The following is a 144179-nucleotide window of genomic DNA, read 5'->3' on the forward strand; positions in this document are numbered from 1 at the left end:
GGACATTCAAATAAACATCAAATAAACAGAAACAACAATACAAATCATATATAACAGCCACCATAAATACTACCCTACTCCAGGCAGCCATTTAAAGTGTATAACAATAACCATATACCTGAAAATACAGCCGACAGTAAACCATTGAAAGACACAGAAACCACAATGATCAAGCAGCCATTGTTAATATCATCAGTGTCCAGGCAGACGTTTAAAGTGCACATCAATAACTGTACACCAAGGATTATAATCAGAATAAATAGTGGGTAATATACTGCACATGCCAATGTATCCATGTATTCACATCCGATAGTCCATTGTATTTCTCATCCCCTGCTCCAAGCATTGCCTCTCACTCGTCATGGCCACCACATCTTCTGTAATTGAGTTATTGCCATGGGAATAAGTGAGTTTAGCTTGTTCTCCTATCAGGGTATATCTGCCTCTGACGGGAAGGGACTGACTGGAGCTCTGCTGGAAGTGGATGGGAAGTATCTAAGTGAACCTCGTCTGTCCTCTCAGTCAGACTGGTCAGGTACAGGAGGTACTAGTCAGCCTGCCGCTCCCATGGTTGACCCACAGGTCTGAAGCTTTTTCTCCAATTTTTTTTGTGTTGAGTAATTTTGGAATGTTGACACCAGCGTTCAATAAAAGCTTAAACATAATAACAGATTAATTTTATTAAATACAATTTTTTTCACATTTGCTTTCCTAAGAGAAGGGATGTTAGTCAAGTTCAGAGCTAACTTTTGATTCCCAGAGTTTTCATCTTTCACCATCATTAGCTCAATGCACCACTCTGCCTAAGTGCAGTCTTAGCCTTTGAGCCTTCACCATGGTTGTTGGCTCTTGTCTGTTTCTCAAATCGAATCATAGAGTCAGTGAACTTACATGTATTAAACAGTATGCTCACTGGTGTAGTGTGTGAAGTTTGTCAAGATAGTGTTGTCAAACACAGCCAATGTGCACTCACTGGAATTAATGATGTTGCAACAAGTGACCTCGATCGTCGGCTGCCAAACTATCCACCGACTTCTTTAGGCCAGGAAAATATAGAAAGAGCAGTGACTATATGCAACCAATCCCCCCCGCCCCAACAGCCCTCTCGTCAAAGCTCCCCCCAAAATACATGGATGCGCAATGAAACCGATGTTTCCATGATTACCTGACTAAATTCAAACTATTGTCGATGCTTCAGCCAACACAGCAACCATTTGGAGAATCCAATGCTTTTTATTCAGTTTCTTTCATCCTCCAGGTACTTATAGTGCGCTGCACGTTGCCATGCCTGTGGATCCCCATATGCAGCAAGTGTGAAAATTTAAATCAGGAGACCACCAAAGTCACTACAGTTCATTCAAATTCCTTGACAATCCGTTTAACAATACTGGACAGTTCAGTCAAGACCGTGTTGTCGAAGTAGGGGAGGAAATAAGAGATCAACAAAGTCAGTGGCATTCATCAAGGGACCATGAATGTTTTTACACCATTTCTTGGAAATGCGGAGGAGGCCCCAACCAATTAACTGACGATGCAACCAAATCTCATTATAGAAATATAATATAAATATATGTTATTGGTATTTATATACTGACATTAACTTTTGGACCAGTGTGCATGTAGACTGTGTCATTTTTTAACTGTATAAAAATGAAAGATTTACCTATGAAACACTGTTAAGTGGGTAACCAACCATCTATACAACTAAAAGTCAATTAAGACATTTCCCCCTTAAGATTTATGTCAGACTGTAAAGTGGGTAATGACAGTGCTTATGTATTCTGCACATAAATAGGCAGAAAATCTGATTTGACATGAGTTTACTCAATACTCCTCCCCTGTGCATGCCTGTTTCCAGGCAGAAAACATGCAGGAGGAAAACCTGGATGGATGAGACTTGATATAATCATCGCTCTCAGCAGCAGGTTCAGTTGTCTTTTTCCATATGAGAAACCCAGCAAGGCCTCTGTCATTGTCACCTGGCCCATAGATACTGTTATCCAAAAGCACTGCAGGTGTTTATCACGTTCAGCGTGATGCATATAAGCATGTCACATTGTTACACTTCTCTCAGGATAATCTGTGAATCTTTCATTTACATCAATATCATTACATAACACGCTCCATCTGTTGCTTCTTGTTCGCACAGGGGAAGGCAAACATGCATATCTTTACACAGACAAGAATCAAATTATTCAATTAGGGAGCATATTGAATGAGTTACTGATTCACCACAGTTTACGTAATGACAACGCTGATTATTACAGCCTCTGTAATGCAATTCAGGACGAGCGTGGAGGGCTCATCACTCATGGGAACGTACACTTTTTGCCTTCATTACCCTGCAGTAATGTGAAAGTGGTATCATTCATATAAATGACTGCAATATGAGGGGCTTTAATGTAGATTGCCAGGCTCATATTGATGAAATCAAGGATTCATATCATTTTTGTTCACTCGCCCATTATCCAACATATCCTTTCTGACATAAATCTCTCTCCTGCTTCTTAATGGAATTCATTATGGTCTTTATGTTCTAATGTAAGAAAAAGCTTGTTGTATAAGTAAATGAGTGCTTGGTTTAAAAAAAAAAGGTGGTGGTTGTGTGTGGGGGGGGGGGGGTGTATGGGAGACTTAAACAAAGCCTGCCGAGCTCTAGAGGTTAAGTCCCCCCCCCCCCCCCCCCCCCCCATAAACACCATGCCCACAGGAATGCGTGTGTGTGAGAGAGTCTTGGAGGCTGTATTGTTGTCTGTGGTGCATCCTGCTCTGCAAACACTGCAGAGCTGCTCTACTTCAAGACTGCGAGGCTTGGACTTGGGAAGGAGCCTGTGATGTGGGAGGTCTGAATACCAAACAGTCAAACAAGGCATCATGTGATATATTTTCTCTGGATTTTTTCTGTGAAAGCAACAACAACAAAAAATCATCTGTGCTGAAGTTGTGTGGTCACAGATGAACTTTTTCACTCTCAGGAAAAACTGGCTTGATGCTGTTTAACCAGTGTGAACACGGCAAACCCTCCAGAACAAATAGAAGCTAAAGGGCAAGGCCGTGGAAATCACTGTTGTCTAGTTAATCTCTTCCCCATATCTTTAGGTTATCCCACATCGCACCTTTATTGGTTCCACTTTCTTTTTAATCAAGTACAGTATTTTGAATGTATGTGCACTCAATGCTTTCTACTCCACTGTCAGAACTTGTCTGGTTCGTTGGTGTTCTTTTTTGCATTTAGTCAGTATATTCAGGTTAAATTGAACGTTTAGAAGACACGTACAGTTATAACAAATTATATATGAATTCGCTGTAATGAGTATGTCAGTGTCAATCTTTATGCAGATGATACAATTGTATTTCTTCCTGGCTGTCACTAAGACATCAGTGTAACTCTAATGATTCCCATTTATCCCTATTGATTATTGATTTGTTTCAGTGACAGATAAGACCACCATTATATTCTCTGAATCTACCCGGGTCACTTACGAGTCTGCCATAACAGATTTAAATTGTAACCATCTAACTTTTTCCGAGCGTTACAAACACATTGGAATTTGACCACAGACTGTCATTCTAAATAGATTTGGTCCTCAACTAAAAAACTAAAGGTGTTTTGTGTGTAGAGTTAAAGGAAAAAGAACATTTTGGCAAAAATATCTGATATCTTTCTCATATCTGTACAGTCAATAAATAGTTTAGCATTACGAATGGAAACTGCTATCCTGGCTCAGTTTGCTGACCAAAATAGTTTAGCACGAAATCTCCAGTAAAATTGTGAATAATGTGCTTTAAACTTGGGCTTTTTTGCGTGGACGGAACATAGACAGTGTAACATATTAGTAGCGAACTGCATAAACTGGGATAAACTGCAAATGCTACTAAACTTGACCGTTTGAACGTTTCACTGTTTGATGTTAGTTTGTTTGTATGCTGATTGCATGCTTGTCCGACCATGAAAGTTTTCTGTTCTCAGGTCCCTCTTGAGTCGTGATTTCGATAAACCCACCAGATTAAATGGCTCCCTTATGACTCCTCCCTTTAAGAGTAAGAGAATTAGGAAAAAGATGTGTCAGGGGTTTTCTTGCTTCAGCAGCATTTATTACCGTGACTTTTTCCTCCTCTGCTGCTCTTAATAGAGTTTAAGTCACAGCCATTTGTGCATGTTAATGGCCTTGTCAGAGGTCCTTGCTTGAAGTGTACATACACTTACAGCGACTGCCAACCACAGCAGGACAATTGATTTGTCAAACAGAGTTGTTCAACTACTGCTAATGCCGGGCGTACAAGTGTACTCTGTGGCACTCGCCAGTTCAAGTCAAAGAGATGATGTTTTCTGAGAGGTTTCAGACAGCAGGAGAATGAGAGGTGTCTGGTCTGACTTTCAGCTCAGCGCCCACAAGCTGCACTTCACCTTCCAGCTGCTCTCCGTCCCTTTGGATTTAAGGGAGGGGAGCGAGCAGGGGCCACAGGGAGGGAGGAGGCAATTGAGTGGTGGTGGTGGGGGGGGTTACTGGACGGGTGGGGGCATGCTCTTGGGCGCACAGGACCCTGGAAATTTCCGTTTGTGTGTTTCAGCTTTTTAGGCTGGGAGGGGTTTGGGATGGGATGGTGGTGGTGGTGGTAGTGGGGGGGTTAGGGTTTGGGGACTTGGCTATGAGCCAGACACAGCAGGAAGCCTGCTAGTTTCACACGGTCAAAAAAGCAGCCTTGGACAGTGGCTGGCTATCTGAGCACAGCACTCCAGCCATCACCCGAAAAAGAAAAATAACAGGAACTCAGCAAAATGGTGTGCAGGGTGGTGGCACAGATTGACTGCAGCTTACTCACAGCTGCACTTAATATTCAAATCTATGCATTTTATCAAGGCAAAGTTAAAGACAGCCAGGGAGGATGAAGCTCCTTTTTTTGGGCTTCCAGCCCAGTCACTTCCAAACCTGCTTATGATAATGTCCGATTCTTCAAGTCTCATCAATTCACCGTATATTCACCTGACGTTTCCACTGCTCTACCAGCCAAGGTTTCACTTTGGGTGTCAATTAAATTAGTCATGTGTCCAGTGACCATGTTTACTTGGAAAATAAATGTCCCCTCAGCTGGACTCAATATATAAACATCCTCATTTACTGAAACTAAACAGACAATCAATCAGGTCCTATTTTAAGTCCATTTCACAATAGGGGACGTGACATCTAACCACAGGAGGGTTTAGAATAAAAAGAATCCTTTTTACAGACTGGAGAAATTGTCACAATTAAAACCTGGTAACAAAAAAAAAAACATCTACACAACAAGCATGGTAATTAAGCGTGAAATGTTCTTTTCTAAGACTGAAAGAGATGCCCTAAGTTTATTTGCCTTGGCAAAGTTCCAGCTTTTAAAACGGAGGCAAGAAAAAAGTGAAGGCGAGGGGAAGCCAGCAGAAAGGCCTGGAGAGCAAGAGGTGCCGCTGTGCATCAGGTGGACAGGATGTGTGTGTTCATGTGTGTCAGAGAAGGGAGGGGGTGAGGCAGGGGGGGCAGGTGGACACTGGTGCAGCTTGCTGGGGGCTCGGGGCCCCTAGCAGGTGGATGCACAGAGAATGGAAATCCCCCAAAAAACGGAGGGATTAAGGGGATGAAAGGAAGCTAAGGATTACTAGTCTCCTTTTCTCCACTGAAGACAGAATACAAACCAGGGGTCTCATACCAAAACATCCATTTGTGGCTGGGGGTATAACATAAGGCTAACGTTTAGTTTTTTAATAACATTAACAACCAGAAACTCCTATTTGGAAAACCACTAAAATTAGAATTGATGTTATAAGATTGCTACATATAGCATTTTTACACAAACGTTAGCGTTTATAGAAGCAAACATGTCATTTTTCTTCATCAATCAATCCATCATATATTTCTTTGATGAGTCGAAAAGTTGTTTGGTCTGTTAAAAAGCAGTTTAAATATCTGCCACAGCTTTTTAGGGTCCAAGGTGACTTTTTTTTTACCTAAAGTCTTAAAAGTTTGCATTGAAGAAAAGGAAAATTCTTCCACTTTCACCTGAAGAATTGTTGACGTTTTTACTTCGTAAATTGATTTATTTAGTTTGACGTTTTGATAAATGCTCATATTCACTTTCTGTCAAAGAATTAGATGAAAAGCTTGATAGCATTCACAAAGTCCACTTACCAGCCCAACTCAAAAAACAACTCAAAACTCTTCAGAACTGCTTATAATGTTTGATTATGACATGTTGTTAAACGCATTATAAATTGTAGATAGCTGAATACTTCTTGCATAGGGGTGGACTTCAACTTACTGGTTACCTGGCAACCTTATGATGGCCACCACGTCTCAGGGAGTCACTTCTCCTGCCTCTATTAAACAAACAAGATATAACATTTTAATTTGTGAGGATTTAGCCATGCTAAGAGGCTTCTGCCAATTTTAGTGTTTTCAGTAAGATACACAGGTATTGGCTGTAGCTCCATATCAAACAGACAGACATGAGAGTTGTATTAATATTCTCATATACCATTTAAAGAGAAAGCAAATAAGTGTCTTTCTCAATATCTTGAACTACACATACAAACAATGAATCCGTTTTCAGAAGTGTTTCCCGTTTCCTGTCAATCAATTTGTCATTTATTCCCTAGAGGTTTATGTTCTAGTAAGTTGATATAACTTGAGTGTATTTACATGACTTTTATAGTTTACATGATTGTGTATTCTGTATCTGTTAGCCCATATTCATTTTTAATTCACCTTAATATTGTACAAATCAAAGATTTGTGTAAATTGGTATTTAAATTGATATGATGAATATCAATATGATCTTACCAAAATAACTGTAAAATTACTCTAGACACCTCCACCCCATCCATGTTTTAGTTTATTTCTGTTGTGTATTGGCGAAAATGGTCTCTGTCGTGGATCATGCTACACGACATTATTTATTCATAGCCGGGAACAGTAGATGTTGTGCAATCTTCCCCTGAGTATTGTCCATCTGTTGGCTGGACTACTGTACACACTAATGTGATACGTGAGTCCTCAGGAGGCGCCCTAATGGCCGTTCATGTGTTAACACTTCACACTATTTATCTGTGTAATAACACCATCATTAATTGAAATTAGTGCCTTGTCGTTGGAATGTGATTTATCTGTCCCAGAAGAAGGACAAGATAAACAGCAACTACAGTGTGACCTTACTGGTTTTATTTGATCACCAGCGCACTGACAGCGACTCCACCTCTCACAAGACACCTCTAACATGGGAAAACCTCAGGTCTAATTGCTTCCTATAAGACACTCCATAATCTGTCTCTGAGGACTGCTGTACACAACATTTTACACAAAGCAGCAGATAATTTAATTTCCACCCTGGGAGCTTTCAACATTAGGCTGTAATAGAAAAGGAAGATTGCTGCCAGATTTCCAACCCAAGTGCCTCTGTATCACTATGATCATAAAACTGAAGCAGCGAAATCAGTTTCCCTTTATAGATTGTTTTTCTTATGAATAATAAGAAGACTGTACTTAAGCTGTTCAAAGTTCTCAAATAAAGATTCATAAGTTACGCCGCAATATGTTATACTCGACCCCTCCCAAATAGCAAAATAGTTTGGGCCCAGATCTGGCTCACACTGCCACGTTGTCATTCAGCCCACATACAACGTGGAATGATGGCAGTTGGGTGCTCTGCTCCTCTTTGCCAGATCGGGGCCACAAGTAAACAAATGGTAATACCACATGTCAACCAAGGGTGGGCCGAGTTGTTTTGTGCTATTTTGGCCATATTAACCATTTACCGCGTTGGCCACTTTCTGTTGTGTCAGGGTCACAAGATGGCCAGAGGTGCCACATCTGGGCTGTGTGTTCTGAGCTATGATTAATAGTCTCTCTTTTTTTTAAGCTGTAGTCTTAATTCTCTACAACACATTAGGACTAAACGTATCAACTACTTGTGCGTACTCTGGAGCCAATCACATTTAAATGGAGCATGCTGCAGTTTCACATGCACACAGCGAGTGACACCTTTACATTATGTTGCCTCCATCTGTCACCAGATGCTGTAATTTATGTTGCTTAGAAAAATCCCTGCTTTCGGGCAGTAAATTATGAAGAGAAGGTGTTCGACTCAACTGTCATGTAATGAAATGTAACAAAGTGGATCAGCTGCAGACAGTTTACATAATCACTTTCTTTGGTGGGAGAGGATAATGCTCTGTTTCACAGTCTGGAGAGCAATGCATCAGCACACTATTCTGCATAGGCACATACTAACACGCTTTATCATGTGGTGTAATAGCTCCACACCAGCGTCTGATCACCAGCACTGGATCTGTGTGGCAACTTCAGCAGCTACCATAGACTGCAGTAAGGATGCATGTCTGCTTTGATCTTTAAATACCCTCTAACGTTAAGGCATGCTCATTGGCTTCGGTGTTTTTTTTATTATTATTAACAACTGTTTGGCAAAATGCAGACGCTCCCTTGCATCTCCCTCATGTGGCTGTAGCACAGCAGAGACAGTGAGAACACCTCTGCTCCCTCTCTCTCTCCCTCCATCACCATCTGTCCTTTTATTCCATCTCATGTCCTCAAGCAGTATCCACACCCCTCTCATAGCAACAGCACGCCGCCGCCCCCCGCGCCTTGCAGTGAATCTCCCCCTTCCCCTGGCTCTTCGCCCCGCACCATGCAGACGCTCCCTTGGCCCAGCCTGACGGTTCGGTGTTCCCCCCTCCCCCACCAGCCGTGCTCCTGTTTCACTCAAAGATGGCGTCGGCTCTAGAGCCCCTGGTCTCTGGCTGCATTTTTAGGCTTGTTGTTGTCTCCGTTTCGCACGGTTTTGGCACCTTCTCCTCGGCGGCTCGTCACGATATCCCGGTGAGTAGAAGCGGAAGCCGGACGGAGAGGGAGTGAGGGCTTTTTATTTCTCACACGGCCCGCTTTTTGCCGAGGTTCCCTCGGCAAACCAGAACCGGACCAGCTCGGGCTTTCTGATGGGGAACCGCGAGAGGTGGAGGAAGAGAGGGGTACGGAGAGGAGGATGATAGCCGAGGTGGGTGGGGGGCTCTGAGAGGGGGGAAGCCGAGGCCTAGCTACTTCGTTCCAGCGGCCTTGTCTTAAGCGCATCGCGGGCTGTAGCGTTACGTGGGAGGGCGGTTGGCGGAGGGAGGAAGTCGGCGTGGTGGTGTCCGCTTGCAGGGACGCCTCTGAGCGGACACGGGCTGCTCACCCGCACCGGGGGCTGTGGAGGGCGCCGCAGAGCGCGTAATGCTGCGGAACTCGCCGCTACCTCCGCTTCGGTCTCGCACTTGCCCGCTAGCAGAGATGGCCGTCTGCAAGTTGCATTGTGCCTTTTTTTTCAAGGCCGCGAATTCAGGTTAATATCTGAATGTCATTCAAAATCATATTATTGGCCCTGTTCGCTGAGCCGTGGTGCTCGGCATTGTCCCGTTTTTTGGGGGGGAAGGAGGGAATAGTGTGTTTTTCAGTGCAGAGGCGCCGTCTAACCTATAGTTTCATGATGTTTACATTTCGGGTTAGCAAGTAACGTAAGTAACATAATCGCAACGTTAGCTCGGTGGCTAGCATGTATCGTTAGCTTGCGAAACAACAGCAGTAAGCGGGAAGGCTTGTTGTCGGACACTTGGCGGCTTCATATCACATCAGTGACAGTAAACAGCAGCAGGAAACAGTCTGGGGATGTGACACTTACGTCTGCTTAATTTTTTAGCCAGCGTCGCTGCTAATGTTTGCTAACAGTCTGTGTTTTGACTGCATCATGTTTACGTTAGCAACCCAACTAGCCCCATAGTCAACCTGCTAGTGCAGTTTTGAGGAAGATGTTTTGTTTACTCTTTTGTTTCTCATCGTTTCCGTCATATTGTGGCATGTATATACAATTTCTAGTAGTAACCACAGCTTCTGGTCAAACTTGTTTGTTGACAGTATTATGCCATACTGGCTGTGGTTGTGATAGTACAGTTATATTACTGTAATAGGAAATTAAGCATGGTTACACACTAATCAGACAAGCCAGCTATTTAGTGGTAACATGTGTTGATAAGATTGTTTGCTCCTCTTCATTGTATTCATTTATGATAGTAGTGCATGCCGAAGCCTCAGGTTGCTTCGTAAGGCGGGCATAGCCTTTTTTGTGGATCTGTGTGAGGACACTGTAGCAGATTTCCTCAAAAGCATGCACCCTCTTAGGTTCTCTGACCTAAGCCTGAACTTTGTTGCTGTACTTCCACTTTTATCTGCAACTTTTCACCAACCTCTTTTCTTGTGTGTTTTCTGCAGGATTTGTCAGCTACCGTGGTGCAATAGGCATGAAGGTGATCAGCCCTGGCTGCTCCCTAGGGTGAGATATCTGTTCCATCCAAGAGCTGAGAAGTCCAGTGCTGCTGGTAAAGAAGCAAAGAACAAGTGGAAGAGGAGGGAACGTGAATCAACATCTCATGGATCGTCACTATTCGCAGGAAACATTTTTACTGTATCGCCCTCGCCATTATCATTGAAACACTAATTCCATGTCTCGGAGAAGATGAGCATCTTTCACTACACACTTTGAGAACTTGATAATTTAACAGCAGCCCAAAGCGGACTGAACAGGTGTTGACAACTTTTTATTTCTGAACACCCCTTTTAAAGATCTACTATACATTTCTCTGTGTACTGTTGGAGTTCAAGTTGCTAATAGACCTTTTACTTCCTCCACGCCCCCTGCCTCTCGCCAAGGACCGTCGCCTTGTTGGGAGTGGGTGGAGGGTGAACGTGACTTTACCGGGTGGAAGCGTGGTTCAGTGGGGTTTGTGCTATGGTTAGCTGCTCCCATCCGGGCTGCTCATACTCAGCTTCTGAGGGACTTTCTGTTCGACCCCAGGATAAGGGATAGTAAGCAGGCAGAGGGCAAAGAGGAGGAGGCGGCGCTACGGCGCAGGCCAGGTATTTCCTCGCCTTACGTCCCTATTGTCTGTCAGCGGCCATTGCAGTAAGGCCACTAGGCCTCTGCACCTACCCAGGCTGCAGCCATGGTGAAACTGGCAAACCCGATGTACACCCAATGGATCCTAGAGGCCATCAAGAAGGTAAAGAAGCAGAAGCAGCGACCGTCAGAGGAGCGCATTTGCAATGCTGTCTCCATGGTCCATGGTCTTGACCGCAAAACGATTCTAGAGCAGTTAGAGCTCAGTGTCAAGGATGGAACAATCCTAAAGGTCACGAACAAAGGTCTAAACTCCTACAAGGACCCTGATAACCCTGGACGCTTGGCTCTGCCAAAGTCTAAAGGTGGGGGCAGCTCTGAAAGAGGTGGGGGAGGTGGCAGCAGTAGTGGCTGTGGTAGCTCTCACTCCCACTCGGGGAAGAAACCGGGACTCGACTGGAACAAGCTGATCAAGCGGGCGCTGGAGGGTCTCCATGAGCCTGGTGGCTCCAGCTTAAAGAACATTGAGCGCTTTCTTAAGTGCCAGGCTGATGTGGCGGCCTACTTGTCGGGCAGCGGCTCCATGGGGCCTGGCCTCTTCCACCAGCACCTGAGGGTGGCCTTGAAAAGGGCAGTGGCCCATGGACGTGTGGTTAAGCAGGGTCCAATGTTCCAGCTCGTCAGCCGCAGCAGCTCCCAGGATGATGGGACAGGAAAAGTGTCACTGGGATCACTACCACCTGTACGGTTGATGCCTCATGAGAAAGACAAGGTAATGTCTTTGCACACAAACATTAAATTGAGCCCATTTGATCAACTTTTTAATGATCTTTGTTGAAAACAAAAGTTTGCATATATATATAATAAACATGTAAAAAAGTAATCAGGTGTCAAACTCTTTGGTCATGCAGTGTCAGACATGTCCGATGAGATCACTGATTTCCCGCTGAACCAACAACTGTAGCTGCCTTGTTATTGTGCCAAAAAGCTGGCATTCCCTCCAGTCCAAAAAGTTTGGAGCGATGGAGAGATATTGAATGGATGTGTGATAAATATAGAAAACAATGCTTCCTGGCTCCTTTCGCAGAAAACACCACATACATTCAACTTGCGTAATAAGTGCTGCATGTCTAATTGGCCCTACAAGGCCATAATTTCCTATAGAACATTAAGGTCTTAATATACGTGGCTGTCAGTTGGACGTTTTCATCTGGCATATGGTGTTGTGGTTTACAGTGGGCATATTACTACTTTTAGAAGTAGCTGAGAAGAGCTGGGCAGCAGCTGTAAGATCAGGCACATACCAGTGTGAGCATCTCTCCACAAATTGCAGTGTGTTTATTATGCTATCAATGTGTGTTTTTGGAAGACAGGCCAGGATGCAGGTTAGACATCATTGAAGCTGGTTTACATCGCATGTGTGAGTGCTATGGTCCAGCTAAGCAATGCCAGAGTGATGCTGGGTGGGAGGCTGGTGGACCAGTTTTTAGCAGTGGATGAGGAGTAGGTCAGGGGAGAGAGTCACATGGCTTCTAGCCTCCTGCAGGGAGTCTGTACCAGCTGCTGGGCTGCTCCCTGTCAGTAGCTGTCAAGAGATGGGCGAAAGTAAGAAAGATATAAAGAAAGACAGAAACAATGACAGATATAAAGAGAGGGAAAGGGAGGAGCACAGACAAGCGAGTGAGAGGTGGCGTGTAGGGCTGCCAGAGGAAGAGGCCTGGATGACGCAAGCTTCAGACCTCTGTTTCCAGAAAGTGAGAGAGCAGCAGAGACCTAGAGGGAGAAGAGAGTGAGAGACAGCATGAGTTAGAGAGAGAAAGAGGGAGAGGCAGACATGCAGGCGACAGAAGAGAGCAGGAACACACCCACTTTTGTAACTTGATCACAGAGCGCAGCCGCCTGCTAACCTCTGGTTGTAAGGGCCAGGGACATGTTCATTCACAGACACACGCACGCACACACACACACACGCACACACACACACACGCACAACTTATTGCTGCACACAAAGAAGGAAGCACAGTCCTAACCACAAACTACACATATCCTGACTTGAGACCACACACACACACACACACACCTACAATAATGTATTTCTACAAGCCTGTTAGAACTATGCATCTAATATATCTGCCAACCGTTTGGTCCATCTTCAGGTCATATGTCACCCAGGTTATCAGACAGTCAGTAGGACAGGAGACTCGTCCTAAACACTGTTTTGACTGGCTACTGGCTTATCTGGCCCCTGTGTGGTCATGTCTTTTTAGCCGCAGAGCTATCTGTTAAAGACACACACACACATACACAGTAGGGTAGGATTAGCCTAGAGAGCAGGCTGAAGTCACATGGGGTCTGCCTAACACAGTGACCTGCTTGGCTGCAGATGGTCCACCTATTAAGACAAACAGAGATCAGCCACTTCCTCCTCTAGTTGCTCAGCTAATGACTGGCTGGCTTCTCCATATTAGTTAAATAAAAACTTCAACAAAATAATTGACGACTTGTTGTCAAGCTTGCTATGCTTTTAAAAAGGTGAGCATGAAAGCTCTCATCAAATCCCAAAATTCAAAGCAAATGGGCAGAAAGCTAATTTTTGTGATTCTCCTGTAAATTCCTCCATATTGCCCTAATCTAAGATTATGAATGCATGTATGAGGTAAAAAAGTGTTTGTTTTTGAGGCTCCTCACAGACCATAGAAAATCTGCTGCAGCAGTGAGGAAGTTGACATTTGTATCTGGCTTTCACACAAGCCATTTTCACTCTTCTCTGCTCCTTCTTGTGATGTCTCTCCAGAGGATTCAACCTTATTGCTGCTCACTCAGGTGTGTTTTACACTTTGGTGTGTTCTTGAAGCACATGCTATTCTGTGCCTGTGCAAGTGACACATGCATCAAAGAGATGGAGATTGTGCGCAAGGAAGACGGAGAAGGGTTTTGCCTGATCTCCCCCGTCTGTTCAGTTCACTTATCAATGGCGCATCATTGCCGTATTGCTCTGCATGATTGCTAACAGTTAAGATTTCCAGAGGAAAGGGGGAGATACAGTGTGTGAATGAAAACAAATGGATAAGCACGGGCTTTGACCCCATTGGCAGGGAGATTTGTGTTCTCAACACACTGATGTTTATGTCATTGCGCTCCATTCAAACGGGATCACAGAACCTATTTCTGTCTCTCCCCTCTCACCCTCATAGGGTACCATTGCCAGGTCATGAAGGGGGAGTTGAATGGGGGAGCGAAGTCAACCAGGGGTCATGGATATATAGATGGCAAACGTCATTGCCTCCCTAAGCACCCGTTAGCTGTATGAGGATACAGCCATTAGGTGGGATGGGCTTGATGCCGAGCCTTTGTGTGTATATCCGTATACGTATTTAGTCGTCTGCAAGTGTGTGCACGAGCGTGAATGCTGCTCCTTCTGTCATAATAGACATGAGCCATCTCCCTGCCCTGCAGTTGCCCTCTCCTCAGCAGCTGGAGTGGGGTGAACCAGAGTTCTCGATGTCGACGTACAGTGTCATGACAAGGATGCACGAAAAAACTGACTTCTTAATTACACAAACACGCACCATGTTGTGGTGATGTAAAACAAATGTCATGGTGATTTCCCTCCAAAACATCCCACTGACCCTCTAACAGGATTGGCTAATGACAGCATCATGCAGCTAATGGTCCGTCTGCTGGTAGTAGGTGTATAGCTGCTGCAGTACGTATTGCTTATTATGATCCGTAATGGAGATATTTATCCACTGTAATTCATTCCTTTTAGCCAGTATTAAATCGACTCCCACCTGTCTGGATAACATCACACACATCTGCCGCTCTGCTTGTGTTTGCTCAAGGTGAAGGCATCATGTATCATCACTTAGGGGATCGTGAATACAAAATGTCCCCAGACATCGATTATCTGCCTTGGGTCCAACCTGCTTCTTCATTTGTTTCTGTATCCTCTGCTCCTTGCTGCTCCATCATGTTATGTAGTCACAGGAGAGGATTTTGTGCCTTTGCTTGATGAAGGGAAACAATCCTAGGGTTATAGTACTACACCACAGGAATGCTGGGAGAATGACTCAAGTTTGAAACCATGAAATGGACTCCCTTGACTCTATTGTTAACTTTTCTTGAATTTGAGATTAGGGATTGATCCATTTTTTAAAGGAGGAGGGGAAACTTGTATAACTTGTCATTTCTGCCGCCCCATTTCCTTGACACTAGCATTCATTGTTTCCATTTTGTCAGAGCCCTGGCCTCAGTTGACCCATTATTAGTTCCTAAAGTCAAAAAAGCCGGGCTCCACTCTGATCACACCAGCTGTAACCTCAAACTGCGCTGCCACCACAAGCTCAGTTCTTACTTGCCATTTAGTGGTAAACTACACACCAGCAGAGAGATTGGAATACTGTTGAGCCTTTATTTAAAGGGTCAGTCCAAAATAATCCCAAAAGAACTGCAACAGTTGGGCTGAACATTTTAATGCCAAATATTCTTTTAATCACCATCATATTCAGTTAATCTGGTGGTTAAAGCACCAGAAAAACATTTAATACTTGCAGCCCTATATCTTAACAAATCTTCCCTTGATTTTTCTCAGTTTTCCATGTTTTTGTAAATAGCTATGCAGATACTTCTCACATTTTCGCCACCAGGCACTCAAATAAGTTTGCCGTTGCTCAGCTCATCTGTGGTGCCACCTCCTCTTTGGTGGAAAATTCAACAGGTGAGCCTGCAGATTTGGTGTTGTTGTAAAGTTAGATCTTTGTACAAATTCAACAAACTGTCTTACCTTTGTTTGTTACTTTACCGTATACGCTGTAAAGAAAAAACACTTCAACACAGCGCTTCTCGGATGCTTTGCTATGTTTGTTTGCTCAGGACAGGTTTGTTTGCCAGTATCTTCCATTTGTATAGCCAACCACTGTAACATTAATGGCTTACTTATCTGATGGGTCAAGGGGTCAAGATGATAGTGAGCACTTTCTGCTCTATTGTGATGTTCTGAAGCTGAACAGGTTATTACAGTTAGAATATTCCACATTCCACTTAAATTTTGAAGTTCAACTAAAAGTGACAGCCCCAGTATTACCATTTCCATTTTTTTTTATTAGATGTGTGTTTTGATTGCCGTGCTTAGAAAAACCCAAAGTAAATACTGTCTAACATCGACCACAGTTGGCAGCAGTCTTTCAGGCGCAGCATGCAACATTGTCTCATTTGGCATCAATGAAATCGAGGCAAAGGCATTGACAGCAATTTTTCAGTCTGCAGTGTGGTCATATTTTGGTTTTTATTAAAGAGCTGAGGGGAAACTTGATCGAAGATGGTCATCGTGTCTGCAGACCATGCAGAAATGAAATCACTGCAGAAAGGAGCAACTGTTGCTGAAATCAAGGCAACTTTCAGCTTTATTCATGGTGCAGAGACTTGAAAATATGGTTTCTCTGTTTAATTTGCTAATAGCCTGTTAGTGATGTAAAGTGAAGCTGTCAGTGCTGCCAGCTGTTGTCAAAACACATTGTTGGAGTGTTGCTTCTGTTTGTGCCATGTGTCTTCAGACTATCCTCCCACACATGTTCAAGTTACATAGCTCATTTCAAATCAACAGTCTTTGTACTGGTTCTTTAAGTGTTCAAGCACGAGAAACACTATAGACTCCTCTATTTATGTCTGTGTCTTTGCATTTGTGAAGAAGTTCAATAAGGCTGGGTATCACCACTGATTTCCCAAGTCGATCTGATTAGATTCAATATCGATTCAGTATGGCATATTCAGTCATAAAAAAAAATCATGGCCAATGATATATTATAGCATAATAAGTTATGCTTACAAAGAGCAATTAACTTCTCTTAATTCTTAAGAATAGTCTAACCTTTGAACAAACATAAATAAAATAAACCACATAACCAACACAATAAGTATAACTTACTCTTTAATACATATCAAGCTACCAGTTCAGTAAACAGGATGGGATGATTATGTTAGTATTCTAGTGTTTCCACTAGTAGTGAGTGTGTCTGCTCGTTGCTTTTCACATACAAACAGACACATCACATTTGTTTAGTTGTGTATCGATGGTGTTGAATCATTAAATCCAGATCGTAAGGGTCGCTTTAACCCTGATGCCCTGGCTGTGCGAGTGTGGAGGGAGGACACAGGAACTCCAGCACTATACAAACCAACCGCTGCTTCTGCCCTGATCACGAAGAATGGGCGCTGATCATTGTGCAGAGCGGGTCGTAGTGGAAACCCTGAATTTGTACCTTTTTTGCCACTGTTCTTCAGCAAATGGGACACATTCTCTTTGTTGTTATCCGACACTGCCCCTCATATATCTGCTTCACTGTCTGTGTCGCTCTGTGAGTGTGGGCGGGGCCTGTCTGTGTCTGAGTGTAAACTCCGTCTCGTCCGTCTCAAGACAAAGATATGAGATGAGAGAAGTAACTCGCTAGCTTGCTATCATTCCGCTGCTGTTATTTAAAATGGAGTCAATTATTAGAAAAGGAATATATTAAAATATCTATTCCTCCTTTATATGAATCAATATCGGATCATTAAGATCGATATTAATCCGAGAATCGTTCTTTTAACCCAGCTCTGTTGATTGGTAACTATAAGTTGTGCATTGAGACATTGCATACACTCAAATGCAACACATTCGATGGACTGTGAGACACTGCTTCACCTCTTAATAGAAACAACATTAGCAGTGGTGTCGGTGTCCAGGGCAAGCACCTACCAAGAGCCCACCAGTGGCTTTGATGTGAATGGCATTTGGCAGGGGAAGAGGAGCTGTGTGAGGCCTCGCGTATGGCCAACATCACCAGCCCACCAATGTGTTGAGCAGCTGTGGAAGTGACGGCTGGAGCGTGGCCAGCCCCTGCTCCGTTTGATACAGTGATTTAGCTTTGTGCTCCCTGGCTAACCTCAGCTTTAATGGAGGGTGATGCTTGGCTGAAGGTAGGGCATGCTGGCACAACAGAGAGTCCTCCTCTGGCTCTTGTAGATGTCACATTTACACAAGTTAATTCCAAGCGTTCGAGGGATCTAGCTGTTGTCAATTGGGCATTCATGCGTTTGTGTTTGTGTGCTCTTAAGTGAAAGTGAAAACATAGCGTGTCAAGGTGTGTCTCATGACTGCTATCCCTCAGTGCATGTAATGACTTTTGGAACAAGTGCGTGTGTGTTTGTGCGCTGTCTCTGCTTGCGCAGTGTGTCCTGTAACAGTGATCAATGAGTTTGTGTTCGAGTTGGGGGCCGCCATAAGGATCTGTAGTGGTGGTGGGGGTGTGTTGCTGAGATTGGGCTCCCATGTTAATGAGATCCTTGACTTGAGACGAGACAAGGACAACAGCAAAGCTTTCCCCTCTTTCTCTCGTTTCCTAATGCTTTTTATCCTTTCTTTCCTCCGTCTCTATTTCTGCGTCTCCTTTCGTCCTTCCTCTATTGTTCTCTTCTTCACGTCTCAGTCTTCTGTCTTCTGTCTTTGGATAACGTAAGTCAGTATATAAAGGGCGTCAGGCTACCTGTAGTGGTTTTCTGTAACCTATTACCTGCATTTAGAAGGTCTCAGAAAACATTGCCTCAATTTTTAGTTTCAACTTCTCAAAAATTAACTGAAGAATTAGGTAAACACTGGAGCACAGTGCTACATGATATGCAGTTGCTGTGCTCAAGTAACATAAACCAAAGGTGGGTGTGTCAGCTGGGTCGTACTATTGTACCTCCACCTGTTTGTGTCTAGGCGTGTATTTATAGAGGAACCTGTAACTTGTAATACATGTTATTATGGACTTAAGGTGGCATGTCAAGTCCATCCAGTAAAAGCAGCTAGTAGCCAACAGGTGCCACGAGGTGTGTCCTTGGCTCAGAACAACATTTTGTTCCTGAATCCTGCCTACGTTCGGGAAAAGAAGAAGAGCACATGCCAAAAGAGGAACATACAGGCTTAAAATAGACACTCACACATCTGCAGACATTTCTAGTGAAATGTCGGCCCTGTCGACGCTCAACTCAAACAGCCAGTAGATGTGAGAAATTTCTAGAGTGCTGTCATAGTGCAGGAGCAGACCTGGCAGCCAGCTGAGGAAGCTGGCGGAGGTAGAAAAGCCTGAAAGGGGGAGGAAAACCAGCTCTTAGGAGGAATTTGAGGATTGTGTTTCACTGTTCCAATTTCCCTGTCTTGGAGGGAGGATTAGCGTTTCATTTTTTAGTATCTGTTGTGGATTAATTTACAGTGGCAGCCAGTAACTGAAGCTTCACTGTAACACGCATCTCTATACAAGGTGTCTGATTGTGTTAAAGGCGACGCTCCCTCGCTCGCTCACTCTCAGCTCTAGTTTACTCGAGCGTTCTCATGGTGAGAGCAGTTTACCTCTTCTGGAGAGGAAGGGGTTAAGCGTCAGGAATGATTGAGGTGTTGGCCGCACGCAGGCTGCTTGGAGGACTGCTGCTGCAGATTTTCTCCCATTTCTTACCTTTCCCATTTCCTTAGCTCTTTTACACTCTGGATTCTTTTTTGTCCTCGCTTTGCCTTTTTTCATACTCTCCTCCTCCTCCTTCTCCTCCTCGTCTTTCTTTCTTTCTAGTTGCTGTCTTCCAGTTCTCTTCAGTGACTTTGTTGCTTTCTTTTGTTGGCCAATACAGCTATTTTCATCGTAAAATCTCGTAGCATTATCCAGTACACAATCACCGTTTCATATTATCCTCAACTGTGAAAAATGGTTTCAGAAAATGGAGAGAGCACTAGCAAGGCTCTATTTTCTTCTCACCTGCATGTCTCTCCTTATCTACCTCTCTCTTCACCACTGATTCTTTACAACCCTTTCTTTTTTTCCATTTACGTCTTTCTTATGCTTCCATTACTCCCTCACTTTATACCTTTTTGTTTCTCCCTTTCTGTCTCTGCTGTGTTTTGTGGGTGGGTAAGGTGTAGCAGGGGCTGCTGGAAGTAGCCTGAGTTAGAAGGAAATGAACCCAATAAATCAAGCTCTTGTCCCTGTCTCTTCCCTGCCAGGACCTGGTGCCTACCCAGCCCTCTGCAGCTACGTGCATTTACACTTACGCGGTCCAGCAGGAATCCTCCGAACACCAATTTCACTGAATGTCATGGTGTTGTTTCCTTCCCCCCATGTTAAATAAAGGATATGGTCCTTTGTGGGTTGGGAGAGATGTTATGACCTTGGCTGTTAGAAAGCCTTTTTTCACGGTTTTGCAGATTACATCACAATGTACAGATTAGTTTTTTTTTCGTCTGCAATTCATCGCAGTTACCACAGACGTGCTTGAGAATAAGCTGTTCCTCTTAAGAGGCCATTTCCTTTGTAATTGTTCTGTCTGTAAATTCATAGTATCTTGTGATAGGCGTTATGAAAGTAGGAGTGTATGTCAATGAAAAAATGTTATTGCAGTTTTTTACTGAAAATCATTTTTACATCGGTCGTATCTGCCTCCTTCAATATCACATATTATCACAGTCAGTCTAAATGTCCGTGCTCACTAGTGGTTAGCTTCTACACGCCACAGACTCAAATGATTTTGAGCATATGAATTGGGTCTGACCCGACTACTTGACGCTTAGACTGTTGCCATGGTAATAAATGTCCAAATAAGTTTTTAAATTCTGTTTAATTTTAAATTATGTGTATAATCACAAACATTTCCCAAAGCCCTCAAACAACCATGGCAACATGTTGAAAATGTCAAACATGTGAAGATAGCTGCTGAACAGTGGAGTCCCAGAGAAATTTGGCAAATCAAGAATCTGAGTTTGACCAATCACCTGAAAACTCTGAAGCTGCTTTCAGGCATGCATTGATCTCCGGCTAATCTCTTATCAGGAGGGGCTGTATAAGAGAACACAAATGTCTGGGTCTTCCCGGAGTTTGCCCCGTCAGCTCTCTTGTAAAATCTTGAGAATCTCAGAGTGAGCCCATCTGAGAATACAGCAGGATTATGTCTGGAGATTCACCGACAGGGAGTGGGTGCGTTCATGACATTTCTAACATGTAATGAATACAAAACTGAAAATAATGCAAATATCTCTATTTTTAAATACAAGCCAACAAATTTGTCAAGAACGAGATTCAAGGGCTTTTTTGTGGTTATGGACCAATGCCAGTGTCAACTTGTTGTTAATAAAAACACTTGCCACCTGCATTCTCTACCCAGCCACCACCACTTGCCTGTATGATCCAGATATTTTCTTGCAGTCTCCTCTTGTGTTCTTCATATGTGAAAGACAAATTAAGTTCATGTCTGAAAATGACCTAAGCAATAGCTTAGCTGTCTTGCATCTGTAAAATGCTGAATGTTAACGTAAGTATAATGTTGAAGTCTGATTTCTGGCCTTGTCTCTGCTTGACTGTGACTCATCAGCAGTTTTTATGTTCTGCCACAGGTTCTGATAGTTTGATGTCTGGATGCGAATTCCTCCCCTTCAGGACATTGTTGTTTTAATCTATTTGGCGTTTGTCGTTTCACATACAATCTCTTGCAGATTTTCCTGCAGTCATGTCACCCACTGTCTTCAGTGAAGTGCCACAATGAAGCATCTCTACACCATGATGCTACCATGATGCTTCCATGCATTAACGTAATTGTTGTTTATTCCTATATTTATTCATTAGTATTTGTTTTCATTCAGTTATGACTGTCAAACTAGATATTGTATATACATTTCCTGTATGTATTTGTTTTTCAATTGGTTTAAACTGAGCCAGGTCATACAACAATGATGGTAATCTTCACTTCCACACAGGGTCAGTACTGAAAAGCTGTTAAATTACAGTACATGAAGAAAAAAATTGAGAATGCACTTCTATCAGATCCTTACTCAATATCAGCCCATGTGCATAGTCGAGCTATCAGAATCTGTATTGGAAAGTGAAAAATAGTATCGGAACATATCTAGGTTTTTGTCTCCACGTCATTATTGTTGCTCATAAATTATATGCGATTGACATCGGTTGAACAAGATACGAGTGTATTTAAAGTTAAACTATTCTGGATCCACTTGATTACACACAGACGATTTTCATTCACCTCAGCATGTGGCTTCTAAAAACAATTTACGTACTTGTGTTAAAAAGCTAAGTAGTAAGTTACCTGAGATGTAATTATTTGGCACTTAAAAACTGTGCTTGCATCAATTTGTAGAGTTTTTTTTTACATCATTATAACTGTCATTAAACACAAATTACACAAATGGAAATTTGGGTATTGTTAAACAAACTGTTTTATAGGCATCGTAAATCAGTGTACAGTATTTTCTCCTTTTCAAGTTCTGACATTTAATGCTACTAAAATTAATTTGGGTTCACAACATCTATGTGAGCTCTAAAGTCACCAGCCAAAACTATAAAGATTTTTATGGTTAAAGAGAAAGCAATACAAATTCAACATACTTATATCTGTGCTCTGTAGTAAACAAAAATGTGCTTGCAGGAAATGACTTGTGGTATAGTGTGAGGTAGCACCACTTCCTCTCATAGCTTCCAGTCTCCAGAAACTTTTTAGAGTTGCCCTCAGGGGGCCCTCCTTGTGGGTTGGTGTCTGTGTGAAGTGCACCTGTGCTTCTTCAGGATGATGTGATTTTTTTTTTAAATTTTTTTTTTTTGCTTTAATATTCACACAAGTCTTATTTGATGTGTTATAAACACGTTAAGTGCTATTCAGCCTTTTGTTGCCTGGACACAAACCTGGCTAAGGGGTGCGCTTTTATACATTTCAGATTATGTTTGTTTTGCATTTATAGCACACACCTGCTGACACAGGGTGGGTTTTCAGGGACATGTTAAAAGATTTATGCAGCCCCGGAACTGGAGGACTCAAATTGGGACATGCTGCGACTCCTCAGTCTGTACAACCAGAAGCAGCGAGTTACAGCCTTTGATCAAACAGCTCAGGATCCGGCAAGAGGCACTGGCACATAATGGCAGACTCTAACAACACACTATCACATAAATTATACAAGCTCAGTCATCACCGTAACTCTTATACTCTTTATTATCCTAAACCCTCTGCTCACAGATCACAGGCTCCATGGTGTCATTGTCATTTTCAGTCTGCTGTTAGCTTGTTAATACACACAGCCGCAGCCATCCACTGTGGCAGGACACACAAGGCCACTTTGTTGCTCTCATTTGTACAATGAAGCTGTTAAATTGTCTGTTAGTCTAAACCTGTCCCCCCCTCTCTCTCTTCTGCTCTGTCCCTCACCAGCCTGTGGCAGAGCCCATCCCAATCTGCAGTTTCTGCTTGGGCACCAAGGAGCAGAACCGCGACAAGAAGCCGGAGGAGCTCATCTCCTGCGCCGACTGTGGCAACAGTGGTAAGTGGTCCTTTTTCACTGTCTTCATGGCTTACTCTGCAGCATACATTTCATTCAGTCAGCATTTACTCTCCTCATACACTTGAGCTTATTTCAGTGCTAACTCTTAAAGGAAGGAATGGTGAGTTGTTCCTGAAATATGATTTATCTTATCTGTTGAAGTCGTCTTCATGTCCCAACAGCCATCAATGAAGTGATCTGAAAAAGGAAAGAAGCTGGTGCTTGTAGAATTGTAATCAACATAACAAACCATTTCATTCAGACTGAATGAAATAGCCGTAATAGCCGGCTTCTAGCATCTTTTCTGGGGCGCTGGTTTTGAAGAGAGGGCTGATCGGGGCGGACATTTGTCTTTCATTTCACTGCTTAAACTGACACCTGACAAATACAAACAGTGATTGAATTCACACACATACTGGTATTAGTTAGTACATTTGAGATACAATGGATTCCCTTTAAACTCTTTTTTTCTCAGCCAGGAGTTGTAGTATTCATACAAAGGCCTGACATTGCCTGGTGAAAGCAGAGGACAGATTGTTCTTTCCACAGCGGGTTTCTTTCCCAGACAAGGCTGTCTTGTTTGCTCTTCCTCAAACAGAGCAAAAGCACAGCTCTGACAGATTGTCATTTATGTTTGAACAATCTCTTTGCAGCCAGGTTTGATTCAGTGAGGGCTTTAATTCCAAAAGGAGCCTCTTTTTTTATTCCTACGATGATGTAAGTGGGTCACAGCTGTCAGTCAGCAACGCCGGAAAGAAATTCTAAAGTTGATTCACTTGTTTTTCTTTTTTGTCTGCCTGTCTGTCTACCTGCAGGCCACCCGTCCTGTCTCAAGTTCTCCCCAGAGCTCACAACGCGTGTCAAGGCTCTGTGGTGGCAGTGCATCGAATGCAAGACTTGCAGCAGCTGTCAGGATCAAGGAAAGAATGCGGTGAGTGGATGAGCGAATATGGCGGCCTGGCAGCCAAACGGGGTCTGTGAACGCTCTCTTTTGCTTGAGTGCCAGATAGAGATGCTGTTAGACATCTCTGTGGTCCTGGGATTGAGCTATTTTAGTCAGGCTTGGTATGATTCCTCTTTTCCTCTTTCTTATCAAGTTGGAATTCATTGTTATTCAAATGTTTGCAGGGAGAGTTATCCATGAGACAAAATGCACAATATATCAAGAACCACAATATTAAAATTCATAAGGTAATTGGAGAAAAGAGTCAGTCAGGGTTGATTATATCCAAGTATTGTTAATTTGTAATCTTCTTATTTTTAATTCATAAAATTCCATCTTGGATGACTCTCAGTAGAGCACAAACCTCCGCCAAGGCTGAATAGCTCCCTTGAAAAAGCTGTACCAAAATGCACACACTCATAAGTTACATTCACTCATTCACTGAACTCTGCAGTGTCTCAGTATTTTTTCTGGAGGAGTTTCAAATGTCAAGAGTTTGCACTTCACAGCTTCTGCTGCCAGGAGAAGTCGATATGAGAACACAGCAGGGGATCCCACTCTGGATTGACCGCAAGCGCCTCTTACATGCGACGTGCAAAAATGAAATAAATAAAAAGAGATGTCTCCCGGTGAAAAAGTGGTATCACACACTGAGAAAAATGTTAAGAGAATTTGTGGTGATAAGAGCGCACAACGGTGCCTGTGTGTTGTAAACAAAATCATATGATCTCCGCAGTAGTGTTAATACGTCACTGCTCTCCGCTGCCCTCGGCCCGCGTCTATGCAGAGAACCTTTTGCTGGCCTGTGCATGTGTGAAGGACAAACTGTGGGTAAACTCCACCAAAGACTATGAGTTATTCCCTGGGAAATCTGTGAATACACACTTTATCTCACAATATTAAAGAAAGGGATACAAAAAATATCCAGAATCATACCCCTGATCCGGATCCACCTCCACATTTTAGGGATTTGTTCCTGGCTCACACCACATCATGACAAGTTTTGTGGCAATTTGTCCAATAGCTTTGTGTAATGCTGCAAACCAAGAAAAAACCAAGCTGACAAAAATTTGGAATAAGAATGAGTTTTGACAAGTGGTTTTATTATCAGTCAGTGTGATGACACATAGTAACATTTTAGTTCATTATTTTGTTCTAGCGTAAAAATCATCACCCCTGAATCAGGTCTATGAGACCCACCCTGTATAGAAACCTTTGATAATCATCAACACTTGTGTGTCTGTGCTGTACAGGACAACATGTTGTTCTGCGACTCCTGTGACAGGGGTTTCCACATGGAGTGCTGTGATCCTCCCCTCACGCGGATGCCAAAAGGTAAATAAACAGAACTGCTCTTGAAGTCCACCTGTATCTGTCCAACCTTTCATAAACATACATGATCGTGATAATCAATCTTAATTACATCTTGTGAGTTGTTGGTGCCTATGAACTCTAATGAAACATCCAATGCTTCGCCATGAAGCACCGATGTGTTAGATGCATCCCAGTGTTAGTATCTGCACTGAAGCCTATCGAGTCTAATTCATTTCAGTGTATGTAAACCTGTCTCTTTTTCTCTCTGTCTCTCAGGCATGTGGATTTGTCAAATCTGCCAACCCAGGAAAAAGGGAAAGACACTTTTACATGAAAAGGCAGCACAAATCAAACGGCGATACAGTGCACCACTGGGACGGCCCAAGAACAGGTAAAGAACTGCCTTTAGCTCATGGTTCGTTCTTCAGTGTCAGTACGATGGGGAGCTCAAGCAAGACATAATTTTTCTTACAGCTATGATGTTTATTCTCCAGACTGCGCTTACAGACGTATTTTCCTTTTATTGCCATTTCATTTCTCTGCCTGTTTGTATAATGTGTCTAAAAAAAACAATGTGCAGGGTCAATTTCTGATCTAGTATTTACAGCATTGTTTCACATTAATTACCTAGACATGCAGTTCTCAGCAGGCTGGCATAACACCTGCCACCTCTCCTCACTGTGAGGCTGTCACTCTGATGTGCATGAGAGCACATTGCATGTATGTTTGCTGTACAATTACAATAATCAACCTACACTGGCCTCAACCTTCCCATCCGGCAGCTACTGCCACAGACTGAGTCTAAGTGTGTGTTCACTTGCTCCCCAGAAGGTTTCATTCCCCAGGTTGAGAAGCTGTAGTTATGACTTCATTGTGTTCATTTGCCATGAAGGCAGGAGGTGGAAAAAGTAAACAAAGTTGGTTGCATTTGTGTTCAGAGCATTTCAACAACACCTTGATGCATTTGCCTAATATTTACATGGTGACAAAGAGCAAAGGAAAAAGGATAAAGTGTGACTGACATATTAATCATTTGAAACATTTGCACGTTAGTCATTCAAATATCTGAACAGACTAGAAAGGGTTGCTCTGTGCTTATGAGAGATGAATGTACAGTTGGCAAGAGACAAAAATTTAACATATTAGTTACTATTTAAAGCTGATTGTAAAATTGTACAAACTGGTTTATAAGTAATGTTAGAAATGTCATTGTTCTTCCTTGAGATGACATGCACATTAATTTGACCAGTCAGGAACTAATTTCCGATTGTTCTGACACCAAATGAACGGCTTAATTTAAGTGAGAAACATTGAACAGTACATATGTAGTTCCACAGGCTGGACTTACTCTGCTTAACCATACTACTTAACTCCTCTTCAGGCCAGGGCGGCCCCTGAAGAAACTTGGGCGTGGTCGGCGGAAGCGTTCGGTCTCGGCCAACTCGTCCTCCAGCTCCTCCTGCGAAGGTTACCCCGGTGACGATCGGCTGCTTTTTTCGATGCGGGACGACGACGACCTTTCTCAGAGCGGCCTGCGCTTCAATAACAAGACCAAGGGCCTCATCGACGCCCTCACAAAATTCTTCACACCGTCACCAGAGGGCCGCAAGGCACGACAGGAAGTGGTGGACTACTCTCAGCAGTGCCGCATCCGTAAGAAAGCCAATCGCAAGGGAGAAGGAGATGACAGGGGGGGTAAATATTAGTTTTGTTCATCTGCTTATCACAACGGGGCAAAAGATATAGAACACCTCAATTTTCCCTGTTGATACCTCGTCTTTCTACAATGGTAATGAAACGTTGTATGGAAAGTTCGTCTCAACACTGTTGGCTGGCTGTTTAAGTCTAGAGACTGAGCTGCTAGTTTGTAATTATCCTACTGTAGGATGAAAATTTGACATAGATATCATATATAACTTTGGCACGGCAACTAGGGGTATTTTGGTCGTCGGTGTTACCAGTGTTCAGACACATACTAAATATGTAGCTTGCTCACCGGTCACACCGGCTATTTCCTTTTTTTGTAGAAATAAAACTTGTTTGGTTCATTTTGGACTGCAGTTATGAGGTGGAAAGGAAATTGTCTCCTCCACACTGCAGTACGTCATAATCTTGTCAAATGACAAGAGGAGAGTTGAACAACAAGGAAGATGAGTATTTGGTGTTAAAAGACTAGAAAATCGTTAGAAGATCAGATGGGTCAACATGTTTGAGAGCGAGAGGGTTGCAGAGAGCTTCAAACTCTACAGTGAAATAACAGCAGAAATCAAAAGTCATTGATCTCACTAAGTCATAATCCAACCTGTTTACCCTGTATGTGTATAAAAACCCAGCTCAACTACATATATAACTGTATCTATAAAAACCATGTGCATTTATATACGGGTATGACTCTTGGTTTATAATTTGTATCTGTTTCTGATGTATTGACATGTGTATTCTGAAATTGACACATGACAAGAAAATACCTAGTAGATTATGCGTTTGCCCAAATAAAGTAATAATGATAACTTTATTTGTGTAGCACTAATCTAACATGGCTACGAAATGCTTCACCCAAAACTCCATAACTCGTTATAACTAATTATAACAGGTCAATTTTAAGAGCTAAATCATAACATAATAAGGTCAAGACCTTACATTTATGAATATACCTAACAGTTCCCACAAGTGCACGTTGAAGGCAAACTCCAAAATGCACTAGTAAAAGCAAGATTGAGTGTGTTGATCAAACATTTAAGGAAGGGTTTAGGGGCGGCAGTGGCTGATCCTCTCGGTAGAGCGAAGGTCGGTGGTTCGATGACAGTCTTCCCCGTCCGCATGCCGAAGTGTCCTTTGGCAAGAAGATACCCCGTATTGCCCCTTATAGAAAAAGAGCTGCCCATAGATGCACTGTATGGATGTGTCTGTGATTGGCAATAAACTGTACTGTAAAGCACTTTGAGTGGTCATCGAGACTAGAAAGGTGCTAGATAAATACTGACCACTTACCATTTAAGTGGCTTGCAAAGCAGTTATGTTATCGGACCCCCCCCCCCCCCCCCCCCCCCCCCCCCCCACCTACACACTAGTCTTTAACATCATCCCCTCTAGTGAAGCAGCAAACTCCCTCCAAATTAGGGAGAAAATATTGTTTATCAAGGTTTATTCTAAGAAAACCTTTAACCATGTACCAGTGTCTCATTGCCCTCTACCTGCACCATTGTAAAAAATGAATCTGCAGACTTGTCTGACACTCCTTTCTGTAGATTTGCATTAATGTCCACTGTGTTTCAATCCCCAGACAATCAGGAAGGCAGTGACTGGCGTGACGAAGATGAAAAACTACCGGGCCATGAGAACCTGACGGAAAAAGACATTGAACTGTTTCGACAAATCCAGGAGCTGGCACTGCAGGTAAGCACGCAGGGAAACAAACTGATAAATGTCTTTCAAATTTGGTGAATGAACTGAGATGGGTTAAAGGGACGAGAGAAGATGAGCCAGAATTTTAAAGTGAAGCACCATCAGCCGAGGAACCTGAGTGTTGGAGTCTAAGACTGCCAGGCTCCAGTCAGTGGACGTGATATTGTGTGCAGACAGGGAGCTGAATTTAATTTGTGAGGAAACTGTTGAGAAAGAGCAGAGTCACCAGCTGCCAGGTTGTAGAAAGATGGTCACCGGCTCAGGGTCTGTGGGATGCCGGTATGTTGGTGGGTGGAAAAGTCAATGAGCTGTGAGAAACCATTGTGTTACAGCACTGAAACAAATTAATTTGCCATGGAACAGCTGCCAGGTTTAGCTTGTATATTAAAATCATCCATTACCATTGATGCAGTACAAATGGAGCAGACAGTGTAGGATCCAGTGAGAATAAGAGGTTTGGTTTTAAATGACCAATTGATACATGGAACAAGGGCTGATTGAACAACAACAGCTTCACCACCAGGTAATTAAAGTTTAATGTAGAACTTGGAATTTTGCCCGAATTTCACATTATACTCATTATTGATGATAAAATCGACTTCCTGTTTGGAAGGGCAGGGCTGGTCAATGTAATATACCCACTAGTTTATGTGTCAGATTTGATAGCAGCCTCACAAGCTCTATAGTTAGTCTAAGTGTCAATTGTCTTATGTTTGAGGGTGTGAGCGTTGAGCAGGGCAGCACTAATGTCAGTGTCCTGCACTGACAGGTTAGCCAGGAGGTAAAGAGAGGATTCATAAATTAGCCTCATTAATGTCCTGTTTCACTGCATCACTGTAGCAGTAGATTGACCTGAAAGTGAGTGTTTGGCTGCTGTCGTAGAAGTCGTATTAGAACACCATCTCAGATCCCGACTGGAAAATCCACACCAGTGCTCGAGTGTTTGACGCAGGCAGAGTAGTAAGAATTAATGGTGTGTGAAAAGGGCTGATATGATGATTGAGGCTGAGAAGCAGTGGAAGAGAATACGTTATCATCGTAAAGCGGCCGGCAGGGATGTCCAAACCAGCAATGTGTTTTGAAAGCTTCCCTTATAATTCTTTAGTTATAGTCTTAACTGGATACTGATGTGTTGATGTATGTACTCCCAAGCTGCTTACAGGCATGCACTGAACTCCAGATAATCTCCAGACATTCTCAAATGGGGCTGTATTTGAGAATATACTGTATATATATTTTTTGTTGTTGTTGTTGTTGTTTCAAATATTCAAATAAGAGTTTTTCCAGCCAGTCCCCTAGTTTAAAAATTCAGAATAATTTATGAATGAGCACAAGTGAGAAACCAGCAGGAGATCCTTCGCAGGGTTCATGCGAGCTGTTGTGTTGATTTGTCACCAGTGTTAATAAGCTGTAAATGATAACATGTGAACTCTGCAGCCGATTTAAGTGTTACACCCAGCAGGAATCATGCTGCAACACCCCTGATCTGAATCCTCTTTAAGTCTGTTCTGTTGTGAACGCCTCTGAGCGGAGAATCTCCTGCTGCGCTGTTCATGTATGAAAAGCAACCGCCAGAGAAAGTCCAGACTCCCATTGTTTGGAACTTCTGAAAGCGGGTGGAGCAGATAAGTAATTCCTGAGCTGCCTGGTCAATATTGTAGCAAACCTTGAATTGACCTTCCAATGTCTCTCTCTCTCTCTCCCTTTCTTCCTCCATCTTTTTCGTTCACCCCAACAGAAAGTCGGGGTAACGGGTCCCCCGGATCCTCAGATGCGCTGTCCGTCAGTTATTGAATTTGGCAAGTTTGAAATCCAGACGTGGTATTCATCTCCCTACCCCCAGGAGTACAGCAGGTAAGCACCATAATGAAGCACAGCAGCAGTAATATGCTTAGCACACAGTCTGCTTGTAGGCGTATAGCTTGCCACCAGTAAGCTAAATTATAACGCTGTTTACACCCACTTCAGTTGGTACTCAGTCAGAGACAAGGAGCCAAGCAGATTCTGATTTGCTCAGGGTGCAGTATGTATTTTTATGTGACTGCTGGATAAACTCTGACACTTTCTTACCAAGTCTGGTGTCATAAGGTATTTGAAAATATATATGAGAATATTTGCATGGAAGAGACATTACAGACTCTTTCTGAGCAACACTATATATAGATATATATGAATCTTATGTCGAGTGTCATCATTCCATGTTCGTCAATTCATCGCTGAATTATTTATGCACTGCGAAAAGGGTTTCTAAAATGTGACTGCCAATTATTATCTTCAAATATCCAATCAATCGTTTGGTCAATAAAATGTCAGTGAAGTAAAAAAACTTCAGTCCTGTTGCCTTTTTTGCTGGGCGACAGCCCATAACTCTACATAATCACTTAAACTGTTAGAGCACTAAACTGCACTCCTTTATGTCTTTTACGATACCATGATACCCTTCCACATATCGATTCTGATACCTGGACCTAGCATATTGTCCTATTATTCCCATACATTGCAATAACAAATAATTAATTTAAAAGACATATTTTAGCTTCAGTTATGATTGCAATCATTGTCGAATGACCTGACGGTTAAACCCGTTGAAAAACAAATGAATGAATATCAGATCATCTTTTTATTATCTAGTTTGCAATCATTCCTGAAAAATAACACAAATAAATAAATATAGGAAAACACAGCGGTTACTTTAAATAGCTCAAAACTGAAGCTTTGCATACACATTACATGGTAAACTGCTGACATGTTAACTGGCTCTCACTAATGCTAGACAATCAGAAATCACTTCTTCTTCATCGCTGTTAAAGCGGTACTTGCCACTGGCAGTGCAGCCCAACTGCTGTTAGAACATCTGCAGCTGCAACCAGTGAAACTAGAATCAATGAGGAATTTTATTAATTGGTAAAATAGTTCCTGATACTTGTACACAACACTTAATTATTCAGCTGTTTATTTCAGTTCAAGCTGGGACTTTTTATGACTGCTCCTCACTCTTCCTTCATTCTTCTCCCCCTCTCCCTTCCCAGGCTACCCAAGCTCTACCTGTGTGAATTCTGCCTGCGCTACATGAAGAGTCGCAGCATACTCTACCAGCACATGAAGAAGTGCAACTGGTTCCACCCTCCTGCCAACGAGATCTACAGGAAGGATAACGTCTCTGTATTTGAGGTGAGACGGTTGCATGGTTTTGGTTGAACAGCAAACACAAGATATATTGTGAGTGAATGAAGATGGATGACACTGAAACTAACCAAACAACCGGTCTCTGTTGACGCTTCTGCACAAATTTTCTAAATTTGTTATGGTAGTCACCTCAGAGCAGGGAATTGTTCATCATATATGTACCAAGACCCACTAAATATTATCACAGCTTATTAGAGATCAGAGATAATGTAACACACCTGTTCTTTGCTACCTCCCAAATTAACTGACAGTTATGTTATTACTCCAGTATGTGATGTTATCTACCACAGTTAGAAGGATGATTGGAAGACTTCATAATTACCGATTTCCAGTTAAGCTCCTCTTCTGGGTCTTGTAGCACAGCAGCAGTTTCAGTGGATTGTTGCCTGCAGGCCATGGCCACTGCTGCTTCTGTTTCCTCACTCTGTGGTCTGTCCTGGCTCCAACCAGAGCATAGATAGCTGGCGAGCTGCCAAACTGAACCTCCCTCCATTTCCCTTTACAGCTCTTTGTTTTTCTCCGCGGCCCCATCTATCTGTCAGCCTCTAGAGACTCCGCTGAGATCATTGCTCGACACTTACTTCTGTTTCATTCACTTTCACCCCTGCTGCTCAGCTCTCAAACAGCACATTAAAGATGTACTTCTGGACTGTTCCTGAGATTCTTTCATTTAGGAAACTGTCTGTTGGTGTTGCACTCATGTGTTTCTTCACTGATCCCACAACAGGTTGATGGGAATGTGAGCACAATCTACTGTCAGAACCTGTGTCTGCTGGCCAAGCTGTTCCTGGACCACAAGACCCTCTACTATGACGTGGAGCCCTTCCTCTTCTACGTCCTAACACAGAACGACGGCAAAGGCTGCCACCTCGTCGGCTACTTCTCAAAGGTTTGTTTGCGATGCTTGCCATTAGGGCTGAGCAATTAATAGAAAATGTATCAAAGCCGCAATTTATAACCTCACTGACTTAATCGTGCTCATCTTGGTTAATTTGTTCAATACCTTCCCCGCTGCTCAAAAATCCTAGAGGAAACACTGCTTAGTATTATATTGTTAAATTCACATTACAATGTAACGAAATGCTACATTGAGTCATAATCAAATTATAAAAAAATATGCACTTCATTAGAAAAAAGATCCCAGCTTTAATACTTCCGCATATTTCACATACAGACCATAAAATGATCGTTCATTAATTTTAATTGAGGTAAAGGTTTGAAATAATGGTGATATTGATTTGAAGTCATATTGCCCTGCTGTTCTTGACATCATTCCTGTGCTGGATTGAACCTCCACAGCCTCTGAGCGATGTTACATTTCTTATGTATTTTGCATGCGTCTTATCCATATGGGTCTTATCCATATTCATTTTGATGGGATACATACAAACGCTCTGTATATTATAATCACCCAGCACAAACCTAAACCGCTTAATGAACCGACATGAAGAGGAAATGATTTCACATTAAGAGAAATTGAAATGCATTGGCATCACCCTACACTGACACATTTCAATAAACCTACAAATGCTCATGATGTGTCTCAGATAAACAGTGGGTTCTGTGAGCTCCCCTGCCCCTCTGTGGAGTTTGCAGTTGCAGGTGCTCTAATTAACATGCGACCACGCTGCCAAATATACAGCAGCGAGTGAGTGAGCGGATGCGGTAACATCTCTGCTCTACACCCACACAGCACTGTTTTTTGGAGCCTTGATTTTTTTATCTAATGGTTGTCTGTGTCTTTTTCTATTTTCCAGGAGAAACACTGTCAACAGAAATACAACGTATCATGCATCATGATTCTTCCACAGTACCAGCGCAGGGGCTATGGACGGTTTCTCATAGACTTCAGTAAGGCTTTCAGCTTTAAACATAACACAGAAAACACAGTGATAAGACTGATAACTGAGAAAATGTCTTGATTAATATATATATATATATATTTTTTAATAGTGTTGTTTAACATTTAATATGTGGTGTGTGTCCTTGATTTATTCGTCCCTCCCCACAGGTTACTTATTATCGAAGCGTGAGGGACAGCCTGGATCTCCAGAGAAGCCATTGTCGGACTTGGGTCGGCTGTCCTACATGGCCTACTGGCGCAGCGTGGTGCTAGAGTGTCTCCACGAGGTCCGTGACCGGCAGATCTCCATACGACAGCTCAGCAAACTGACGGGTATCTGCCCGCAGGACATCACCACCACCCTGCACAGCCTCACAATGCTGGAGCAGCGAGGAGAGAGGTCAGAGTCAGGACTCAGCAAACCCTGAGATTACAACTCAGTTCAAAGACACTCCAGTGACTGTGTTGTCACATGTATTACGAACTTCCTTTCAGATTGCGTGGCGTTTTAATTTTCTCAATGAACTGCACATGTTTTATTAATTCTCACCATCATTATTGACATTTCTCTAATAACACTGATGTGGAAAAAGAAATGTCAGTGGTAGCATCTGAATGGTTGCAACATGTCACTAAATGGTGACAGTATGAAGCTCTGACAAGACTTCTAATGTAGTTACTTGTAAACATACCAGTAGTCTTGTGATTGTGCATCAATGAAGTTACAGTTTAAAAAAAAATTATAAAAATACAAGTTGACATACCCAGGTTGCAATTACTAAAATAAAATAAGATAATCCTTTATTAGTCCCACAATGGAGAAATTTAGATTACAGCAGCAGAACTCAAAATAGGCATCAGTAAGTAATAAGTAACATGCAATACTGGTAAGGGCTAGGAATATAACAGACCTCTACCCTCTAAACATGCTCGTTGTGCAACAGTAATAGTCATTCCTGTGAAGCACAGTGGCCACTGAGCAATACGAGGGCCTGTATACACACATTCGCTGCAGTATATGGATTTAACAAGGCTTTCATGCAGAGAATTTGATTGGTTGATTATAAGTAATCAATTTACTTGAGGAATCGCTTCAGCCCCAGTGAACACCAAGTATCCAGACCGTGTGCAATGACTTTTGAAAAATGTCAAATACGGTTAGAAAAATCTGATAAGAAGTCTGGAATTTTTAAATGGAAATTGTACAGGAACCCTGTTACAGGTTCTGCTGGTAATGAATCACAGTCTGGTTGCACAACAAGCATCAACTGCCAAACAAAACTAAAGCAACTTCCGCTGAAATGCGGGCTTCTCTCCAAAAAAATGACGTGGCAATTTGAAAATATTCATTAAGGAAGTATTGCGTCTCCGTCAGTTTACCATAATTTATATTTTTCTGTGCCAACACCTCAAGGATACCTGAAATGCATTATAACAAGTAGCACCTCAGTTAAAGATGGTACTATTCTGTGATGCTAAGTTATGAGCAGAACTGTGTCTACATACACTATATAACAAGCTAACATTAACACACTGGTGTGGATGTACTCACACATACTGACATACATGGTCATTTATCTGGTTTACTGCACCCGTATGTAGAAAAACATGCACACTTAGTCCTAACGCTCTTGTCTCTTTGTTATTGCTTTTTTAGACTCGTCCTGGTGCGAAGGGACAAGCTGGTGACGAATCACATGAGTCGTCTAAAGGCTCGGCCGCGGCAGCTGGAGGTCGACCCCGAGTGTCTGCGCTGGACTCCCGTCATTGTTACCAACACCGTGGTCTCTGATGGTGACGGAGATGATGATGACGAGGAGGAGGACGAAGAACCCAGGAAAGACATCCACAAGGAGGTAAGTGCATTTCATTTCTATGTTTCAAAAGGAGATGATGGATTAATGCACCTGTTCGTATTGATATCTTATGTATTATTTTACTCTATCTATCAACAGATCAAACCAATTCACAAGGTCCCTCCAATGTCCTGGCACATGCGCCAACGGAAGAAAAGGGAGCAGGAAGAGGAGGAGGACGAGGACGACGAAGATGATGATGATGACGATGATGAAGAAGAGGAAAGGAAGGGCTTTTTGGGGTTTCCCCTTGGCCAAAGCTCTCCAACTTCCCCTCCCATCCGCTGTCCACCCCCTGTCCAAGAACCACCACGACCCCCTCCGCCAACAAACGGAGAACGCAGACCACGGGGACGCCCACCCAAAAACTGGCCTTGGGGCAAGGTGAAGGACAGCGCAAGGGTTGGAAGGCCACCTAAGATTCGCCCCGTGGAGGACGATGATGATGATGATGGGCGAACAGAGGGAGGAAAAGCCACTGGCTCTGCCATAGGACCCCCCTCCCTTTTCTCCCTCGACAGACAAGAGTCCACAGCCTTTCACTCACTAGACATGGCCCGGCACCCCTCCATAACCCCTGCACGAAGAGGGCGGCCTCCAGGGAAAAAGACAGGCCCGAAGCCCAGACTGAGTGAAGGGCCTGGTGAGGGGCTGGCACAGCTTCCTTTGGTTTCCAGGTTAAATGAGCCTCCGTCTGTCAGGAAGAGCTGCTTCAGTGAAAGCAGTGAAGAGGAGGACGATGACGACGATGATGAAGATGACGATGACAGGAGAGCTTGCTCCCCACCCATCCTCACTAAGCCTGCTATGGGGCTCAAATGCAAGGTAAGAGATGTTAACGTTATTGATACTGTAATAAAGTCTCAGAATTAAATCCTCAACTAAATCTCAGTTTCAGTTGGAGTAGGTCTGTAGCAACTATTGAAACGTAATTCAAAAGTACATCTTTCTTTCCACCCAGAAGCCCCTGAGGAAACGTCGCTTTCGCCAGCGCAGCCACCCTCACAGCAGCGTGGTGACTGAGACCATCTCTGAGACCACGGAGGTTCTGGACGAGCCCTTTGTAGACTCTGACTCAGAGAGGCCTATGCCCAGATTAGAGGAAGAGACGCCACTGGGCCACCCACTGCGCCGTTACCCCCCAGCTCGCTCTGCATTGAGGTTATCCGACCCCGGACCCAAAAGAGGCCGGCATTCCAACCTCTCAGATTCAGAGGAAGATGGTGAGTAGAGATGATTTAGTTGTCGGTCATTCCAGGCTAGACCCTCCCACTTCATGTCATAGATTGTTGTTAAAACTTGATTTAAGTTCAAGGAACCTTGTATTTGATTCACTTATAAAAGTGATTCACTACTAAAAGTGCGAAAAAATCAGCAATTTAAATAAATGTATTAACTGTTTTATAGACATACAATGAATAGTATCACTTCACCATAAAATATGATTATGGATATAAAAATAATCGGAATAATCCAAAATCGGTATAAAATAATGACCTGCTCAGGGAGAGATTTAGAATTTAGTTAATTGTATTCTCCCTCTCTGAACATGAACTAGTTAAACGTTGTACCTCTGGATGACATGACATGGAATGACTCCTACAAAGCAAAGATAATTGCACAGGTAGTGTTTTCTCTATCTTTATCTAACACTGGCTTATTTTTTTATCTCCTCTCAGAACTAACACCTGTGCTGAAGCCTGTGGCAGATCTGCCAGCAACTCCATCAAAGACCCTAGCAGCCAACTCTGACGTCCCAGTGAAGAAGAAGAAAGGCTGGCCCAAAGGAAAGAGCCGCAAACCACTGCACTGGAAGAAACGGGGACCTGGTAAACCACCTAGTGGCGGGCCCAGCCAGAGAGGGGCTGCAGATAGCCAGGCCTTAAGCGGGGATCCCCCACCCCCTAAAATCAAGATGAAGCCAGGCCGCAAGCCCCGCAGCTGGTACCTGCAGCGAGCCCAAGAAGAGGCCGAGAGGCAGGAGCAAGAAAGACAAAGGCTGTTGGAGCAGCAGCTTGACAAAGACCCTCAGATGCTCCAGAAAGACGATCGTAACAGCAAGCGAGTATGCTTAACCAGCACTGACAGAGACACCAAACAGAAAGACTCAGATGAAGAGGACGACTATCTCCCTAAGCCTGTTGAGCAGAAGGTGCCCAAGAGGCGAGGGAGACCGCCCAAGAACCGCAACCTCTGCCAGCCGCCACAGCCTGCCCCCAAACCCCCTCCTCCCTCTGAGCCAGAGGAGGAAGAGGAGGAGGACGAAGAAGAAGAGTCTGAAAGAGCCTGGGAAGAGGACAAGCCGAGCCGTCCACTGTCCCGTCCCCTGCTGTCCCCTTCTTCCTCCTCTTCCACATCAGGGCCCCAGGCCCCACAGTGCCGGCCCCAGGACACAGATATGGTCGACAGGGAAGAAGACGATGATGATGATGATGAGAGGGAGGAAGAGGAGTGTGGCAGTATGGGCAGTGGTGGCGGTAGCATCAACAGACGAACAGCCGTCACGCCAGGTTCAGGAAGCAGACGCAGTGAAGACCACGATGCAGACGATGAAGGCGACGGACACTTAGAGGAAAAGAGCAACAGCAGCAACAACAGCAGTAAGAAAAGAAAAAGTCAGGACTCCGAAGATGACGATGATGATGATGACGAGGAGGAGGAGGAGCCTGCCTCCCAGGCAAGCTCTCCACCGGTTAAAGAAGAACCCCAAGCCGGAGAGGCTTTTTTAGACATGGAGAACAGCGTGGCCCGGGACTATGTCAGCAAACAGGAGGAGGAAGAAGAGGAGGAGGAGGAGGAGGAGGCTGAAGAGGAGGTGCAGGACACCAAGTGTCGGCCCTCCTCGGCTGACCCGCAGCAGGAAGAGCGGCGGCGCAGAGAGCAGGAGGAGTCTGCTGCAGCTGCGGCAGCAGTGGAGACAGTCACAGCCATGTCTGTTCCCTCTGAGCCCATGGAGCTCCAGCCTCTGCACCCCGACGACAAGGACGTCACACTTTTAATGGAACCCCAGCACACACACACACACTCTCACCCTCACCAGCATTCTGAATTCAAAGAGGAGCTGGGCCACCATCACCCACACCACCCCCACCACCACTCTAACGAGCTAGACCTGGAGACTATGCAGGCCGTCCAGTCCCTGACACAGGGGGAAGCCCAGGACGAAGAGACTGAGCCCCAGCCACACCACGGGGCTTACCAGGACTGTGAGGAGACTTTAGCTGCCTGCCGGACCCTGCAGAGTTACAGCCACACGGGGGAGACGGAGGAGGAGGCCCTGGCCTTAGTAGAGGAGTGTGGGGCCTCCCAGCACAGCAGTCCCCTCCCCAATCCCCCTGTACCACCCCTACCCAGTCAGTCTGTGCGCTCGGTTAATAGTCCGGGGTTGCCCTCAGGTATCATGGACACAACTTCAGCGGGGCAGAGGGGAGGGACACCTATCCCCCCAGGAGCCGGGGGCAATGGTGGAGGTTCTGGAACGGGGTACACCCAAATCACACCAGAGCATCCCAGCTCTCTTTCTGCCCCATCCCAGCAGAACATGGAGACATCGCCGATGATGGACGTGCCATCTGTATCAGACCACTCGCAGCAGGTGGTTGACAGCGGCTTCAGCGACCTGGGCAGCATAGAGAGCACCACAGAGAACTATGACAACCCCAGCAGCTATGACTCCACCATGGGTGGAGGGGGCAACGGAGGAGGGAACGGGGGCAACGGAGGCGGGATGTCAGCTGCTGTTATTACAGGAGCTTCCACAGCTTCTTCCTCTTCAGCCTCCTCTTCTTCCAGCTCGGCCACACCATCCTCCTCCAACAGCTGCTCCTTTGTGCCAGCCCCAACCCTCACATCACCTACGGGTACCGGAGGATCCCAGCTAGCCATGGGCAGCTGTAGCCTCATTCAGCAAACAGGACCAGGGCCCAACAGTGGGCCAGTTGCGAGTAACGTAGGCAGTGGTGTGCCCCAGCCCCCACCACCCCCACCCCCATCCAACACACCCAACTGTGGCATTAAGTCTCCTCAAAGCTGTGGTGTGATTGAAAGGCCTCCCAGCGCCAACCAGCACCAGCAGCAGCAGCAGCAACAACAACAGCAGCAGCAGCAGCACCAGCAGCAGCAACAGCAGCAGCAGCAACAGCAGCAGCAACAGCAGCAGCAGTCCCAAAAAAAGGTTTCTCAGCAGCCTACGCAGCAGCAAGCCCCCAACCCTCAACCCTCAGCACCGCCACCACCACTGCAGCAACAGCAGCAGGCCTTGTCCCAGTGTAGCATGGGTAACGGGTTTGCCTCCACGCCCATGATCATGGAGATACCCGAGAGTGGAGGCGGAGGAGGTGGCCGCACCCTCTATGAGCGCATGGGTCAGGATTTTGGCACAGGGGGCTACCCACAACCCTCTGCAACATTCAGCCTGGCCAAACTCCAGCAGCTCACCAACACCATCATGGACCCCCATGCCATGCCCTACTCTCATTCAGCCTCAGTCACCTCCTACGCCACAAGTGTTTCTCTGTCCAACCCGGGGCTGGCCCCTTCACCCCACGCTCCCCTCCCTCAGGGCCAGCCCACTATGACGCCACCTCCCAACCTCAGCTCTGGCTCCATGAATCTAGGCTCCTTGCAGCTGCAGTGCAACATGCCTGGCACCAACATTGGCCTGGGACCCCCGCCGCACACTCAGAGGCTACAGGGCCAGATGGCTACAGTCAAAGGCCACATTTCCATACGGTCCAAAGCCACCCAGCAGCTGGCCCCAGCCCCACACCAGCAGCAGCTCTATGGTCGCAGCTCAGGGGCCGTGGCCATGCAGGGCACACCACGCACCTTGTCCGTGCAGCGTGGCATGATGCCAAACCTCATGCCCACACCGGCACAGTACAATTCCATGAACATGACACCCCTGAACGCCATGTCTGCCGGCTACCGAATGCCCCAACCCATGATGAACAGTGGTTATCACGGCAATCCCCCTTACATGAACCAGGCAGCTCAGTACCCCATGCAGATGCAAATGGGCATGATGGGAGGGCAGGGTTACCCACAGCAGCCTATGCAGCCCAATCACCACGGCAACATGATGTACACTGGCCCCTCCCATCACAGCTACGCTGGTGTCCCAAAGCAGTCGCCGTACATGAGTAGATGAGCAGCCAGGAACTGAAAAAGGAGGCACTAGGCCAGAGCTGATCTTGCTGTACTCTAAATGTCCAATGCTCCTGCTCACCCTCTCCGGTGCCTCAGCGGGTACCAGGGAGAGCGCCTGAAAGAAACAGAGAGGGTCTTTGGGGTTCCTGTTTTTCTATGTTGAGATTTCGTCCCCTTTTATTTGGGTTCGTCTCCCCTCCCCTCCCACCTGGCTGTGTATGGGAGCAAGGCTGAAGGGTTTCTGGCGCGGGGTGTGTACATGGACCACGACAGTGCCATGCTGCTTCGTGTCAGGCGCACACAGTCGGCAAACGTGGCTTCACACAGACGCAGGAGACTCCACCTCCTCGTCAAGTGCAGGAGGAGAGACGGGGAGTACAAGAACAACGAGGACAGACAAATCAGGAGTACCTTGCTTTGTCAGACTGCGAATGAAAGCTGAATATATTCAAACATGCACACAATCTTTTAATTAAAATAGGAAGCCTTACCTTGAAAAAAGAAAGACAATGAAACATAGTAGGCGGAGTCTTGTTTTGTTTTGTTTTGTTAAACATGATGTTAAATCTTATTTTTGTTGTCGATGTTTTTGTTGATTGTTTTTTTAAATACTTGTGTGCAGTCAGACCTCTTATATGCTTTGGTCTTTATATGTGCAGTGATACACTCGCGCTCTCTCAGAAATACCGAAACATCTCTGCAGGCCACCCGGTCACACAGCTTTTCACCCGGTTCCAGAAAAGCATAGGAGCGGGACCTCCGGTGTGCGAGCTGTTTTGTAGAGTCTTTGTCTTCCTGGAATGGACAGTGTTGCTGTACCAAAACACAGCAAAGACACAGAGGAGACGAGCGCGTTACTGTCCATTTTATGTCCATAAATAAAATAAGTAGCATTATTTTCCAGTTTACCGCCGCTCTGAAACGTTTAGATGTAAATATTCTGGTACTTCCCAATATCCAGCACACACAAACACACACAGGCTAGCTGTCGGCAACTGGTGGCTGGCTCAGGAAGCATTCAGCTGTTCCACACTCCACTGAAAGACGGTGTACAACGTCAGCCTTTTTTTTTTTTTGCAGTTTAGGAAATGCAGAACAAACAGTGGGATTCCCATTGAACTGCTTTAAAGGAAATTATAGCTGACCTCCCCTCCTTAAGTGTTAGTGACCCAAAGAGGTCGAGGAGTCTGCTTTTGAATGGTGTATTCTGTTGAAACTGTATTTTTTTGTTGTTCTTTTTGCAAAAATCTGCACTCCCATTGGCTAGAAACGTGGCAGTATGCCTTTTATAAAAGGTGTGCCTAATTGCCTGATCTAGTGCATGGACTGGCCCTCCTATAGAGAGGCACACTCTACACATGAAAGCAGGTTCAGAGGGGAGTTAGTGTTCCGAGGTCCTGTCGGCTATGGAGGTGAACGGTTGACCTTGTTGCTCCATGTACCAGTATTCAAAGACAAAAGAGGAGTTTTTCGGTTTCTTACAGACGTGACATTGCATACTTAAGTTGTGTGTATTGTTCTGTTCTGTACTTCCTTTTTGTTGTGTTTCTTTCTGAATTTTATCAGACTGGGCAGCTTTCTTTTATGACACGAGCTGACTCTTTTTGACTTTAGAAAACCTATTGTAGAGAAAATGTTTTTTCTATAATATAAAAGGAAATTCTGACATTGATATTGGTACTGTCATTTTTTCACTTATGTTTCAGGAAAAAAAACAATACATATTTTTTAGCTCGCCTCTTGGGTAATACTTACTAAGAAATTCAAAATTTAAAAAAATTACCACTTACTTTGAGTGACTTTAAGATGCCTTTAACCGCTCCATTCCATGTCATCTCTAGAGTTTTTCTATCTTTGTGTAGTATATTAATGCTATTTTAAACAAAAGGACTACAAATATCTAAAGGTCACTTGGCATTCTTTTTTTTTTACTACTTGTGTGTGTATAGGATGACTTCCTTACATTTAAGAGGCATGTAAAAATGAGCTCAGTATATTTCTGTCTGTTTATATCGCTTCCCTTTTTGTATCCTTTGTAATTGTACATGTTGCGTTGTATGCTAAGAGATGGCGCAAAATAAAGAGGCGTGACAGCTGGGCAAACAGTGAAGGTTGTTTTGCGCCCAGCAGCCTCAACTCTCGACTCTGTCCCTGTATGTATTTCCATTTATTTGTTTTTTTTTTGTTTTTTTTTTCTTAGCAAGTACTTTCAAAGAACTCTGTACATTTTAACATAAAATGAAAATAAATTATGTTGAGCCATCTTGCTTCCCTTGAGCCTTTTATATTTTTATCTCACTAAGTTCGGTTAATTATAAAATAAGGTGGCAGTTGTCACTCTAGAGACATGTTTCAAAATCGACTGCTTCACTATCTTCAGCACCCAGGTCATGTTCTAAATCAGTCGGCCCTCCTCTATAAGCCGAATATTTAGATTTTGGAATTGGATTTGAGTTAATTTTAGAGTACAAGAAAGGAGTTTTACCGTAAAATGGGTAAAAGTATTCAAATATATCCCATTTTAATTCTAATCCTAACATTTAGTTCAACAACATCCAATTGTCTAGTTTCTCTACCAGTGACACTTGAACCATTTTTTAACATAGAACTCACATTTTATTTATTTTTGATAAGTCGCTAATAGATCTGTGGGAGTTTATTTTATTTCCAGATATTAAGGTTTCACACATCATCAGGAAATTATCAGTGTACTGAAAATGAACCTCAGCCTTTACTGCAATTACCGATGAGATTTTTATGACTACTTTTGGCCACTAGATGTCCCTGCAGAACTAGAGCTTATGTCATAATGTAGCCTCAATGTGAGAATAACAGCATCTCCTCACCTTCGAGTCAATGTCTGAACAAGTCAATGATGTCAGCACAGTTAACAAACACCTTAACTAAACCAACATGTTGGTTTATGAAAGTACTCTTACATGTCATTTTTCAATTACTCCCCCCACACATACACACACAACCCCCACCCCAAAAGAGATGACACTTCCTCGATGCAGAAAGTACATTGCCATATAAATAACTCAAGGAGTTTAAGCAAAGTAACTTAACAAAGTACAGGATGGTATTTTTTACATAAAAAAAGGGGGAAATAATAAAAAATATATATATGTATGAAGGTAGTCAGGGAGGTCCTGAACACAGGCATATCAATCTCTCTCTGAACTTATTGAGCAAAGTGTTTTTACAGTACTCTGAAGTATCCTGAAATGATCTATTCCACAGTGAAAATGTTGGACTTTACTTTGAAAAATCTCAAAATACATTCAGAGAAATCGTTGATAGTCCCGTATGCAGGTAGTCAGGTAGGTCCTGAACACAGGCATATCAGTCTCTCTATGAAATTATGCAAGTGTTTTTACAGTACTTTGAAGTATCCTGAAATTCACCTGAAATGATCCATTCTACTTTGGAAAAATGTTAAACAGTGACAATTTGGGATTTTATTTTGAAAAGTCTCCAAATATATTCAGTAAAAAGTAGTCAGGGAGGTCCTGAACACAGGCATATTTCAAATATACTGTTTTATGGAATTGTGCAAGATTGTTCAATGTAGCTATTACTATAGGGTTAGGTTGACGATGCTTGATCCAGTATTTGTTTTCTGTATATTTGCTGGCCAGTAGTAATATATGAAATTAGGCAGAGAGTCCACCTTGATACCTTCATACAAGCACAATCTGAAAGCATAAAGGGCTTAACATAATAAAAACAATACATCCAAAAAATTAAATAAAAATGAAATGAGCTAACTACCATAAATGTCATTAATTTGCAAATACGCAAGATCGAACATTAAAAGTATGTGTGTTTGTGCGTGCGTGCCCGTGCGTGTGTGCGTGTGTGCGTGTGTGCGTCTGTATGTGTGTGTGTATGTGTGTGAAGTTTGAATGGAAAGAAACTCCACAAGATGAAATCTGATATAGAAACAAAATGTCAGACAAGCTCCATCTCACAGCCAATCAGCGGCCAGAGTTGCTGCTGTTTACCGAGGCTCTCCCTCCGCGGTCCAATCATAGCGCAGCCACCAGCCGAGCAGCTTCCGTATTGTTGACCTATGTCTCCATTGAGTAGGCGGGACTGTGTAGCCTCGGCCTCTGATTGGTTTGCTACGGTGCTCAGGGCTACTCTCTTCAGGATCTGCCTCAGCGAACCGGAAGCGGCGGCTCAGTGGCTCTTTGGGAAAAAACGGTGAAAGGCGAGAAGTGAACATAGAGCAACATTCCTCGGTGAGTGTGTGTAATGTCTGAAGGACGCTCGCAACTAATGTAAAAGGTTGCGTTGGTTTCCAGCTGATGATCTGTGTGTTGATGCCGGAGCGGGCGACGGGGCTGCTCCCCTGTCATGAGACTGGGGAGGAGGAGGGACTGCTGTAGCATCATATGTTGCGATGAAGGCCTCCAGCCTCCGACAGATACAGTTCTTCTGTTAAAACAATTCTAATAGTCCTGGTTTTATTCCAGTATATGTGTCCAGGTTCGTGTGGTTCCCACTCTGCTCTGAACTCGATATCTCTGCCGCATATTTAATGAATACTCCGGTGTCACATTTCCTCAGCCGCCGTAAGTTTGACTGAAGACGACAGAGCCATGTTGTATGAAGTCAAACACCGCTTGGTTAGTTCAGACGCAGCTTTGCTCCAAGCTCCTTTTACAAAGTTACACATTTTATGTCGACGTCTGCAAATCGATTCAGAAGGTTTAATGTGATCTGTCTGCGAGCCGTCCATTGACATGTGAGACACAAAGTTGGACAGATAAAGGATGTGACAATGTCAATTATACTTTCATTTGTTGGTTTCAATGGGTTTAACTGGTAGTGCTTTATTCAGATTCACCTTTGTGATATTTGCTTTAGACAAGGGTGTAGCACCATTCTGTTGACGTGATAAGCCAGCACACATCTACCACACAGACCTAACCCGTGCTGCTCAACAAAGCACTCCAGTGTTGTCTTTATATTCAGCTGCATTAGTTTTGATTTTCACTCAAACACTGGTAAAATGTTCACTCATTCATTCTGAGGCTCAGTGAAATGACCACTGACTAAATAGACGTGCAAAACAAATAAATAAGGTAAAGTAAATACATTTACTGTGAAATAACTGCATTATTACACAATACAGTTACAGCACAGCAGTTAATTCTCAGGTGTAAATTATATACTTGCCATGTAGCTGTTTCAGTTTTAGGATACTCCTAAATCTCTATTACCTTTCTATTTCATTATTAAGCATTCAATATTTTCTATTGTGGGGACCTAATATTAAACGCTGATTGAATTATTAGTTGGCCGACAAAAATCTGCCAATATGAGCCTCTCGCAGCCATCAGTATCTGCTTTTATGTTTGCCCGATATATACTTGTATTATACAGAATAAACAATGCAGAAAAGATGTGCATTTATGTTTACATTTTACATAACAAATGTGTTTTTTTACCTAAAATGTATATTCTATATATTTGTTCTAATTTATATTTTCATTTTATGTACAGATATTCATAATGGAGTTTTTGTTTAAAATGTAAAATATCAAGATCCAACAAAATTTCTTTGTCATATGGGTTTGAAAACCAAATCTTAGGAATCGTGGCAATATAAAATGGCTTCTATATCGTCTTTGCATCAGGCCCAAAATTCACATAATGTAAAGTATTGCATCACTTCTCTAAGATATAAAATGTGTATAATCCAGTGACCTCCACCTGAATTCTACATCTCTCACAGTTTATTCAAATGTTGCCCGAAATGCCTTGGTTTATATTATGTGCTGGTTTATGTTCATATCGTTTGCCTTCCAGCCTCCAGCCAAAATGATCCACAGCCTGTTCCTCATAAACGCCTCAGGGGACATTTTCCTGGAGAAGCACTGGAAGAGCGTGGTCAGCCGCTCAGTGTGCGACTACTTCTTTGAGGCACAGGAGCGCGCCACCGAGCCAGAGAACGTCCCCCCGGTGATCTCTACGCCGCACCACTACCTTATCAGTGTGCTCCGGCATCGTATCTACTTCGTGGCGGTCATCCAGAGCGAAGTGCCGCCGCTCTTCGTTATCGAGTTTCTGCACAGAGTTGTCGACACATTCCAGGTTCTTCCTTACTCTTTTTTTCGGTGCATTTTTTTTTCATTTCATTGACACAGATCTGACTTTAATTCTCCACATTCTGCCTGTTGTCTGTGATCTCAGGACTATTTTGGAGTGTGTACAGAGGCTGCCATTAAGGACAATGTGGTAGTGGTGTATGAACTGCTGGAAGAGATGCTGGATAATGGCTTCCCACTGGCCACAGAGTCGAACATCCTCAAAGAGCTCATTAAGCCCCCCACCATCCTCCGCACTATGGTCAACACCATCACGGGTACAGTCTACTTACATGATCAAATTTCATTAGAGGAGAACAAGGTGTTCTTAATATTTAAGGTAAAAATACAGTTGCGAGATACAGTCTGTCAGCATGTCTCAATGCAGGTTGTTTGTTTTAATAACGTCAGAGGATCCATTAACACAAAAATATATATTGTATCTGTTATTATTGAATTATGACGTTAAAATGCCGAGGTGTATATTAACACAGTCCAGAAATTAGGCCAATCCTTTATAGTCATGGCCTGAAACATAGCAACATGAGATCCCTGTATACTAGTGACTGTACGTATTGTTTCACATCAATGTGTGTTTTGCAGGCAGCACCAATGTGGGTGAACAGCTCCCTACAGGCCAGCTCTCCGTGGTGCCATGGCGACGCACTGGGGTCAAATACACAAACAACGAAGCTTATTTTGATGTGGTGGAGGAGATTGATGCAATCATCGATAAATCAGGCATGGCGCTGTACTTATTACAAAGACACACGTAGTTTAAACTGACATATATCTGCATGAAACATTTACTTCAAACATCACAATGTGGTACTCAGAATTATTTATTGTTTGTAAAGGAATGTATACTCATTGTATTCTCCTCAGGCTCCACAATAACAGCAGAAATCCAGGGAGTTATTGATGCCTGTGTAAAGCTGACGGGAATGCCTGACCTCACCCTGTCATTCATGGTGTGTTTACAAACCTTTTCTTTTCCTTTTGCAGATTTTCAACAAGTTATCTCTCAGGGCATCTACACTATCTGACTAATGTAGACCATTAGAAAGTGGTATATACATGGCTATGTTACCCACAGAGACAAAGTCACAGAGCCCAGCTCTCACTGTTGTGCTCTGCCTCAGCTTTGTCTTTGCATTTGTGAATTATTAGAGCAAGTGCTTCAGTTTTATGGGAATCAGACGTCTCAGTGCATTACAATATGTTTAAAATGATGTAAAAGGGCAAATGTAAAAATGTCTATCTATATAACATATACAGAATATTTAAGATTCTGCTCACATTAAACCAGTTGTTGTAGCTCTGTTTTTGCTTTAACCAAAATGCTTTAAAAAAAGTTTGAATGGGCTCAAAAAATGAAAATACAATAGTTTAAATTGCAGGAAATATGATAAAATGTATTCTGGTTTAACCACCACCCAACCGTTTGTGTTTCTTTCCCCCAGAATCCTCGGCTGCTGGATGATGTCAGCTTCCACCCGTGTGTTCGGTTCAAGCGGTGGGAGGCTGAGCGGATCCTCTCCTTCATCCCCCCAGATGGAAACTTCCGGTTGCTCTCATATCACGTCAGCTCGCAGAAGTCAGTGTTTTATTCAGTTTCTCAGTTATATCACATTATCTGCTATACCACGTTATGGAGAAAGACACATAAAACCCTTTATAATGAATTCAGTTTATAATTGATATGTGAATGATCTTTAAGCTGTGTACTTACATTAAAGTATTTGTTGTCTTCCTTCTTCCTCAGTCTGGTGGCAATCCCAGTCTACGTCAAGCACAACATCAGTTTCCGCGAAGGAAGCTCTCAGGGTCGTTTTGATTTGACCCTGGGCCCCAAACAGACCATGGGTAAGTCGGTGGAGTCGGTCCTGGTCAGCAGCCAGCTGCCCCGTGGAGTCCTCAACGCCAACCTCAACTCCTCCCAGGGAACACACACCTTCGACCCAGTCACAAAGGTACTTTCAAATGTGTCCAGGTGTGATCATACACCTAAAATAAGGAGTGAGTATATGAACATAGGAATCAAAATATTGCTTGAAGTCTGATTTATGACATTAAAGCTACAAGTGTCCACAAGTCATTGTATGCTTCCATTCTGCATTGTCATAGTGTAAAAGGGAATGACCTGTGTTATTAATCTCACACAAATCAAACCTTTTTGTTTCGTCCAGATGTTGACATGGGATGTTGGTAAGATCAACCCGCAGAAGCTTCCCAGTCTGAAGGGTACCATGAGTCTTCAGCCCGGAGCCTCCAAACCTGACGAGAACCCCACCATTAACATCCAGCTCAAGATCCAGCAGATGGCCATCTCAGGTACAAACACACAAACACTTTTAACAACTTCATCTCTTATAAGAGTCATTGTTGTGTCTTTATTGTGTAATTATTGTGTTTCTATGAAACCTCGTTTTATCTCAAACTGAGTCAATGTAGCATTGAAAGTAGTTCACCCTCAACCCCCACATTGAAGAGAGATATGTATATCCTGCTCAGCTGACAACCACCTGACTGTCTCAGCCTGTGAGCACAGTGACACAGTGACCACTAGATGGCGCCAACGGCAACAAATAAACAACCTCAATCTGTGTGAAGTTTTGTATAAACTGATTTTAAATATTCTCTGGTATAATTGTTTCTAAAATGCAGAAATTTGGATACGTGAATGAAAATTTTTCGTTTGTTGTTAACTAAATGTATCTACATGTACTGATCAGCCAAAATATTAAAACATTTAACTGGTTTTATTACTACATTAATTTATCTTTGGCCTTTGAGGTTATTTAATAACAGTTTATAAATCCTAAAAGACCCAATATCCATGGAACAGCGTTACATCTCTTCTTTGGAGAAGCTGTTGCTGAAACAAATCTCTCTGGATGTTTTATTAATTCATCAGCATCTCCACTTTGAGCAACACAATATTCACACATTTATGCCAAACACTTATGATGGCGTATTGGAGTATGGATGAATTCATGATAATTGTGTCGTTCAACAGGACTTAAGGTTAATCGACTGGACATGTACGGTGAGAAGTACAAACCTTTCAAAGGCATCAAGTACATGACGAAGGCTGGCAAGTTCCAGGTCCGGACATGAAGACTCCTGCTCAGTGAGGACTGGACCAAACCACAATAAGACAGAGGGGTTACGTGTTGGGGGAAGGGGAGATGGTACATACCCTGTGTAAATGCTTTTCAGGATTCACCGACACCAACTGAAGGGTCCTTGTAGCAGATGAAAATGGGCCATTTCACATAGAAACGTGAATTAAAAGCATCAAATGTCCAGAAAACAGGTTAAACAAATGTTTCTATTTGAACTGAACCCAGGTCAAACCCAGCTTATCCCAATGTGCTGTATATTAATCCTGAACAAGAATTTCCATTATAATTTCAACCCTGAGGTCAAATCAAACCCAAGCAGTTCCAAGTTTCATTTCAGGCGTAAGTTCAAACTACATTGGAAGCTTTCACTAACAATCTGCTGCTGTCCTGTTTCAGCCTCGGAAGCGATCCGTCCTCCACTTTGTCCAGTATTTCATTTCCGTAATGTATGTCTGGATTCGATGAGTGCAGGTGATTATTATTTGCACAGCAAACAAGAGATATCAGATATTGGACCAATAATAAATAAAAAAAATTCTGACAGCATGACTTGCATAGTATGATTAAAATAACAGTATTTCCCCATAGAGCCCTGCAAGATGAAACAATATCTTTGTCTTACAGTACAGTAATACACCAAACTAATTCAGGAAACTGTTGCTTGGAAGGATGTGCTCTAACTGACATCTTTGGTTCCAAATCAAATTAAAATGTCCATTTCTTTCTCCCACATTTCACAGAATAGAGCTACTGTGATCCTCTGTGTTTAAACCATTCCCATTGCAAACTGCTTGTGAAACTAACTAACATGTGTCTTACCTTCCTGTGTGATTACTTCCCCATGTTCCTCTGTTTTCTGTTTGCCCTGTTTCTGCGCTCTTTTCCGCGTTGCAATGATTTGATGATTTTATGTCTGTAGCACTGGAGCCAGCTCACTACTGTATGAGAATGTGACACTAGATGCATCCTTGATTATGCACTATCTGCTGGTACTAACATTTCATTTTAATGCAGGTGACAGGACAGTAGAGCGACTATAGCTGTTTATTAACATGACTGTTTCTGGGAGATTTCCAGGCCCTTGTTCACCTGTTTTATTCAAATAAAATTGTTATTTATTAAAGTAAACCAATGATTTGCTACATTAATATTATTGTGTTTACAGTGCTCCCATTCCCTGCAGTCCATCATCAGCTTTAACTCTATGGAAACTTGTTATTTCAAAATGTATTATGGCCAAACACCAGATTTAGTTTTCAACACATCCATCATAAGGACTCTTCACCCTCTCAGCTGGATGCTTTACACTGATTATCAAAAATGTTTTCCAGTGCATAAAAACAGTATAATGTGCATCATAATATCTATTTGTAAAGATTGTAAACACAAAATGATGAGGGTCACTATGGCAACTGGGATAAATCGCATTAACAGCTCCAAGAGTCAGGGTAATAAGTATGTGTGCTGCTGGGTCTCTGCTGAAATCAGCTCATATTCATCATATTCAAGCCTCGCAGGTCAAAGAGGTTGATGGTTGCAAATAGAATGTGATATGTGAGCAGCTTTACAACAACAGAAATATATGAAACTGGTATAGAACAATGACAGGAGATGTTGATGGTTTGTATTTTGTCTGTTTGCTTAACAGCCTCCAGGGGAGTGTTATTCTTCTGTAAAAATAAAGATTTGATGTGTTGTAACTGGTTGATAACTCTGATTCCAAATTGTTTTATTATACCGTGAAGTTGATCACAAGTCTACTTCTCTTCATTTCAGTTCTCAGTGGTTCATCAGACTGTGGAGCTACTCTTTTGATGAACATTCAGAGTGTTTTTGTTGTATTTCTAGGCACAAATTAATATTTTCCTGTTCATGTGAAAGAAGCACACATAGATCCACAGCCAGAATAACTGTGGACTAGACCCCTGTTAATTTAGATTGTATACATCACAAAACTGTAGTAGTAGTAATGAAATTACAATTCTGGGAACACTGAAACCACAGAGGATCTTTCTTTTTCAGTTCAACTTAATTTAAAGTGAAGTGCAGTTGGTGCAGTCTTCAATTGAGCCAGCATTACAGGTTATTGAGTAGCAGTCCTTGGGTTCACTGAACCTGATGAATGCCACCACAACGTCCAGAGCTGCTAAAATGCTGTCATTTGGAGTTATTACTGATGTCTGACTAAATACTTTTTGGCCAATGAAATCTAAATTGAATTATCACTGGTGGCTGAGGTTCCTGCACTCGGCAGCTGGGGCCGCTGCTCCTCCTCACAGAGCGAGGAGGAAGATGTTGGGGCTCCGGACCCCAGAGGTCCTGATCCTCATCCTGCCTCCTGATGTTACAACATGTGGTTTGAAACCCACGCGTGACGTCAGCCAATCAAAAACACTACTCTTTGACACCAGGGGCTCCAATTAAACTGTAGAAATCACAGATAAATCATTTCAGATCATCTCAGGACCTCACATGTAAGGACGTAAACTGATAACCAGTTTAACCACCACATCTTCTGGCTGTGTCACGTCAACCCCCCCTGTCCCGCCCTGGCTCCAGCTGGCAGGAGTCCACTCCATAATTTACTGATGACTTTAACCCTTTCACAAATTCTCTCTCTCTAGCTCGCGCTCTCTCTCTCTCTCTCTCTCTCTCTCTCCCTCTCTTTCTAGGACCAGACAGAGCAACTCCAAGTCTGACTTATGTCATCAGGCCAAAACTTTTTCCTCCCTCTCCTATTTTGTGCAGGAGTATTTTGGATGGAGATTGTTGTCATGACATATCTAACGCTCAAGTAAAAAGCCCTTGCATCATCATCAGATAGTGGAGGGACTTTTTTATAGAGGCATTCTTTTCTTTAATTTACAAACGCGTCTGAAGACTGAAGTGAGAACTTTTAAAGAGCCATGCGTCACGGCTGGTAAGTTGCTTATTCTCCTCCTACGGTGTATGCATGCGTTGTGCACGTGCATGATTCAATTCCCACTTGTATGTTTTGTCTGCAGGAATGTGTGAAGCCTAACTGTCCGTTCTGCATTATTTTCTCACATGCAAATGAATGACTAGGCCTTCGTCATAAATGCAAGTTAAGAACAACTACTGAGACTCTCTGATACCATTCGTGTGACTCTTCCTGGCGCGTGCATGTTAATCAGAATCACACCCAGTCAGTCGCAGTGTGGGTTTTGTCACCCACAGTCATTAGCGACCCGCGGCCCTGTAATGAGTTTGTGTAACACAATGTTGATAAGCAGCGTTTATCTCAGTGTGGATCTGAGGATGTGTGTTAGCTGCTAACTGATCTGATGGCTGTGGGCGGACCGGACGTCCCGCTGGGATGTTAGGAGCTCCCTGTCGTCGACCGCGTGGACGCAGAGTGGGCTAACTGGGACCGTTACCATAGTGACAACGATAGTTCTGAGCCTCACTTTAACTTTCCCGCGGCTGATGTCGCGCATTTCACATCTCGCAAACTCTTGCATTATTCCAGCACGTGCTTTATAGGGAGGTGTCAGGGCGCGTGCCACTGCTAACACCTGAGGAACACACATTTAAAAACAGAACATCTCAAACTATTCTACCCTAATACAGTTCTTATGTTCATCTGCGTTGTGGTGGAGCCTCAGAGTTTCTACCTCTAACTTTATCAGAAGTCTAAGCTACACGTCACAGAGCAGCTAGTTTCACAATTACAGCAATGCTTTAAACCCACTGAGCTCCATCCTGAACCTCCAAGTGGTAAGTTGACTTTTTCTTCTTGACCAAATAAAAAGCCTAAATGATACTTATACTTCATTATACATGAACTAGTGTTGAGGAAGCAGTGAAGTTTGGCTAATTCTAAATATGCGTTGGCCGGTTAGCACAGCTGCAAACTAGCTAAACGTTGAGATGTTTCACTTTATGCGTTAAATTCACTTCGTCCCTTCTTTCCTGCAGCAGCTAACAGCTTACAGGTACAAATAATGATTTGTAACTGTGACCTGTCAAAGATATTAATGCAACAAGTTTTTTTAAGTTAAGATCATTTGAGCAGAACTTGGTTTCACAACAGTGTGCATCTAACCATATGGGCAGAGGGTTTTGAGCTTTTATTGTATCGTCATGTTAGCATAAATCAATGGAAGTAAGTGCCACAAGACCTGGAACACACATCACAATGACTTGTTGTTGCTCAAACTGCTGCTCCCTCACTTAAAATTCAAAAATATTAATGAAACAAAGACAAGAAGTCAGTCTTTCATTTTTTATATTCACAAAGTTCTAAATTTACTGCAGCGGGCAATTTCACAGAGTGGTTTAAAACTACCTTATGTTTGTGTATAGTTCCCTCCAAAGCATGTGCAGCTAAGCCTCTGAAACCAGGCAGCAGCAAAGAAACAGTGGGATAGGGTTTATACAATACACGTCATTGACGGTTGACCGGAGCGTGTGACCACAACACAAAGAGGACTGTCCCTGCCATCAACTTATCACCCCCATCTTTCATTCAGGATGCACACACACACACGCACACGCACAAACACACACACGCACACACACACACACACACACACACACCACACACTCACGTGCGCACAGGCACACACCACTGCCAGGTCTGCCACAGTTTCTCAAACTGCTCACACCGCTCTGTGTGGCTGTGAGCCAAGTGGATACACAACTCTGGCAGCTGTGTTTGGAGAGCAGACAATATCAGACAGCAGTCACAGATCTCAGACTGAATATTAATGCAGGACAAATCGTCTAAAATAAATTATTGTTAGTTATACCAATGTAATAACAACATTTCTATAAAATTGGAGCAGTAACTGCCTTAAAAAGATAAGGTTTGGTCGAGTCTACAAACTAAACTTCTGCATGGTTTTTATAAGATCAACTAATTGTTAAGCTGTTTAAGTTGATAGCTATTGAACCATGGACTTGGTTCCAAATGAAATACACATGAAATGAAATGAATAAAGAAAGTTTTGTCTCATACTTTGCCTTTGCTCTCTCTGCATCCCTCCAGACTGTGTCGGGACTGGGCAGAAACTACTATGACTCCCCAGGCTCGAGCCACACTTCCCAACTTGTGGTGGACCACCATCCATCCATCAGGGTAGTCGGGAAACTGTTGTTATGACCAGACACACTTTCTTTTAAACTCCGCAAATCCTTTTAATTCAGAGGCATAATTCCCATAAGGCAGGACATCCACCATGCCTAAACCAAGAGTTGGGCCTGCTCCACCACCTGAGGACATTTTTGAATTCTCCATGGATTCAGAGGAGGCTCAGTCTCTTCACTTTTATAGGAACTCTTCAGAGAAGGTGTCTCCTCTAAGCAAATACATCGAGAGTGAACACCAGCAGGCTGGGCTCTTCTCTCTTTCTCCCTTCAATGGCTCCCTGGATGCCGCCAATGACCTGCAGAAGAAACGGAGGAAGAAATGTGGCACCTGCGTTTCCTGTCTCCGCAATGAGAACTGCGGTACCTGCGCAAACTGTTTGAACCGGAAGACGGGCAAGCAGATCTGCAAGCTGCGCAAATGTAATGAGTTGAAGAGGAGACGGAGCGAGTTGGAGGTGAGTGAGTTACTGATGACTTAAATGTTGAATAATAGTACTTCTATTTTCTGGGATATAGTATATTGACATTTAGAAATATCAAGATTCAAGGCTGTTGCATCAATCTCATCCATCACAACTTTTTCAATCCCTGCTTATTGCACTCTTATGGAAGAGGCTTACACCCTGGACAAGTTCTTGATCATGCATGTCGTAAGTTTTCAATGTTCGTTAGTAATCGTGTTGTTATGCACGACTGATTGGACGTGGCTAATCAATGCAAAGAAAACTCTTCCATACTATTGATTGCTGTTTACCAATGGTACTTACCTTCTCACAACCTCTTTGGAGTTGTTTCCCCAAAAGAAAGATATCATTTCAACCTTTCTTTACTAAGAAACGTTTTCTTCTACTTTTTGTCCAAAAAACCGTCACATTAGTATAGACTAAATTTTTCCTCAGTAGAAGCAGTCTGCGTCTTGGCAAGGTAAGTTGGGTTTAGGCATTGTAATGCCATGCTCATGGTAAAACACCTGAGTAGAAAAGACTAGGAAAGAGTCAGGAAACTATCCATCCACCCACCAATCCCACTTGCTGCAGTGCTTTTAATTATAAATCAATACAAACATCACACACACAATTTTATTGGTGTCCATTTAAACTGATAGCTTTAAGCGTTTCAGCTACTCGTGCAAAATTTGGCATTCCTTATCTGTTAAATTCTCCTCAGACTGGGTTTAGATAGCACCTACCCAAATAACAGACCATATGATAGATGTGGCACTTGTAATAGGAATTCAATTCCCAAACTCTAATTTATACATTTAGAGCTGCACTTTAATATTTGATTCTTCTCATGGTAACTAACCCTTCTCTCTGAGACACAAATTTAGTCTGTAATTACTGGAAGTCATTTTCCTGTTCAATTATATTCATATAGGACACCTCATACAATGCTGTAATACTGTGCACTTTACTCTTACCATTAAAACAAGTAGTGAATTAGAAAATCCACTTATAAAGCATGGTTGGAATTGCTCATTCCCAAATTCAAGCAGCCGATATAACACCCCACTGATGTTTGTATATGTGAAGATGTGAATCTTTAATTGTATGAAAAAGAGAAAGACACATTCACCTTAAATGTCTTTCATAAATGTGTGTATGACCGTGCATGTTTGATGAGGACATAGTCTGTTTTAACAGTGTGTTAACAGAGTGGACACTGTATGTGTGTGGGTGTTTGTGTTTGCATGGCTGTGAGACCAAGAGTGCTACCAAACAGCAGCAGTAGAGAATTCCTGCAGTTGCCTGTGCTTTGTCCTCTGACCTCTAAGGCTTCGAATGAGGGTGGGGGTTAACCTTAGGCCACTCTGTTTGTGTGTATGTGTGTAGGAGTGTGTGTGTGTGTGCGCGCGCGTGTGTGGGTGTGTGAAGAAAGCAAGAGAGTATGTGTGCACTTTTGTGTTAATGGAAGCATGCGTGTGTTTGTTTGTAGTTGAGTCAGGGTCTTAAACCGGGGGATGGTTTATAAAGTTAAGGAGGAGGATGGGAGGATGCAGTAAACGGTCAGCACCATTGGAGGAGGAGAAGCAGGAAAAAACAGAAAGGGCTTCTAAAGACCGACCGAGGACTGGACACTTGTTGCCTTTGTCAGGTCCTAATGTACAACAGAACAAGCGCATCATTTTTGTGTCAATCACTGACATTATCACACTGATGTCACACGTGCAATGATCAGATAGTGCCTTTTTTTGTAGTAAAGCAAAGACATAAATTGCAAAAGCAGCTACATTACCTTTATAGGCTTGTCATAGTATTCATTTCTTCAGGCAAGTTCTTAAAAGATACATTTATTTGTGGAATTAAGGTGACTATCCATATAACAATTTCCATAGCATAGCAATTCCATACTTAAACCCTCTCCCTCTTCTCATGGTTTTATAATAATGATAATCATAATAAGTTGGTATCTGTCAAGGGATTTTTAAAGCCTCAGAAAGAACATAGATCAACTCATGATACAAAGGCAAGAGTAGAATGTCACTCAGTAGAGCACATCCCTCCACTAAGGCCCAACAGTCCCTGTACAAAAGCTCATTTAAATCCGCTAGATTTTGATATTTTATTTAGATCTGCCCCAAATTGCACAGAATCACAAGTATCTGACCCATTCTTCATCCTCCCACCTATTTTTGTGTTAATCGTTCACAGGTTTTCTTATAATCATGCTAACTAACTAACAGACAGAGAAATGCGGATACAAGCGTAAGCTCCCTGACGAAGGTAACACAGCAGTGAAATATTAATTCAGATTACAGGTATCTTGTATCAATGTTGTTTTGATCCAGGAAAGAAATGGTTAGAATATATCACTAAAATGCATCTTGTCCATGACTGCTTTGAGGTCAGCTCCACCTGAGTTAATTCATTTTAGGCCTTTATCTGCCAATGTTTTCTTTGATTAGGTGAACTGAGATGTTTTTTTACTATTGTTTGATTCACACCCCTTTAAGATTCTGTTTGCATCTTTAAAGAAAATAGATCAAAGTCTCAGCCGGCTAGGACATGTTGAGTGTTGAGGAGCAGAAAGCTGAGGTCTAGAGGAAGATGCCAAGGATTTGTTTAGCCACAAACAGGAAATCAAGGTTTCCATCAGAACTCTGCAGGTCTATCCTGTCCTGTCCTGACAGAAAAGCACTCTGTAATAGTAAGAGTCATTAAGCATATTCATTAGCACATTTCTAACAATGGCCGACACAATTTCACATTTCAGGACCATGACTACGTCATGTGTGTTCAGCAGCTGAGAGGGAAACAGTTTTGTTTAAAGAAGGTTCTGTTGTCTTTTCCTTTTGTTGCTGAGGGGGGTAATAGAAGTTTATAGCCTCCATATTTTAAACTCCTGACCTCTGAGGGAACTCTTCTCCATTCAGCCAGTCCTCGTTCCCCTTTCCTCCTGGTTCTTTATCAGCATCTATCTCCACAGTCTGTTATGAAGGACCAGGCGTAAGAAAAACATCGAAAAGGGGAAGATTTTGTTTGTCACTTTTCGTTTCTAGAAAAGTCAAAATATCGAGATTAAACTGGAAATTTCAAATTTCAATATGTGTTAGGAACATATATCAATCTGCAAACATTATACACGTCTGCCTCTACTAAATAACGTGTGTAAATGAATTAGTGAAATCGTTTTCGGAGAATAAAATTCATTAACAAGTCTTTCTCATTCTGTCATAAACACAGTGTAGTGCGTAGACTCAGCGTCAGTTTACTAAATAAACTTTTCTTATACTCTTCTGCGTTATTGATCATAGAATAAAACAACCCATAACGCATGATTGCCAGGCTTACATTGAGCTGTTATTAAAAACAGGGGACATTACCTGAGTAACATTGTCTCACTATTATAATACAGGATATCACAGATCACAGACACCCCGTAGTGGCCTCACCCTGCCTTTGACAGGGCTATATTAAAATTCTAGTATTTAAATTAGCTGTTCAAAACAGAATAATTACTAAATACTTGATTCTAAAATAATCTTGTCGACCCTCACACCCTCAGTATCTCTGCAGAAATGTGTAAGTACAGTGAGATGGAGCTGTGGGAGATGTGTGTCTTTTCTCCACATGCCGCTCTTAACCAAGAATCCACCCGTCCATCAGTATTCCGCCCTCACAGTGCCTCCATCTGTGTCTTCTAACCTCTGTATGGATGCAGCAGCAGCAGCTCAGTCCTTTGTTTCGGCCTGTGATGATACTGGTAGCAGCTTTCTTTCTGAAACTGTGAAAGTGAACTGTAGTGATTGAGAGGCAGCAGGTAAAGATTGGCTGCTGGACTCCAAAGAACCCTGACGCTGCAAATCTGCTGCAGCACAAAAAGCTGTAAAGTTTAGTGACGCTTGACCTGATTCGCAAAAAAACACCAATGCAGAGAATCAATTGTCGTTGCCACTTTGGTGATGAACAACTTCATTGACGTTGATGAGTCCCAGCCACCGCTGCTGCAGAGGGCTGGTCACCTGGTTTGGTTTGAATGCATCAAGTCAATGTCCAAATTGTACAAAATTCGACAATGCCCTTAAAAGTACACATGCTAAATGTGAATCTAATAAGATCAATGGTTCTAGAGATATGCCTCTAGAATCATTCATCTAGACAGACAGACAGACCGAGACATCTTTTTTGAATAATCCACTACACCAATTATAATTGAAGGCAAACTTAACTCAGTGGGTTTGTGTGTGTGTGTGTGTGTGTGTGGTACACTGAAGCCACGCCACCGCTCTTGCAGTCCGGCCAAACACAAACACGCCCCTACTCACACATAAACACACATTCACACACATTCATACACACACGTGGCCCATCTGACGTCAGCAGAGGGGGTTTCCCATGCCACACGGGAGCGTCAGACCGACACCAGAAATGCTGTGTCACTGTTGGGCTGCCTCACCTCCACGCGCCACACTTCGGCTCGCTCTCCCTTTTCACTTCCCTCTCGGTCTCTGTGTGTCTGTCTGCCTCTCGCTGTCTGTCTTTTTCGCTTCGATCCGCCGCTTCTTCGCCAGGCTGCGTGAACTTACGCTGACACTGTCTTGTCTTTCGGTGGTTTCTTATTCTGCAGCCATTAGCAATCTGTTGCACGCTTTTGCTGATTTTCATATCTCGACGGAGTGCTCTGCTTCTCCATTTGTTTTTTTCGTTGAACTTCCCAATTTCAGAAGAGCTGACGAGTGACAGTTTTAGAAGAGGGCTTTTTCAAAAAGGAAAAAAAGGGAAATGCATCTTTGCAGCGGTACCCGGTTGCTGATCTGGACAAACCCGTGTATGCTAGGCTCTTGTGGTTATGATTAGCAGTCTGGTATGAACGTATGCTGATGGTCTGGTTTAAAAAGGTTGAAGGTGGAGATGACCTTTCACTCTCAGAATGTTAACATTTCGAACCCAGGCTTCGAAGATATGCTGTGCACGAAAAGAAAGAAAGAGAATGTAAACCTCAGCTTCTTTTTCATTTCAGTGAAAGGTAGAGGTAGTTCTTGCATGTGTGACACTATCACACTCAAAGCTGATGTTTATTTGATCTTGTGGCATCAACTTTGTAGCTTTAATGTGCAGCAGTGGCACTGTGCTCATTTTCTCTCCACTTGCTTTGAGTCAGCACATTGGGCTCTGCTGTGTAATTGTGCATTTCTCTTGTCAGAATGTGTGTGTGTGTGTGTGTGTGTGTGTGTGTGTGTGTGCGCACACTTTGCAGTCCAGTCCAGTTATTGCAGGCAGCCCTGACACAGATGGTGCTCAGTGATACCACATACCAGAGGCATTGTTTAGGGAAGGCGAGTTCGAGGAGATAATTGACAGGCATAGAGAGAACCCATCCCCCCCAATGCACACACACACAGTCACACACACATGCGCGTACACATCCACACACACCTTCTGTCCACCCTTACCCTGTCTCTTTTTGTCCGCTCCTTTTTCTTTTTTTTATGGATTTGCACACACACACAGATACACACATGAATACTATTTTCGTTCTTGTATTTTAGCCTCCCCATTTTAACCCTCTCTCTCTCTCTCTCTCTCTCTCTCTCTATCTCTCTCTCTCTCTCCCTCTGTCACCGCCCTCCCTGGCTCTCCTTCAATTTCACCCTAGCAGCAGAGCCAAGCCCGGTCCCTGATTGGTGGACAGCCTGGCTTTGTGTGCTATCTCTAGCGTGACGTCTCTTCGACGACCTCTGTGTTCGTGTGTTTTTTTTATGTGTGTGTGTGCGCAAATTTGTGTATATGTTTGAAGAGACAGCGAGGGGGGGAGGGGGTTGCTGAGGGGCATTTATATCATATATGCAGGAGAGGGGAGAAAAAAAACTGAACGCGTGGGAGGAAGGTGCGATAGTGATCAAAGGGAAAAAAAATCTCTCTGTTGTGTGTAAGTGTGTGTATGTGTTTAAGTTTGTGTTCGGTAGACCTATTGGCAAACTAGTAGGAGAGAGAGAGAGAGAAAAATAGAGAGAGAGAGAGGGGAGGGGGTAGAGCCAGGGAGAGAGAGAGAGAGAAGAGAGAGAGAACGTGCGTACGAGCGCTCATGTAAAACCAGATTAAAAACACAAGATGGCTTCCTGAATGGGCTGCAGGAACACAGACGAGAGAGAGAAAGAGACAGAGAAGAGTGGGGAGAGAGAGAGAAAGAGAGAGAGAAGAAAGGGATAGAGGGAAAGAGGTGAAGACGAGAGGGAGTCGGAGTCCTCTGATGGGGATTTGGCCAGCGGACGGAGGAGTACAAACCGAGGCAGCTCAGAGGCTTGGAGGGTAAATATTCATTACTCCAGACTATTTTAGGATTGATAAGTGGGTGGGTGTGAGGCTGACGGGTGGAGGGGGTGAGAGATGAGATTGGCGGGACTGGGGAGTGACTCAAGACAAAACACATCGTTTAACATTGAGACAGCCAGGGCCATGTAGACAAGGGGGACGTGCTGTGCCAAATAAGAGGATGCTTTTGTTGTCCAATTATCAGCTCTGCTTTGATGAACCCTCTCCACCTATTACATCTTACTCTCAGCTGAACTAACCGCTGACACTTGTGCACGTTTGGCCAAGTTGCCCTTTAAAAAAAGCGGGGCTCATCTGATGCATACATTTGGAGGCTGCAGGTTGGGATACAGACATTGCATAATTCTATAATTGAAATTGAATCCTGGCATTGCTGTCTCTCATTCTCTATCCCAGCAGCAGAGGGAAGTGCCGGCTCGCTGGCTGAGCACAAATCAAAGAAAGGAGATTTGTATGCAAGGCTGCTTTTTGACGTATACTGAGGATGACAGGAATGATAAAAAGAATGCATGTCGAGCCACATGCAGGTTGTAGCTGCTGGTCCAACTGTCTATAATGATGAGTCTTTTGAACAGGCCCTTGTCGCATTATTCTATTGATTGTTATTCTCTTCCCCTCCCATCTCTCTCTGACTGCCTCTCACTCCCCCCTCTCTTGCTCTGTTGGACGGCTGTAAAGGTGGAATATTTTGAAGACATCAGTCAAAGCAGTTTGGGAAACCTTAAGCTGGCAGCTGAGGTAAGAGAGGGCATTGGATTTGTGCGATGTTTTGTTTGTGTTTGTGTGTATCATCTCTGGAATATGTGTGTAATCTATGTCCATGTTGCTTTGATTCTCAGCTGTTGGTTCATCAGTGCAGTGAGGCTCTAAGGAGGTGTAAACATGGTTGTTAGTCAACACAGAGACAAGCGTTTTTTCAAATGTGCCCATTGTTTTTAGGTATGTATGTGTATGTATTTGTGAGAATGGGTTTCACCATTAACACCTGCTATACAGAAAATGTTGTGGTTGTCTGAGCCACTAAAGAAGTCGGACTATTCTCTACTCTCTCCAGCGAAGACACAAGCTCATTTTATTATCTTTGACATCCTCGCGGTTTGGCATAAAGGTGCAATAGTCCCTGTAAGTCATATATCTTCTGAATCCCAGTCACTCTGTTTGAGAACTGACTATACTAAATTAGCGACTTTGACTCTATCTCCAAGCCGCGGTGGTGAGCTGAGCGCCTTAGTGATGAAGTGGCGGCGTCCTCAGTTTAAAGTGTCCCACGCTGCCCACTGATTGGTGCCAGAGGCAGGCATGTGTAGATGCAAGAGACCAAGGAGAGGAAGAGGGAGGCGGAGGCGGAGGAGGAGGAACCCTACGCGCTACAAGGGGGCCGTCTTTCTTCTCTTAGGTTCTGGAGTCAAATGAGGTAAAGGGAGTAAAAGTTAGTGGGTCACGCATGCGTACGTGTTTGATTGCACAGCGTAGTAACCTGTGGCGCGTGGCCACTGAGAGCTGCTGTTCTTCAACTTGCCGAGTCGGGGCACGCTTGTCTGTTTATGTGGAAAGATAGTTTGTGCGGCGAGGTGTCATAGAAAGAGTTGTATTTGAATTATAATGTTAGAACACCGTCCCCTCGTAGAAGAAAGAAACCTTTCAGTGTTGCCACCATCAGACACAAGGAAGTGATAAGTTGTCCCTCAAAGGGCATTTAAACGTTATATGTTATACCATATACATTCACCTGGGTCACTGCAGTGATACAAAATATAGGTCAGTCACATAACTAATGCTTGAGTGAGTTTAGCTCAGTTGTTGTGACAAACTCCAGTTTAACACAGCCTGCACTAATCCCTACCCATGTGTAAACAGTCACTTTATCAACAAGGTAATGTCCATACGACCATCTGGATCACTGGGGAAGAAATAATTAATCCCCCCCGTTTTGCTGATGTGTTTAACAAGTTTGTGTTCTCAGTCTTTATGGTTTCCTGAGCTCCTGATACGTCGATGTTTCTGTGTGTGTCTTTATCTCATTGATATCTGTTTCCTGGACAATCATCAAGACAAACCTCGTTTTTGACTGTTTAAATGAGCAGTTATAGATCAATTATATATCATTAGGGTTTTTCCAGAAACATAAAAACATTGAGCGTGGTCCAGCAGCACATTGAATTATGCTGTCTGGCTGCTTTCTTTGCAGTTCAGGAAGCAGAATCGAGTCGTGAAGTTACCACAACACGTTACAAGACAGACAGACTGCGCCGATTTGTTTTTCCACGCCCTTATACAGGATTTCCTCTTTAAACACGAGATGAACTTCACTCAGCTCAGTCGTGGGAAAGAGTCAAAACTAGAGTAGAAATACTCAAACCACTGCGTGCGTGTATGACAGCAGATGGAATGTTGGCTAATCATATGTTTATACTTGCATGGAATCCCCACTCTCGCTCACAAAGGGTTAACACTGACCTAGTTTCCGTGGCAACACTGAATGTCTAGTGACATCATTGCTTTAATTTTAGCTCAAGTCCGGTATCCAAGGCTGGTCACATGACCATCTAGCCGGCACCACACGCACATGTGTATGTGTGTGTATAGTTGGGTAATGAGTGGTTTTGGTGTAGAGTAGAGACTCAGGAAGTGGAGAGTTTGACATCACCTTTTCCATTCAGTGTTGGCTCTCGATGTGTTTACTGCTCTGTTAGGTTTCCGCTCAGACTGTAAAGAACTGCAGCTCTGATTCACATGAGAGTCTGTAACATATAGTCAATGATCATGAGAACACTTGTTTTTGTTTCTCAGGATGAGACTCGCATCTGTTTATCCTTCAGGACTCATGTTGTCTCAGTCATCTTTGGTCTCTACTTCAACTCAAATGATGATGACACAGATCTCATTTTCCTGAGTTTTTCATTGATGTCTTTCACAGATCTGTGCAAAAATACACAATGAAACATCACTTATCCACCTATTTGTCAAATAAGTCAAATATTTAAACCAAGATTTATGAATGTCCTAATAAATCTTGAATGTCTGTCAGTGAAATGACTGTGGCTTTCTTTATAATTCATGCTGATAAAACTGTTAATATGAATCCAGTTTAAGATGAATCATTGTAAAAAGGTAACTTAACTACAATTTACCATTAACTGTCATCTAATATCTTGCATGCCAACCCAGATGAGTCACCTGCCTCCCAGCTCTGAACAACTGTTGCATCAGCAGTGACTGGTTTTAACTGCAAGTTAATTACACTCACTCTTCCTTCAATGGTTATACAAATATATTTTTAATCAAGGACACTGCAAGGATTTGAAAACAACATCCATAAATTCAGATTTTACATCATATTAGAATTTTGGTAGTCAGCAAGAGTTGCCTCACTTACAGCCAGTCATTCTGGACTTGGGAAGCTGTGATGTCATCTTACATTTCCAATAAATGACATTTATCAGACTCTGTAATGTTTTTGTTGCTCCACTGCGTATAGTTCTGCATGTACTACTGAGCGTGACTGTAGCCGATACTGATTCCTGGCGTGGATTGATAGCCTGCATGGCAATATGAGTAAAGGTTGGTGGTATGTGTGTGTCTTATGTCGGAGGGAGGTTTTCAACCGCCTGGTGCCGCAGTTAATAAAAAATGAATGGAACGAGAAGGGGGAGGAGCTCTTAGCTGTCGCTGGAGCTCTTTAACTCTCACCTCTCTGGCAGCTCCTCTGCTGCTCCCACTGGGCACGCGGTTTATTCAGCCCTGAATCCCTCTGCTGCCAGATGCTGCCAGGTTTTACGTAATACAGCGCCACAGCTGTTTGAGTTTTCATCACACGCTATTGGGACATGCACTTGGAAATATGGATTTCTAAAGTATATTTAAATTCACTGGTGGCTGATATCTGCTAAAAGGGTGGAGAATTGGACTTACGACAAGATAAGACATCCAACTAGTATAAATTCATTGCATGTAAAACATGTTCACTTCAGGACAAATTATCCTCTTCATTCTCTTCATCCTAGCAGTCTATTTTATTTGAATAATGAAATGATACTTTTTGACAGGTTGTAGATACAGGTAGTTTAGTTTATATTACGCACTAACATGGCTTCATAGGGAAGGTTCTTCTGTTTTGAGTGCTGTCCCTTTAAGCCCGGCTACGCCTGACTTGAACATATGGGAAGCTAATCTTAGCCCAAGTCCTGAGAGAGACAAGGCTGGCAACCAGCCACTGTGCAGGACTGAGAAAGGTTTTCTCGCTTTCTCCCTCTGAGCTAATTTATGATTGTACTCTCAGATAATTTTCCAAACAAATAGCCACATATTCTCTCAGGCTGAATATGATTCATCTATAACTGTTTATGATAACATCACTGAGCATCTAGATGTGACTGCTTAGCTCTTTTCCATGGCTTTACACACATTACCTGAGCAGATAGTACGCTGTGTTCTTTTTTTATGCTTTTAAATCTCATATTTCCATATCCATGTCCCTTCTATCTGTTGTCCACTCTCTTTGTTTCAAATCCAAAATTTCCAAAACATGTATATTGATTACATTTTTCTTTCTTTTCATCTCCCTATCCTCAAGCACAAAGAGCACCCTCTTAGAAACAGCGCCCCTTCCCCTCCTCTTCATTCTCCTTGTTTTTTTTTAGCGGCTCCACCCAGCCCAACAGCTCCCCCCGCCCATCACTGCCTTTCAATATTTTGTCAACCAAACCACTCCTCCCTTTCTCTTTGTGAGGAGTTTAGGGGGGGTAGCCCCCCCCCAGCTGGGTCTGTTCGTGCTGACTTGCACGTGCCAAATGTCAGGAGGTATGACTAAGACTGGATACACTACACTCGTTACTACGATCCACACCCAAACACACCCTGAACCTAACACCAACCTGCCTGGGAAGTCAGCAGACAGATGGAAGGAAGACATAATGTGGATTCTTGAATATGAACAACATGTTTACAGTTTGTTACTCCTACAGAGAAACAGATTGTCTCAGACACTTTGTGTTTTTTCTACTCTGTTAAATCCAATTCGCTCAGTGTATCCCTGCAGCCTTTTGTCCCGCCCACCAATAAACCCAGTGATCCTCAGTTAACAATCCAATACTGTATGAGCTCCAGTGTGTGTGTGTGTGAGGAAAAAAACCCATAGAAATGTGCCCCTGCATTTGCAGGACCCTTTGGTGTCTCCACCTCTGTGTGTGATGAGAAACAGGCGTGTGTGTGCAGTGAAAAAGAAAGAAAGTGAAAGGTAAAGAGATAAAGGAAAACAGAGAGGGAGAGGGGGAAGGAGAGAGAGTGACAGAGTGTTTCAAATCAGATGACCTTGATGCCATTAGACTCCAGGGCAAATGGGGGGTGGTATAGGAGCAGTGGTGGAGAGAGGTGGAGTCAGCTGACAGGAAGAGGAGGGAGGAGGGGAAAGGACCCTCATGTCATGACCATGATTCTCATGTGAGTCATTAAATGACTGCTAGAGAAAGTGTTTTTACCCTAAATGGCCCAGATCTTCTCACAGATTAAAGATGATGGATACGCAAAGAGAATGAAAACTCACATCAGTTCACAAATTTAGCCCTTGAAACCACACAATTTGCTCTTAGCACACACACATACCTCCTACTACCGATGGTGATGATAACATATTTTAAAAGCTAGTTTCAGTTTGTGAGGGTTGTATGTCAGGACTCTGTTGAGAAGAAAAGAGAAAGATGAGTCAGGCTTAGTCATATGCAAGTCAACCCAACACACATCGCTGAGGGTCGGACTTTTGTTGTCAGTCATCCCTCCTACAAGCAAAGATCTTTCCTCCACGCTGCTGAGAAACAGTGTGCAAGAGACAGAAGTGAGAGAGATGGAAAGAGAGGGAGAAATGGAGAGAGAAAGAGAGACGAGGGCGTGAAACAAGTCATTTGAATGATAAGTTGAAGACTTAGTGAGATGAAGTGATCAATGTGAGAACTGGAGTCTCTCTGTCGTCCAATCCTCTCTCGTTGTCTTTCTCACACACACTCAATGCCCGGCTACAGCAGGTTTACTGTAAGTATCATATTTCTTTTCTTTTCCTTTCACCCAAAGGTTTAGATATTTGGATTGTTCATGTTAATTATAAAGTCTTGCTCAGTGTCATGTGAGGATACAGTTCAAATACAAGGTAACTATGGCTACAGACCGTATGCTTCCTGGTTATATTGTAACCTGTCAAGTTTTGTTATCTAGTTGAGATGTAACCTATTGTGTTGAGGAGGTTCACTCTTTTGGTTAAACCTGCATGACAACATTGTGCTGATACTCCTGTGTAGTTTTAATCAAACAGTAAAAAACCTAATGTATGTCTCAGTCTTAATTCAGTAGTAAATTTATTTTTATTTAAAAGTACATAAGTTCAATCCGGAGTAGAGAAGTCTAACTGTAATTTACCTATAGTCAGTAAATTGTGTCATAGTTTGTTGTTTAGCATCTTCCTCGTGTGTGGGAAACAGCTGAATTTTCTACACACGAGGTTCCCTCTTCTATGGTAATGTTATGGTCTAATTGTCACCTCAGTGAGAGCTTGTGATTCAGGGGTTAAGTCGAGTCTTGAGCTAGAAATGCTGTGTCACTGTTCAGCCGGGGGACAGTGCGAGCACGAGTCAGCCGAGTGAGTGAAAGAGCATGTTTTGCGTCCGTTGGTCTGTGGTGTTGGTGATAGTAGTGACTGGGCATGTGTCAGATGATACATGCGCCCACCCCGTGGCAGAGGCAAGCATCGTGGTGGGAGACGCTGAGGATGGTGACGATGCAACTACGTCACCATCCACATGTGTTTCCTACCTCTCTTGCTCACTGCTCTCTCTCGCTCATTGGCAGTCCCCGGTCATGTGACCTAATGCTCTACTTCTTCTCTCCTTCCCTTAGACAGCTTAGGCTGCGCAGTGTTTCTTTTTGGGATTGACGCTTATCTGTGTGTGTACATACGAATATGTGTGGCAACAGAGAGACAGGCAGTGTACAATTTACGGGGCCAGTGATCGGGTGCGTCAGAGAGCATTGGAACAGTAATGCAATAAGCTATGCTAGAAGGAGAAAAGGCTCAGAGAGAGGGAGGCAAAGGCAGAAAGCTCCAAGAGAGACTAGGAGAAACGGGGGAAGCCCAGCTATGAGAAGCAGGGAAAGGTTACTGAAGTTATCGCAGTGTTGCTGGCTGAAGCTCAGTAACATAACAGAAAAATATTACGACGGAGCTGACGGCGATATGCATGGAAGCTACAGCCATGTTTTCCCCTCTCATCCTCCTGGCTAAATCTGCTCTGAAACTCCGAAGCAATGTTGGAGAGAAGAGAGGAGACACCGCAAGGCCTGTCAGCATGCAAGTAGGAGAGAGGAAACATCCAGTGATCATGACGTTGCTGCTGATGATAGTGGCTGTGACACGAAGACAGAACGATGGTGAGGAGAGAACATGAAGAGGACATGATCATAGGCTGGTGAAAAGGAGAGGACAGAAGTCTTGCGTCCCTCGTGAACTGTTGAGGGTTGATTACATGCGGTTGCTGTCTTCTTTTGGCTACAACTTGCCAGTTTTCTTTATGTTTGCATCCTCTTCCTTTTCTTCATCATCTCACCTTCCATTACAGATCAGTCTAATGAGTAACTGAATGACTCTGTCTTCCTTAGTGTCTTTTTCCACTCTCTTCATCCTGCTCTTCTGGCTGGGTGAAGTGTCATCCACTCTTGACTGTTGTAGTTTTCTCGCTCTTTTACTTATGTTGTAATCATACTTCCATCACTGTACCATTTCCATCTTTCTTTTCAAGTGAAGGGGTTGACGATATCGAGTCTGGATGAATGAATTTATATATCAAGTGACCCTTCGCTTCCCTCAGTCAAAAACGTTCCACCTTGTCTGTATCCTTTGAATCTTAGAGGAAGGACCAGCTAGAGCGCCAGCGAGCCAGCTCCCTCTCCATCTACGAAAAACCTTCCACTTTCTTGTGCATGCAGCCTTTCTGAAGGATGTATTATCAGCCCCAGGTGTAAGATAGAAGCTTCTCGTTTCACGCGATGAATGGGCCACCGACGTAAATGTGGATGAGGAAGAAAATGGACATTGTGGAACCAATATCGATGGCTTCTCCATTGGCCCAGGGCTCGACGCTCAAAGGTGGAAGAAAATCTCTGTAAGGAAAAGCAGATGTCGTTTGCAGAAGGAATGAATAAGAAACGTAGAGCTGCTTTTCTTTGCTCCTTTCTCTTTTTCCTGTTGATACCGTTGTGAGTTGAGATTGTCTATTCGTTGGCAGCCGCTGGTTCGCAGGGAAGCTCTGTCATAGTTGAAATTGCCAATACTTGGTTTTGTGAATCAACAGAACACTACACAGCCTTATATGTAACGCCATCTAATGTAGCAAAGCAAGCAGTGTTGAAAGGCGTGGATAGAGACAGGGAGAGGTTTTCTCATTGGTAAGAGCTTTGCTGCACCGTGCTGTTTCCTAGGCTGCCGCTACTAGCTACTATCCCTCATAGCGCTCTCTGTTTCTGCTCACTGCACACTCCTCCATTCCATCGTACGTGCCCGCTGTGGCTCAGATAATGGCCTCTCGCTCTGCACACACTGAAGAGAGAGAGCAGAGGAGATGGAGGGAGAGGCTGCGCGAGAGGGAGGGGAATGTAGGGAGGGAGGGAGAGAGAGAGAGGGGAAGGTGGGGGCTGCGAAGAGAAGCCGACTGCATGTGTAGCTGAGAGAAAGAAAGAGGATATTGAAAAAAGGAAGGGAGGAGCAGACAGAGATAATGAGAAAGGAAAAAGGAGAGAACAGAAAGCATTGGACATAAGAAGAGGCAGGAGAATGAGAAACGTGTGTGCTGTGTTGGGGGGAGGTGTGTTGTGTGTATGCAACCGACTGTGTGTGCGCGTGTGAATACATGCATGTGTTTTTTGGCACTAGCTCTGTCTGTGTGCTGCACGGACTGGAAGAAGTAAAAAGGAACAAGCCAACGAAGCCGTACAGCCTATAGGCTGCTGTGCCGGCAAGCAAGTCTTATGCTCCTCTCTGTGTCCTCTTCTGCTTTCTGCTCTATGACCGGCAACTCCGTCTGGACGTCAAGGACCACGTAAGTATGCGCCACTGGTCCTCAGGCTCTCAGCCGGCTTCATATTGTCAGAGCCTCTGCTTCATGTTACTGCTCAGCACGGCAGCGGAGGAAGGGGTGGGGGGAGAGGAGGAGGACAAGAGGGAGGAAGGGGGCTGTTGTGTATCTAGGATTTAGGTTCAGCTGTCTATTAACAAGCTGACTTTAGCCCCCTCACTACCACCAGTAGTATCTTTACCCACTTCACCTCCTCCCTCCAAACATTTTTGCTGTGTCAGTGTTGAACAGGATTCACTCTCACACAGAGCTGTAAAGGCGGCTCTTGTTTAAAGGGCTCCCAGACACTAGTGCCTGGTCGACCAGGTTTTGAGAGGTCTGATCCTGTTTGGTGTGTTGACAGTTTTAGACACAGTTATTGGTGTGTACCAAGCTTATTCAAATGTGTGTATGGGTGTGTGAGTCACACAGTTAAAGGGAAGACAAGGATAGAGTAAATATTTGTCGAAGCACGTGACCTGTACAGTCCTGGTCACCTGGTGAGGTTTACATCGCTGCAGGAGTGAATGGTAGGGTTTTTGCTTATTAACATCCTAGACTCAGAAAATGTCAATCAAGGTTGTTTGTGGTGAAGTACTTGTTATCTGCACTGGCACAGTTGAGAAAATGTAGTTGTTGTAAATGTTCAGCAGGAAGTGCTCTGAACCCATGGGACTCTAGCCTGTGGTAGTTGTTTTGTGTGTGTAACTCTGAGAAAAAGAGGAAAAGAGAGTGTCAGCGTGTGTGACTGACGGTGCGTGATTGTGGGATGTTAGGCTGTGCAGTGTTGCAGTCGCTCTGTTTCAACACTGCAGTTCTCATAACTGCCGTACAGCAACCCCCCACCCCCTTCCTCTTTCCCGTCTGATGCCACAGATAGTGTAGACATGGGGCCTCTCACGTATTGCATGCCGGCTGTCCCCCCCGCACACAACCTCTAACCACAACCACCGCCACCCCCAGGGACCCCCCCATCAGACAACCGGCGCAGAAGGTGGATTCAAAAGAGCTGAGCATAATGCCTGGCCAGTATTTAACCACTTCAAAAGCTAATTTCAATAATATTAAAATGACAGGGAAGCCTCACTTCTACTGTCATACACTGACAGAGCTACAATCAGAAGCCATCTTTTTTTTTTTTTTCTAGCTGGAGATGATATAACACTTTGTGGTTCACATCAATCTGGATCGGGAACTTGATCACATTAGGTTGGGCTGTGGGACATGAGCTGGCTGAGTTGTGTATTTGGTTAAAAAAATATTTATATCCCCTTCACATTATCATAGTGCAGTGTTTGTTATGTCTCCTGGCAGGGAAGGATTGTACTTACAACCAAATGTTTCCTTGTGAATCAGTAGCCGCTTGTTTAGGGTTAACTTTTGTGTTTATAGTAAACACATAAGGTGAATGGTTTGACATTATAAATGTTATTCATAGCACATCCGCTTCATTTAAACACAAAAATATGTTTTTATATTGAGTCCGCGATTGTTGTCATTTCACAAGAGCAATAAGACATAACATGAACTCTGTCAATGATTTCTCTGCCTGCCCTTGGATTATGTTGTTTATTGTTCTTATCTACATTCATTTAACTGTGATCTATGAAGAGCTCCCCTGGGCCAAATATTGTCAGCACGTAATATCTGAAAACGTGAACTGGAGAAACACAGTTGGCTTTAACATACCACTCAGATTACATATTATATATAATATATATATAATGATACATTATTATGCTAATACTCATTGTAATGGTGCCTCCAGCATAGCAGAATAATGTCTTTAAAAATGTAATGGTCATGTGATTGTGTGTTGCAACAGATGTGGGAACTGTGAATACATGACAGTACAGGATGAACAAGTAACTGTTATGTTCAGACACCAGGTCATCTTCAAACAAGATGTTCTGTCACTCGTTTGACAAAGGCAGTTCTCACTGATACATCTCATGACAACAAGCCCTGCTCTAGGCTGTTGTGTTAGATAAGGTGCTGTCTGTTGGGTTTCAGATTATTTAAGCATAACACACTGACCATTTGGGGGTTGCCATTTAAGTTTTTTTCGAGAAAGTTATCTTTTGGTTTTATACTCCAGTGAATGAGCAATGCACTGCAAGTTCTCAGACCCGTAGTTTAGCTGAAGTTTGCCGCCATAATAATTTTTAACACTCAACACAAAAATTCAACAAGCCCATTTTAAATTATTGGAAAACATATTCCAAAAGTAGTTATCTTTAATAATTAATACAGCGATAATTAAAAGAACAGGGCTTTCCGCAAAGACCACAACTTAATTAATATTTAGTTTTGGCAGATGAAAGTAATTTTGTATGAGCATAGGTATTGTAGTCCGATATAGTATATTTCTCTTTTTTAAAGAAGATCTTGAACATGTTTTAATGGTTTCTGACATAGTGCTTTTGTTAACCAGGAACTAATTATATATTTTTTGGTAGATTATGATAATCAAGAGTTATTTTTAATTGGTGTTACATTGCATTTTTATACTAAGAATCTAAATAACACAAAAAAATCCTCAATAACCCCCCTTATAAATCCATAAATTACTGTCTGTCCTTTAATTTAACATCTCCACTCATCTTGAAACTAGTGTATTTCTAGGGGATCTCAGGATATGCAGTTACAATTGTTTGTGTAATGTGTGCATTACTTCAAGATATGACAGCACAACAATGTATTTCAAGTAGTTTCTGCACTTATTTTTTCCTGTGATTCAACTTTGGCCTGTTTGTTTATTGCGTTCTGTTTCCCTCACCACTCCACCAACTGTTCCACACACAGTCTCTCAACACCATCTGTCTGCTTTGCATAGTCCAACTGATAGTTGTGTGTCTTCATATACAGCAGTGAAAATGTGTCACATGACCTGTAACAAGCAGTGACAAAACAAGTTTGTTGTGAAATCAATTCACTGAAACCATAGTTAATTCACATTTCCTGGGCCCTACTGACCTGACCCAGGAGCACTGTATGTTATGTATGTGTCAGAGGGGAGAGCTGTGAAAAGTGAAAATATACATTTACAGTTATTGTTATCTACACGTGGTGACAGTGGGTGATTATGTCTAATGTATGTTTTTTGCATATCAGTCCCGGATTTATTGGATTCTTATTACCTGACTAACTTTGTTTCATATCTGTCTTTCAGACTGTTCGGGAAGTCACTTCAGTGGATGGCCCCAGAAGTGGAGGCCAAATGGAAATTGGGTCACATGACCGCCTCCAGGAAGGCGCGCTGAACCTGGAACTGGCCAATGGAGTGAATCGCTACTGTACTGATGATGAAGATTCTATGGAAACGGAGCAGCAGAGGGCAGAAAGCATGCCTCCGAGAAAGTGCTGGGTGGCAGGCAAAGGCAAAGTTAGTGATACCCAACAAAAGCAGCCAGGTTGGAACAGCAGCAGTGGTTCAACCCCTGGTGAGCCTGTGCACCATGCAAACATGGAGGATGCCCACAATCTGGTGGCTTTTTCCGCTATTGCTGGCTCCTTGCCTCCCTCTTCTTCCTCATCCTGCCTTCTTGCGCAGCCCAACACAGCCCAGTTATATGAAAGGTTCACCCAGGAGATGGGTGCTGAGGGGGCTCATGCCAGAATCTCTGAAGGTGTTCCTGAGGGAAGGCGTCAAACTCCAGAAGACCTGAACACCCTACAGACAGCACTGAGCCAAGCCAAACACGGACACAAGCCCGCTAACTGCAACTGTGATGGGCCTGACTGTCCAGACTACCTTGAGTGGCTGGATAAGAAGATTAAGTTGGCAACCAGCGAGGACCAAGGTGCCCCCAAGACCACTGATGCTCCCCCACACTTAGACCCTCATCTACAACAACCCCGTTTGCAGCATCAACATCAGCCCTACACCCAGGTGAATGGTGGCCACCATCTTTCTACTTCATACTCTAAGCAGCTACAGGGATCTCAAGGCCCATACCCAGACCAAGTGCCCTGCTCCAAACCCCCTATTCCTTGCTCCCCCCAGGTGCTCTCCCTAGCCAAGGCAAAGAACATCAATCTTCAGACAGCTATTGCCATTGAAGCCCTGACCCAGTTATCTGGTACCAATCCACAAGCTGTTGGCATTCCTGGTCAAAGCCCTTACAACAGTAACCTTCATCACCACCAACATACCCAGAATCTCCCATCCCAGCCACCCAATGGTTCTAGCTTGATTCTGCACTCTCCTGGCACCCACTCATCATCCTCACGCTGCCAGTCCGTCCCCCCAGGAATACACACCAGCCAGCAGGCTCCAGTGTCCTTTGAGCACCACAGGCCCCAGTCACAGGGCCAGCCACCTCATGCTTCCCCTCTCCCCTCCTCTACCTCTCCCTTCCAAGGTCAGGGAAAACCTCCAGGCTTCAGCCACAGTCCCCAACAATGGCAGAAGGGCCAAGGTAGAGGCTCTGAACAGAGGAATTCATGGACGTGTATTAAGACTGAGCCCAAGTCTCACTTTGCTGCTGCACCTCACAGTAGCTCAGACCCTATGTCAGAGCTCAAACAGCTGCTTGGGGACACCAGTGGTACATTCAGCAATGCTCCTTTCAAGCTTCCAATCACTCAGCAGCTCAGCTTGAACCAGAATGGAGGTATCCCGGCCCAGGATAACCCAGCACTGTCCAGGTTAAAGCAAGAGCAAGACTCTGGTGAGCACTATCATCATGCTGCCTCCATGGGACATTATGGCATGGCTAATGGTCAGCAGCAGGGTCAGCACTACCCTGGCACTCACTTGTCACCGGGCCAAGCAGTCATCAGCCACTCCACTCAGGCAGCTTTACAACAGCACCTTCACTACAAGAGGAACCTCTTCTCTAACCACTCCCCTGGCTTTGGAGCACCAGGCCCATCTGCACCTTTGGCTTGCCAAAGCTTGAAAAAATGGTGGCCACAGATGGAGGCAGAAGGTTTGCCACATCTAGTCATCAAGCAGGAACCTAAAGAACCCAGGAAGAAAAAGAGTGTCCAGGGGTCTCCTGTATTAAAAGGTATAAGTGGGATGCCTGCAAGCTCTCCCTTGCCCAAACCCAAACAGATAATCATCAAGAAGACCAAGCAGAAAGCTTCCATGCCAACATTCCTGCCTCAGATTCAGATCAGTGTAAAAAAAACATCAGTCCTCATGATGGACAGAGCCCCGGCCCTGACCAGCCTGCAAGCAGGTTGTTTCCCTCCTCTGCACCTCCATAATAACTCCACTCAGGCTTCTGCTGCAGGCCCCCCTGCCCCAGCCCAATCTCAGGTATCCATGTCCAACTCCTCAATGACTCCCTCTTTCACCGTTTCTGCTTTGTCAGAAAACACTCCAGCCCATATGGGCCCTCTGCCCCCACCTATGGCTCCTGCAGCCCATGCTAAGTCAGAAGGAATAGGCACCCTGGCCCCCAGTAACACCAGCACCACCACACCTCTGACCTCCATGTCTCCATCCAGCACCTCACAATTACCAAGTCTGATCAACATAGACCCTAAGTACGAAGATCTGATTCGCCAGTTTGAGGCTGAATTTGGGGACGCCCCAGATGCTTCTGCTGGTCAGCCAATGGAGGAAATTGCTATAGCACCACAGCTGGGGAATCAGTCCCAGACCAGTCCTCGGGACCTCAGTACCACATCCTCATCCATGTCCCAGTCAGCTCCCTCAGTTCTCACCACTCAAGCTAGCTCTAAACCTCATCCAACTGATCAGGAGATGGATGCTCACAAGGATGAGTCAGGGACCCAAATTGAATCAGCCATGACCCAGGCTTCCACAGATACCCCTGTGAAGGAGAAGCATGAGGGCCCCCTCCATGTCTCCCTGCATCATGAGGCAATGTTGGACAAGCAGCAGCAACCCAGTGTGATAGAGGATAATTTCAGCATTCCTTGTTCCCCGCTGCCTAAACGCATGAAGATTGAAACCTCGGGTGATATAACAGTACTGTCCACCACATGCTATTCTGAAGAGGACACTCCGACAAAGGACAGTCTGCCTTCCTCTCCATCTCTCAGAGGCTTCCTCGAGTCTCCTCTGCGTTACCTGGAGAGCCCCACCAAGAGCTTGCTGGATACTCCCTCCAAGGATCTACAGTCAGAGTTTCCCACCTGTACCTGTGTGGGTAAGTCAGTGTGTTAGTGTCTGTCAGTGCTTGAGTGTGAGAATTAGGTTGCTATCAGTCAACAAAATGCATAAGCCCCTTTTTGAGATCCACATTCATTATTGTTCACACAAACATCACCCATTCATCTCTGAGTGGAGGGACGTTCAAGAATGTTGATCTGACCAGGGTCGGATAATAAAGGTTGCAAGTTTGCATGCAGGAATACATCTGTGGGAAAACATTCTAAACTTGCAAGTTGAATAATTTGCTATTGAGCGAAACATTAATAATACAATCACAGCCAATGCTTTACTACTTAATCCACACCGGTCAGCTATTAGTTTTTGTTAGTCACATCTCCCCCTCCAGCTTCTCTATAGAGGCTTGTTGAGTGTGTCTAAGAATGTGTGTGTTGGTGGGTTGTCCGGCTGCAACATACTGTGAGACAATAAAGGCAGCAGAAGAAAACAATAGCAGTCGTTCCAGACCTAAAGCACACAGAAGTGGATTTCAGCCCTGTAGTTTGGGCAGAAACCTGCTCAGGTTATTTATTTACAACAGTTAGGGTGTTCCCACATTACCATGTCTACTCATGGTAGCACAACACCACATTTGACTGCCTCCAACACACAAAGATACAATATACAACCACGATGTACACAAACCGACACAATATCCTGACAAAAATGTTGTATCACTCCTCCACTTCCTTCCCTGACCCACACCCTCACCTCAAGTTGTCTTTGAGACAGACATACACAACACATGTGTGTAATGTATGTCCATATTTCAGACAGTCGGCTGACAAGTGTTGTAAACATTTACATTTAGATGGTTTAAAACACAAAGCTGTTATGATAGAGATACTATAGGCAATGCAAAGTCCAATAAAGTCTAAAAGATTATCTCCTTAAAGTTAAGGTCACACAGTGCTGCTCTGTGTTACACACGCAGATTAGCACTAAAGTCACATGGCCTGGTTTCAAAAATACAGGCGTGTGTAGGACGGTGGTCAGACACACTTACACACTTACACACACACACAACACAAACACAAGAGCACACACAATGTGCACTCAGACACACCCTCAGTCCCATTAACACTCACATACACTGAGTCAGTCATGACTACCTCAAAATTCTTCTGCTTTGCAAAGTGTCTCCACTCATGCACCACACCCTGCAGTCACATCCCACTGTCTGTGCATGGGGGATGTTTCAATTAGTCAGATATTCTCACGCTTCTCAATGTTAAAAAAAATACACCTATCACATGAGATATATCTTAGCACAGACCCTTCACTTCTTGTCTGAGTTAGATAGGTTTACAGGTAAATGTTTGCAGCTTGAGCGAGACATGAATTAACCCCTAATTGTTGACATTTAGTTAATCAATGAAATGCAAAAAAATATCCACCACAGAAACGTTTTTTTGGTGTTGATGATAGTATTGACAAAATTATTTTTACCTAAGTATAGCACAATGTATTGAAAATAAGTGTATTTTCATTTAACCCTTTTAAAAAAAACTAAATAAAAGTTATATTTAGATAAACTCAAGTGTCTGTCAAAATATTTACGATATGTAATAAACAATTATTAGGAGAATGAGTAAACTGTCAATACCAGATCTAACGTCCTCACTGTGTGTTTTTCCAGAACAAATCCAGGAGAAAGATGAAGGACCCTACTACAATCACCTGGGATCTGGACCTACTGTTGCATCCATCCGAACTCTTATGGAGACCAGGTGACCTCTCCTCTCCTCTCCTCTCCTCTCCTCTCCTCTCCTCACCTCTCCTCTCCTCTCCTCTCCTCTCCTCTCCTCTCCTCTCCTCTCCTCTCCTCTCCTCTCCTCTCTTCTCCCTCCTACATGTTCTTGCTCTCCATGTCTCCTCCTCCTCTCCCTCGACCTTCCCTCCTCCTCACTTTTGGCCTCAGGGAATCTGTGACCCAGAATCCAGTAGGAGTAACACAATCATCAGCATATCAGATGGAGGAAGAAGGGTAGAGATCCAATCACAGAGAGAGAAACAGAGAAAGATGTTGGGAGAGGAAGTCAGAAGGAAGGGACAGAAGTGGAGAGAAAGTAAACTGTAGTAGAAAATATGATATGATATCATCATGATATTATTTATTGTGTTTTTATGAACTACGATTTTCCTCAGTTGTATTTTATAATATTGCTTTTCTATTAATTGAGGATAATACTTCTGATATATTGTTTTATGTATATAAATTATATTAATACAACTTCAAAGTAGGGCTGTGAAATGATTACAATTTTTAATCAAATTAATCACAGGTTTCTATGGTTTAATCATGATTAATCACATTACCGATTTTCTCGGTATATTTTTGTGAAAACAAAAATTGTATGACAAAAGACGGATATATTAACATGTTTTCTTTTAATATTCATAAATAAACAAAACAATGGTGCTGCAACTCAGCAGTTCTTTAGCAGTTGTCTTTGCTATTCCATATAGAACATTGATATAATCTTCATCCTAAACAGAATTCGGGCTTCTTAGCCATTGTATGGTTGAATTAAACTTTTTTCTTTTCTTTTTAAATCAAACAGAAATTATTTGAGCTTCTTAGCCATTCTTTTTATAGGATGGTTGACATTTTTTATATTTTTTGTCAAACAACCATTAACCACACCATGACACAACCTAATGCCTCTAAAGGTCCTCTTAGCTAGTCGTTCTGTAGCCAGTTGGTGAGGCAAACTAACTTGTTCACATTCTATGACAGTAAAGCTGACCGCTTCTTTTGCCCAATGTGTTCTGCGAGTGAGTCTGGTTTGGCGCATTCCAATTGAACGCCCCTCGCTGACCAACGCATGCTTCGCATTGCGGTGGTACTTTAGGCGGGTATTACTACTGTGAAACGATAACGTCTTCCCGCAGAGTGTACATATCACCTTGGTTTTATTGAATGTCCATCTTTGTTTTTTTGGAACACGATCTTCCCGTCCAGAAGGTTCTCAGGTTCATCAGAATTATCCATGTTGTTTGTTTGTTTGAATAGCAGCTGCCGTCTGACTGCATTAGAGCGGCGACTAGTGCAGAGTGGGCAGAATTGTGGGTATATTGGAAGGTCATTCTTTGCATGCGTTAAATGCGTTAAAAAAAAAAGTTCTGCGTCAAAGAGAACAATCTCAAATAAAATTGATGGTTACTATACAAGAAGCGATGACGTTCAGTATTAGTCAACAGGACATCTAATCCATGTCTCATACATAGTATTAACAAGACAGCCTCACCAAACTAATCCAATAATCCAATGCCTAAAGTGCATCAATCAGACATTGTTGTAAAAAAAACGGATTACTATTTATTCACTTTAGGGCGCAACAGCAGAAAGATCCCCTCCTGGTGCTTTTATTAACCAAAGTGCAGTTACAGCCTCTGGGATGAAATGCTGTCGGATTATTTCACAAAAACTGGTCCAACGTGATGACATTTTTTTAAGGTCTAGGATTAGTTAATACAATCTGATGATATTTTATGGTGTCTGTTATTTGCAACCGCATGATACTTAAACAATCAGAGTAGTAACCTTCTATCACCGGATGCCTCATTGAGTCATTCCTCCTATTTACTGAAACTGAACATTGTACGTTTCACTGAGGCACATGTTTGGTTGTTATTCACTGAATAAGACCAATGAGTCATTAGTCCCGGTAGAGAACAGGTTGAGTGGGGACGTCCGACCACTTTCTGTTTGAGAGATGATGTAAGATGTTAAGACCCTATAGTCCCCAGCTGACCTTTGACCCACCCCTGACCCTAGCAGGCCACCCCTGTGGTGCTAGAGCCTACTCCACCTCCCACTTTCTCACCCCCTTCAGAGTGATTCCTTTTCAGCACGAGCCTCTTGTGTTCACTGTCATGCCAAATCCGTTCAGGGCTGAGTTTTCACAATGGCAGGTATCAGGCAGTGAGGTGACCTGATATGGCATCTGACAGGTTCTGATGGTCCACCCCCACCCCCAACGCAACCTATGACCCCTCCCCTCTACTATACACCTCCACACTTTGACAATAGCTGGGGCGGAAAGGAGGTCGAGCTGTCCGGGCACTCCTAATGCCCATGCACACAAACACGCAGAGCGAATACACAACATGATGTGTGAATATTTGGACACAAACCCCAGCAGAGAAATCTGTCCAATAGGATCCCTGGGCTGGCATTGTGTAGAGGCTAGTGGGTTCTGGTTTACACTGACGCTCCTGTGTGAAACTCAGCAGTCTTATGAACACTCCTCTCCTGCCAGAACTGCTGAGCTTGGCCTGTCTTTATTAATCTTAATCTACGTTCACACTGCAAGTCTTAGTACTCAATTTGGATTTTTTTCGAGATCCAATGTTTTTAAGTGCTGAAATTGAAACAACTATAACTTTTGTCGTCTCCTGTGTAGGTATGGAGAGAAAGGGGAAGCTGTCCGGATTGAGAAGGTGGTGTACACAGGCAGAGAGGGAAAAAGTTCACGAGGATGTCCAATCGCAAAGTGGGTAAGTTGTATCTCATCACCACTGTCAGGTGCTGAAGTTTGAAAAAGCCTTCATTGAATGACAGATATGATGAAAGAATGGTGGACTGTGAGAAGAGAGAACAACGAAGACAGCCAATCAACAGCAGATTGATGTGGAGGGGGATGTATGTATAAACAGAAGTTTACTAACAGTGAGTAACTCAGTAGGAGGTCTCGCTCTGTAACAACTGCCTGCTCACCCTTTCTGTCACCCCTGACACTTCCTGCTAATGACTTTATGACTTTATCCCTACATACTGAGTGAGGCTGTGTATGTGTGTGTGTGTGTGTGTGTGTGTGTGTGTGTGTTTTTTTTTTGTATAGTTTTAGGACCATAACAGCGAGGACATTTTGGGTTCTTTAAGGGTTAAGATTTGTTTTTAGGGTTAGGGTAAGGTGCTAGGGAATTACTTTGTCAATAATGTGTGTCTTCACAACTATAGAGTGACAACTGTGTGTGTGTGTGTTTGAGACAGAGAGAGAGAGGGAATACTGTGAATTCACTTTGTAGCTAATTCAACCTACAGCATCATAAGTAGAATTGTTTCTTCTCTGTAAACTAATGCATATTTCTACACATGCATCATAAATACGAAATAACAGTGTAAGCATAAACTACATTGTATTAGGCACAGTATTTCCAAAGTGTGTATATGTGCATTACTTCTAAAGGTGCTTTAACTATCAATTCATTTTAGTTGTGAGAATGACAGTGTGCCTTCAAATGTGTTACACAATTGAGCATAAATTGTGCTGTTTCTGATGATTTAGGATGCTTATCTAACTCCCCTGTGTAAGTAGAAGCAAGAATAATGATAAGCTCTGTTTCCTGTCAGGTCATCCGCCGTGGCAGTGAGAAAGAGAAACTGCTTTGCCTGGTGCGTGAGCGTGCTGGCCACCACTGTGCCAACGCTGTCATCATCATCCTCATTATGGCCTGGGAAGGTGTCCCCAAGATGCTGGCTGACAAGCTGTACCGTGAGCTCAGCGACAGCCTCACCAAATATGGCAACCCCACCAGCCGACGCTGTGGCCTGAATGATGAGTGAGTATTGATCGGTACTCTTTGACACTGATTTTCTAAACGACATGTTTGTGAATGTTCAAACAAATGGCCTCTGCATGTCAGCATTATATTGTATTACTGTACTTTTGCTGCATGTATGCCTGGTATTTTGGTCATGGAGGAACTTAAAGTGAAGAGTTAACATTAACTATTTTATCTCAGGTAATTTTATCAGGAGTTAGAGGAAGACCCAAATCATTAAGTTTTCTATGTGGTCGGGTTTATGCACATTATCCTGTGAGATGTGTATAGATATTTGTGATATGGAAAAGTTAAAGTTCTATAGACATAAAGATAAAATCAACCGAAATCAAAACATAAAGTGCACACCTTAAATGCTATTAACCTATTGAATCGCTAATTAATGATCTTAAATGTGTTTATCATAAGTTCAAGTTAAAATGTATATTTATTCCATTGAACCTGCAGGAGACCACGTTGTGTAACATTAGTGATCCAATTAAATGTTACCCAAATTCTCTCATTGCCACTTTCATGTCTTATTCAGCTCAGTTGACATGTAGTGTACACACATGATGTACACGCATTCATTGGTTTCGCATCGTTTACACATTAAGCTGAGAGCATGCCCACTGTCTCCCCCTGCAGCCGTACCTGTGCATGTCAAGGCAAGGATTCCGAGAGTTGTGGCGCTTCCTTCTCATTTGGCTGCTCGTGGAGTATGTACTTTAATGGCTGCAAGTACGCTCGAAGCAAATTGCCGCGCAAGTTCAGGCTACAAGGAGAACGCCCTGAAGAGGTATTCATCAAAAACCACAACAATGAAGGAGTTCTTTATGTTAGAGTTTGGTCACCATTTTAATGTAGTTATGAGTTTTAAAGCTCTGTGGGTCTGCGATTTCTTCTGACCTGTGTTTCATGTTTTTTTTGCAGGAAGAGAAACTCAGGGATAACTTTCAGGATCTGGCAACGGAGGTGGCTCCTTTGTACGAACGGCTCGCCCCACAGGCTTACAGTAATCAGGTTTGTTGTACACAATCTTGACACAATAGAAACCTTATTTCACTACCCACTATACCTTAAAATTGTTTTACCTAAATGTTTTTCACATACAGTAAATGGTCCTGTTCATCAGGCTATCAAGACACTGGCTGTCACACTTAAACACTTCCTGCTTCTTAAAAAGTGTCTCTCTCGCTTAAACCAGTCTCTCTCTCTCTCTCTCTCTCTCTCTCTCTCTCTCTCTCTCTCTCTCTCTCTCTCTCTCAAGTGCTGCCTTTGAGAATGGATAAAAATACTTTAACATGTTGTTAACATGTTGTCTCATATTGTTGTCCTGTGTGTTAGTGTCAGACAGAGTCCAAAGCTCCAGAGTGCAGGCTGGGCTTAAAGGAAGGCCGACCGTTCTCTGGAGTCACTGCTTGCATGGACTTCTGCGCCCACGCTCATAAGGACCAGCACAATCTCCATAATGGTTGCACAGTGGTAAGACCACTCACCATAATCTTAAGTGTTTGTTTTGGTGCTAATTCACTGTGAATAAAGGCCATAATGTTATAAAGGGCTGCTCTGTTGCCAAGCACAGTTTACATTTCACCAAATCCCTCTCTGATAGGTGTGCACTTTAACTAAAGAGGACAACCGTTCGGTGACGGAGATCCCTGATGACGAGCAGCTTCATGTGTTGCCTCTCTACAAGATTTCCCGGACTGATGAGTTTGGCAGCGAGGAGGCCCAGAACCTCAAGATGAAAACAAAAGCCATCCATGTCCTGCAGGCTTTCCGCCGTGAAGTACGCAAATTGCCTGAACCTGCCAAGTCTTGCCGACAGCGCCGACTGGACGCCAAGAAGGCTGCGACCGAGAAGAAGAAAATGAAACTAATGCAGCAGGCAGGGGAGATGCAATTGAAAACAGTGGTGAAGACTGAGGTCTGCAATGCATCTCAACCCCAAGCCAATAAAGGTGGGTTATTGTTTTGTGTTTCTGTTTGTGTCACTTTAAGGAAAATTATAGCTGCTTTCAGATATGCATTGAACGCAGATCCTTTATAGTTTCGCCAGAGGAGGTGCATATGTAAATGGAGATGTAAGAGTGAGGCCCCAGATTATCTCCAGACTCTCTCCATCTGGCTCCTGGCTTATAAAATCTGTAGAAAGTCAGGAAAATCTGACTTGAGAACACAGCACCCCAAGGGGGGGTGGGGGGGTTCATCTCCCTTTTAACACACAACAGATGCAAAATGTTAAAAAATTAGGCAAAAAGACTAAACAAAGCCAAAAAAGGCAATGATACACACATAAAAGACACAAACATGTCAAGAGAGTTTTTGGTGATAAGAGCCGACACCGGTGTCTGAGTGTCGATAAGAAAATCACGTGATCTGAAAATGGCTTATGTTGTTTGACTTGAGGCCTTGTATGGCAGCCTGATATTAATTTACCTTAACCGGTAATCAGTGTGTCAAATGAATCAAAGAATAAATGTCCAATGCAGGAATAAAGAAAATAAAGGATAAAATGCCTTTAATAAGATGATAATAAGTTTAGAGTGTAATTTTCCTTTCATTTGTTTTGTTCATTCAGCAATTATAAAACAAGAGATGAATCCCAACATTAAGAAGGAGCCCTTCAACGGATCAATTGATGGATACCCTGTGCAGGCAGCAGACCCATTCAACAACATTTATCCACACCCTGCCTACTATGCAAGGGGAGGCCTCCCCCCAAATGGCCAGCCCTCTGCACCTGATCTAGTGAATGGTTACCATCCACCAACCAATCTGCCCGCAGTGCACTATGGCTACTACAACTACCCACCTAATGCACTTTTCCCCCCTAAGCTGAGAACCTACGAGGGTCGAAATGGCTCTTTGCCCAAAGCAGGCGGTAAGGCTGTCCAAGTAGACCAGAAACCTGATATTCAGAACCTTCAGGCCAAACTGGCCCAGTCCTACCCTGGCCACCTGGAGCAAACCAGCCAACCACACCATAGCGCTTATGGCCAGCCTGCAGATTACAACCAGTCCCGTCCTTCCTCTGTCTCCTCTGAGCACTCCAACAGGGGCACTCCAGTAATCAAACAGGAGCCTATGGATGTGCCAGTCTATGAAGGCACAGTGCCAAGCCAGGCTGGTGCTAACACACCAAGCAACATCATTCAGCATGCTGCTTGGCCAGGACACAAGCTTAATGGAAGTATCGCTCCATCAAACTGGGACAGCCATCTGAACCAGAAACAAAGCTCTGAAGCCTCATCACTGAACCAGGAAAAGCAGCAGTTTCACCAACACTCACAGCAGCGGCAGTCTTCTCCCTTCCCCCAGCAGTGGGCATCATACCCAGGCTCGCATGCCATGATGGCCTCCCCTGCCCCATCACCAACACACCAGGTACCTCTCTCTCCATCTCCATCCCCTTACCCTGGCACTCCGCTACAAGGCAACATATACCAAGGCTCTGCACGTCCTTCCACCCCACACTCAAGCACCCCTCACCCAGGTACACCACAGCCTGGCACCTCTCACTCACGCTCAGTTACAACACAGCCAGGTACCCCAGACCCTGGCAACCCCAGACACTGGCCCAGCTCTGCTGCATATAGCCCTGGTTTGAAGCACAGCAATCCTGCAGCATACCCTGACAAAATCTGGTCCAAGTCTGGGGAGAATCGATGTTCCACTCCCCTTGGGCTCCAGGAGAAGGCCTGGAAGTCTTGTGGAGGTTCAGTGGCAGGCAGTACTCCGTCCCCTGCCCCTGAGGGCCGTCTCTTCCCTGATGCCCTGCAGCAGTCAGATCAGGTCAACTGGGACTTCAGGCGAGCTGAGAGTGACATCGAGAGCATGAGGCGCCGGGAAGAGGACGAGGTGTACTCGGACAGCGAGCACAACTTCCTGGATCCCAATATTGGGGGTGTAGCTGTTGCACCAGCCCATGGCTCCATCTTGATTGAATGTGCCCGTCGGGAATTACATGCCACCACACCACTCAGAAGGCCTGATCGCTCCCACCCCACCCGTATCTCTCTGGTCTTCTACCAGCACAAGAACCTCAACCAGCCCATGCACGGCCTGGCTCTGTGGGAGGCCAAAATGAAGATACTGGCGGAGCGAGCACTGCAGAGGCAGCAGGAAGCGGCCCTCCTTGGCCTCTCCCAGGAAGACATCAAGGCCCTCGGTAAGAAACGCAAATGGGGGGCTACAGCAGCAGGTGCGAGTCCTGGCCCAGGACAATCTAAAGACAAGAGGGAAGGGCCAGTGACAAGGTTAGCCCCCACGTTCCACACCACCTCTATGGTTACTGTGTCTCCCTATGCCTTCACCCGCCTCACTGGGCCCTACAGCCACTTTGTCTGAGGTCAGACAGACACAAACTGACTACAGAGTGGTGCAGTGAAGGGCTGGAGACAGTAATGAGCAGGATGAATGTCTCTCCGCCCGTCTAACAGCCTGGCATCTCTGAATCCTGCCCCCTCTGCTGTCCGCTTGGAGGAGGGGACATTTTTATTGTTTTTTACCTCATGTCAGGCAGTGGTTTTGACTTCAGACACACTGCCTGTGGTGCTCTGTCTCTCTCTTCCCTGGAGAGGAACTCCATTGCTTTCTCTTGTTTGTAGAATTTTAATGGTTCTAATTATTGCTATTATCAATATTATTATGATTGCTATTGTTACTGTCAATGTTGTTATTACAGGTATTATTATAATGAAGACTTTTTTTTTATTATTGATGTTTTCATTAATGTTATTAATGATAGAATTTTTTGCTTATATATATTTTTCAAATCAATCAGTCTGAGTCAGTGGGACTCTAACATTTTTTTTTTTCATGTTTGGAAAACATGTCCCCTATTTTCTATTTGATTTTCTTTGTTCTTGTCAATATTCCAGCTGTGCTTAGAGGAGGAGCCATTATTCGGGGGCAATAAAGCAAATCAATATCACAGTAATCATACCACTCTTTATAGTAAAGCCTTCACAGCAGGCTTCCCGTAGATATATATCTCTATGATGGACAGATATGAAACCTTCATTTAATACAATTTAGTTCAGGCCACCATAAAAATATATTTAAATATTATCAATGTGGGTCTAAATATTCTAAATTTGGCTGTCCTGCTCAATGCTCCACATTTTCCACAGTAGATGGTTTCAGTGTGTATCTGAGAGCAGTGATCCCATGCTCTGAAGTCATAAATAATAATAAATCATAGATAATCCAATCTTTCTGATGCAAATAGGAGTAATTTAAAGCCCCATTTAAAAATGATAACCATTAGCCCTTAAACCCCAAATTACTGCTTACCTTGTACCTCGATGATGCGCTCCTCTTCCGCCTCTTCTACACCCTCCAGCTTTCAATTGGTGCTCAACTTTCAGCTCTGTTTGATTTTCATTCCACTACTCTTCATGAGACTTGATGCTGTTTTTGTTCTGGTGCTCAAGCTCAGATCTGGCTCAAATGGTATTTGCAAGTAAATATTTTTATTTGGACCTAGGTGGAGTATCAGAGTGATTGGGATTATTTTTATTGACAAGTGCAGGAAATTTACCATGCACAGAAAAGTATAATGACTAATGACATATTTTGTTTCCTATGTGGAAAACATCTGGTAATCCACAGAGGTTAAAATAAGTGGTACTATTTTCAAATGGGGTTTGAACCAGATCAGCAAATATCATATAGAGAGTTATAGGTGGCACTCTAGATCTTCCGATCACATTCAAGTGGGGTTGACCACTTTCCAGTGTAAACTCTAGAGGGCAGCAGTGGCTGCTGTTTCAAGGTGGCGTGTACAAACAAACCTTCAAGTACTTGAGATCCCTTCAGAAACCAGTAGTCTTGCATTGCTGCTTTTACCATCTATGGCCAGTAGAGGGGGATCTCACACCCTGTTTGCTGATCATGTATGAGCTTTGCCAAAGCAGCACCAGGTAACGCTGAACTTTGCCCCATTGTGGCACAAATGTGAATGAAGAACAGAGATGGCTTTGGGAGGCCCATCCTGGGTCAGAGCAGAAGGACACAGTGCTGGGATAGTGGTGCTTTTCGGTGCTCGTAGAAACACTCTGGTGCTCTCCTATTACACTTGATTTACTGTGAAGGGCCCACTCCATCCTCTGCATGGTGCTGTCATCTTGGAGCAGAGCGAGGCGTGTCCTTCTGCAGGAACCTTTTCGCCACAGAGCCAACCAATCAAAGCAGCGGCCTTGTGTTCGCAGCTCTGTCACTGGGCTTTAGAAAAGGTTCCTTCTGAGGGGATTGTTTTGCAGTTTATCATAGAAAAGAGGTTTGATCTCACACACAAGTACACTGTACAGAGCAGGGAAAGCAACATTTTTCGATGCGTTCTCAGTAACTCATTCACAGAAAAAATTACAGCACTGAGAGTCAAAGAGAGATTTTTCAAAAGTAGTGGCGCTTCTGGGATTTGGCATCAAATGCAACTGCATTGAGTCAATGAATCTCTCACTTTGTGTGTGCATGTGTGTGTGCGTGTGTGTTTGTGTGTGAAAGAGAAGAACCAAAGAGAGAGACTATTGATAACAGCCAGTATAGTCCCATGAATGCCTCATTTTTATAATCTCTCCATGAAGCAGGTATCATGGTTTGCTTTCAACATATGATGAAAGTTACAATGAACATGAGCGACTAATAGAACTTGACACAGACTAACTCCTGGATTCTGGGTGGTTGTTGGGGTCAAGGCCCATCTGTGAAAGACCCTGTCACCCCTCCATGGGGGTGAGTCTCCAGCTCTGTACCTCACACTGTAGAGACACTGGTCACAATCCCAACGTGCTAATGAGGGCAGAGAATCAAGCATATGTCCCTTTGTGTGCTCTAGACCTCCTCACTCGTTTAACCTCCTTTTTTTTTTTTTTTACTCTTTATTTATTATTACATGGTGATGATGATAATGATTGTCTTTGATGTTTTTTTCATCTTTTTTATATAGCTAATACAAATTGTACATACAGAAGAAAAGATTTATAAAAGCACTTTTAATCTTGATTTTAAAGACAAAAAGAAAGAGCCGAATATTCACAACTTGAAGCTTAGTTTTTTTGGGGGGGTTTCTCAAGAGAGACTTAAAAAATGTATATATTAAAATATTTAGGTAAGATTATTTAACTGGTGAGGATAGCAACTAAACAATGACATGAAAAGGGGGTATTTTGAAGTGTCTGACAGACCTTAACAACAGTAAACAACACTTGGATCCGATGTGTTGTGTGTAAATGTGTGCTTCGTAACACTGCTGTTTTGCTTACTTAAGTACTGTTCCCCATGTCAGCATGTAACCGACAAAGACCAGTCACTTTCTAGAAACTCATTAGCCCACTTATCGAATGGAACTGCACTTGACTTACTCACTTATGATCCCCCCATGTTGTCTGACCAAAACCTCTACTAATAACATCTGTAGAGAAAATCTCATTATAAAGTCATAGTAATGTCTGATTTTAATTTAAACCTGAAAAATATCACAACTCAACAACAATGGTCAGTAAGCTAAGGACAAATCTGAGTAGATAGCCACAAACCTGATCTGCACTGTCATTTGTTTAAAGGAGTAGTTCAACATTTTGGGAACAATGAGAATATCGAAGCCACTTCCACATCTGAATGATAAATGTCAATCTAGAGCCAGCAGCTGGTTAGCTTTACTTAGCATTATGTGTAGAAACTATGGGGAAAAAAACTCCTATTGTTTTCACACTTCGATTTTTGTATGGATCACATAGCGTGCTAGGCAACTGTTTTAGTATTTCATGCCAACACACGTGAAAGAGCTTCAGTGTTTCCAAGTCTCTCTGCGAGAAAGTAAATAAGTGTATTTAACCACAATGTTGAACTGTTCCTGTAATATCAGTAGACCTGCTCTTGTTTAACCAGTGGAGCCACATGTTACAAATGCTTAGGGTCACACTGGGGGCTGCAGATCAAGTCTAAAGTGAACCAGTGGGCAATGTTTTAGCGAGTAATTAAACAACCACAATCTTTGTCAGTTGTGTTAGACTATCAGGTATATCTGCCTCCCTGCTTGTTTAGATGTATCTGTCATAATAATCTAATCTAGTTCTCATAATAGTAAGTATGCACTTGACGTTCCTGTGGAGGACACAGTGTTTAGGTTGTGATGATAATTATAAAACACACACACACACACATTATGGTTAACAGTAGTGTGATTGGTGCAGGGGAAGAGACTGGACCCACTTTTCCTTTTTTAACCCTGATGCATGGCCCACATTATATACACATACACATTTAACCTAATCGAGGGTGCTGAGGATACGGTATACATCATACCTTAATAACTGTACATTTCTAAATGACTCACCAGTTTGGTGGGTGCTTCTTGCAAGGGTTGGTGCTATTCTGATGCTACACCTTAAATTCAGTGTGTGTTTTAAGAAATTTTAGGGATATAAATGATCACCACAAATATTTTTCTGAGCTCCTCGGATGTCCAGAGGATTATACTGGTTAAGGCAGTTTCACGGGATTGGAAGCTGCCCTGGTGCTGACTTTCTGAAAAGTCTTTTGTTACAACGCTACAAATGTACATCTCTTTTTTGAGGGCAGGGGGAGACTCAAACAGCTGATCCTACTCTGTATCAACATTCATTCCATGTTGTACTTGAAGTCATTTAAACTCGGACGAGATATAGAATCAGATTATATGAGGACTGTTATCTGGGGTTCATGTTTGGTACAGCGCAAGTACCAAAGGTTATTAAAATTATCTTTTGAGTATGTTGTATATGTTCATGTTAACTGAAGATATTTGGAAAATACAAGGCTAGCCATTGTGTAATGCCTCCCTCTTCTTCTCCCTAGTCATGCACTTCCTTTACTCCACCACTCTCTTTCTCTTAACACCTTGTATATTTTGTCTTTCACACACACACACACACACACACACACATAGACATACATATGCATCTCAATGTGTATGACCCTAATTTAAGGAACACTCCAAATTTGAGAAAGAGACTTTGACCATGGCCCATTAAAAAAACAAAAAAAAAGACAAAAAAAAAAAAGATAACGAACCAACACAACTGGCAGCTACATTCCTTTTTGAGTTTTGGGATTGTTCTTGGTTCTTTATTTTTCATGTCAAGGATGCAGTATGTAAAAAAAGTGTTTTTGTTCAGTCTCTCTCTCTTTGTAGCTGTATGGTGTGTTATGTGAATACATAGTGTATGTGGTAAAAAGCCCACAATATTGTTTTATGTTGCGCGATAAATAAAAACATTGAAGTGAAAACGTATTTTGACTCCATTCTTTATTACAGGCAGGCGTAGAGAGCTCCGTCTCCATTTTCCTCCTGTCACACATGGCTCACCTACCAGTCAGAATAGATCAAGAGTGAAGGAATTTCATGATTCAGATAATAAAAAACTGCAGCAGAACATCTCCTGGACATGATAATTACTGTGGTCTCCATTCATCATTTATACCATGTGAGCTTGAGCCCCTCCCAACTGACAGAGGGGGAGAGGTGGGGTGCACACAAGTCGACAGACCATCACAGGATTAACATGCAGAGACAAACAACCATTCACACCTACAGTCAATTTAGAGTCACCGCATAACCTGAGATCATTTTGCAAGCCGGAATACCCAGCGAAAACTAAGGCAAACACGGAGCACATTCGATCGCCTCAAAGAAAGACTTGGGATTCGGACGTGAACCCTCTGAGGCGATAGCGCCAACCACTACCCACACCGTGACACCCTACTGTGGTCTCTTGTTCCTGATCATTTGTTTCTCATAAGACAAAGACAACACAATTGTGAGCAGCACATTTCAGTCTGCCCTATCTGTGGTATGTACAGAACAAAGATATTGATCTGAAAAGGTCAGTGCTTGAAGCCCTTTTAATTTGTTTGGAGACATGCAGCTAACTCATGGTATTTAAAAGAGCAGCTAGCCATAGAACAGTGAAAGAGCATGTCATCACTATTGATTTCAGTCTTACAAGAGCAGGCGGACTATGCCCTCATTCAGCTGACAGCAGGATGATCACCCAAAGAGCAGAGTGCTGTGTCCTCATTAAGCAGCTTTCAATCAATTAACCAATGATTTGATTCGTATTGGCCATATTCACAAGTCACAGGTGCATCATCCACTGTTCTTAACCCCTAAAAGAGTAAAGAAAACTGGGCAACATAAAATAGACTTAACGAACAACACTGTTGATTTACTGCCTCTCTGATGCACCACCAAGAATCTAGTTTCTGCCTTAGTCCTCCTCACCATCGTAGAACATCATGTAATGCCGGGCAGTAGCCACGTTTCTCCCAAATGTTTAAATACGGTAAAATTGCCCCCCCCCCCCCCCCCCCATAAACTGAATTGCAAATTTATGAATAATCTTCTTCACCACCATCCGAAATAGTAATTTTGAAACTTTGAACAATTAAGGAATTACGGTGTAGTGCAGCTCATGTACTGTTTCTTCCAGGTCTACCTGCAGTTTGTCCAATATCCCTTTTTCACCAACTCGAACCAGGCTCCAGTTCCGGGCTGGTGCTAGTGCTGGTTCGCAGTTGCTTTTTCACAGGCCAGTGCCGTTCAAAAAGCCACATCCTGTCTGTATATGGTTACACTCTCCCAGCTAATGCTAGCACTACTTTTAAGCACAACAACAAAAACAGAGGCTTATACATTGTATTTTAATGAGTGCTGCTTGTGGCTTAGCTTTTCTGTTTTCGAGGATACACATCTAAACACAACTGCTCCAGCATATTTTTGCTGCCCGTCGCGATCACGTCGATCACCCTCAGAAATGTAGGCAGTCATTATTAGTTTCCAAGAATTCTATTCGCTAGTTGCATAAGACGCCGTTCTACTACTTTCGGTTTTTGGACGGTGTGCACAAACGTTCCAGGATGTGAGTCAGTGACAAGAACAAAACGACTTTCTTTAGGGGGTGTCTCCATGATCTACCAAAGATCAAAAACACTCATGATTGCGGGTATTGCAAATGTTATGCTACCGCTATAACAATCCAGGTCTTTTCCACCGGAAAGAGTTAAGCTCACCACGCATACGCAGAAGTTGAGAGACGCCATCTTGTGCACCGGGTCGTATTATCAGCCACTCATTCACCCATCGACCAACAGTCATGCGCATAAGTTAAAATATGAACGCTATTGCTTCTATCAAAGATTTAAGTGAGGGACATCATGTGGAAGAGAAAGGGAAGAGAAAGGGTGCCGGTATTATTCGTTCATTTTTTGGCCTCTAAAAACAAGAAAAGTGAGTTGACTAAGTGTCTTAATACTTGTATTACCTGTGTAAATACATTTATAACCTGTCTAAATACTATCATGACCTGAATTGTTTATGATCTGAACTTTTATGACCTGAAACCTTTATGAACTTTGTATCACTTATTTACTCTCCAAAGACCTGAATTTATGTCTTCTTTATCTCCAAAGGAAACATATGTAAATCCGTTTTCTGTGTTTTAATTCCTCTCTCAACCTGCTCCTACAGAACCAGTCTGAACTGGCTCAGTCAAACAGCCTTAGTTATCCTATAGAAGAACCTTGCATTTGACTGTCCTCCATCTTCACTCTTAGATCCCTGTGGCTCTATGTGTTGATCCTTTCTGCAGAAAGCCCCTATTAAAATACACAGAGACAAATTTGGTGTGCAAGCCTCTTGTAGATTTCAGATTTCCATCATCATTTATCGACCATGTAACTTTAATAATCATTGCTATTCACATCAGAAATTTTCAATGATTCATTCCTGAAAATAATGGCCAAAAACACCACCTCTTTACTCATAATATCTTTCATGTTCTCTGTGGTTCGTTCAGAGGAAACTGAGAGAGAGAGAGAGCGAGAGAGAGAGAGAGAGAGAGAGTGAGAGAGAGAGAGAGAGGGAGAGAGAGAGAGAGAGAGAGAGAGAGAGAGAGAGAGAGAGAGAGAGGCAGGGAGAGCAGGTGACATTCAGATGAGTTAGAAAGGTTCATGAGGATGATTGTTATAACCAGGTAAGGACATTCCCTTCAATTGAACTCTGAAAAAAACTGAAATTCTCATTATAGGCCCAGATCAATTACATTCCCAGATTCTCAGTCCTCTCTGCATCTGCTATCCACAATGTCAGGTCTGTCACCAAAACCGTGGGGTCATATTTGAGCCAGCCAACACTCTGAGAGCCATGTTAAGACTTGCTCAGACATGCTTTTACCATCTCAGAAATATATATCCAGGATCAGATTGATCTTGAGTTTTGAAGACACTAAAATCATCATACATGCTTTTATTTCTTCACGACTTGATTATTGTAATGTGTTTCACAAGTCTTAAGCAAAGGTAACACAATAGGCTCCAAATTGAAGATTGGAGAACAGAACGTATCACTCCGACTTTAGCGTCCCAACACTTAAAAGGCATTTTTATGAAAATGTCTTTCAATCATTTAAAAATTTGATATTGAATTTGATATTCTTGGTGTTTTAATTTCAATTCATTTTACATTTCATACATTTTGAATTTTTTGACAAGGGCTTTATTTATAAAGTTTATTGTTATTAGGGCCCGAGCACCGAACAGAGTGAGACAGGGTGAGGCCCTATTGAAATTGTAGGGATTACAATTTTTTCAGGCAAATGAATTGGCTTTTTGAGGGCTTTAACATTCTCAAATTCTTACAAAAATTTGCTGAAAAGTAGAAAGTGGTGAAAATGTACGTATTCTGGAGTAATTTCCAATGGGCATGGTAAAATGGCTCAGCGGTGCCCCCCGAGCCCCCTGGAATGTGTTCCAGGGCTTTCATCAGAACAACTTCAAATTGAGATGAGAGTCATCACAACAAGACGATAATACTCAAAGATCTACTTTTCGTCACACGGTTTGACCGTGGCGTGCGGTCAAGGTTTGTTTACACGCCATCAATACAGGATGTTCTATATCTTGGACATTCATGGACCATGAATCCTTTAATGCTGAGCCGTCAACAAACAACTCCACTCCTGCAGTGATAGTGTCAGTGGTCAAAGATCGAGGAATCTTTATGTCTTGCAAAGGTCTCTCTCTCTCCCTTTCTCTCTCTCTCTTTCTCTCAGATTTGTGACATTTCCTCAAACCGTGTAAACATTGAGATACGGCTAAGGTTCATCCTTAGCCGAAGGAGATGATGTTGTCATAACTCCACTGTGCATTGTCCTATTACCACCACACTTCCGTCTCATGATCAGAGTCCAAGCGTTGACCATAATGAGTAATTAGCAGGCAATCAACATCACGTGACGGACGCAGGAAGTGAAGCATTTATCCTTGCCACAGTGCGCAAAATGCATGCACGATTCAAAATGCATGTGCTCAGGCCCGTTCAGAGCTGCTGTCCTAGAAATTGTATTTTATTTTCATTTGTATTTGTACTTCTTATTGTTGTTGAAGGAAAAGTGAGCAATACTTATTTATTTATATAAATATTAATTACCTCTGACTTCCGACGAACAAAGAATCATATAACTGAAAGTACCATGAATCTTTACACCATAAAACTACATTTTAATATTATATTTAACAGAAATGTCTGTTTGGAATTGTAGGAATTGGAGTTTCTCAGCCGGATTTGATTTAGTTTAGATGTTATTTTTTAAATAATTTATTTAATTTTAATTTGTATAAAGGCGGGACCAATATAGATTGTATGGGCTGGTGTTGATACTGATATTTGGGAACAAATGTATTATTATTGAATTATTAAAATACTTGCTGGTACTGCTACTTTTAAAATTGATTAATCATTTAGGATTAAATGTCACTTTAGTATTTTTTCATACAAGTTCATGTTTACATCTCTGTGCTCATGCATGTGCTTCTTTCTGATATCAGCTTTTCTGATTGTATAATGAGCTTGTATTGTGTGTTCCATTTATGTGTATTGTGTGTTCCACTGATGGGGGGGGGGGGGGCCTATCTCCGTGGTGCAGGCTTTTACCTTTGGGCTGATTACATGCAGGCCTATAGTTGTTCATCAGACCACCCACTGTTTTCTTACGTGTGAGTGAGAGCACATATCTTGTTGTGCGTAAGCGGGAGCATGTGTACATGCCAGTTATTATCAGGGCCCGAGCACCGACGGTGGGAGGCCCTATTGATATTGTAATGATTGTTATTATTATAATTTTTTTCAGGCAAAAGAAGGGGCTTTTTGAGGGCTTCAACATGCTCGAAAATCTTCTAAAGTTTGCAGTAAATTGGTGAAATGTACGTAACCCATTTAGCTATCTGGTGATGTTGATAACTGTGAGGGAGGTCAGCAGCATCCAGATTTTTATACTCATGAAGTATTTCACAGCATTCAATATTCTCAAAGAAGCATTTTATTTTTAGTGTGAGCTCTGGAGGCTCAGTTAGCCTCTGAAGCTCCAGAGAGTCCGCTCCACCAGCCCGGCTCCGTCAGGCGCCGTTTCCCCCAGGGGAGAGGGTGGAGCCCGGCTCCATCGGCGCCGTTACCCCGGAGAGAGGGTGGAGCGCGTTAGCTCACGTTAGCTAATCATCGAGTAGAACATTATACCAAACTCTCCTCCAATTTACATTCTGTACTTTTTAAGAATTGTTGCTGGATTTTTTTGCCCATCTTTAAGACAAAGCCCTTGCTCTTATATCTTAAGCTACAGTCTACAGTCTGAACGCTGTTATTATTTCTGCAAGTGGGTGGCTATGATTGATTCCATGGAAAACCACATGTGCACATGGCATTGAGCAGCTGTAAATGAAAAAAGAAATTGGTGATCATATCTCAGGGCTTGATAGGATCATAGTCCATCCTTGTTGTAGATGTCGGAGAAGCTGTGAATCCTAAATTTATGCCACTGTGGAAAATGTATAGGTTTTCCACCTATTTATATGATATGGCTCTATCAATATACAAATTAAATCCTATTGAGCAAATTTTTCAAGTTATTACCACAATTAAATTGAATGGGTTACTATTGGTCTAAAGCAAGTGTTACAATACTTATGTGATAAACCTGATATAAACCTGTATAAGGGGAAATAATATCCTTTTCTTTTTCTTTTGTTTGCCTAGGCACCTGTTTTGACTGGATTTGACCCGGATTTGACCCGTTTAGCATTAAACACCTTAAAATACCATCTGTCTTTACTCCTGTGTTCACAGAGTCAAGGTGTTCATCATCATCATCATCATCATCATCATCATCATCATCATCATCATCATCATCATCATAATGTGGATAGATATTCATTTAAAGTTCTTGTCAACGTGCCTGAAAGACGTTTCACAGTAAGGCTGAGGTTTTTAATGGTGCAGCGATTTAAAAGGTGGAGGCCGTGCTAATTTCTCTCTACAAGTAAAAGTCCTGCATTCAAAACCTTGCTGAAGTAATAGTATGTGGAAATGGTCTTAAAAAATGAAAAATATAGGTAGTAATCTTGCAGCAAATTCTTCTACTACTCGATCTGATAAATATTGAATATCCGATAAATATTTGATATCAGATAAATATTTAATAGCAGTGATGTATTCATGTGTATGTTGGATTTCACTGATGTGGACGTTTCAGAATGATATCTTTTGAACCACTTTATATAGCCTACAGCTGTGAGAGAGACATATTTTTCTATATGCTTAACTTTTCAGGAGCCCAGAAAAGCCAGTTTTCTGCCTTGTAATGCAGCTAATCCTGAGGCTTTTTGAAGAGTAGATGCTACCTTGATTTTAAGTCCAATCAACGCTGGGTCTTAAGACTTTAGCTGTTCCTGATTGAGGCTCTAAACAAGAGGTGCTGTGGTCCTGTCTGCTCTGAATCCAATGATTTGATTTGTGAGGTAACTGAGGCAACTGTCTGTAAACAAAGATGAGAGTTGTAATGAAGCAACAATCTGAGTGGGTGTGCTCCAGTACACCATTCAAACAGTGCTTATTGAGAGACAATACTGTATGATGGAAGAAAGGGAAAATCTTAAAAAAAAACTATGAATATTAGCTGGTTTTACAATGGACACTTACAGGAATAAAAGATTTTGAAAATTTAGCAATGGCTTCTTCTCAGAGGCCATAAAAAAAACAAAAACAATGACTATTCAATTCTTGAATATTTAACATGAATGTTCTAATACTGATAACAATTGACAACGCTGGGTGAGCATGAAAGGAGACCAAAGAATAGATGGTCCACGTTGTATTGAGACGCTCTGGAGTAGTGTTCTGAAGCAGGTGAGTGAATTGCTTGTCGGATAAACTATAGGTGAATGAGAGACTAAAGAAGAAAGGGTATTTCTCTCAATTCAGGGGCCTTGTCCTTAAGAGGCTGCATTGAAAAGCCAATTGCATGACAGTGGCAAGATTAGACTATAGAAGGCTCCTGCAAACGCAGCAAACATGAACGCAATGTTCACTTTATAAATCACAGTCCACCAGGAAACGTTCGTATGTGGATCTGCCTCCAAGTCCATCCTCCACACGCCTACTTTCAACCATAAATGGTCAATACAAAACACCTCATGAATATTAATATTAAATCATGCTGCTGACCAATTGGTTTCCACAGAGTCACGGTATCAAGCAATGAGAAGAGGAAGCGATACTCTCTGAAACTGACATTGAGGTGTTTGTTAGTGAGGTGGAGGTGAAGGGAAAGCGATGTCACTAATAAAGAAAATACATGGAAACACGGCGGCTGCTGTTAAAATAGTGAGTGAGAGTGAGTACGGGAGAGCAGGGTAATGTGAGACATCGGGTAATGTGAGATACCCCCTGTATCTAGGCAACGGTACACATTTGTGGTCATGTGACCATTATGTTTTCAAGCCCCTCCCATTCCCCCCTTGCCATGAAGGAGAAGTAGGTGCTGGTGCTGTGGTAATTATGTTTTTTCACAAAAATGTGTTTTTTGCATGTAAAAGTAAATTTTCTTGCTTTGAAATTAATCAACTGTCAAAACATGACGCTTAAATCAGAGCTGGATGTCATAAGAAAATTGAACAGCAAAATGAGGGTCCAAAAGCATCGCTCGAAGTAAAAGTAAGGAATCTGCCCGTCAATCGACCATCAGACGAGCTAAGAAAAAGGTTGATACAAAAAAAAGTAATTCATTTTCTTACCAGAGATGAAAACAGTAGGCTCTTGGCAGGAAAAAAGGATACAGTAGGGTGCAAAAAAAATAAAATGCAACGGCGTGTTCTGACCAACACATTATTGGAGCTCCACACCAAATTCAGCCAGGAATGCACCTTGGCGCATCAGATGTCATACCGTCAGTTTGTGCGGTACAGGCCCAAGCACATCACAGAGGCCAGACCCACAGACAGGAATACTTGTGCGTGTTATCAGCATGAGAACATGCATCTTCTCATAGAGTGTTTGGTACGCAAAGCCATGATCACAACCAAGAGCCTTTCCAATCTTCTGTCTGAGATCACGTGCAATGCTGAAGATCAGCACTGTATGAAGAGGCAGTGCACAAACTGCTGTTTTGATGAGGTGCAGCTCAACACACATGACACCTCTGAATTGGCAAGGTGGGAGCAGTGGCAGCGAGAAGATGTGACTGTGGGGGACAAGGTGTATAAAAACTGGGTGAAGAAAGGGGTGACGGGAAATATTTCACAGAGATGTCAGTTGCTTCTGCAGCTATCCCAAAGTGTGTGACTGCTTCAACATTACACAAGTCACAATGACCACTGACAGTTAAAGAGGTGAGCCCAGTCCCTCCCTCCACAGATGAAGATGATGAAAGTGACCAAGACGTGTTGGAGGTGGGAAGGTTCATCATTGTCAAGTATGATGAGAAGCGATATGTGGGCCAAATCTCAGATATTCAGGGCGAGGACATACAGGTGAATTGTATGGTTCAGCATGGACAGAAGAATACGTTCCAGTGGCCTGACAAAGATGATAGCATCTATTACTCACGTACCAACATAGTTGGGAGGATTTCTGAGCCTGAGCCCTGTGGTAGAGTCGCAAAATTAACCAAACTGGATTGGATCATGTTCAACACATAGCTTTGTCAAACATGATTTTCTAACATGATTTCAATAACATTCTACTGAGAAGCAAGATTTGTTTTGTCTTCTTCTTTTTGACGACTGATGCAATTATATAAGTGATGCCTCTAATATGTTGATTATTCAGTATGTCTTGTTTACTTTTAGTTCAAATGCATGCTCTAAGAAACAATATTTTGCATTATTTTAAATTTGTTAAGTTGTAAAATGCAAATGTATTTGTTTGTTACAAAAGTTCTTAATACATTTTACCAATAAAGTTCATACAATGTCTCATCTTGTCCTGTGGTGTGACATAACTTCAAATACAATCGAATGACTTTTCCTAATGTTAACTAACTTTAATTATTATGTGTATATGAAAACATTACATTATTTAACAATCAAAAGGAAAGCAGACATTTTCATTAGGTTTCATTTTACAGAATATTTCCACTAGAGAAAGATGACACAAGTGAATAATCAAAAAAAAAAACTGCTGTAGAAAATAATCATATACAGAATTTTAATAAACATTCTGAAAGATAACTTCTTAAACTTAAAACATACCTGATTTGTACTTGAAATCAATAATAGTAAAATATTTTAATTTTGTCATATTTACATGTCACACCGCAGGACAAGTTATGTTGAAGCTATACGAAAAGCTTAAAAAATAATGAAATATACAAAAAATCCACGGAACAGAAGCAGTTTAAAAAAATTCAGCATTTAAACATTATAATTTTATACAACTGTATTCCTCATTAGAACTTTATTTAAAAAAATACTGTTTCACCCTTATTTGTCAACTACCAAGTTTTTTCACAAAAATGTGTTTTTTGCATGTTAAAGTTAATTTTCTTGCTTTGAACTTAATCAACTGTCAAAACAATTTGATCCAGGTAGAAAAACTTATATCATACATGTGGATGAACTTCCAATATATAAAACCATGTGATTGATGCTAGCTGAGATTAGCCTGAATTGCTGAGAGATGTTGTTTTTTCTAAAATGTAGGCTGTGGGGTAAAGTGAGACAAATGCTGTGGGGTAAAGTGAGACATGAAGCACAAGTTAAGTTTAGTCTTAAACATATTTTAGTGTAAGATTACATTACATATGTTTTATTTTGAATGTCATATTTAGAAAAGCCATCATGCCAAGAAACTAAATCAGGGAGCCAACCTGGGGCCAAACACTCCTCGCAGAGATGGAGAGTGCAGCCGCTGAGGTCATGCAAGGAAAGAAGTCCATAAGAAAAGCTGGAAGGGATAGAAATATTGATAAGACAACCCTCAAAAGATTCATAAAGAAAAAAGAGAAAGGGGAAGTAAAATCAGTAGCCTGGGGTGCAGTAGCTGAGGCAAAGAGAATATTCACAGATGAGATGGAGGAGGAGCTCGGCAAACACTTGAAACAACTAGCTGACCAGTTCCATGGCCTTGCTCCCGTTAAGTGCTGTGAACTGGGATTTGAATATGCAGAGAAAAACAATATCCCTGTCCTGCCAATTGGACAGAGAAACAATGTGCAGGTAAGCTAGGGTTTGCAAGAGATCACATGAATCGTAATAATCATAAATCTGCTTAATTGACAAATCCCCATGATTCTGTTACTAGTCCGATATTAGTTTTGGAATGTGTGGTTGTCAATCTAGCTGTCAGGATTTTAACTATTACAAAATGTGTTGTTATGGTTGTTCTAAAGGGGAAACAGTAAGTGGATCACTTTATGATTTATCTGGTCTGTCTCACTTTACCCCTTAGCTTGGGTAAAGTGAGACACAAGACCACTTTTTAAAAAACAATCATATTTTCACTTCCCTTTGTCTTGAAGAAATTCTGATCAATTCCATGTTAGGAAAAATCCTGAATTAATGGGAAATGTGTAGATTTGACTGATTAATCATTAAGCTCACCTAGAGGGGAGAAAATATAAAAATGTCTCACATTACCCCGCTCTCCGTACAGATCTATAGAATCTAGATCAGCTGATCAGACATCGCTGAAACCTTGTTTCCTCCTCATCCTTACATTTGCGTGCATCCATCACGCATAATCAGCCAGCAGTCGTGTCTCCGCAGTATTTATTTATTTAAAGCAATCAGACCAATTACCTCACATCAGTGGATCGTAACCTCCACTCTGGGATATGATTTGGAATGTGAATAGTTTTTCATAATTTCTTGTAGGTGATTTCCTGGCGCTATGTGCGCCTGATGGCACAGTCACGTTCACTGCAGCGATTTCATTGATACACGCACAGTGATCTGTGCGTTAAAATCTGTTAGCTACTCTGCTCCGTAACTCTGCTGTTTAATGGACTCTGAACATAATTAGCTGTAAATGGTTTTATATATTTTTAAATTTAAAGATTTGTGTTGAACAAAATGTTGCACAACTAAAGCTGTTGGTTTTAATGTTAATGATGGAGTGGATTAATAATCTGGCTTCAGTTAACAGCCCCACATATGCATTGCCACTTTCCCGTCTCCAAAATGTTCATAGACATGAGTCAGAGTTTGCGTGGAAATACACAAATTTCCCATCAAGTTAGTTTTTATAACTTGACGGTTATCAAGTTGTAAAAACTAATCATGATATATCTCAGTCTCCACAATCTTGTCTTACACACATCCTTTTGACAACATTTCCCATCACTCCCTTTGCTTGATCCCATCAATGCATCAGTGTACTTATTTACCAAAACCTATTTATATGCAATGGAGGAATGAGATTTCATATGTGATGCACAAAATATTGAGGTGAACCCCCGGGCATTTGAGCACGTCCTCACTCTGCACAATAGAGTGTTTATAAAAATCTCTGTACACAACGTACGGCACGCAAACAATAAAAAGTGAGAGTATATTGCACAAGAGTTTAAGGAGGACTTACTATTGACAAGGAATAATTCTGAACACAGGAAAACAGAACAACATATTTAAGACAAGCAGGTTAGTAAGGGCTCTTCACTAGTATTTCTTATTGATCATCTGTCCTCTCTGTCTGTCTATAGTTCATCGAGGCGAAAACCAAGAAATAGTACAAAACGCAGCAAAACATGGCTTTCAAAGCACTGCCATACAAGCCAGTAGCAGTAGTAGTATCATATTTACCCCTAGCCTTAGAGTATCCTTAGGTTCTGATGACGCCAAGGTACATTCAAAGACTATAATTGTTATTTTCACTATAACAACCATTAGATTACAATTCATTTAGCTGACGCTTTTTATTCTCTACCTAATTGTTCTCTACCATGAGGGTATAAACCCAGAACAACCAGAAGTCAAAGTGCTGCTCATTGTGGGAACTGTTGGGTCTCTCTATAAAGGTCAAGGTGTTGACCTTATTATGTTATGACTTGGCCCTTAAAATTTAACTGAAGTGAATGACTTTTATTATAATTCATTCTTCTTTATGCCATGGATTTTTTTTGTGAAGCACTTCATAACCTAGTTTGAATGGTAAATGGTAACTAGCGCTTTTCTAGTCTTGATGACCACTCAAAGCGCTTTACATTACCCGTTCACACACACCTTCATACAGTACATCTATTCGCAGCACTTTGTTATTCTATGGGGGGGCCATTCAGGGTTTAGCATCTTGCCCAAGGATACTTCGGCATAAAGATGGGTCAGACTGGGGATCGAACTGCCGACCTTCAAGTTGGAGGACGACCCCTCTACCCCTCAGCCACAGCCGCCCCAGAAAAATTGTAATTTCTCAACTGCTGAAATGTGAAGGGTATGAAGCAAGGAGCGGCTTCAGCCCATGATGAAAACAGACATCTCCCCTGTAAGTTCCCTGGAGGTCGAGCAGGAAAGGGTAACACTACGTTACCCTATGCATTAACAAGAAGATGATCCACTCCATTGCCAACTCACTCACCCACCGCCCACATACACACACAAGCAAAGACGGGGATTATAAGACAGAGGAGCACATCGTATTTTGGCATTGTACAAGTTATATTTAGTTTTTTTTTCCGTGCGTGTGAATGAAAAGGCTGCACAGGGAAATTCTTTCAAAACTCTTGACTTGCGTCCAATACACTGCACGACAGCAAGTTGAATGGTTATATATACTTAACATAACCTTCTCATATGAACAGTGACTGCCCCCCATCACAGACACTACATTTCACAGTCATGGTGGTTGCACAAGGGAACTTAAATAAACATGTTACCACCGAACAAACGCAAACACACAACCAAATATAAGTCAAAACGGCTAAACATTGCCAAACACATAACAGTCCCATGAACCATTGTAACATGCTGTCCGATTGGAGCGACCAGTTCATTGACCGCTACAATACCATGGTCTTGACCTCAGTGGTAGCTATGGGCATGCATACCTGTGATACCTGTGATACCTGTGATTAGATAATATTAATACACAAAACACCAGCAAATACAGAAACATGCTCCAGTTCACACTGACGACATTATGCATTACCAAGACAAACTCAACAGGGTCATGCTTTTTTTCAACTGACTTCATAAACATTATGTTAAAAGAAACTCTAACTCATCCACTGCCTGCCAGCCAAGCGCCACCAGCTCAAGCTTCTTTCAGCCAAGCGATATCTGTCTATGCGCACTCCAACCAACTGTCTTCAGCTCTGCGCTTATCAACCAAGCCCATTTAGCCTGCTCCCCCTGCTCCCCCTTCCCAACCTTATCAATTATATCAGTACCAGATAGCCTATATTCCACAAGCCCAACCAGCTCCAGCTTGGCAACAGCAGGCTGGAAACTAGGACCGACCAAGATATGCTCTACCAATTAAAGCATCCTCATTTCCAAACTTCATACTATATCCCCCATGAGTTTGCCATGTTAAAGATGGCTCTCAATAACCTTACCACAGGAAGAACCTGAAATGTACAAATCCTAAATTTTTTATAACACCTTCAACTGAGCTCAGATGAGTGGCTGAGCTCAGGTGAAGGCCCTGTCTTATGCTTATGACCCACAGCCCTTCACACATTATCTTCCACTGAGAGAAATGTAATCTATCCTGAACCTTCCAGGTAATGCAAATAGCTTCAACAAGTTTGCATTAACAGCAAGATCCATGCTGGGTATGTTACAGTCACTAGGTCTAGAAGGGGACTCAGAACTTGTCTAGGGGAGAGCGTGGCCTAGGGGATAGAGCGGGTGCTCTGCAACAAGAAGGTCGCCGGTTCGAATCCCATTCTATCCCATCTGCATGCCTAAGTGTCCTTGGCAAGATACTGAACCCCTAGATGGCCCCTCATAAAAAAAATGATGAGTGTTCTAAAAATGTAAGTCGCTTTGGATAAAAGCGTCAGCTAAATGACATGTAATGTAATGTAATGTCTGCGCATCACACAATTCACTTTTGATAAAATAAAATTACCTGCTGCATTTGTAGCCAACAATTCAAGATATGCACGTGCGGTTCACCGAAATACCCATTGTAATAAAGTAGATTTCTTGCTATGGTCCAACAAGAAGCAGATTGCCAGGCAGTGGCAGCTCAGGTCGTAAACTTCTGAATGGGCTTCGCTCAATTCCCCCAAAAGAGAATGCAGTAGTCAAGACAAAAAAATGGCCATTTCCTCCTCAGCTAGACTCCATGGTGGAAATTCCAAAGCAGCGCGAGGTACTTTTCCTCTAGGTCAAATCTTAATTCAAATTTTCATCTTTCTACTGTCAGTCTCCTGATCATTCTATGACCAATTGTGAAAAACTGAATGCTTAAAATTAAAGGACCCATCGTATGCCCATTTCACCACAGTTGATATGGCTCCTTGGGGTCTTAATGAAATGTCTGTAACATATTTTGGTCAAAATACCACAAGGATCATTTAAAACAGCACCCTTTTTACCCTGTCTAAAACAGCCCTCCTCAGATTGACCTGTTTTGAATGCCCCAGCAGCAGCATCCTTCCATACTGTTGAGTCAACGTTTAGAGGTGTCCCGGGGTCTTCGCCCCGATGATCGGCATACTTATACGGCCACTTAGATGTCTGAGGGATAGCAGCAGAGAGCTAATGCTAGCTTGCAGCTGCTTAGATCAAGATCTATGCGAGGGCAGCTCACTGGGAGCATTGGAGAGTTCCCTGCGGTGTAGCCGTCGAAGCGGCAGTGACACGGTGCAATCCGGGGACGGCCGAGGCAGCGGCAGATCTGCTGATGCGATGACATAGCGGCTGGGATCAGCAAATGTCGCCTCCTCGGGCAGCCCGGATCGCACCGTGTCACTGCCGCTTCCCCCATCGCTCTTGCCGCGTGTTAACTCGCTGCTTACCTCGCATGTGCACTTCCTTGCATTGGCATGTGGCCTTCTTGGTGTGTGAGTGCACCACCACCAAGGTATATGAACTGAATGCCAGATTGGCAGGCTGCCGAAAATATACCAATGAACGTCGGCTAATGCCATTGGTGAAAGTTTACTTTATTACCAATGCGAGGCGAATATCGGACTCGAATGTACGACCGATACATCAGTGAACCACTATTAGAAAACCCTTGCTTCAACACTCAATTAATATTTATGAAACTGTGATAGTGAACGTTATGATTATCAAAAACCCTGACTATCATGGCTGTGATCTAACTCTTTTTGCGTTCATAATCGAGATTATAGGAGCAACATTTATAAAAATTATTTTCAAAGGGTGGCTTTGTGCTATATCTTCCGTGGCTCTTATCTGCATAAGGAGCTTTATTTATTTGGTAATCCTTCTATTCATTTGTGATAACACTGTATCCCCTGCAGTTTTTGGTTTTCTAATATTAATTCGTTTGCTGATATTTCTTAAAGGTGTTTTGTGGAGATTAGTTAAAGACATAAGATGAATTAATTGGAAATCTTATACAGCATATTTCAAAATGAACTGTAAAACATTTGCTAAAATGAAGATGATGTGGATTTTTTTTGCACCAAATATAAACTATATGAGAGTGAATTTTGGAGACTCATCTATAAAACAAGTTAATATTTGAGTTACAAAATGTGGGTTCCAGAGGGGAGGCAGTCTCAGTCTCAGACAACTGAAACAGTTGCGATATAATGACAGATGGAAAGACTTGGGTCCAAAAGTTTACAAATGGTTTAATGCTGATAAATGGGGAGCAACTACTGTTCAGTATCATCCAGGGTTAAATGTGCACAGGCAACAACATACCTGAGCTCAACAGTAAAGTAGTAAATAAGATACCTACAAGACATTGAGGAAGAAAACTGGGGTGTATACCGAACACTGTCCCTAACCCTCAGCTGTGTTGGATTTAAGCAGGAGCGAGGGGAAAAGTAGCGTCCTCCTCCAACCGAGCCTGTCAAGCTCTACCAAGAGCCTGGAATCTCCATCAGTAGACAATGGAAACCAGATATGGCGCCATCAAAATCTGGAATTATTACTATATAAGTCCCGCTGTAACGCAGAAGCATGTTTCAGGCTAAATCGTGTAGTTAGAAAAATTGGCGGACGCACGCAAGACGCCAAAGGGCACGAAAGGGGCGTGTTGCGTGTCTTGCGTGCATGCATGCATGCGTGCGTGTGTGCAACCCGACTATAAATCAGCCTTTAGTCTCTGTGCTTCCCTTTGTAACGTCGTCTTCGCGGTCGCCTCGCGTCACCCACCTCTGACCTTCATCCTGAGTTCTGTGTTCCCCAGTTGTTGTTTTTTAAAACACTTTTTGCAGTTTATCCCTTTTGAGACATTTTTTCTAGTTTTTTCTGTTTGAGGATTTTGTCAGCCCTGCCTATAGTTATTCTTTGATTTTTGGTTTGTGGATTTTGCCTGAATTAAAGGATTCTTTATGTGACACTTTTTTGGTTCTGCATTTTTGGGTCCTCCTGCTTCCTTAAAAACTGCAGGAGGATTCTGATTAAGGTAAGCGAGCGAGCGAGACGAAGGATGGAAATGACATTTCCACCCTATCTGACATTTGACCTTGGAGTGCATATATAATGTTCATCATTAAAATCTTATGTTGTTGAAAGTGCATCTACTTTTATAATATGGGCTATACAAATCAAATTTGATTGATTAACCACCAGCTCATAAAGTCTACATATAGCAGCCAGTCTGACAGAGAGTTATTGTACACCACAGTTGCATCACTTTTCCTTGTTTCATCTCTTCACCTCATTTCTCCACTTCAACACACTCGTCAAGGATGGCTGCTGTCCACCTTGATATAATGCATGCTGTGATTTGGTGCAGCCTACTGTAACATTTTTATCTCCTGTACTAAAGAATCCCCATGAAAAAAAAATTATAGAGCAAAAATTTTAAAATAAGAGTCCAAATATCTGACGTTTTTATGAATTATTTCAATATGGATTTGTTCACGTGACATGGACGATGTTGAGAAAGTTTCACATTAAACAAGCAAAACAAATGAATGCATAAAAAGAGATGGTGTGATCTGCCCAGAGTAAGACAATTATTCAGTCACATGACACATTGTCTCGTGTCAGTGCAGTCAGACGGTCATTTATCCGTGGTCCCTGTGTTGAACCCCGGAGGTGAGGAGCGAGGGCTCGGAGGTGAACGACCCGTCCTCTCACCGCCGTCTCCAGTTGAAGGGAGACAGTGGAGCCGCTGCCGGATCCGCTCGGTTGGTCTGATACCCAGGGTGAAAGTAAGTTTACAGCGGGAGACGGAGGAGGACGCAGCTGGCAGCTCGTCCATGTTATGCTCGGGTTGCTCGTGCTCTTCGTTAGTGCAGACTGAGCTGCGGTTGTTGGAGCATCTGGAACCACGGAGGTCAGTCCCTTCTTCACTTCGCCATTGTGTCATGCTTGTCATACATCTGTGGACACACCGGCTTCTCACCATCAGCTTCATGTTGTACTCGCTTTTCAACTGTGGGAAATTTAAGTTCAAAATATTGAGAGAAAAAAAGTGCTCAAACTTATTACCACAAGCTTCATAGCCGCTTTATGTCTAGAAAAGCTGCGAAAATATTTTCTTAAACTTTAAACGCCTCCACGAGGCTTTATGTGTTTTTAGTCCCAATATCATTTCTTCATGAATTCTAACCATTTTCTTACACTGTAAATGACACTGAAATGAAATCCTTCATTTAAGACCATGCGTCATTAGGCACAAGACCCACAGGAGAGAAATAGAGGAAGTAATGTGTCAAGATGTCAGTGCTAATTTTAAAGCAACAGGTTTCTAGAAGTTTGAAGGACAGAGTGCCATGGAAACAGTGGTTAAACAATTCATTAAATAACTGATTCTATGACAAAAACATGTATGAATAGATTTCTTTACAAATGAATCACTATTGATCATGGCCATTATTGTAAATTTTAAAGATATTTTAATCAGACGCTGCAATAATATGTAATAATTTAGACGGGATTAGAAAATTGAAAATGATAAAGGCTTTACAAAAACTACAGCTCATTGGTTGGCTGGAGAGCTTCACCCTTCAATGATTTTTTGCCATTGAGACCCTATAGGAACATATTCATATGCCTTCATCACAAATTTCAGCTTGGCTTTCACTAAGTCGCTTTGGATAAAAGTGTCACCTAAATTATATATAATGTTATGTATATATAAATGTTATTCACGTTTTGAGACACAATCAACTCTTGCACCCACCTTGATTATGTCCTTCCCACATCCATGTGTGGATACACATGAGCTGTAAAAGCTAGTCAGAGAGCTTGTTGAATTATTTGTATGCAGCTTATTTGGATGAGTTGTTTTGATGGTTTGACAAATGGGAGCATTGCTCTGGAATAACTGACATACCTTTATATATTTGATGTCAACAACAATCTGCATCCTGATAAAGAGAACCATTTGTCGGTGGGGATGTATGTGAACTAGGGGCGTCACGATACCAAAAATCCAGTAGTCGGTGCCAATACCAGTAAAATAACACGATTCTCGAAGTCAATTTCGATACCACGGTAAAAAAACGCTTCACGTCATCCTCCAGAGCAGGGGTCGACAACCTGCGGCTCCGGAGCCGTATGCAGTTCTCTGGCCCTCCGCAGTGGCTCCCTGTGCAGTGTTGTGCATGTTGCGCATATTTTTCGCGAACGGCGAACTTAACGAATCAGTTTTCATAAGTTGAACGTGAGTGAAAGTCACGTTCATGTTAATTTTTTAAATCATTATCGTATCAGGCCGTGATGAAATACCAGGAGCGGGCGATGTGTGTGTGTGTGTGTGTGTGTGTGTGTGTGTGTGTGTGTGTGTGTGTGTGTGCGTGCGCGCTCCAAGATAGAGACTGTCTCTGAGCGAGTGAGCGGGGCGGGGAGCGGAGCACACAGTGAGATCACAGCTCGTTCACGTGAGGCAGTCGCTCACTAACTGACCAGTTGCTTCTTTTCAGTGGAAACTACGGTGGCCCTGAGAGCTCAACGAACAGCAACTTAAGAAAACACATGCAAGTTGACAAAACACATGCAGGTTGACAAAACACAAGCAATGTAAGAAAACATCTTCATCAATTTCACAACACAACACAACACATTACAGAAACGCGCTGCAAATAGACACACGCGCTGAGAATAGACGAACGCGCAGCAAATAGACGAACGCGCAGCAAATAGAGGCGACAACACAACGGAAGTGTTTCCAGAGGACAGGTAAAAGGGATGGACACCGCTGCCACAGGAGACACTAAAACGTCCAATTCACCATACAATTTCAGTTCCACACAGGGGTTGTCATCCCGCGGCTCTCCAGCCCCTCTGCAGTGGCTGTACTGTACAGTGTTTTGCATATGTTTCGCGAACGCTCAACATAACGAATCAGTTTTCATATTATTAACGTGAACGTAACGATGAACGTGATTGAACGTCACGTTCATTTTTTAAATCATCATCGGGCCCTCGTGAAATACCAGGAGCGGGCGTGGGTGTCTGTGTGTGTGTGTGCGTGTGTGCGGGCTCCGACCCCGCCTACTCGCTCGGAGAGGGCCACAGTGAGCTCTGAGCAGGAAGATGGTCCGATCTAGAGACATGCCGTCTTCTCCTGTTAAACTGAATAAACAGCGCTAACACGCAAGACCCTGTTTGTGAGGCCATGTATTGTCCATAGTGAGCAGGGGTTTGAAACCTTTACTATCAGAAGAGACATTTTTCTGAGGAGCCGTGAGGGACATTATTCAGAATATCCTCTCACACACACATCTGAAATGCTCTCACACACACTACTGAAAAGCTGTCATACACACTAGGGAAAAGCTCTCACGAGCACATATGAAATGCTCTCACACACACATATGAAAAGCTCTCACACGCACATATGAAATGCTCTCACACACACATATGAAAAGCTCTCACACACACATATGAAAAGCTCTCATACACACATATGAAAATTTCAGTTGAAACGGAAGGTATTTCCGTTGAAACGAAAGGTGATCAAGGATAGTTACGTGAGGGGGGGGGCTTGTGAGCGCCGCGTAGCAGTGTTTCGGTTGCGGTGAGGAAGGACACACGGTCCGAGGCCGAGAGACCCGGCTCTGCCCGGTCCTGATGCGGCTACGAGCGCTGGGGCGTGTTCCCTGCTGCTCCTCCGGTACCGGAGCGACGGGGACCCGCTGCGGGGACCCGCTGCCCGGCCGGCCCCCTCTGGGAGCCGGTCGACCCCCACGCGGGACTGGCCGGTCGCGTCGCTCCGGTGCCGGAGGACCAGCGGGGGCCCCAGCACTCGTAGCTTTATCAGGACCGGGCGGAGCAGGGTCACTCCGCCTCGGACAGGCTCTCACCGTGTGTCCCTCCTCTCCGCACCCGAAACACTGCTCCGCGGCGCCCGCAAGCATATCAGTTGACCACGCCCCGGTGCCGGCCGGCCCCCTACGTGGAGGCCGGTAAGCTCCACAGGCTTCACCGTCAACATCTCCGTGGAGCAGGCACGTTCACAGACGTTATGGGGGGCAGTGGCTCAAACCCCCCAAAAAGGGCATCCATCGCCCAAAATTATTTATGAAATTAAAAATAATAATAATAATAACTAAAAAAACACAGTAGGATATTTTCAACTGATATATTTATTTTTGTTAACAAACTAACTCAAATTATCAAATTGAATGAATAACAGGCAAAAACACACAAAACAAGGCCATACTGAATAACCAAATAATATGTTAGGGTTAGAGTTCGTGATGTGCTTTTGGGGCTTGTGAGTGCCGCGGAGCAGGTCGGGGTGACATTCTCACAAGAACTCAAATAAATGCCCCGCCAGATATCAGAACACATTTAGGGGGAATTGATGACAGAGAGAATCATTTTTATTCTTAAATATTGATAAATGAAGAAAAAAGTGGGCTCCAGCAGAAGGGCACTTTTCTCATCCAGGGCAATAGGGCCAGTGCTTGAGCATCATTAGGGGTGTATCTGTGCATGTGCCTGCTGCGGAGCATGTCGGGGCGACATTATCACAAGAACTCAAATAAATGCCCATCAGTTTGGATGATTTGAAATGGTCATTTATTATCACACTAGCATTTAATTATCACTGCAAACAATTACGCTTCACTGAACTGTAAGTAAGCATTTCAGTTGTGTATATGAGCACATTTCACTAGTGTGTATGAGAGCTTTTCACTAGTCTGTGTGAGAGAATTTCAGTAGTGTGTGTGAGAGCTTTTCAGTAGTGTGTGTGAGACCTTTTCAGTAGTGTGTGCAAGAGCATTTCAGTAGTGTGTGTGAGACCTTTTCAGTAGTGTGTGCAAGAGCATTTCAGTAGTGTGTGCGAGAGCATTTCAGTAGTGTGTGTGAGAGCATTTCAGTTGTGTATATGAGCACATTTCACTATTGTGTATGAGAGCTTTTCACTAGTGTGTGTGAGAGCATATCAGTAGTGTGTGCGAGAGCATTTCAGTAGTGTGTGCAAGAGCATTTCAGTAGTGTGTGTGAGAGCGTATAGTTTTTCAGTAGTGTGTGTGAGAGCATTTCAGTAGTGTGTTTGAGAGAGTATAGTTTTTCAGTAGTGTGTGTGAGAGCATTTCAGTTGTGTGTTTGAGAGTATAGTTTTTCAGTACTGTGTGTGAGAGCATTTCATATGTGTTTGTGAGAGCTTTTCAGTAGTGTGTGTGAGAGGATATTCTGAATAATGTCCCTAACGGCCCCTCATACATTTTGCCCCCTCGTCTGAGCGAGTGGGCGGGGTCGGTGCCCGAGACCGGTCAGCCCGCTACACACACACGCACACACACAGGCACACACAACACACCCACGCCCGCTCCTGGAATTTCATGAGGGCATGATACGATGATGATTTAAAAAAAGTAACGTGATGTTCAATCACGTTCATCGTTACGTTCACGTTAATAATATGAAAACTGATTCGTTAAGTTGAGCGTTGGCGAAACATATGCACAACACTGTCCAGTACAGCCACTGCAGAGGGGCTGAAGAACCGCGTTCGGCTCCAGAGCCGCGGGATGACTACCCCTCTGCGGAACTGAAATTGTATGGTGTATTGGACGTTTTAGTGTCTCCTGTGGCAGCGGTGTCCATCCCTTTTAGCTGTCCTCTGGAAACACTTCCGTTGTGTTGTCGCCTCTATTTGCTGCGCGTTCGTCTATTTGCTGCGCATTCGTCTATTTGCAGCGCGTGTGTCTATTTCAGAATCAGAATCAGAATCAGAAGAATCAGAATCACTATCAGAATCAGAATCAGAAGTATTTTATTGCCAAGTAGGTTTACACCTACCACGAATTTGCTTTAGTTGTTGGTGCTTACAATGAACATAGAAACATAAAACACAATAAATACAACATACATAGGAAAAGCAATAAAAAATAGAAAACCAGTATATATTTACTCACTGTATACTTCTTATTTACTCACTTTTTTCCAATATTTATACAAAGTAGCATTTATTTGACATAAAACATTTCTGAATAAAAATATATGAAAGATAAAAGATATAAAAAGTGTAAAAAAAGTAAAATGCAAAATGCAAAACAGTATACAGTGTCCGATTGCAATATGCAATGTAACACTGTATAATATAATATGAGATAATGTGTTAATTTATTAATTTAACACATCCTTGAGGTGTGGGGGTGGAATAAAAGTCAGGTGGGGGTCCTGGGCCTTGTTGATGAGGCCAACGGCAGCTGGGAAGAAGCTGGTCTTGTGGCGAGCGGTATTGGTCCTGATGGACTGCAGCCTCCTGCCCGAGGGAAGAACCTCAAAGAGTTTGTGACCCGGGTGGGAAGGATCAGCCACAATCTTGCCTGCACGTCTCAGGGACCTCGAGGCAAACAGGTCCTGTAGGGATGGCAGATTGCAGCCGATTACCTTCTCAGCAGAACGGATGATACGCTGCAGCCTCCTTTTGTCGTTAGCGGTGGCAGCAGTGAACCAAATGGTGATGGAGGAGGTGAGGATGGACTCGATGATGCAGGTGTAGAAGTGCACCATCATTGACTTCGGCAGGTTGAATTTCTTCAGCTGCCGCAGGAAGAACATCCTCTGTTGCCCTCTTTTAGTGATGGAGCTGATGTTCAGCTCCAATTTGAGGTCCTGGGAGATGATGGTGCCCAGGAAGCGGAAAGGACTCCGCAGTGACAACTTGGGCGTTTCTCAGGGGCGTCTCTCAGGGTGAGCAGCGCATTTCTGTAATGTGTTGTGTTGTGTTGTGAAATTGATGAAGTTGTTTTCTTACTTTGCTTGTGTTTTGTCAACTTGAATGTGTTTTGTCAACTTGCATGTGTTTTCTTAAGTTGCTGTTCGTTGAGCTCTCAGGGCCACCGTAGGAAACAGTGAAAACACCTAGTTTCTCTGGTCTCAGCTGCTCAGAGATCAGCGCTGCAGCTCCAGAAGAGGAGGAGCACCATGTCAGGTCTTTTTTTTTGTTATTTTTGATTTATTTTCTAACCGATTTTTTTCCACAAATTGAAATGTCTTTAAATATACATTAACATGCATCAGTGAGTTCACTCCAGTTGTCTCTACCATACCTAAGAGTTTCTCTTGCTCCAAATGGTGCATGTCAAATACAAACATGAACTGTAGGTTAAGTTCCAAATTGAGTCAGAGAGAGGAGACAGAAAAAGCTAAGTTGGAGCTGGAGGAATATTGCATGTGGGTAAAGATGACAGGGGGTCTAAGAATGATCTGGGTGCACAATGGCATCAGTCTGGCTTATGAGTACTGTATACATCATCGTCAGTGATTCAGGTATTGGAGAGGAGAAATGACCAAACATATGTGGAATGTGTTAAGGCTCTGACTAGACATACTAAACTACGGTTAGCTGCAGTTGATGTTAACACTTCTGTTGGTTTAGGAATACTGTTGGAATAGTGTAGAAATGTGCATGCTAGGTTGAATTGTAATAAAGAAAGAAAGCCTCCAATGGCCGCTAATTCCACTTTGCCAGCAGAAAAATATGTTCTACTTTATCAGGCCAGCTGCAGAGAGCACTGCTGTGGGCGATCACTTGGATGGAGAGGGAACAATTGACATAATTTGACCAGTGTCCTGATGGGAAAGTTGCAATTTGTAAAGAATAAAATCACTAACTACTGTTATAGGAAAGGCCATTGGAAGGTGGACTGACTGGTGTTGCTAATTAGAAATAAAGGAATAAAATCTGACATGAGGTCTGCTGCGCCTGTCAGTACAGACTGTGTCTCTGATGGGATTCCTGCAGTTTTGGACGAATATGCTCCTTTCTTTAGAGCTGGTTTTGTGTCACTGAAGTGAAGCTAAATTTTCGTCAAAAATCCTGAGGGATGGAGCGGGCTATGAATCTTAAATACAGGTCTCCATTTTGCCTTTATCAGCCCAGTCTGACAGCAATGACTGTTTACTTATTGGTGGGATTGGATTCACAATTTTGTCTATTCTCTTAACTTAAAATAAGACTGTTTACTTATTGGTGGGATTGGATTCACAATTTTGTCTATTCTCTTAACTTAAAATGAGGTCGCTTTTGGAGTGCTGTTCACCTTATCGTGGGCATTGATTTGGCTGTTAGCTTTGATTGGGCTGACACCTTTCCCTCCCTTGTTACTTTGCCACGTTTGCCTGTTGCTTCTAGTGTGAAAGCTCCGGTTACATGACCAGAGATCTTGTCCGCCTGCGTGTTCACACATGCAATGGTAAGAGTCAACTGATGGAGGTGGCTGTGGAAATGATTTTGAGGTGCCATGGTGTAATATAGCTGAAGACAGTGGCGGTTGGTGAAAAATATTCTTGTTGGGGCTGTGCTGTGCCATACTCAGTTTTCATCCTACTACGATTTAACAATAATTAATTACAGGATACAAGTTCTTTGTGAAATAGTAGGTAATTATTTAATTCCAATAGTCGGTCATTCATTTTTAAACAAAATCAGCTAACAGTAAACTGCATACTACACAAATTAACTTAAAAAACTAAACTTAGAAAACTAAATCAATATAATATATACAAAATAATAATTATCAGCTGATTGAAAAATATTTTAAATTATTATTAGTTGTTGCCCTTGAGCTCAGATAGTAAGTAGAGTATGCATCAATAGACTACAGGCTGAGTCTGGTTACTTGTGTTTACTAAGATATCTTATGAGGTAAACTATACAAAAAGAAAACATGTTGATGAAGTTCAACTTGTGCGCATGAGTGGACGTAGTGTGCATCTCTGTAAACGTCCAGTACCTTACGCTGCACTCCACCTGTTGCCCCCCTCATCTCAGTAGCCCCGTCATAGGCCTGGGCGATCAGCCTGCTCTCTTGTCACTCAGCGAGAACAGGCCTCAGCCTCTCCAACAGCGCTGTTGCAATTGAGTCAGTGTTTGCTTTCTGAAGCGGGATAAACTTTGAAAAAAAATGTTGATGTACAAAGCACCAACTGGCAGTCGGGTTAAAACATCAGTCTTTTCATGTTAGCGAGATGATCGGCATTGTGTACTTCATCCAGAATGCAACCTTCAGGAATTGACAGGATGCGCCTTTAAATATGGTAGCTGTCTTGAGAAGCTCCTCCAAGACAGTCTCCAATGAAGCCAGAAATTGACCAAACCCCTGAAATGCATAGGTTGTCAGAGGAATCGGTCTCATTGTGGCCGAGCAAAGCCAGTTTGAATGTGCTGCAGAATTTGACACATTTAACTTATCCACCTCTTCATTGTGTTTTCTCACCCCCATCCTGTGGCCTTCATCCAGCTGCGCAGCCATGTCAGTTGTGCCTAACATGGCTATAGCTTCATTGTACTTTCCATGTGTGCCCCTGTAGACTCAAGATGTTTCTTTATTTTCTCACATAAATATTTCATATCTCTTACTCCAGTATCAATCCATGCTGTATCTGTTCCAGCAGTATTAAAAAGTAATCATGTAAATCAAAAGACTGCATTTACATGACTGCATCCTGCTTGCCAAGCCTGTGTTACGCCCCGGACACACCGGAGGCAGGAGCTCCAGAAAGCACCACATAAATACTGTCCGCTTTTCGGCACCCATGTTTATAGATTGGGCTGTGCACACTGGCAGCCACGCGTGCCCCGGCCGGCTCACGATTGGTCTTTTTTAGAATTGTCTGGACACCAGCTGTAATCGGGAAAATAGCCTAGTGATGGTTAACTGTTAAAAATGTTTAGTAACCAGAGCCCAATTGTTTCAGTTACGTCGAATAAAAGCCTAGTATTGGATAATATCCATAGGACAGGACGACAACCTCATGTGTTATACTGTCTTAACAATATCAATAAGAGAAATCGGGCTAAAGTGGCTAATTGTTTCACGATGTGGGGAATCAACATCAATAAAGGTTGTGAAAGATGTTATATAGACCCTGATACGTTCTACCTTTCCGAAAAAGTGTGTTGAATGTCGTATGTTGTATGTTTAGGCTGGTAACCGATCTTACAAGTGTACTAGAGTAAAGGCTATACAAAAGTATAGCGGAAGAATATTCTCCACATTCTTCATTTTCACAGACACATTTTGGGTTGGTGTGGAGCTCAACTATGTGTTCAAGCTAAGAGTGGATGAGTTTGATATGTGACGATATAGCTGATTTCTGATAGATAACCCCTGCCTCATTCATTGTAGTATTAATGTGTTTGCATAAGTCAGGCTGCTGATTACCAGCTACTGATTTGAATCAAACATCTATTGCCTCCTCTGTGTTCATTTCTTTAATGTTAAGAATGTTTCTCATAAGACCTTATCAGATGCATTGTGAAACATCTGGGTCACCTAAATTTAGTGTAAACAAGAGAGTGAACTCTTGACTAATGACGGTATGTATTGTGCACTGATACACAAACTTGATGTTACACATCTTAAACAATATGATATTGGTGTCCCTAGATAACCAGACCTGTGTGCTTTGCTGTGACTATAAATGACTGGAATCTCAGATAAAGAAAGTTATTTTCTGACTTCAATTACTGAGGCATTCTCTACAGAATGTAATGTGCCCATTCTACTTCAGATCCATTGGATCGTTGTGTGTTTATGTTGCTTAAAGCAGAGCATTCACTGCTTTAATGTAATCAGCATCTTATCTGACAATATCATGGTGTAGAAGTGCAAGGAATTACCAATATGTTATGAACAATGTAATTTATTGTGCACAAACATTACATCAAGGCATCTGCTGGAAATGTTATGATCAACAACTCTCATGCAAATAAGACTTTAAAAACGCCACAAATAGTGTTTTGGAGAGGGGGGTTTCAGAGGGAGGGGGCAGCTTTGGAGAAATGTCTGTCAATCCAGGTCTGCTGCTTGGTGTGATGGAGACATGAGGTTAGCATCAGGAGCGGAGGTTGCAGGAGGGACTGTGGAGCTGAGGCACACCTGTACTGCTTCTCTTGAGAAGAACTGAAGGACACACAAACAAACCATAGTGTTTTATTTGCGAACCACATCGGATAAAAACAAACATATTCAGTCCCTTAAGCAAAATAACAATGATGGCAGGCCGCAACCTTGATGCCTTCGTCTACTTTGCTTACAGACTAGTTTGCGGAGTCTCGTGCTGCCGCCCACTGACCGATACAGCATCGCTCTTTTCTGAAACTAATGAAGGCAAATTCACACATGTAGACAGAAATAATCAGTATAAATTAAAAGGTGTAAAGATGCTTACATTATGTTTGATGGGGGTCATCATTATACATAACAGAGGAAAACTTTGCAAATGTATTCCTTAAATTTACTTGCCTTCTTTCGGAAAAAGTTGTTTTCCCAGTTCAACAATCACAGCAGGGAAGCATGATTGATCAAAATTCTTTCAGTGTGATATGAACTTGTATGTCAGCAAGCGTACTTTGGGGATTTAATAAAAATGTATAGTTGGCACATTATATAAAATGGTGTTTCTGGTATGTAACTTAAAAGTACCTCATTAATGGTAGGATCATTTCTCTCCCTCATCTTCCTCGTGGTACGTGGATGATGGTAGTGGGCTCAACCCGGCTTCTCTTTCTCTCCAGGCTGCCCTTCCTGCTCTTCATCAAGCAAAACAAAGTTTTCGGTCCAAGTTATTGACGTTAATGAAACTCCTGTAGCTTCACTTGGATCCTCCTTGATTAAAAAACAGAACATAGCAATTTTTTTATAAAATGAATCGCAACTCCATAACATGGAAACATTATTGTCATAGTGCATACTATACATTAAACCAAATTGACCTGATATTGTGGAGTAATAGTAGAGAAATACACTCCTTATTAATCTAAAGCATTCATAAATCAAATTCATGTTTATATTTATATTGTAGCGTCCCTCAATGATGAGCTAAGCGTCTTGAACTGGTTTCAACAACCATGTATTCATCTCCCAGGTAGCACAGGCTAATGTGGGCTGTAGCATGTGGCATCAATGGCGTATTAGCTGAAGAATAGCATCCATTGTGTGTATCAACGGACTCCGCATCCGCTGTCTCAGCACTCGGACTGTAAACCTAGATCGTAACGATCTTTAAAAACAATTAACTACTCACCTGACAGAAGGAAGATGACATTGTTTGTCTTCCAAGCGCTCTGTGGTTATTACGAAGCCCCGAGTTAAAGGACCGGATGTTTACTAAAAGCCACACGTCAGTTCCGCTCGCCCAGTCCGTCTGTGGCGCAGTCGGTTATATATAATATTATATAACGTGAATAACATTCACGATCACTGAAGGACGCCACGCAGGGACGGTGATTTTAACAGCATGCTGTGGCCTGGTCTTCCGCATGGCAGCGTCATAGCAACCCTCATAGCAACGATAAAAAACATTCGTTATAACTATTAAAATATTTATCATAAGCACGAACTGGCTGAAGACTGTGGAAGCAAAGAGCACATTTCTCGCTAGAAATGGTGTCAGAATGTATTTTTATGCCCAAACTAAGTTACAAAATTATATTTTTATCTGAAAAAACAAGGAATATCCGCCATGTTTTCCTCTCCGCAGACGGGAGCTTGTGAGTCATGTGACGTGAGAACACGCCAATGCAAAACAATGGGTGGACAAAATGTTACCATCTCACACTCTGAGAGGCCAGATTGTGAGATGGTAACGTCGTTCCAAGTGGACCAACGTTGCCCCTGAACATTTTCTGATGAGACTGGGTTGTCAAGGGACCCTGAATCTGTAATATTGTCTTCATGCTCCAAGTTAACAGCCTTCTCCCTCAGTGTCTCTGGTCTGAATCCGATGAGGCGGTTTGATCAGTCTGTTGTATTTTGCCCTGACCTTTTGCAGCAGTTCTGAAAACAGATTAAATTAGACAACACACATTTTCAAGTTAATAAATATTTGCTCTTGAGGGAACAGAAGTTGTGCGTATTAATTCTGAGAAAAGAGACCACATTCTTTAGATCTCATCATACTGCATTGATTTATTTTTTCTATATTTCATTTAATTGAATTGAATTTTTACTTTTTACTACAAATGTTAAACTAAATGAAAAAATTGCCAACTTTATCTTATCTTGCCATGTTTTAATTGTCAAATATTTGGATTGTCTCTCCTAGCAGTATAGACATTTCGCCTGTCAGTTCTCTTGTGATGACATGCTTGAGGTTTTCTTGCCACATTTGACATTTCTATGTTCCTGAGGGAGAGCTGGAATTAGTCTTGTCTCAGCATCATGCCTTTAGGTGCTACCATTGTAGAAATGAACAAGCACAGTACACACCAGGTGCTACCATTGTAGAAATGAACAAGCACAGTACACATTGCAAAATATCTATAAGCTGTTGTGGCTATGGACATACAACAATGGCTCCTATAGACTTAAATTTGATGCAGTCGCATTACATTTATCATGTACTTCAAATACGGCTGGCCATGTCCACATAATGGGATACATTGTTAGATGAATTATATTCTCTTCTTCTTTTTTGAAAAGGACTGGTTATTCATAGAATTCCTTATTGCATTTATTTTAGACGGTCAATCATCAAGAAAAATCAAGTCTGATCATTGCCATTCAATTTTGTTGAAGTACGTTGTTTTTATATATACCTTGTTTTTCTTCTTCCAGATACAGCATCAAAGAGTTTCCAATTGAAAGCCATCACATTGAGCTGATTGGATGATTAGTCCATTATCTGAACATGCAGTCCCCTGAGAGTCAAGATTTCTCTCTGCTCTCTCTTTGCATCAGTCTTTAAATTGTCCTTCCATGTGTAGCACCAAGCTATACATCGGGAGCCATCTTAACAGTAATCAAGTGGCTGATTACACAGCAAAGAAGAAAGAAAAGGGCGTCGTTCCTCAATTCTTATTTTACTAATTGATTATAGCACTGAATTAGTTTGGATGTATGAGCTTCTCTAATGAGCAGCCAAAGGAAATTAACTGCTTCTTTGTTTTAAGGGCTGGAGTGGGAATATCGATCACACTGGAAGACTTGTATTGTATATTTGCTTGCAGAGTGAACCTGGTTTTGTCACAAATATTTGTACAAATGATTCTAATGTAATTTAAATTCAATGTTCTCTCCAATCACAGTTTTCTGCAGTTCAGAGATGTTTTTTAAATTATAATATTGTTTTAAACAACATAAGTCTTGCAGTATGTTTTTTGGTATCCAACAATCCAACAATCCTTCTACTAAATTGGTTCTTCATTTTACTGATGGTCTCTACTTAATCAAGTTAATACATTTTAATACTTTCTTTTCTTTTCTCATATTGACTTTATCAGAACTAAAGTAAATACTAGTCTTAGAATAATACATAGATCAATAAATTGTTTTGCATTTCCCATTATTGGTTATGGTGAAATTATTATTTGCCTAATTCACCCATTGTCAGGTGGTGGTTACATCAGTGCAGTTTTTACAAAAATTCTGTGATACACCATTGTCTTCTTATTTGGGATTTGTTCTTATGTAAGAAGAGAATCTATGCACACTTTACAAACTGAAATGCTTGTGTAAAATAATCAGTGTTTGTTAAATTCTATTTAATTCTTCAGTTGTATAATAACATTTAAATCGCTGTAATTGTACAATTCTTACTATATTAGACCTTATAAGATTCAGTCCATATTATATATATTTTTAAACACATGAACATGTTTAAGAGGAGAATGTTTAGTCACAAAAAAAGTCACCCATCTTTAGGTTTCAGACACTGGTGTTTACCTATTGAATGAGTCATATGATTTAGGGTTTTAGACCCTGTTAATTCTATATTGAAAGTTTATTTCTGTTCTGAGAAGAGAGATGGCTCAGGAGAAGGTGAACAGCCTCCAGAATGACATTCAAATTTACCACCCAGGCAAAGTAGCCTGGAATGACTCCAATGAAATTAATTTGAGAGAAACTATTTCCCCTCATTAAACGCTTGCTGTTGTAGCTGAAGAAGGAAAAATAAAACTTGAGAGATGTTCCTTGTGGTGACTCATCGGTTTTTCCTCTTCAATAGTTCACTGATTTTGTCATTGGTTTAATCTTGATTTCATGCAGATTCAAGTTCGTTCTTTTGTAAGAGATGTTTCTAGACAGATACATGTATATGATCACATCACACCTTTTTTATTATTCTCACATCGCCTCCCACATTGATTGGGATTAATTCAAACAATTTAATAATTCATTGTTAAGCTCTTTATGGCCAGGCTCCATGATCCTATCATTCCCTATTTACCTCACTGCAGCTTGCGATCTTTTGAAGGTTCTTCCGTCACTTCCTGAATCTAGGCTGAAAACTAAAGGGGGGACAGAGCGTTTGCCATCGGGGCCCGAAGGGTCTGAAATTAATTGCCTAAGGAAGTGAACGTGTCTGAGAAGCTGTTTTCTTTAAGATCTCTGCTAAAGGGGGGATTTTTTCAGGAGGGTTATTCCTGCATTTGCTGGGGCTGATATGCTATTATTAATCTTTAGAAATATTCAGTAACATTGAGGTCAGTGTGGGAAGAAAAGGGTCAGTCAAGGCTGGGACATAGTACATTTCTAACAGAGGGGGGGGTCTAAGTTCCCAGCCACAGTTTTCCTCTCCTCTCCTGCTGTTGAAAATGTGTGTTCATGCTGGGACAGCAGTGAATGACAGGTGTGTTTTAATGTGACCATATGTGTGTGTTGTTCTCCCGATGTATTGTCTTCCTGTGTAGTTAAAAGGAGACACTGCATGGACATGTGATAATGATGTTCTTTGACCTTCACTGACAGAGACATTATCGTTTTTCTTCAGAGGTGGTGAAAGAGTGGTGTTTGAAACTTGGGAATGTATAGTATAGGGGAAGGACATTAGTCTGTATGGCTTCACTGATGTGTTTACTGTGTTTCATGCACTTAAAGGAAAATTCCAAACCAAAACACCTTTTGTCAGACTCAGTGAATACTTCTTGTCTTCTTTCCTATTTGTGTGTGTTGATAATAAATCGAGGATTGTCGAACAGCTCTGGCCCTGAAAAGGTGGCGCAGATCAGGCCCCACAACACTGGAGCGTTCATGCTTGTGCACGGCACAGAAGAAAATGAAAAGGGATGATTAGGGGGTGGGGGGCAGTTAGAGGAAGAGATGATGAATGTGAATGATGCCGGAAGCATTTGCTCCCCACATGGGCTGACATTTCTTGATAATTCCCTCCCATACCCATCAGGGTTGTCAAATGTCTCGCGGACCCCCTAGATGCTGCATCCCTGTTATCCCAGATCAAACAATGCACCAGGTAAATGCGGCCCCTTGGCTCACTGCATTCACCTGGAAATAGAGATGTTCCTGACGCCTGTGTCACAACACACACAGCATCAGGCATCTGCACCACAGCGACACCTTTGTAAATGATTTACTTGAGAACATGAGGTATAAATTGTGTTTCTCTCCCCTTTTGTTGAAGCAACACAACATTAGTGTTTCTGATTGAAGATATGCTCCTCTTCACTTCTGCTCTCCTCCTCTCATCCAGTGATAGCAGTTTATTGTTGAGTAGTTATCTGCTGCCTACAATAATTGCGTTGACCTGTTTGACACCAATACTATGCTGAAGTCTAGTTACATACCTGACTTGCTTCACTGCTTCTGTGTTTGTACAGTATGTGTGTAGAAAATAAACAGGTGAATTGCTTTTATTAGGATAACCTGCCGTTATTTTGGGACATCAAAACTGTATTGAATAACTAAAAATACAAAATGTGATATTTCTTACAATACAATTCAAAAGAAGTGATCTTTACTGTTTTCAATCAACGTTTTTACATAGCATTGGCTATTACACAGTACTGGCTGTGTATTAGCTGGACTAAATCACAAAGCAGATCATCATAAACATCACAGAGTGTGTCAACATAACATTACACTCAACTCTGATGGAAACACATTCTTTACATGGTTATAGCAGCATCTAATGTCAGCTACCTCATAGTCGACACAACAACAAAATACCTAAAGCCAAACGAGTAGTTTTCTGCTGCCTACAATAATTGTGTTGACCTGTTTGACACCAATACTATGCTGAAGTCTAGTTACTCAACTGAATTGCTCCACTGCTTATGTGTTTGTACAGTATGTGTGTAGAAAATAAACACATGTATTGCTTTAATTGGGATTACCTGCCGTTATTTTAACATATCAAAACTGTATTGAATAACTGAAAAATACAAAATGTGATGAAAATACTTTTCTTTACATGGCTCTAGCAGCATCTAATGTGAGCTACCTCATAGTCGACACAAAAACAAAATTCCTAAAGCCAAACCGTCAAAGGATCAGCCTCTTAGTCGAGCAGCAAATGTTGGAAAACCATTCAGTATAAAGTGATGCATATTGAAGTCGTAACGATGTCATTTATACTGTTATTTAAGACTTAATTTCCACTGCTGGAGGTGGCAATACTAGCGGACGTAGCCATAGATGATTTGCCCGAGAGGACGTAAATGCATGACGAGGACGCTACCAGAGATTACACCACACCAGCAATATCGAAGCATTTTCATTTTTTTCTGTTTTATACGTCTGAGGAAGAGGTCGCAATTTACTTCAACTGTATTGAATTCGGCTGCAGTGCTCTTTACCCCTGAGACTCCACAAGTGTTTTGTGGAAGCAAAGACTTCAACCACCCCTCCATTTGCATAGTGCTGAGTAGATAATGAGTGAATAAAATTTTTTCGGTGAACTATCCCTTTAGGGCAGCAACCAGGCTAATATTGTCTGCGTCCTTGACCATAGAAAGTACACTGCTGCAGGTGAAAGACGTCCCTCTCTGAGCTCACCAGCACTATGACTTATTACATCATCACATTAAAAAGCTAAAAAGCAAAGCTTAGACAGTTTGTAGAGACACACAGGTCTGTGACTCATTAGCCAGGAATCATTTAATCTTTTAAAGACTAACGCATAGCTTTCATTTTTCAGAAACCCTGTCGGCGTCAGTACGGAGCTAGGGATGACGAGCATAGCGACCCAATTGCAAATTAAAATTCAGCAGCACAGAGACGTATTTTCTCTTATCACTATGTACTGAGAAGGCTAAATATGGCTTAGAACAGTGATTCTCAAACTGTGGGGCCCGCCCCACCGGTGGGGCGTGAAGGCATATCAGGTGGGGCGCGGGACCGGGAGGGGGAAATGTGATGCCGGGTTCCAACCATACACGGAAGCGCGCGGCGCTCAGCGCGGCCCTCAGCGCGGCCCTCAGCGCGGCCCTCAGCGCGGCTCTCAGCGCGGAGCACCGCGCTTCTGTGTATGGTTGGAACCCGGCATCACATTTCCCCCTCCCGGTCCAGCGCCCCACCCCGCTATGCGCGGCACTCAGCGAGGCGCTCAGCGCAGTTCTCTAGCGCACAGCCGCCTGGCTGTTCACGCCGGAAGACTTGACGCCGAAACCATCGGTGCGATGTGAACGGCACAATTGAGTAACAGAAATGGCGCTCGCGCGGCGAGGCGCTTCCGCGTCCGGTGTGAACTGAAGAGGAACAGTTCATTGAGATGACATCTGACTCCAGCCTGAGGCTGACGTTTACAGCAAAGACACTGAGTGAATTCTGGATTGGCGTGGAGGAATGAAGGAGCATCCACTCATAGGGCAGAGGGTTAGGAGGATTCTGCTTCCCTTTGCCACATCCTATCTCTGTGAGATGGGCTTTTCTGCTGTGGCCTCACTTAAATCAAAGTACAGATCTCGGCTCAATATTGAAAATTATTTAAGAGTGGCATTATCAAGCTTAAAACCCCGTTTTGACAAATTGTGCAGTGTAAAACAGTCTCATTGCAGCCACTGATACAGTTGACAAGACTTGAGTTCTTACATAGTGAGTTGTTTCTGCATGTGTTATTTTTGGTTGAACTTAATCATCTTGGAAACAAAGTGATTGTAATTTAATAAATTTTTTCTCCATATTAGAAATAGCACGGACTGATGGAGGAATGTAGTGAAGAATGTCACAAAAAGTTTTAATTGCTTATCAGAAATTCCTGAAAGTGATGTGAAGTTATTGTTCATGTACATGCTATTTAAGTACACAAGTTAAACGTGACAAAGGTATTGCACTATTTTTTGTAAGAAGCACACAGATTGATGTGGCAAAGTAGTGACAAATGTCACAAAAAAAAGTTGTAATTGGTTAGCAGAAATTCCTGAAAGTGATGTGAAGTTAATGTGTATGTTATTTAAAATACGCAAGTTAATCTTGGCCTATTTTTTAATAATTTTGTTAGGGCAGGGAACGGGTGGGGCATTACAAATATTCTCGCTCATAAGTGGGGCATGACAGAAAAAGTTTGAGAACCACTGGCTTAGAAGATCATGGCCAGAAGAAGTTAGTGAAGATTGTTAGAACAAAGGTCTCCCAAATTTTCACAATCAGTTATGATTTGAAAATCCTCTAGCTAGCAGCAGATATAAAGGACTGATCAGATCTAATACCGTAGGGTTAGCCCCGGAAGCCAACAATAAGAACAGTTTTTTTGTATTACTAAAGCCAATATGAGGTTGAAATTTTACATATTAACTGTGAAATGTTTCAATTATACATAACTTACATATACAAATATGAATAAGTGCAGATCCACTCTACAGTCTGGAAATTCAGCAAAAATACTCCAGCTCCCAACTCGTCATAACTTTATAATGAATTGTTTTCAAACATTTGTTGCTCGACTAAGTTGCTGAATCCTTCGACCGTTTGGCTTTAGGTATTTTTTTGTTGTTGTAGTTTTTTGCACTCAAAAACGTTACCCTTACCCCACCATCGTCATAGTGGTGAGTAATAAATCTAGAATTTTAATTTTTCGTTGAACTATGCTTTAAGGTGCTGTCGAATATCCCAAACAGCAAACACTAGAGTACAACCGAGCTGAAGTCTCCCGCTGTACACAGTTTTGCACACTAATAAACAAAAACAGGCTGTTGAACTGGTTTTTGAAATATTTTGATTTAAGTACACCTGTATCATTAACCATAATTGTAAGTGTTGTGTTTAAATGTAGTGTTGTCTGTTTTTCACCAAAAATTTGATCACAAAGTTTATAATAAGGTTCTGCAGTCCACTTTCAGACTCAGGAACCAGGTTATGATGTCAAACTTCAGAAAAGTTTCTATTCTCTTAAAAAGTACGTGCAAAGTATTTTTGCCTTGGCTCCAATTTTTCATGCTCTGAATAAAATATTTTAAGGTCAGGATTCATTCATGACCCACGCAGACAAAGGGTGAATGTGCACACTCCAAACAGAAAGAACCCAACTGAATCGGGATTCAAAGTATCTTTGGCCCTGTTCAGACCTGGTATCAACATCTGTCTTGAGAGCTCCGAGCACAATTGGACAGCTTTAAGGGAAATTTTGGAATGTCAGAGGAGGTCATCTGAGCTGTCCTTCATTTGTCGCCTAGGACGCATGCATTCATTTTCAAACAATTTTAAGAATGTTGCCACATGTGTCCCAGACCTCCACTGAAGGTGGTCTAAGTGATCAGATCTCAGGATGTATTTGTGTTCGTTCAGACCTGAACTAAGAGCTGACTACGTGTGATCTTGTTTTGAGGGGACAGTTCTAACCACTACGCTGACATTATCTCTTCTCTTTCTGCTTAACAGTGTTGTGTCACTTAAACGATGGAGATACTGGGCGAGGAAGGAATGGAGTTGGAGGAATCAGCCACCACAGAAGCCCTTACAAACACAAGCATAGATGCTTTCACCAATGTCACAAACATTACATTTTTCCCATATTATCAGCACTCTCTCTATGTGGCTGCCAGCTACATTTTGGCGTACTTCTTCATCTTCCTGCTCTGCATGGTTGGGAACATCCTGGTTTGTCTGATTGTACTGAAAAACCGTCACATGCGCACGGTTACGAACCTCTTCATCCTCAACCTGGCTATCAGTGACCTGCTGGTGGGCATCTTCTGCATTCCTACAACACTGGTCGACAATCTCCTCACAGGTGAATACCCTTCCGTAGGTCATTATCTCTTCCATAGCACCATTCAGGCTCACCATTGAATATTAGGCTATGGCCGTGCAGTCAGCCCTGGTTACAGAATGGAGAAGGTGGTGAGTTGTGACAGTAAATGCAGCCCCTTGGCTCACTGCAGTCACCTTCAAACAGAGATGTTCCTGATGCCTGTATTACAACACACACAGCATCAGGCATCTGCACCACAGCGACACCTTTGTAAATGATTAACTTGAGAACACGTGTTAAGAGGTATAAATTGTGTTTCTCTCCCCTTTTGTTGAAGCAACACAACACTTCTCCTCTCCTCCTCTCATCCAGTGATAGCAGTTTATTGTTGAGTAGTTATCTGCTGCCTACAATAATTGTGTTGACCTGTTTGACACCAATACTATGCTGAATTCTAGTAACATACCTGACTTGCTTCTGTGTTTGTACAGTATGTGTGTAGAAAATAAACACCTGCCGTTATTTTGGGAAATCAAAACTGTATTGAATAACTAAAAATACAAAATGTGATATGTGATACAATTCAAAGAAGTGATCTTTACTGTTTTCAATCAACGTTTTTACATAGCATTGGCTATTACACAGTACTGGCTGTGTATTAGCTGGACTAAATCACAAAGCAGATCATCATAAATATCACAGAGTGTGTCAAGTTAACACTCAACTCTGATGGCAACACATTCTTTACATGGCTATAGCAGCATCCAATGTGAGCTACCTCATAGTCGACACAACAACGAAATACCTAAAGCCAAAGGGTCAAAGGATTCAGCCGCTCTCACAAATAATATTTTCCTAGATTTGGACACATGTAGGTGACAATACAGCCAAAGCTGACAAATTACAGTTTGGTTTTCTCAGTGTGGAACTGATGTATACATATATTCTAGGCAGTGAACATCTTATATAGCTGTAGTGGTTCAGTGGGCAGTCTATGTGCCAATACTAGAATCCCATTAACTATAAACTCAGTTTAAGGACAAGTCTGTTGATGCTGAAACATTTTCTGACTTTCAGCAAATCCCAATTAAATTAACATAAACAACATCTGCCCAAGACTTAACATGTTTGATGAATTAACTTGAACCAATTACAAAACAAATACATATAATCTTAGCACCATCTCCTAGCAACAAAATGCCGGCCTCAACAGGATAAAACGTATAACTCCTTCATGCACTGTGCAAATGCATGACTCATACCAAGCCATGTCAACCAACCTCCAGCAACTACGTTGCAGCCGCAGAACACAACCGTGGGGAGTGCGACCATCTCTGCTGGCAGCAGCAAAATAATTGCTTCACCTTTCCTACCAGCTCTCTAGCTATTGCTACTGTGTAAATTAAGTTGGCTCACTAACTGACTTCCTTGTCGAGCCAAGCAGCTCCTCCTACTGACTCTTCCACGTGCCAGGGAGGTTTGCCTGCTATTTGAGTTTTGGGGGTCTTGCTGCTGCTCTGCCTGTCTTAAGCCTCCCATGTAGGCACATGGAAGGATAACAAGGTTTGTTCTCTCTGTCTTAGCCTTTCAACGTATGCATGTGGAAAAGCTAAGACATAGTCATACCGACAAATGTAACTTATGCAGAAGAAAATTACGATGTCTTTGAAAGTGGTCTTGACTGAACTAAAGACGTCTCGAAGAGAATCCACCTGTGCCCGACTTGAGGTTACCAGCCACAAAACTACATTCTCTCAATTTACCTCAATAGATTGCTTCACTCACTTATAGATTTGTTGTCATTAACGTTACCACAGTTTAACATATCATCTTCCAACATCAGCCAAATTATCACCCTTCCTCTTCTGTAAATCCAGAAGTTTACTGTCAATTCATCAACGAATCTTGCAGTCTAAGCCTCACTACTCTAAATAAATGATTTACATGTGGGTTCTAAAGATCATGTTTTTGTTAACAACACAAACAATTCTGGCCTCAACACTTAATCTATTATGGAAGAACACTAATCATTTCACAGTATTATCAGAGGTGGAGGTTATCGTCCATTTCAATTACCTTCTTATAGAAAGGACCAAACGAGAGCCTGAGGACGCTGTCTGTCAGCAAGCTCCTGCGTCTCACGTTCAGAGATATGAATTCAATTAAATATGAAATACAAATTGATCGCTGAAAGGCCACAGATAAAGGACATAAAGGCTACATGCAGTTGAATTGTTTCTAATAATTGATAGAGCTGGAGGAGATTCTAACCACTAATGGTTTCAATGGCATGGTCACTGAAAAAATCCAAGTTTTATCAATTTATCATCTAGTTTTCTCCTCCTACGAATACAATACCACACATAACTTCCAGACAAAGAAGAGCGGACCAATTTTGAAAAGGAACTACCTCATAGGATAATGACATTTCTACAAGGCAACAGGATCTTTCACAAGGGCAGTGTTTACAGAGGGATAAGTGGATGGGATTGAAGGCTTTCAGTTTCTCTCCATTGATTTTGTTCCCTCCGTCGTTGTGAGAAACATATGGTTAGAGATGACCCAAACAAAAATACGGCACTCCATTACCATATAATGATGGTTGTTATATTGGAATACACAACATACAATCAAGAAAACAACAATGTTGTCTCAAAAGACAACACTTATTTATTTATGATTTTTATTTAAACTGTCGTCCCTGTTTATTTTTGTGTCTGTTTATTATCGTTGTGTCGTATATTAAATTATCATTAGACACATTCAGTCAAAAAAGAAAAAGAAATGTAGGATAAAATTGATAGAATAATTAAGTGGAGAGAGGATATTACTAAAATGGTGAGTTAACAGCTCAGAAATAGACTGAGATTAAAATCAGAGAATTAGATTATTGCTGTGTATGTTTGGATTCTGTGGAATATAGTGCTCGCAGAGATGGAGAGTGCAGCCGCTGAGGTCATGCAAGGAAAGAAGTCCATAAGAAAAGCTGGAAGGGGTAGAAATATTGATAAGACAACCCTCAAAAGATTCATTAAGATAAGAGAGAAAGGGGAAGTAAAATCAGTAGCCTGGGGTGCAATAGCTGAGGTAAAGAGAATATTCACAGATGAGATGGGGAGGAGCTTGCCAAACACTTGAAACAACTAGCTGACCAGTTCCATGGCCTTGCTCCAGTTAAGTGCCGTGAACTGGCATTTGAATACACAGAGAAAAACAATATCCCTGTCCCTGCCAATTGGACATAAAAACAATGTGCAGGTAAGCTAGGGTTTGCAAGAGATCACATGAATCATAATAATCATAAATCAATAAAAACAATCATATTTGCACCGCCCTTTGTCCTGAAGACAATCTGATCATTTCCATTGTTAAGAAACATCCAGAATTAAGGAAAAGTATTAACTTCACTGATATATCATTTTAGCTCGCCTAGAGGGGAGCAAATGTAAAAAATGTTTCACATTACCCCACTCTCCCCTATACAGTGTAAAGACCGGCAGAAATATATGATGTGTGAGAATATGTTAAGTGAATGGATTGCACATGAACCGTTGATATTGCACTGACAAATGAATATAGCACAGTGAATATTGCACAGTTGAGACTCAAAGTGTTAAAAGCACTGCACTAGTTCCTTAAATCAGTGGGGGGTATAGAACCTCTGAGACACTCTTATAAAAGTATCTCCAGATTTGGTAGTCTTTTGTACATGTAGTCTTTTGTACATGTAGTCTTTTGTACATGTAGTCTTTTGTACATGTAGTCTTTTGTACATGTCATGAATTCTAAAACATTTCTCTTGTGTTTTGTCCTCACATAATTAAGTAGACGTGAATGACTATGTCATATTATAGTAAGGGACATAATGTGTAAAGGGGAGGGGGGGTCCTAGAATATTTTATATAATGTAGGGGCTCCTTGTCTTTCTTGCAGATCATAAATCATACCTCATAATTAAACAGGCAGTGGCTTGTTTAATTAACTGTCGTTTTCTAACCACCACATTCACTATTATTATTTTTTGGGTTATTGTAGGTTATTGTAGTTATTTTTCCCGTGGCAACTCCTTGGGGAAATATTAGCTAAATGCTCTACTATGAGAGATGTGAAAGTCAATCAAAACAAAACAGAATTGGCCTGAGAAATGCTTATAGTGACTGTTATTTCACTGGATTAGCTTTCAGCCTGAGTACCGCTCTATTCAGCATTTGTCACTTTTTTTCAACAGGCTGGCCCTTTTCCAACACCATGTGCAAGATGAGTGGCTTTGTGCAGGGCGTGTCAGTGTCTGCATCAGTTTTTACCCTGGTGGCCATTGCTGTGGAGAGGTTAGTGAGTTCTCAGTCTGACATTTGACATCACTTCGAATTGTTGCTAAGCTGAAAGGCAATGCTTTTCTCATCCACGACAGGTTTCGCTGTATAGTGTACCCCCTACAACACAAGCCAACTGTACTTGTAGCCAAGGCAGCCATCATCTTTATCTGGGTATTGGCAGTGGGTATTATGTGTCCAGCTGCTATGGCACTGACTGTGGAGAAGTTTCCTTTCCACTACTTGGTGTACAATGACGACTTCAACCACACGCTCCCTGTGTACAGCTGCTATGAAAACTTTGACAACCCAAAGATGAGAAAGGTCTACACGGCAGTTCTGTTCGCTAACGTCTACCTGTTGCCCCTCACCGTCATCACCCTGATGTACACAAGCATCGGAGTCAAACTGTGTTCCTCCATGGTTGCAAACAGAGAGCCACAGCTTGACAATGCAGTCCAGGAGGGACGTAGAAGCGGTGGCCAGCCAATGATATCACAGAAAAAGATCAAGGTGATAAAGATGCTCACCCTGGTGGCGCTGCTGTTCATGCTGTCCTGGTTGCCCCTTTGGACCCTGATGATGATGACGGACTATGCAGGCTTGAACAGGGACCAGCTTGACATTCTGACCAGCTACATCTTCCCCTTCGCTCACTGGCTGGCTTTCTCCAACTCCTGCATCAACCCCATCATCTATGGCTACTACAATGAAAACTTTAGGAGAGGCTTCCAGGCCGTGTGCAAGTCCAGGCCCCTCTGTTGCATCATAGAGTGCCAGATTGGGAGGAGGGTCTCCAGGTTGGACAGGAAAGGAAGGTCTGGGCTGGCTGCCTGTGGTGGTACAGACTTCAGAGAGGACAATAGCAATCGCAACCACCTCGTGTTGGGGCCTAGAAATCGAGTCCATAATGACAACAAGGTGAATGACACAGCAGAGGTGAATAGGAGTGCAAAAGGGCAATGTGAGATGGTCCAGTCAGAGAGATGTCATTCAAATCAAGGATTAGAAATGGTACCTTTACCCATGAAAGGCAATAATGAAGAGTCCGAAAGGGTCAGTTCACAGGCAGTGACAGTGTATCATGCATGGGAACACTCACACCGCTAAACAAAAACAAAAGGCAACTATAAATTATGTGATTTCACTAGAAACGATGGCAACACATCACAATCGTAGCTCAAGGCAGTGCAACTTTAACGTGAACACTTATAATTGCCTATTCCCTTGCTTTGCCAATCTGGAACATCTTTAGTGGCTTCACGAGAGGTGCCACTCCGTCCATTAAGGTTACGGTCGTCTGGCCCAATATTTCTAAAGGTTAGCACAACACCTTATTTATAGGGTAACTTGGAGAGGATCTGTGTCTGAACCTTGTCCCCTCACTACTGGGGTTCCTCAAGGTTCTGTCCTTGGTCCTCTCCTCTTCTCTTTGTACACCAACTCCCTCGGCTCTGTCATTCACTCACACGGATTTTCCTACCATAGCTATGCCGATGACACCCAACTAATCCTGTCTTTTCCCCCGATCAGAAACACAGGTAGCAGCACAAATCACTGCCTGTCTGACCGACATCTCTCACCTGAAGATTAATCTTGACAAAACTGAACTACTTTTCCTTCCAGGGAAAGACTCTCCCATCCACGAACTGACTATTAACTTTGACAACTCCGTGTTAACCCCCACTCAGACGGCTAGGATCCTGGGCGTAACACTCGATAGCCAACTCTCCCTTACTGCCAACATTACTGCAACAACACGGTCCTGTAGATTTATGCTGTACAACATCAGGAGAATACGCCCCCTTCTCACTCAGAATGCGGTGCAGGTTCTGGTCCAGGCTCTGGTCATCTCACGCCTAGATTACTGTAACTCCCTCCTGGCAGGTCTACCTCCTACTGCCATCCGACCTTAGTAATGTATTACGGTTGAAGAGCGTTCATCCTCAGAATGCAGCAGCTTGACTGTTTTTTAACCAACCTAAATTCACTCACACTACTCCTCTCCTCCGCTCCCTTCACTGGTTACCAGTGGCTGCTCACATCCGGTTCAAAACACTAGTACTTGCGTACCATGCTGTGAACGGATCCGGTCCAGTCTACATCCAGGACATGGTCAAACGGTACACACAGTGTTTGCCGTCCTGGCTCCTAAATGGTGGAATGAGCTCCCCATTGACATCCGAACATCAGAAAATGTACACATTTTCCGCCGAAAACTAAAAACATACCTTTTCCGACTTTACCTTGAACAAAAACAAAAAAAAACAAAAAACTAGCAACTTTTGGAAACTAACACTTTAGTGGCACTTACTTATAGCACTTTGTAGTTTTGCTTTATTTTGAAGAAATTGTACTTTCTTGATTCTTGTCGTCCTTGGTAAGTACCCTCAGGGTTGAATGCACTTATTGTAAGTCGCTTTGGATAAAAGCGTCAGCTAAATGAAATGTAATGTAATGTAATATTCACCCTTATCACTGTCGGTTTTCAAGTACAGCTCAAAGAGGGCACTGAAATACAAGCCTCGTGAAACTCCGAAAATCCAACCCTTGACTTTACACGTTAGTATGTTAAAGCTAAGAGCTTCAAGTGCCAAGTTCAGTTAGAGAAAGTTACAAATCTGCAACTTATATGATTAACATAAATGAAGGCCCTCATTACTGCTCTCCAATACCTGCTAGCAAAATGAGTGAACAGGCCAAAGGAACATTTTTGAAGGTCAAACCATTGTTGGGTTTAACAAGTGTTCTACAATAATCCAGCCTATATTCAGGATGACTACTACAACATAAATGTACATTGCATCTTTCTCGCTATTTTTATTTATTTATTATATTTTATTTGCATCACATTTTACTGCGCCACAAGATGAATGGACCCTGGATGATCTTTGGAGGATTATTTACCATTTCCTTCAATTTGTTCAGCATACTACTAACATGGTGTGTGTTCATCTGTAGCACGAAGTTGCCAGTTCACACAACAAGATTTATTGCCCAGAGATTTGGAAGGACCTACAAAAGCCCAAGATCGGATGGGGTGAATGCAGTGGTGGCATGCGTCCTTACTTCTGGGTACTGCTTTTATTTTAAGTAGAAAAATTAATGTAAGCAGTAGGTAAAGTTTGAACCCTATGAAGAAACAAATGTATGTGTAGAATCATCAAATATTAAGTTATTTTAACAGTTATTACATTGTTAATGGCAAAATCAAAAGTGAATTACCAGGATTTGCAATTTCAATACTACAGAGCCCCTGAATTTTGTTTATCTTGTGCATACAAGCTATAATCTTTTGGGAACAAGTTATGACAAAAAATGTTAGTGTTTAAATCACTCAGATGCACACAGCCACCAGATTTGTACCATAGTGTGAAGAAAACATAGCTGAACTTATTATACAATCTAATGAAATTGTTCTTGCAGAGACACAAAATTATCCGGATTAATTTGCACCACATACTGAAGGACAAAAAGCTCAGCCGATGATAGGACTATGTTTCATTCATAATACTTGACCATAAACCATAACAATCATTACAAAATGCTCTCAGGCTTCTATAGATTCTATGAATGGTGACCTCATTCTGCAGTTATGAGTGCAACCAAAACATCCGTCTATAAACGTCTTTGTATATACATGATCTCACTTTATTCAGCCTTTCTCTTCATAACAAAAGGTTAATTGACCTGAACTATGTAGATGATAACACTTCACAGACAGGTAATCATTTCCAGCATGCTTGCTTTACCACTCTTGCAGCTACATTACAACTATCTACCTTCGTTACTATTGTACGGGTAGATTAGTAATGCAACAATCATATAGTTAATAATTCTATAGCAAAATAGTATTATAAAAACTGTGATATTATACGTCAAGCTTTTACTTAAAAATGTGTGCCTTCAAACAATAACACGTACATCCACAACATTGCAAATGGACAACCACAAAACTAATGGTCAAATACCTCAATATCCAGCAGTCTACACAATCAATACCCTCCTTGATGCAAATAAAATCACAGACACTTCAGTATTCAAGTTAGCCAGTGCGTAAATAAGATAAAGCCAGACTTAATTTATCAATCCAAAAGTGATGAGCTCAATACTCTCTCTTCATATTAAATCAAACAAAAAAACGTGACATTCAGTAATGTATTACGGTTGAAGAGCGTTCATCCTCAGGAGTTTGTCTTTGCAAAATCACCCAGTTTAGCTGCATGTTTCCAGCTGTAATGAATTCCCTATACTGGGCTTGATCAGCACTGTGAGTGTGCTCTGTAAACCAGACACACTGGCTTTTGAACTTTTACTTCATCAAAAAAAAAGTGTCCAGTGCTACTGTAAAGAGTCTTGACAAGTGATTCAGCACATACCCCTTGTTTCATTACATTTTCATTTAGCTGACGCTTTTATCCAAAGCGACTCACAATATCTGCATTCAACAATGAGGGTACATACCCACAACAACAAGAATCAAGCAAGTATCGTTTTCTTTGAGGAAAACAATTCTTGACAGCCACCAGTAAGGGTTTTCAACAATTACACTTTCACATGTAACAGCCACGTGTTTCTTTTCTTTAGCCTGTCCTGAATGTGAACTGACAGACATACAGCCAGAAGGGATCACCACAAAGAACACGTCAATCTAACCAAGTTATTTCTTTCGTCAAAAAAATACCGCCAGAATCTTTTTGAATTCATGACTAGTATCACTGGCTGGAGGTTCCCCAGCCCTGGTTTGAAAGTCTCCAGGAGGACGTTTACTATGTGCCATCAAGTGTTCAAAAGCTTCTCACTGTCTCACCTTCACCCAACTACTAGGTTGGTATAAATGTTGAATTGAACAGAAAGGCATTTGGTTGTGGAACTCTCACTGTGCCTACGCATGAAAGAAGTTTGTCCGTTTATATAAGAATAGACGGTGAGACATTCCAGCCTTAATAAGATTCTTCATTGTTGAAAGTTTTCTCAAGATTGTAAAATAATCACTGTAGAAATACAGTAAAACTCACAGATTTTGGAAATGTTAACAAATCAAGTAGTACTATTTAGTAGGTAAAACAATTTGCTTTCAGCATTAAAAACAATTCTAAGGGCAAGGCCATTGATGCTTTTATTTTGACTATGTATTTTACATACCTCATACTTGTGAGTAACATTTTTGCCAACTTTAGGATGTTTTTGATTATTAATATTAGAATACGTAATAATATTTTCAGGATAAGAACAATACTCAAGAACATTGTGTTTGAATTGGAAGAAGGACAATGAGGACCACTTGGGAACTAAATGTGCTTGATAAAACCCCTGCATAGTTTATGATTAAAGAACACACAGGGAGTCGGCATGGCGACTGTTCCCCTGGAAATATCATGATGTTAGTAGTAATGTAGTCTCAGGTGTTATCTCTGCAGTACTGTTGTGCCAGTTGGCCTACAGGTGGTGTTCACTTGGCTGAAATAAAGTGTTCTTAAAAGCCATAAGTTATTGAAAATAAAGTTTAATGAAGTAATTGAAAATCAATTATATTTTACATATTAAAAATATTGTAAGTGTTTTCTTTTTTTCTGTTAAGAGTTAGTAACTGTCTGCTCTAAATCTTGTGCTCACTTGAGGTAGACACCATGTTTACACAGCAGCCATTTGCGTCTGCAACTACACTACTGAGAAGCTCAGGTTTATAAGTCAAACAAAAACTGGAGCTCATCACCCTGACAGAGGAAAATGGCCGCCATGTCAATATGGCCTACTGTATATTGTAAGAACAGTTTTATTTATGACTCTGATGTAAAAAAAGTATTTTCATAATAAACTGATGAGAATATACTTAGAACAAAGCTAGTTTACAAGTAAATACAGTGCAATGTACTATGCGAGTAAAAAAGTTGCTATCATTCAAAAGACCTTAAACACAATTATAAGTTATATATCCACAAACTTACAGAATCTGCTTTGTATAGATACATCTACAAGGGCCACAACCAAAGAGATAGAGATGACAACAGAAGGATTTCCTTGAGATGTATGTTAAATTGGGAATCTTTGGGGTGTGTTCTAGTGCCATCTTTATGGCTAAGCAGTCTCTGGTGTGGTGTAACTTGTCAATCTTGTGCTTGATATCACTATCACTAGTGTGTAGTTCTGTCCTGTTCGGTAAAGCCCAATGCTTGTTTCCTGTTGTAATCACTTGAATGTGTTGATGTCACAAGCAGATGCTCCACATTATTGTCAGTGAACTAATTCTGTGGTGACACCTCAGGAGAACCATGTTGCTACTATATATTTGTGGCTTGCAATGATAAATTGTCCTGAATGTTGTTGACTTTTAAGCTTTTGACCCAGTGATTCTGTTAATATTCATGTACTAGGTTTTGACTTATATGAACTGTTAAAGATAAGTATATTATTGAATTGAAGATGTTTTTTTTCTCATCTTCAACTTTTATTATATTGATATATGCTAGTGTGAGAAATTTGCACGGAAGAAGGAAAACTCTGCTCAGATGAGCTGTAACCTCAAAGCAAGATTGATTTCCTGTTTAAACTTGAGAGATGGAAGACGATTTTTAAAATGTGACTCCAACGGCAAGGCGTACACGAGTCGCCGTGCCAGGGTAGCCATTAGTAGGAAATGCTGCCGTAGTGGATCATCCATGTCGTAAATGATTAAGTTTGATAGATTTAATAAATAAACAAGCGGCACATAGATTTCCATGTGGCAGTGTACTGGGTCAATGTTAGTGGAGCTGTGATAGCTGTGATAGTCAATCCAGTAGATGGGGAAGTATTTCAGTTTTGTGTCATCCTTCGCTCAAATGATTTGTGATTGTACTTCAGGTGTAAGTGACAGGTATAAGTGACAGATGTGTGTCGCCCATACCTGTCACTTACATTAACAGATAATCAAACTGTATTCTTTCTTAGCTGCATTTGCGGTGGGATGATATGGCCAAAATTGTTATGAAGATTCAAATCTGCTTATCACAATATATGAGAAATTTTGAATTTCAAGTGATTTTTGCTCCTGAGGGAAGGCTGCGAATTTCAACTCTTATTCAGGGTAAAAGAATGAACGGCAAATCATTAAAACCAATTATCAGGTTACACAATGCACTCGCAATACATCTATATGTTTTTTGCAAAGGATAAAGTGATTTATAACATGTTTTCATATGTAATGTGTCCATTATCTGCAGTGTAGGTTTTATTTTTGCGGGATGTTTGCAATAAATGTTTCACCTATAGGCCCATGTGTTTCTTTGTAATATTAACATACTTAGGCAGTGCAGGGGCCTGAAGTACGAAGCAGGATTTGTGCTTTTGAGGTTTAGTTTCCAGACCTGTGAAGCTTGTTTACTTCATAACGGGGTCAATCATGGTAACTCATGCTGAATGGCTAACCTGATCCGGAGCAGGTTAAAATGAAGATAATAGATCAAGCTGTTTAAAAGCTCTTTACTTGTGAGAGTTACTAATATTGATGTACTGGGTGTGTTAGCAGCGGGATTACCAGACAGACTATTCTTTTATTAATCCCTTTAAGTAAGTTTATCGTCTGAAATTGAATATTTATTTGTAATAAGGGATAGATAGTTTACAGATTTACCTTGTTACAGCCTCCACACTTCTATTTACATTTAAACGACAGGTAGGCTCTGTAGTTGGTGAACGACTCCTGTGTCTGAAATGTCAGACACCTAAACCAGAGGATTCCTGATCAGCTGTTAACACCACTGTAGCCACGGTGACAATGGCAAAGGTTCTGATGTAGTTTCGAGAATAACACAAATACTGTGCAAATACTGATGGAGGAAATGAACTCTAAATATTTAATATCAAACTCATTTTTATCCTTAAACATCTCATCTTTCCGTTTCAAACTGAAGCGGGTAGCCGCAAAGTTAGTGTCCTCTTGCACAGTACTTCCAACTATCTTATGTACCAGTTATATTATTACATTTCTCTGTCTCCTATTGTATCTATCTTATTTATTCAAAAAATAATGTTTACTATTGTGAATTTATATTGTGATATAGTTACACTATATATAGTACACTATTCAGTATACTACTATGAAGTTGCACACAATTTATGTATTATCATCTCATCATATTCATATTGCATAACATAAAAGTCTATATATGCATATTAAATTTATGCGACCATGTTAACCTGGACCTGGTTGGGCCTCTCAGGGGTTCACACACCTTCTCACCATGGTTGACAGAACCGCTCGTTGGCTGGAAGCTTTTCCTTTGGTTAAAACAGCAGCGGCTGATGTGGCTCAGGCATTTATCATCACCTGGGTCGCTCGGTTCGGTGTCCCATCTGACATTTCGTCTGACCGGGGCCCGCAGTTTACATCTGGGCTCTGGAACATAGTGGCAGAGAGCCTGGGAACTAAGTTTCAGAGCACCATCGCATACCATCCGCAGGCAAACGGGCTGTGCGAGCGGTTCCATTGTTCTATGAAAGCTGCTTTAAATGACAGCTCAAGGACGGTATCTGGGTCGACAGGCTTCCATGGGTCATGTTGAGGCTAAGGAACGCCACTAAGGATGACCTACAAGCTTCATGCCGAGTTAGTTTATGTCCAGTCATTGAGAGTCCCTGGGGATTTTGTCCTTGACACTACAGTTTCTTGGTCAGCAGCACAACAACGAGCTACACTCCTGGACAATGCCAAGGTTTTCATTATAGTTCCCACACCGCAACACAGAATCCCTCGTTCTCATAACCCTGTCAAACTTCATTCTGCGGTATATGTGTTCATTCATCAGGATGCTCATCGCGGGCCCTTTCAACGTCCCTATGACGGTCCATTTCGTGTCATTGAGGCTGGCCCCAGAGCTTTTATCGTGGACATTGGCGGTGAACCAGAACATGTATCTGTGGACCGACTGAAACATGCCCACTCGTTCCTCCAGTTAAGCCCCTGACTACGTCCCCAACTCACGTTTTTTAAGGAGCCGTGCAGGTCGGGTGATTCGAGCCCCAACGTATTAACTTTGTGTGTGAATTCTGGGGGGACGTATGTAGGGGACAGGTGATAGACAGAATTCACCAAAGACTAATTACAATAATTGATTGCACTGTGGTTTGCACACTTACACACCCGGTAAGGAGGTGTGGGGTTACCAAGGTAACAAGTGCAATGGGGGTCGTTAAAAGCGGACGATTTGGTGACGCCCGGAAGTTCTCTGTTGGTGAATTGTTTGTCAAAATAAACGCACGCCAAGAGGCGCACAAAACGAGAAGATCTCCGGACTACGTTAATCCCTCAACTCCTTCAGGTGTATAATATTGACATATTCTCAGCATTTTTATGTTGGGGTAGAGTCCAGAGTGCTGACCATTACACAAAGACTGAGGCCTGTAGAGCATTCCAAAAGCCAGCCCAAAAGTTACTCTGGAGGGGAGACATCTCCAGCAGGCCCAGGAGGACCCCCACTGTATTTCTAGCTGCTCCCTGAGATTTGAATTTTGACATTACATTGGCTGAGAGCCAATGTATCCCTGCAGACGGACGAAGTTCATTCCGTCGAAGAGCATGAGGAAAATCTGCTCCTTTTCAGTCCAGCGCTGATCTCCATTGTCACCAATTGAACCACCGCAGCACAGCTTGAGAGACCACGAAATTCACTGGTGTTGTGCAATAATGCTTAAAAAGTGATTACCATAGAATGGTGTGCCTTTAGGCATTCAATACATTTGGTTATCAAAATAAAATATAAAACATTAATATTTAAAATATTAATATTAGATTATAACTGTAGCTGGTTAAAGTTCTCGCGGGGCACCACCCTTCACAGAAGAGAAAAGATAGCCAATTTATTGATTAAGATCAGTGTCATTTAGATCCAGTTCACTTAGAAATCTCAATATTTACTATTAAAGATTATATAATGAACGGTGAAGGTTATGGAGTTCTTAACAGTGTAACGGTTGGCAAAGTTCACTTATGCAACATTAATGACAGAACATTTGTGAACATAATAAAGTATAAAAACACACAAATTACTAAACAAACGTTCTTAATAACAAGGATGTGTATGTAAGTGTGTATGTAAAGAGTAACACCGTCCTGTGGGCTTTAAAGATGCCCCATAAGATAGCAGCCCCCCCCCCTTCTTCTGAAGTTGCTTAACGACCGATAGAGGGGGAAGGTTTAACTAGGTGAAGTGCTATGCGTGTCTGTGTGTATGTTAAGCGGTGGAGCTCCGTTGCTTGTTGAATCTTACCTACAGGACATTGAGTCGCTGCTAGGAGTTTGGAAAAGCTTGATTTGAGAGGAGGTTTC

At 42.4% G+C, this 144179-nt stretch overlaps 4 protein-coding genes across 9 annotated transcripts; all 4 read left to right on the plus strand.

Annotated features, from left to right (window-relative positions):
- Positions 1-8743: 8743 nt before the first annotated feature.
- Positions 8744-43194, plus strand: kat6a (K(lysine) acetyltransferase 6A). Of its 4 annotated transcripts, none has more exons than XM_062384674.1 (18): positions 8744-8864; positions 10287-11683; positions 21404-21499; positions 23128-23236; positions 24052-24167; positions 25433-25514; positions 25770-25884; positions 26875-27188; positions 28777-28889; positions 30637-30752; positions 31928-32069; positions 32812-32973; positions 33842-33935; positions 34096-34327; positions 35585-35783; positions 35883-36608; positions 36745-37006; positions 37463-43194. In XM_062384674.1, exons 2-18 carry the CDS (start codon positions 11018-11020, stop codon positions 40930-40932), a joined length of 7014 nt encoding a protein of 2337 aa, XP_062240658.1. In that variant the 5' UTR covers positions 8744-8864; positions 10287-11017; the 3' UTR covers positions 40933-43194. The 4 variants fall into 4 exon arrangements, with proteins under 4 accessions (XP_062240658.1, XP_062240659.1, XP_062240660.1 ...); XM_062384675.1 differs by having other exon boundaries at positions 36748-37006; XM_062384676.1 differs by having other exon boundaries at positions 26875-27146.
- Positions 43195-45093: 1899 nt separating this feature from the next.
- On the plus strand, positions 45094-51868 carry ap3m2 (adaptor related protein complex 3 subunit mu 2). Its single transcript, XM_062384678.1, has 9 exons — positions 45094-45178; positions 46752-47036; positions 47136-47307; positions 47633-47770; positions 47915-48000; positions 48493-48626; positions 48795-49002; positions 49219-49363; positions 50049-51868. Exons 2-9 carry the CDS (start codon positions 46764-46766, stop codon positions 50147-50149), a joined length of 1257 nt encoding a protein of 418 aa, XP_062240662.1. The 5' UTR covers positions 45094-45178; positions 46752-46763; the 3' UTR covers positions 50150-51868.
- A 9706-nt stretch (positions 51869-61574) lies between these two features.
- tet3 (tet methylcytosine dioxygenase 3) lies at positions 61575-92094 on the plus strand. Of its 3 annotated transcripts, XM_062384680.1 has the most exons (11): positions 61575-62018; positions 62721-62780; positions 74307-77262; positions 78904-78994; positions 81674-81767; positions 82624-82832; positions 83463-83613; positions 83748-83837; positions 84162-84299; positions 84430-84778; positions 85399-92094. In XM_062384680.1, the coding sequence occupies exons 3-11, from the start codon at positions 74355-74357 to the stop codon at positions 87165-87167; spliced, it is 5799 nt and encodes a 1932-aa protein (XP_062240664.1). In that variant the 5' UTR covers positions 61575-62018; positions 62721-62780; positions 74307-74354; the 3' UTR covers positions 87168-92094. The 3 variants fall into 3 exon arrangements, with proteins under 3 accessions (XP_062240664.1, XP_062240666.1, XP_062240665.1); XM_062384682.1 differs by lacking the exon at positions 62721-62780; XM_062384681.1 differs by lacking the exons at positions 61575-62018; positions 62721-62780 and adding an exon at positions 70718-71119.
- A 37171-nt stretch (positions 92095-129265) lies between these two features.
- npffr1l2 (neuropeptide FF receptor 1 like 2) lies at positions 129266-134983 on the plus strand. The gene is made up of 3 exons (XM_062381145.1): positions 129266-129599; positions 133789-133888; positions 133972-134983. Exons 1-3 carry the CDS (start codon positions 129266-129268, stop codon positions 134981-134983), a joined length of 1446 nt encoding a protein of 481 aa, XP_062237129.1.
- The last annotated feature ends 9196 nt before the right edge of the window (positions 134984-144179 follow it).

Source organism: Platichthys flesus, chromosome 3 (assembly GCF_949316205.1).
Source record: "Platichthys flesus chromosome 3, fPlaFle2.1, whole genome shotgun sequence".
Taxonomy (NCBI): domain Eukaryota; kingdom Metazoa; phylum Chordata; class Actinopteri; order Pleuronectiformes; family Pleuronectidae; genus Platichthys; species Platichthys flesus.

What these genes read in the sequence shown, in the direction of transcription:
- npffr1l2 (XM_062381145.1), top strand. Translation starts at nt 129,266, where the DNA reads ATGGAGATACTGGGCGAGGAAGGAATGGAGTTGGAGGAATCAGCCACC. An exon ending in GGTCGACAATCTCCTCACAG is followed by an intron (nt 129,600 to 133,788) that starts GTGAATACCCTT and finishes TTTTTTCAACAG; the next exon opens with GCTGGCCCTTTTCCAACACC. An exon ending in GTGGCCATTGCTGTGGAGAG is followed by an intron (nt 133,889 to 133,971) that starts GTTAGTGAGTTC and finishes CATCCACGACAG; the next exon opens with GTTTCGCTGTATAGTGTACC.
- tet3 (XM_062384680.1), top strand. Translation starts at nt 74,355, where the DNA reads ATGGAAATTGGGTCACATGACCGCCTCCAGGAAGGCGCGCTGAACCTG. An exon ending in CGCTGTGGCCTGAATGATGA is followed by an intron (nt 82,833 to 83,462) that starts GTGAGTATTGAT and finishes CTCCCCCTGCAG; the next exon opens with CCGTACCTGTGCATGTCAAG. An exon ending in CACAGGCTTACAGTAATCAG is followed by an intron (nt 83,838 to 84,161) that starts GTTTGTTGTACA and finishes CCTGTGTGTTAG; the next exon opens with TGTCAGACAGAGTCCAAAGC.
- ap3m2 (XM_062384678.1), top strand. Translation starts at nt 46,764, where the DNA reads ATGATCCACAGCCTGTTCCTCATAAACGCCTCAGGGGACATTTTCCTG. An exon ending in TATGGTCAACACCATCACGG is followed by an intron (nt 47,308 to 47,632) that starts GTACAGTCTACT and finishes TGTGTTTTGCAG; the next exon opens with GCAGCACCAATGTGGGTGAA. An exon ending in CCAGCAGATGGCCATCTCAG is followed by an intron (nt 49,364 to 50,048) that starts GTACAAACACAC and finishes GTCGTTCAACAG; the next exon opens with GACTTAAGGTTAATCGACTG.
- kat6a (XM_062384674.1), top strand. Translation starts at nt 11,018, where the DNA reads ATGGTGAAACTGGCAAACCCGATGTACACCCAATGGATCCTAGAGGCC. An exon ending in TGCCTCATGAGAAAGACAAG is followed by an intron (nt 11,684 to 21,403) that starts GTAATGTCTTTG and finishes AATCTCTTGCAG; the next exon opens with ATTTTCCTGCAGTCATGTCA. An exon ending in TCCAGGAGCTGGCACTGCAG is followed by an intron (nt 28,890 to 30,636) that starts GTAAGCACGCAG and finishes TCACCCCAACAG; the next exon opens with AAAGTCGGGGTAACGGGTCC.